At 59.2% G+C, this 135,091-nt stretch overlaps 6 protein-coding genes, 1 non-coding gene and 1 pseudogene across 24 annotated transcripts; 4 read left to right on the forward strand and 4 right to left on the reverse strand.

Moving 5' to 3' along the window:
* The first annotated feature begins 916 nt into the window (after positions 1-916).
* Positions 917-66,501, forward strand: MROH1 (maestro heat like repeat family member 1). 15 transcript variants are annotated; one of them, XM_072949994.1, is made up of 45 exons: positions 928-1,040; positions 3,706-3,896; positions 6,051-6,078; positions 10,703-10,780; positions 11,788-11,933; positions 17,845-17,976; positions 18,391-18,553; positions 18,718-18,816; positions 23,072-23,223; positions 23,401-23,541; positions 23,820-23,912; positions 27,729-27,807; positions 27,985-28,098; positions 37,424-37,497; positions 39,223-39,345; positions 42,842-42,949; positions 43,043-43,187; positions 43,290-43,330; positions 43,660-43,801; positions 44,180-44,232; positions 44,712-44,819; positions 45,237-45,356; positions 45,566-45,688; positions 46,462-46,608; positions 46,703-46,729; positions 47,772-47,894; positions 48,038-48,117; positions 48,203-48,314; positions 48,417-48,512; positions 49,042-49,161; positions 51,174-51,309; positions 51,394-51,506; positions 52,446-52,598; positions 57,130-57,284; positions 59,759-59,924; positions 60,362-60,558; positions 63,451-63,588; positions 63,990-64,104; positions 64,338-64,484; positions 64,696-64,884; positions 65,144-65,299; positions 65,370-65,504; positions 65,576-65,678; positions 65,749-65,814; positions 66,235-66,501. In XM_072949994.1, exons 4-45 carry the CDS (start codon positions 10,759-10,761, stop codon positions 66,318-66,320), a joined length of 4,938 nt encoding a protein of 1,645 aa, XP_072806095.1. In that variant the 5' UTR covers positions 928-1,040; positions 3,706-3,896; positions 6,051-6,078; positions 10,703-10,758; the 3' UTR covers positions 66,321-66,501. The 15 variants fall into 15 exon arrangements, 14 of the variants coding, with proteins under 14 accessions (XP_031546382.2, XP_072806095.1, XP_072806092.1 ...); XM_072949991.1 differs by lacking the exon at positions 3,706-3,896 and having other exon boundaries at positions 954-1,040; XM_031690522.2 differs by lacking the exons at positions 3,706-3,896; positions 6,051-6,078 and having other exon boundaries at positions 917-1,040.
* A 75-nt stretch (positions 66,502-66,576) lies between these two features.
* On the reverse strand, positions 66,577-89,339 carry BOP1 (BOP1 ribosomal biogenesis factor). Its single transcript, XM_072949999.1, has 16 exons — positions 89,176-89,339; positions 87,487-87,666; positions 79,983-80,063; positions 69,268-69,422; positions 69,073-69,190; positions 68,893-68,994; positions 68,599-68,811; positions 68,364-68,525; positions 68,192-68,272; positions 68,052-68,121; positions 67,838-67,970; positions 67,571-67,751; positions 67,200-67,488; positions 67,036-67,120; positions 66,846-66,953; positions 66,577-66,777 (listed from the first exon to the last, which is right to left on the reverse strand). Exons 1-16 carry the CDS (start codon positions 89,290-89,292, stop codon positions 66,624-66,626), a joined length of 2,229 nt encoding a protein of 742 aa, XP_072806100.1. The 5' UTR covers positions 89,293-89,339; the 3' UTR covers positions 66,577-66,623.
* On the forward strand, positions 69,430-73,494 carry SCX (scleraxis bHLH transcription factor). Its single transcript, XM_072950000.1, has 2 exons — positions 69,430-71,645; positions 72,568-73,494. The coding sequence occupies exons 1-2, from the start codon at positions 71,073-71,075 to the stop codon at positions 72,604-72,606; spliced, it is 612 nt and encodes a 203-aa protein (XP_072806101.1). The 5' UTR covers positions 69,430-71,072; the 3' UTR covers positions 72,607-73,494.
* Positions 89,340-89,417: 78 nt separating the features above from the next.
* HSF1 (heat shock transcription factor 1) lies at positions 89,418-108,524 on the forward strand. 2 transcript variants are annotated; one of them, XM_072950001.1, is made up of 14 exons: positions 89,418-89,727; positions 102,966-103,074; positions 103,483-103,619; positions 103,886-104,010; positions 105,389-105,464; positions 105,536-105,597; positions 105,681-105,777; positions 105,861-105,997; positions 106,075-106,344; positions 106,683-106,766; positions 107,509-107,614; positions 107,694-107,759; positions 107,836-107,905; positions 107,994-108,524. In XM_072950001.1, exons 1-14 carry the CDS (start codon positions 89,611-89,613, stop codon positions 108,197-108,199), a joined length of 1,662 nt encoding a protein of 553 aa, XP_072806102.1. In that variant the 5' UTR covers positions 89,418-89,610; the 3' UTR covers positions 108,200-108,524. The 2 variants fall into 2 exon arrangements, with proteins under 2 accessions (XP_072806102.1, XP_072806103.1); XM_072950002.1 differs by lacking the exon at positions 106,683-106,766.
* On the forward strand, positions 91,119-96,528 carry LOC140689127 (BLOC-1-related complex subunit 5 pseudogene; annotated as a pseudogene).
* On the reverse strand, positions 101,783-101,889 carry LOC140689369 (U6 spliceosomal RNA). The gene has a single exon (XR_012064309.1). It is a non-coding gene; the product is annotated as a U6 spliceosomal RNA (small nuclear RNA).
* Positions 108,525-109,940: 1,416 nt separating the features above from the next.
* DGAT1 (diacylglycerol O-acyltransferase 1) lies at positions 109,941-119,514 on the reverse strand. 3 transcript variants are annotated; one of them, XM_072950004.1, is made up of 17 exons: positions 119,203-119,514; positions 114,749-114,836; positions 112,692-112,732; positions 112,502-112,587; positions 112,366-112,418; positions 112,039-112,144; positions 111,784-111,897; positions 111,603-111,677; positions 111,406-111,509; positions 111,279-111,317; positions 111,145-111,186; positions 111,026-111,070; positions 110,839-110,951; positions 110,683-110,748; positions 110,512-110,599; positions 110,363-110,425; positions 109,941-110,264 (listed from the first exon to the last, which is right to left on the reverse strand). In XM_072950004.1, exons 1-17 carry the CDS (start codon positions 119,388-119,390, stop codon positions 110,109-110,111), a joined length of 1,467 nt encoding a protein of 488 aa, XP_072806105.1. In that variant the 5' UTR covers positions 119,391-119,514; the 3' UTR covers positions 109,941-110,108. The 3 variants fall into 3 exon arrangements, with proteins under 3 accessions (XP_072806105.1, XP_072806107.1, XP_072806106.1); XM_072950006.1 differs by lacking the exon at positions 112,039-112,144 and having other exon boundaries at positions 111,784-111,850; positions 119,203-119,495; XM_072950005.1 differs by lacking the exon at positions 110,363-110,425 and having other exon boundaries at positions 119,203-119,495.
* Positions 119,515-126,405: 6,891 nt separating this feature from the next.
* On the reverse strand, positions 126,406-129,720 carry SCRT1 (scratch family transcriptional repressor 1). Its single transcript, XM_072949414.1, has 2 exons — positions 129,496-129,720; positions 126,406-127,466 (listed from the first exon to the last, which is right to left on the reverse strand). Exons 1-2 carry the CDS (start codon positions 129,608-129,610, stop codon positions 126,529-126,531), a joined length of 1,053 nt encoding a protein of 350 aa, XP_072805515.1. The 5' UTR covers positions 129,611-129,720; the 3' UTR covers positions 126,406-126,528.
* Positions 129,721-135,091: the final 5,371 nt, after the last annotated feature.

A 135,091-nucleotide genomic window follows, 5' to 3' on the forward strand; every position in this document is an offset into this window, starting at 1 on the left:
GCCCACAGCTCTCCGCAGTCCCAGCAAGTTGCACACATCTGTTAGTGCTGCCGACCACTTACTTCTCAAATCGCTCTTTTCACTTCCTGAACTTCTGAAACACCACTCACTCCTTGATTTTTTGGTTTGTAAACATGTCCAGGCAATTTTAGCCTTGGGGCTTTGCACGTGCCAGTGTGTCTCTGCCCGCATCTCGGGCTCCTCTCTCAGCTTCTGCCTTTCTCAGCCTCTAGCTGCGACCCCTCAGAGCACTTCGTGTGGATTTTAGTCGTTTACTTGTTTATAATATGCCTCCTCCAGATTCCAAGGTCCAGAATGCAGACACCTGCTCATCTTCATTCCCACGGCCTGTTAGCAGACTGAACGTGTGCCTCCCGGGTGCACGTGTGTACCTGTTTGCAAGGACACGGTGGCCTCGGGGTCCCTGGGATGTTTGTTGGGTGTTCAGGGCGTGTTCATGAGTGAGAGATAGAGGGCATGACAGAGCCCGTGTGTGTCCAGATTGGGGGCACCTGGCGTGTGTACCTGGACAGGTATGTGTTTGCGAGGGGACCTGCTTTGGGCGCCTTGGCGGGCGGAACCCACGTCCCCAGTGCGTCCCGCGGTGTGTGGCGCGGGGTCTGTGTGCGGGGATCGTGGAGTGTAAGTGACGGACCGGGACACAGCGGAATGGGAAGGGGGGGGGGGCCTGCTCCCGCGCCTGCGCAGTGGCCAGTCCCGCCTTGCGGCCCACACGGCGGCGGTCCTCGCGCCCAACGGTCAGGTGTGCGGGTCACTGGGCGGCTGGGGGCGGGGCCGGGCACGAGGTGGAGTTTGCGCACTCCGGCTCTCTTGGGTTCGGTGGGCGGGGCGGAGAGAGCGAGAGGGAGGCCCCTCCGACCAATGAGCTCGGAGATCGGGTGGGGGCGGGGCCGGACGGCCGCAAGCCGGGCCGCGGTTGGCGGAGGGCGGCGGGTCGGGCTCGTCGCGTGGCCCCGCCCGCCCCGGTCCACGGCAGGCGGGAGGGCGGCTCCCCGGCAGCTACTGCGGCGGCCCCTCAGGTAAACGGCGGTTGGGATCTGGGGGCCGGGGCCAGGGGGCCAGGGGACGGCTGTGCTCTCTCGGGGAGGTGCCCCTCGGGGGAGCCTGGGTCGCAGACCCTTGGGCCGCCCCCTTGGCTAGGCCGCGTGGGAAGCCGAGTCAGGGGGCGCCTCTCCAAGGTCACCCGGCGAGCAAAGGGAGGGTCCCGGCGTCGCGGGGCCGAGCCCGCCCCTTCCCTGGGCTCAGGTGCGTCCAGCCCCGCGCGGAGCGGGATCTGCCGCGTCACAACCCGGAAGAGAGGCCTGGGAGCCTAGCCGGTCACATTCTTCCTGACGCCTGGTCCCCGAGTCCGTCCCCTCCCAGGGTGGGACGCGGGGCGCCTAGTCCCCCTGCCCAACCCTTTCCAGGGTGGGGCTCAGATTACCCATCCCTACCCCTCCGCCCCGCCTGCCCCTCCCAGGGTGGGGCTCAAGGTACCTGGTCCCCTGTGCCCACCCCCTCCCTGGGGGGCACTGGGTCGCCAGTCCTAGTGCCTGTCACTTTCCGGAGGCGTGTGGTCCACGTTCCTGCTCCCCCAGCAGGCACTTCAGGGGTCACCTCCATGGGAAGCTAAGCCTAGTCCCAAAGAGCAGAGGCCGACCTATGCTTCTCATTTTCTCTTTGACATTAGAGGAGGAGGCAGTCCAGAGCAGGGAGGTAATTTGTCCAAAGTCCTGAGGATTTCTGGTCGTGTAATGTAGGTGGTAAAGCTGGAAGGGGCTGCAGGAAGTCCAACCCTCAGTCAAGGTGAGACCTAGCTGGTGCTAGGCCAGGGCTGGCCCACAGTCCCTGGCCTCCTAGGCCCAATTTTGGGTTCTGATTTTCCTGCAGCACCAGCATAGCTGCAGTGCAGTGCTGGGGTCTGAGAAAAGGGCTCTGTGTGCACAGGCAGTTCCAACCTGCATACTTAAGAGGGTCCCCTTTGCCAGGGTCGGGACTGGGTGACTGATAAGCTCAAGTGCAATGAGGCATAAGGGGGTGTGGGGGCAGAGGGTGCTGGGGGGTATAAGCTGGAGTGGCTGTCTGGGGTGGGGGGATAGGTGGGATTAGGGTGGAAGCTGGCTTTGAGGAGACAGTCCTGGGGGCAGTGACCACTTTGGAAAGGGATGAAGGTAGAGGTGGAGAAGAAGGGGGTCAGTGAGTGACTGTAGGGTGTGGGGAGGGAGACGGAGGAACAGGAGGGAGTGATGCTGACTTCGGACCCAGGTAGCTGGGGGCATGATGACATAGGAAAAGAGGCAGGTGAGTCAGGGACCTGAGAGAAGTCAGGGGTGAAGTTGGTGGATTGAGTGTTAGAGCCTTTGGGTTGAGTGGTGATGATGGCCCAGATGTAGGGGGCTGGCAGGCACGGGGCCCCAGGAGACCCACCTGAGAAGCATCAGTTGTGGGCCACTTGGCCGGTGGCGTGATTGTGATGTAGTTGCCCTGCGGTCCAGACAGCCAAGGGGCCTGGGGACGCTGTTGTCAGCAGGATCCTGGTTCCCAGGCCTCGGCTATTGTGGCTCAAGTGAGCATGCGTTTTTGGTCTCTCTTGGTGACAGCATGGAATGACCTGGAGTTGAGCTGAGTTGGTTACCTTGAAACCAACGTCTTGGCTGAGGATCACTGGTGGACCTGAGGTGGAACCGTGGGGCACTTGCTTGCTTTCTCAAGTTCACAGCTGGCTCACATGCCTGGAAGCAGGTGTCTGCGCTTGGTTCAGACCCAGAGTCCACTGAGGCCCAGGGAAGCAGCTGGGTTGTTGCCCATCTGTGATCAGCCCCTTCATGGAGCTGAGCTGCTTGATCTGCTCGGGTAGGGACTCCAGGAAGGCTCCTGGCCAGTGCTCAGGGAAAGCTGGCTGCTGGACGTCATGAGGAAGGTGCCCTCTTCACTGGAGGCACCTGGTTGGGGGGACATAGCTTGGTGTGGCTTATGTTGGGAACTTGGATTCTCAAGGGACTGTGAGCTGTGTGGGCTGTCTGCTTGGTCATCTGCCCTGTTTTTGTCAGTGACTCTGGGAGTTGATTCTTTGGCTCCTGTGCTAGGAAGGAAGGCCCCTGGGCCTCGTGTTTGGGCCTCGTGCCTGGGTGGGACATTCCTATGACCCCCATGGTGTCCTGACTTCCCAGTTTCCCTTAACACACTCTCTGGACAGGCTGCCTCTGGGCTGGGGGTGTGGCCCTCATGGTCTCTGACCCCTCCAGCTCAGTAAGGTTGGCCCCGCACCTTTCTCTGCCTGTGCCCGTCCATGTGGCAGCTGTTGTACGCGTGGCCCTTTCAGGCCAGGGGCTCTGTGGGCTGGGGCGGCAGCACGTGGGCATTTGTTCAGTGCAGTTGAGTGAATGCTGACTGAGTACAGGTGAGGAGGAGGGGGAGGCTTCCTCACTGGCCTACAGTGTGTACGGTCACCCTGCTCTGTGACCTGTGCTCATGGGCATCATGGGTGGGCGTGGAGGGAGTGCTTGGAGCCAGTCCTGCTTGAGTCCTGCTCCACTGCTTCCCAGCTGCTAACAGCTGCTCTCAGACCTGCCTGGCCCTGCAGGTGAAAGGAGATGGTACCTCTAAGTGCTTCCTGAGGGAGGCAGGGGGCCTTCCAGACCCTTCCCTCTCTTTGCATCCCCTTCCCCTGTGGAGCACTCACAGATTTGTCTGTCCACTCCACAGGGAGCAGGGTCTGTGCTGCCACCCCGGTGTGTCATCAGCCCACAGACCAACTGCCTGGCCCAGGCGGGGGCCGCAGAGGGACTCTTACCGAACCGGTGAAGCCTAGCTCTTCCACCGTGGCTGATACTTCCCTGGCTACTGCCTCTCCCCATGCTTGTCTTTTAAAAAGTCTAACCAGATCCCTGGTAGATGTAAGTGTTGTTCATACATGGCTGTTGCCCTCACTTGAGGCCTCCTGCAGGAGGGTGTCGGGAGGTGGGTGATCCTGTCGTGAAGAGTGACCATTTGGGCTCCACTGGCTGTCCCCACCTGCATGGGCCCACAGCACTGGCGGCGTCTGGTGCCGGCGGAGGGCAGCTGTGCGCCGGGCCTCCGCCCAGGCCTCCCGCTGGGGACGCAGGGAGAGCCCGGTGCCTGCGCGCTGCCCGCGTTGCTGTGCATCTTGCTGACGTGGACGGGCCCCTTTGCATGTTAATATGAGACAGATGCGCCTCTTGTCCTATCTATCATGAATGACTTGCCTGTTTTATCTTTTGTTTACTTTACGCCACACTGAGGTTGGGGTGAGCATGAGCGTGCAGGCTGGTGGGCAGAGGCTGGATTCCGGGGCAGCAGTGGAGACTGCTGCGCAGTGGTGGGCATGATGTGACCTGCGTGTGACAAAGAGCAGCGCATCAGCGTAGGGGAAGTGGCCAGAGAGTGAGGGTTAGGTGAGGTGGCCACCAGGGGAGACTCTCAGTGAGGGAGCAGGCCACCTGCTGCCCAGTAGGAAGGGTCGAAGGGGGCAAGGAGGGGGACGACGGAGGGCCTGCCGTTTATCACCATGTGTCTGTCACTGTTCAGTTGTCACTCGCATCACCATGTGTCCGTCACTGTCCAGTTGCCACTCGTGTCACTGTGTATTCAAAGAGCAGTTCTCGGAGGAATTTCAGTTTATCAGGTTTCTCTTTTGTAGATTTTGCTTTTGGTGTCAGTCATGGAGACTTGCTTCTATGTTTCTTTCTGGAAGTTTTATAGTTTTAAGTTCTACATGTAGATCTGTGAATCATTTGAGATTTTGTGTATGGTGTGAGCTATAGACTGGAGTTTACTTTTTCGTGTGGACATCCAGTTGTTCACTACTATTTGTTGAAAGACTGTCCCTGCTGCACTCAGTCGCCTTTGTACTTTTGTTGGAAATCAGTTGGTCTAATAAGTCTTGGAGTCAGGACTTACAAATGTAAGTCCTCCAATTGTGCCTTGTTTTGCTTCAGAGTTGTCTTGGCTATTCTAGGTCCTTTACATTTCTGTATGAATTTTAGAATCACTCTGTCAATTTCTACAAAAAGCCTGCTAGGATTTTGATTGGGAATGCATTCAGTCTGTAAATCCACTTGGGAAAAATTGATATCCTTGTGCAGTATTTTTCTCCATTTATTTAACTTTTCTTTAATATCTCTTAGCGCTGTTTGATAGTTTTACTGTATTGTCCATCTTTTGTCGAATTTATCCCTAAATATTTCATACTATTTTTGCTCAATGGCAAAGGGTACAGCTTGTTAAATTTTTGATTGTTGTTAGTATATGGAAATGCAATTGATTTTTGAATATTAACTTCATTTATTATTATTATTTTTTAAATGGAGGTGCTGGGGATTGAGCACAGGACCTTGTGTGTGCTAAGCATGCACCCTACCACTGAGCTATACCGTCAACCTAACATTAAGTTTATATCCTGTGACCTCACTGGCTGACTTACTGATCTGGTTCCAGTTGTAGATTCCGTCAGATTTTCTGCAGAGATGATCACATCACCTGTGAATACAGCAGTTTTTCCTCTTTTTCACTTTGAATGCTTTATATTATTTTATGCTTACCTGATTGCCTAGGCTAGAGCCTCCAGTAGGAGAGTGAATAGAAGTGGTGAGAGCAGACATCCTTGCCTTGTTCTCCATCTTGCAGGGGTAGCAGTTAGTCTTTTACCATTAAGGATGATGTCCCTTCAGGTTTTCCTTAGGTGCTCTTGATCGGGTTGTGGGAGTTCCCTTCTATTCCTGTTTGCTGATCATTTTTATTATAAGTAGATGTTGGATCGTGACACATGCTTTTTTTGCTTTTATTGAGATGATTATATGGTTTTTCTTCTTTGGTCTGTTAATATGATTTACATTGACTGCACTTAAAAATACTCCAGCAACCTTGTGTTCATAGGATAAACCCCATTTGGTCATAGTGTATTATCGTTTCACATATTGTTGCATATGATTTGATAAAATATTGTTAAGAAATTTTGCATTTGTGTCTATGAGGAATATTGGTCTGTATTTTTCACTGTTTTTAATATCTTTGTCTGGTTTTGTTATCAGAGTGGTGCTGGCCTTAAAGAATCCGTTGGTAAGTGCTCCTTGTTTTCAGTTTTCCGGGAAGAATTTTTGTGGCGTTGGTATTATTTCTTCCGTAAGTGTTTGCTGGAATTCCCCTGGGAAGTCATCTCGCCCTGGGGTTTTCTTGGTGGGGAGGCTTTTAACTATAAGTTCAGTTTCTTTCTTAGATACAGGGCTGTTTAGATTACCTGTTACTTCTTGAGTGAGCTTTGGTAGTTTGTCATTCGAGGAACTTGCCTATTTCTTTCATTTTTAAATTTTTATAATTTTTGAGGTACAATTGACTTGTCTATTTTAAGTTATCCAATTTTCTGGCAAAAAGTTTTTCAGAATATATTCTTATTATCCTTTTAAAATCTGTAGAATCTGTAATGATGTCACTGTTCTCATTCTTAAGATTGGTAATTTGTTTTTTCTTTTTTTCTTAATCAGTCAGGCTGGAGGTTATCAAATTTATGGATCTTCTCAAATAACTAAACTTCGGTAGTTTGATTTTTTTTCTATTCTCTGTTTTCTATTTCTTTAATTTACATAATGATATTTATTATTTCTTTTCTTTTGCTTCATTTGAATGTCTAGTTTCTTCAGGTGGAAGTTGATATTGTTGACCTTCAAACAAAAACAGTTATTTTACCAGCAAAATGTGTTTATTTGGGAGTAGCAGAGAATTTCAATCTGTGACAACCAGGCTATAGCAAAAACTATAGGCAAGTCCAGCAAACAAAGGAAAGAAAGTCACTTTATAGAGAGCAGGAGGAAGTTGAAAGGGGCTGCTTTGAAGAAAGTCCTTTGGAGGAAAGTGAGAATTTAGGATGGTGATGGCTTTCCATTGTCTGAGTTGCGAGGGTTCCCGTTGTCTGGGCTTGTTGCTGGGCAGGGAGAGATCTTCCTCCTCCTGCCAGGCTCCTAAAGTGGAGACACCTGCCTGCTGGGAATGCAGGTCCTGTCTCTTCCTGTGGGTCTGTAATTCGCCTGGAGCGGTAATGCGTGGGAGCCTCCCCGCTCCCTGTTAAATGAGGTTTCTTTTATTCAGATTCACAGTGTCACTCTACTTTCCTAATACAGACATTAGTGCTATAAATTTCCCACAAATTTTGATATGTCTTCATTTTCTTTCCCTTCAAAATGCTTTCTAATCTCATTTAAAATTTTTTTTCTTTTTTGACTCATGCATTATTTTGAAACATGTTAAGTAGTTTCTAAATACTTGGAGAGTTCTCAGATAGCTTCCTCTTACTAATTTCAAATTGAATTCCGCTGTAGTCAGAGAACATACTCTGTATGACTTGAATTCTTTTAAATTTATTGAGACTTGATCAGTCTTGGTAAATGCTTCATGTGCTTTTGGAAGAATATACATGTTCTACTGATAATGAATGTAGTGTTCTGTAAATACGACTCACGTAGGCTGGTGGACAGCGCTGTTCAGGTCTTCCCTTACTGGTTTGCTGTACATTTGTTCTAACAATTACAGAGAGAGGGAGTTGGAATCTCCGCTGCATTTTGAATTAGTCTGTTTCTCCTGGCATCTTTATTACTTTTGGCTTTGTGTATTTTGAAGCTCTGTTATTAGGTGCATAAATATTTAGAATTGTTATGCCTCTGAAATCTGCAGTGTCTATTATTAATATAGTCATTCTAGCTTTTTATGACTAGTGTCAGCCTCATTTTTCTTTCCCCATCATTTACTTTAACCTCTTTGTATTAACATGTTCAGTCTCTCCTGGGGTTTCTTGAATATATGAAATTCAATTATACTAATTGTCTAAATGTCCTTGTTTACTAATTCTTTCCTCTGTGCCATTTCTGAGTCAGTTTGTACCAGGTGACCCTTTGTCACGGTGGAGGCTGTGGGCTGTGTCTTCTTCCTGCTTTGCATGCTTGGTAGTTTCTGACTGGATGCCGGACATCACTGTCTCACTTTGTCAGCGCTGGATGCCTCTGTGTTCCTGTTACTATTCCTGAGCTTTGTTCTGGGTTGTGACTAAGTTACTGGAGAACCGTTTGATCCTTGTAGGTCTTGCTTTTTAGCTTTGTTGGCTGAGACCAGAATAGTATTTCTTCTAGGGCTAATTTTACTTCTTTACTGAGTGAGCTTCCCATTGCCCTGTGAGTTGGGATGTCCCTCCTGGCTGCCGGGGCTGGGAGCAGACCCGCTCCTGGCCCCTGGTGAGCTCTGGGGATTGTGTTCTGCTAATCCTTTTGGTGGCTCCTTCCTTGGCCTCAGGGAGTTTCTTCTCAAACCCAGTGTTTGTACTGGTTTTCTATTGCTGCTGTAACAAATTACCACACACTTAGTGGCTTAAACAACAGACATTCATTATCTTTAAGTTCTTGAGGTCAGAAGTCTGACGTGGATCTCACTGGGCTAAAATCAGGGGTTGGCAGGACTGTGCTCCTTTCTGGGAGCTCTGGGGAGGATCTGTTTTCTACTGTTTCAGTTTGTTGGCAGAATTTGGTTCTTTGTGGCTGTAGGACTGAAGTCCCTGTTTTCTTGCTGACTGTAAGCTGAGAATTGTTCCCACCTTCTATGAGTGACCCACATTCCTTGGCTCAGAGCTGCCTTCCTCCATCTTCAAAGCCAGCCACAGTGGCTTGAGTCCTTCCCGAGCTTTGATTTTCTCCCACTTCTTCCATCTCATCTCTGTGACCCAGCTGGGAAAGGCTCTCTTCTCTTCAGAACTCATGTGATGAGGCTGGTCTCACCCTCATGATCCGGGGTAACCTCTCCATCTCAGGGTTGGTAAGTCCATTTGCCAAGTAAGATCACATATTCAGGGTCTGGGAATGAGGGCGTGGGCATCTTTGGGGACATTATTCTGCTGCCCAGTGCTGGCCAGTAAATCAACTGTGTGTCCAGGGGACCCTCTGCCAATCTCTGGAGTTTACTATGTTCCTAGAGCTGCCAACTCCAGCAGGACCCAGGTCTCCAGAGATGCTTCTAGACCATGTCCATGACACAGGCGTGTTGCCGGGCCTCCCAAGCCCTTCTCAGCTGGGTGCGGCCTCCAGGGGGTGAGCTGAAGTGACCTCAGGGTTCCCCTTCCTTTGTTTCCTGATGTCCATCTCCTTGAGAACCACGGTTTCACGTGTTTTGTCCAGTTTGGGTTGATTTGGTCGGAATGGCAGGTCGGTCCATTTTTCCCCACCAGGCTGGGAGCTGACGTCTCTTACGTTAGTTTCTTTTTGTTTGCTCCCATTGAGCTGGGTGCACTTGGGTGAAGGGTGTTCCAGACCTGCAGAGTTGGAGCTGGTTTCCTGAGGCCGTGGAGAGAGGCAGCTGTGGCTTTTCACAGGGCAAAGCCTCTGCCCAGGAGTGGGCTGCTTCCGTGTGGACTCGATGGGCTCTGGGAGCTCGGGACCTGGGTTCCACGTGAGGCTGTGCCTGCCTCTGAGAGCTGCTCTGCAGTTCCTCCTGAGCCGGCTGCCAGCGCACCTCAGCCCTTCATCTTTTTGGGCTTTGCGATTTCTTGCTGCCGTCTTGCTCTGCTGCCATTGGAATATGTGTTTTATTCTTGTTTTCCTGGTTGTTTTAGATGCTCCAGGAAGGAAGGGAAACACCTTGCTGGCATCGCTGTCTTCTAGCCTGTCTTCTCTGTTTGCTTTCTGTCCAACTGGAACACCTGGAAACTTCCAGGCTGCTAATTTTATCTTTCCCTATGTTCTAGTGCTCTTTTGTGTTTATTCCTTTAAAACATGCATCTTTTCTGTCATTTCATTGAGGTTTTGGTGGGATAGGTGAATGCTTGGGACCAGTCTGCCTTCCTGACCTAGAATTCTCACTTCTTTTTAATTCTGCCGCCTCCCAGGAATCACATGACTTCTCACTCTGCCTCCTTCCTGTGTGTCCACAGCCATGTGAACATGTCCTGCATGCTTGGGAGCAGATCATGGCAGCGCTCCTTTACCATCTCCACCGTCCTGTGGGCGGGCGAAGGGCAGTGCGCTGCAGCAGGCAGGACATAAGTGTGAACACAGTCAGGTCCTCAGAGAGTGTGGCCACATGGTGAAGAGGGGGGGTGTTTGCACATTTCATGGGCTCTATTCTTTGGGTCTGTCTGTTGCAAGTGGAGCTTCGAGGCTTGGGGTGTTTGAAAGCTGTAGCTCTCGAATCCCGTGGGCTGTTTGCATGGTTGGTTTCAGATGCCAGCAAGCCCGCTGGGTCCCTGTGCTGCCCGGCCAGGCTCTCTCCGCCGGCAGGAGGCTCACTGAATCCTGTGCTGGGATTCTTAGGTGTGGGGAGTCCTGGCCCCGCAGCAGTCGAGGCCCTTGTCCTTGTCCTCAGGGAGAGGTGTTCCTGCTCTGCACAGACTGGCAGCAACACTAGGCCCTGTGTCCGCCCTCTGCCCTTCACGGAGGGCAGGAAGGTGCTGTCGGTGGACATAGTGACCACACTTGCCCAGGCTACCGCGGGGCATCTGGGATGGCCCTGTGGGCTGTCCGTGTGCTGGCGGGGCTACTGGGCGCTGGGAGGTAGTCCTTTGTCCTCCGAGAGTGGTTGAGCCAAAGTGTGGCAGAGACAGTTGCCCCAGAACAGAGTCATTTGAATCTTGTGTTTTACACACACATAGTATAGTACCTGCCCGTACATGGAAGAGGCTTATGCATTAAAGGCAGCGTTTTGGTTGCTCCAGGTTTGAGAAGAGCTGTCCATGTTCACACCGGGCGAGCGGAAGCCGAGACCACAGTGATGGGCGAGTCACGTGTGAAGAGTAAGTGCGGGGCTCTCAGGCGGCCTCCATGTCACACCTGCTGGCTCTTGAGTTTGGGATGCAGAGGAGCCTGTGGCATTGAGTAAATGGGGTTTGAAGGAATGACAGTGCACGAACACTTTCTCAAGTTTTCATTAAAAAAAAAAAAAGAAAACAGAGCACTGTTTATGCAGATGCTGACACAGAGGTGGCAAATTCGGCCACAGGCTCAGTCTGGTGTGGGGGACAGCCTTTGCTTAGCACACATGGCTTCGTGCTCCACGTGGGAGAGTCCCTGTGCCTTCGTCCCTTCCTCCAAAAGCCCTACGGCCAGCATCCCCTCTGCCTGGCCAGTCTTCCCCCAGCCAGGGCCAGCTGTTTGCTGAGGGTGTGGCCCATGGCAGAGCGGAGGCCGGGGAGCTGTGTCCCTGCCCCACAGGACTCCATCCCCAGGGGTGAGGGAGGCTCTGCAGGCCGCTGCCAGGCACCGAGCCCTGAGCTCTCAGCACACCGAGGATGGTGGGGTCCTTCCATGGGGTGTGAGGCAGAAGAGGCCTGGCTCCGAGTGGGAGAGTCTGGGGTGATGAGGAGGGGTCTTCAAGAGCTGCTGGTGGGACTGGCATGCCGCCCAGCAAGCATAGAGCAAAGTGTGGGCCAGAGGACCACCTTGGAGGCAGCTTCCCAGGAACCCTGAGCCTTTACCCTCTGCCTTTCATAGGAGCTCCTGTCCAGCAGGGGCAGCAGACATGGAGCAAACACAGCCTGGGTTGTAAGGTCTGGGTAGAGGTGAGGGGAGTGACCTCAGAGCAGGCGGCCCTTGGGTCCTAGAGACCCTGGCAAGTGAAGTGGAAGGAGGGAGTGGGTTACGAGACTAGGTCAGGTGTGCGTGGCTGAGGTGTGCGAAGTGGCCCAGTTGGTGGGGCCCTGAGGCATGCGAAGTGGCCGGGGTCCGAGGACTCAGAGGCTGAGCATGACGGTGGTGGCGTCAGTGCTGGGCCTGAGCACCCACACCGGGCTTTTTCGTGCAGAGCTGGCCACAGTCCTGCTGGACGCCATCACTGACAAGGACCCTCTGGTGCAGGAGCAGGTGTGTGGCTCCCTGTGTGCCCTTGGAGAGTCTCAGCCTGAGGAGGCACTCGGCGCCTGTGAGGAGCACCTGCGGCAGCATGACAAGGTATCCCTGCCCTTCCAGGGCAGGGCTATGGGGGCTGCGGGGGCTGCGGGGGCTGTGGGGAGGAGTCTGTGGGTGGGACATGCAGGGTCTGGTGGGTGTGGAGCCGACCAGCCGGGCTGCTGTGGGCAGAAAGCAGCACCTGCAAGTCCAGGCTCCCTTGAGGCCAGCATGTCCAGGGTAGACGAGCTGCCCTGTGGCCTGGGGGCCAGTCCCATAGAGAGAGACCGGGTGGTCAGCACCACAGGGTCCAGCCGCTCGCTCGCAGGCCCGGTGCTGCTGTCCCCTTTCACTCTCCTGCCAGAGACTACATGGCTGTCCCTGCCAGCGAGAGAAGGCCACTGGCATCAGCAGTCGCTGGAGCCCGTGGACAGGCCTTGGGGAGGGGCTGTGCCCGGCAGCCTGGGCCTGGGCTCCCAGCGCTCCTGCAGACTGCCAGCAGGTGGGCGCGGCCACTCGCAGGCTTCCTCTTCGGCTCTGCGGAGCCCGGCCCTGCAGAGGTGGCTGAGCGCCCACCCATCGCAGAAGAGGCTCCTGCCAGCTGCCTTTCTCCAGGGCCCTGGCTCCAGGCTCCTGTGACACTGACAACTCCCTGTCGTAGGAAATAATCCTGCAGCCTTTCAGTTTTCCTCAGGGCGTGGTTTAGGCCCATTCCTGGAAGGAAAGGAGACTTGCAGTCTCAAAAGATCACTTTTCTTTTTGTTTTATTTGACACTTTGATGACTAAAAGGGGCTCTCTCTGCAGTGTGTTCGCTCCCCTCTGCAGCTGCCACCTCCTGGGGGAGAGAGCCCAGTCCTGCTGTGGCCCTAGGACGTCTCCCTTCGTGCAGAGGGTACTCCTTCCCCCCCGGCTGTCCTGCTGTTCTTGGCCTTTGCAGGTTGCACTGAAGGCTGGGACTGCTACAGGGCTGTGGGTAGGGAGGCCCGGTTCACAGATTAGCCAGGAAGGGCATGTCCACCGCGGCTCCCCTTTGGACTCGCAGTGCCCCTGCTGGGCGTCGGGGCGGGCCATGCTGAAGTCCATGTCTGACTGGCGGACGGAGATTAGGGCTGCCCTAGCTGTTTGAAGGAATGGCCAACAAAGAGGAAAGGTGGCTGAAAGAAGGTTTGTTATTTTTAGCAGTTCACAGCAAAATTGAAGTCTGCTTCATGAAAACTTGTTATTTTCTATGTCATTTATGACTTTACCCTCTTTTTAGCCTTTTTAGTTTCTTTAACCAGCTTTATAAGCAAAGTTCCTTATGTTTATAGTAAACGTGTGTTGTTGGGAGCTGTCCTTAGAGCATAACCCTTGTTGGGCACCCTCTGCCTCTGCCGCCTCGTCCACACTCTGTGACCGGGGGCTTCTGCCCCTCACTTGTGCTTCTTCATAACTATACTGTATCGGCTGCATCTTAGCCGATTGAGTCTCTCTCCAAAAAGATGTGGGCCCACAGAAAAGAGCTAAACACTCCATCTGGTCCTCAAAGGTGGGGCAGCAGCTTGAAAGCCCGCGATACTTTGTGGATATCAGCTTCTGGCGGCTTCTGCTGCCGCCCGGGGCACTGGGGCACCTTTGCTCTCCAGCAGCTGGACCTGGTCTGTGCTCCTGGGTGGTGGCGGGCCTCACTCCTGTTGGCTGAGGCTCAGCATGGAAGAGGTGGACACAGGGACAAACAGGCTGCTTCACAGAGACTGTCAGGCCAGTGGGTGGGAAGTGGCCTCGAGAAGAGTGGCAGAGAGAGCTGCTTAGTCTGCCCAGGCCTTTGTGACAGAACGCCACAGGCTGGATGGCTTACAGACAGCAGGCCTGTTCCTCATGGTTCTGGAGGCTGGGAGTCCTAAGATCAGGGTGCTGGAAGATTCAGTGCCTGGTGAGAGCCTGCTTCCCCCGAGTCCTCACCTGACAGAAGGGGTGAGGGAGCTCCCTGGGATTTCCTTCCTGAGGGCACTAATCCCATTCCCCAGGGCTCCCCGTCACAGCCTGATCCCTCCCAAAGGCCCTGCCTGTGTCGTCCGCAAGCTGCCCCGGTTCAGTTTCCGCTGTGTGAGGATGGCAAGGGGCCTGGGGGCCTGGTGAGGCCCAACCGACCACTCTATCAGGGGGACCTCCGAGAGTCACTCCTCTGCTCGTTGAGCTCTTGAGAGCAACATAAAATGGAAATACAGCCTTTTCTTTAAAAATAAGTAGCTGTTGCAGTCTCTAGCAAAATCCCAATGATATTTTCTGCAGAAATAGAAAAGCCCATCCTGAAATTCATAAGGAATCTCAAAGGACTGTGAATGGCAAAAACATTCCCCAAAAAGAACAAAGTGGGAGGACCCACGCTTCCTGATTTCAGAACTTAACTACAAAGCTACAGTAATCAAACCAGTGTGGTGCTGGCACAGGGGCAGGCATGTAGCCCAAAGGAATAGAACAGAGAGCCCAGAAACAGACTCTCCTGTGTGTGGTCAGATGATTTTCAACAAGGGCACTAAGGCCATTCAGTGGGGGAAGGACAGTCTTTCACACATGGAGCTGGGAACGCTGGACGTCCATCTGCAAAAGAACGGAGTTGGGCCCCTACCTCACACCACACACAAAATTAACTCAGAAGGGATCAAAGATCTGAATGTAAAACCTACAACTGTAGAACTTAGAGGAAAACATAGGACAAAAGCATGAGGACATGGGACTTGGCCGTGACTTCTTTGACACCAAAAAGCAGGCAACAGAAGAAAAAAATTGACAAATGTGACTTAATAAAACTTTTCATAATTTGTACATCAAAAGATACTATCCATGGAGTAGAAAGGCAGCCCCCAGAATGGGAGAAAGTATTTGCAGATCATACATCTGATGAGGGATTAATATCCAGAATATATAGAGAACTCCTAAAACTCAACAATAGAAAAACCAAACAGCCCAATTGAAAAATGGGTGGAAAACTGGACTAGACATTTCTCTGAAAAAGATACATGAATGGCCAATAAGAACATGAAAGGATGCCCAACATCACTAATCACTGGAGAAATGCAAATTGAAACTGCAATGAAACACCACCTTGCAAACATCATGACCGCTACTGTCACAAAACCAGAAAGTAACAAGTGTTGGTGAAGATGTGGAGAAACTGGAAACCTTGTACAGTGGTGGTAGGAGTGAAAATTGGTACAGCGGCTGTGGAAAACATTATGGTGATTCCTCAAAAAGTTAAAAATAGAATTATCTTATGACCCAGCAATTCCACTTCCAGGTAAATACCCCAAAGAATTGAAAGCGGGGTCTCTAAGAGGTATTTCCACACCCGTGTTCATAGCAGCATTGATCACGTTAGTCAAAAGGTTGAAGCAACCCAAGTGCCCATCAGTGGATGGATGGATAAACAAAATATGGTCCTTCCAGACAATGGAATATTATTCAGCCTTAAAAAGGAAGTGAATTCTGACACCTGCTACAGCGTGGATGAACTGTGAGGACGGTATGCTCAGTGGAATAAGCCAGTCACAAAAGGACAAATACTATATGATTCCACTTACAGGAGTTATAGAATAGTCCAATCAGAGACAGAAAGTGGAAAGGTGGGTGTCAGGCTGGGGGAGGGGAATGGGGGTTGGTGTTCAGTGGGGACAGTGTTTCAGTTTTACAAGATGAAGAGAGTGACAGGGATGAGGGTGGATGGTGGTGGTGCTGGTCACACAGCAAGCCAAATGTGTCTAGCGCTGCTGAGCTGTGCTCTTGAGACGGTTAAGATGGTAACTTTGTTACGTGTATTTGAACACAATATTGAAAAGCAAAAAGCAAAACAAGACAAACCAGCAGCTGGGAACGACCCCATCGGGAGTTCATTGTATTTTCCCCAGATACAAGCTTTTGCTTCAAGAGGGTTGTTACTGTGTTCACTTTTCAGCCACGTGAGGCTTTCCTTGGAGAAGGATTGTTCCTGAGTGGGGCCTGTCCCTTCTATTAATGGAGGTGGGGTTTTAAAACAGTGCTTACAGCCATAAAACAACCCAAAATTCAAGCCAAATCCTAGAACGAAAGTAATGCATGTACAACCTTTAAACTACATGTAGCTCCCTGTGACACATTTCTTAGCGAGTACATCTTTTTGTGGGGCACCTAGGTTTCTGGTTCCAGTCCATCACAGCTACGGACCCAGCGGAACCACCGTGCCCCGCTTCCCTGAGGGCAGGTTGGCCAAGACCAAGTTGGCCCGCCAAGTTCTGGCGGACTGTGAGCAGAACCTGCAGAGCTCAGGGCCGGGCACTTCATCTCTTCCTTTTGATTTTCGGGGGAAGAAAAGCAAAGATACCATCCAAACATCCTCATATACAAGAAGAAGAAATAAAAGCAGCTAAAAATGGGTACTTAATACACTGTGATGTGTATTTCCAAGACCAGGAGCCAAAGAGCAAAGCGACAAGAAAGGAGTGATGAGTCCCAATCACGTAGGGTCAGTGTTCCGGCTGCTTTGCAGAGCTCTTCTTCCCAACTTAGCAGGGATTTTGATTCAGTGGAATTGTACCGTTTACAGTCACTCCCACCTTCCCCAGATTCTCTCACTCCCCAAAGAAAAAGTGCCTCCTGTGTCTGGCTTGCCTCTCAGTGACTTCCAGTGAGGCAGCTTAGCCCTGCCGGGCAGGGCAGACTCCCCCCAAAAAACTCATATCCCACCTGGGAAGAGTGCCAAATTACTACAATCTGAAATAATGATTTATTACCAAATTTAGAACTTAAATGCAGGCAAGCCTGCTTGCTAAAGCCTGAAAGGAAAGGGAAGAGCTTGCTTACAACTGGAGTGGCCAGTACTGACGCAGTGTGGCCATCACTGCTGCCACCAAGACTTGCCACCCCACAGGACACTGGAGAGTTTGATACTGAGAAGAGAAAACTGAAAACTGGAGCTTCCCCTAGAAAACAATGGCCAGTTCCGTGTGAACTGCTGGTCCACCCAGGGGTGTGGGTGATCCATGCTGGCTTTTCTCAGGAACAAATGTCACGTCCACTGGTGGCCTGGCATGAGTGTCTGTGCAACCCACTCAGCCGATGTGTCTCGAAACAGACATGCCCGGCCGAGCGAGCCCAGCAGTGTGGTTCGGGGTGTGTCTGGGACTCCCTGCACCCACACGGCAGCTCTGAGCAGCTGGCTGCGTGCCCAGGCCAAGGGGTCGTCCACTCCGTCTGAGTAGTACCTGGACGTCCTCCGAGGCTTCCCTCACCGAGCGGCGCCGAGGCCATATCTCCTGTGTGGGCCGGTGCTGGCACACTCTTGCTCTCCCTGCTCTCCCCCCTCTCCCCCGTGGGCTGCTCTGCAGGAGGGATGGGGGCGTGCTGTTGGGGAGGGGCTCCTGCCCCAGGGTCACTAGCACCCCTTCCTCAGCCTGAGTAGCTGCAGGGAGCAGCTGGCCTGAGTCGCTCTCTCTTGCCTTTCTTCCTCCTGTCGCGCAGACTCTGTCCTGTCCCGGGCGGCCCGGCCCCTCCCACTGCACTGAGACTGTGCCCGCTTTGTCTGCACCTCTGCCTGGGGGCTCTGGGAGTGGTGGAATCCTCAGGGAGAGGCCAGTCTCAGTCTTTCGTGGCTCCCTGAGCACTTCCTGCCCTCACCTCCAAGCCCTGTGATGCCCTAGGACTCGGCGTGGACAGAGCCCTTCCCTTGGCTGGGCTCTGCTCACCTCTGGGTCTTCCGTCATTGCGGTGTCATCAGGGTGAAGTGCCACAGAGGAGGAGCACAGGGCCGGATACAGCAGGAGGGGCCGAGGAGGGGCTACGTCAGGGCTGGGGCGCACTGGCTGGTGGCAGGTTCACCCAGGAGGTGGGGCCTGCAGGGCCACTCGGAGTGGTGTCATTTCACACTGAAGTCTCAGAAGACCAGCACTCCTTCCTAAGCTGGAGGACGGGCTGTGAGAGACAAGCAAGGCCCCCTCCTTCCCCGCCGGTTTCTCTCCTCAGCTGGCGCATCCGTACCGGGCAATGATCCTGAGGGCCATGGAGACGGTGGTGAACAATCACCTCAGTGAGCTGGACAAGGACACGGCCAGGGCTGTCATCCTTCTGGCTTCCGGCGAGATGACCAGAGTGAAGGTATGAGGGGCACCTGCCCTGGCCTGGCTGGCTCGCCCTGGCTCGGGCAGGAATCTTCTTTCCGAGGCCTTTCCACCCAAGTGCGTCAGGAGTGTTTGTCTGGCAGCTTCAGCACTGGCCCCTCGGTCCTGTGTACTGACTACCCGTCTGGGGTGAGGAGGGTCAACCCACAATTTCAGATGGAAACAGAGAGCAAAACTCTTAAACTCCCAGGGCACAGAGGCACCTGTGCCCGGCTCTGCTGTTTGAGGACGAGTTGGCTCTGCGTGGGGCCAGTGCTGCAGCCTGGAGAAGAGGCAGCGTGTTCTCTGATGTGACCAAGGGCAGAGTGGCTCAGGGTTGCCTCTTGGGCGACTTCAGGGTGAGGTACTGTCTGCTTGGGTCAGGGTGTCAGTTCAGATTTTTGGGGGGCAGGAATTGGTCTACGACTGGCAGCAGGCGGCCAGCAGTGTCCTCGTGGCGGTGGGGAAGCGATTCATCGGCAGGGTGATGGAGGAGCTGCTGAGCAAGTTCCAGCCCGGGGTCCTGCCCCACTACTTCGTCGTGCAGACGCTTGCCAGCCTCTCAGTTTCCAATGGTAGGTGACAGCTCGATACCCCCCCAGCCAGTCGAGGGGCCCTCCAAGAGCCCCGATGGCACCCCATGTCCCCACAGTTCTGTCATGAGCCCCAGGCTGTGCAGAGAGCAGTCCTGGCACGTGGCAGGGCCCTCTGCCTCTTCCTGACGCACCTGCTTTTGCAGTGTTCGGCATGGTGCCCTTCCTGACGTCCGTCCTGAGCACCATGCTGCCCATGCTGGGCGCCGCCAAGCACGACACCATGAGGGTGGTGTTCTGCTCCGGTAAGATGGGGTCTCTGCGGGGCAGGGGCTGCACACTGCCGGGCCACTCCTGGGCCTTCTGTCTCCAGTGCCCCTCTGGGGTGCGTGGGTCCTTTGGGCTGTAGGAGGAGGGTGGGACATTCAGGGGAAGGGTGACTGCAGGCGGGGCTGGGTGGGCACTGCTGCAGGTAGAGGCCTGGCCTCTGCCCTCTGACTGCTTTTCTCTGCTGCTGGGTTCCTCCCACCCCACCCCGCATGCAGACCTCACACTGCAGTCCTCTGAGGCCTGGACACTTGACTGGGGGTGCGGAAGAGGCTTGCCCCACGCTGAAGCTGCTCTCAGTCCTCCCCCTGCTCCGTCCTGGAAAAGTGACCTTTCCCTGGGCATTTTGGCGCAGAGTGCTCTGTCTCACCCTCTGTATGTGTGGCTCTCTGTGTGCCTGGGCAGGGGGTGGTGCCTCATGGCACGGCGCTTCATGGGAAGAGGGGGCTCTTGTGAGAGGGGAATAGAGGATCCTGAAACTGGGGGCTGAGGGGCCTGGGCCTCCTCCAGCAGCCACCACACTGCCCTTGTCCTTCAACTTCCTGGTGTCCCCAGTGTCCCCGCCCATCTCAGAAAGACTGCTGGCTGGTACTGCGGGGTGGGAGGGGGAGGCCCCCACGAGGACAGGAGCCTTGTTGATCCCAAGCCCAGCCTGTTAGGAGGTCCTGGGCTCCCATCCTAGGTGACCAGGCCAGGGGGAATGTGGAGGAGGCAGGGGCGTGGTCGGGTGTGGTTACAACGAGAGGGTGTGGCCGCGGCGGGCAGGAGGTGGGGTGGGATTGGGGTGGGGCTGGGGGGCTCTGTAGTCAGGTGGAGGGTTGGAGGGTTGGTGTGTTTGAGGAGGGGTCCCAGGGAAGGTGTCCATCCTTTGCACACCTGGGGACTTTCCTAGCAGGGGCCTCGCGCTTTGGGCTCCAGCCCACCCTGTTCCTGGTGGCTCTCAGGGGCCCAGGGAAGGGCTCCAGCTCCTGCCAGCCCTCTGCATAGTCCCCATGTCCTCCATTCTCTGTGGCCTCTTTGGTGCCTTCCTCTTGCTGGCTCCTCCCACCTGTGGGTGATGGCAGGCGCTTGGATTGAATGATGGAAACCCTCTTTGACCGAGTTTTGGCTAAAAAGGGAATTTGCGACAGGATCTCCAAGCAGCTGAGGCAGGAATTACCGCTGAGCTGGGAACGCAGGAGCAGGACGCGGAAGGGACCCAGGCAGAGCTGTGGGTCTGGGCAGGGTGTGTACCTTAGGTGCGCTGAAAACAGGGTAAAGGAGCAGGGGCGGGTGGGGGCAGAGACCAGCCTCGGACAGCGAGCATCCAGGCTGGTGGTGGTGGAAGAGCCTTCGTGGAGCCGTGGAGCTGTGTGCCCTGGACAGCTCCCCCGGGAAGCATTGGCAGCACTCCTGGGAAGCGCTGAGCACTGTGTGGAAAGCAGATATGCAGTTCTGAACTCCTCGTGCCCTTCCCTTCACAGGCCTAAAATTCCTGCAGTTTTTACCCTGTTGGTGTTTGTGTAGGTGGGAGGGGCCAGCAGGCCAGTAGGGGTCTGCCGCCCTCCTACTGAGGTGCACTCCTCGCCACAGATGGGAATTCAGTGTCTGCAGTTGGAGGAAAGACCATGGAGTGGCCTCAGGCCGGCCAGGAGAGTCCACATCAGCCCGGCGGCGGCCTGCATGGGCCGGGAGAGGGCCGAGGCCTCTGGTCCTCGCAGGCAGCCTCTGGTTCTGGGCAGATCTGTGCCCACTGCAGGAAGGAGGCACAGGTGGGCAGTGGCGCGGGCACACTCGAAAGACCTTGTCCAGTTTGCGGGACGCTGTGGCCAGGCAGGAGAAGAGCTGCAGGGAGGCCTCAGCGACGGTGTCGACACGTCCCAGGCAGCAGGGTCACGCATGGCCTGGCCACACTCTCTAGCACTGACCGGCAACCAAAAGTTACTGCCCACAAGGAAAGTCTCTGACGGGAAAGGCGGTAGCAAAGTAAACAGAAACTGAGACTTGGGGGAAGCAGATGGTTTAGAGAGAAGAAAACAGGCAGGAAAGAAATTGTTCTAACACCCGAGGGAGGTAAGAGAGGGTGCCGTCACGGAGCAGCGTGGTGCCGTCACGGAGCAGCGTGGTGCTGTGAAGAAGCTGCGCTCAGAGAACCAAACCAAGCTTTTGGGAATTAAAAACATGATAGCAAAAATGGAAGACAGAAATGGAGAGGGAAATTGAGGAAATCCTCCAGAAAACAGCAAATATGTGGAAACAGAGAGAGAGAGAAGAGTTAGCAGGCGAGACCGTGAAGCCAGCATTCAAACAGAACAGCCTGGAAAAGACGAACGGAGAAAGTGGAGACGGGAGGGTCATAAATAATCCCCACATCTGCCCTCAACAGCGGCTGCTCCGGGTAGAGAGGTGCTCCAAGGAGCCACGCCAGGAGGCTTTGGTGGGGGAGCTGGTCCAAGAGGAGGCTGAGGGAATAGGATGGCCTTGGCGTCTTCCCAACTCAGGGGAGGGTGCCAGAAGGCCCTGGTGGAAGCCGGCTGAGGGTCTGAGTCCAGTCCAGATGGTGCTTGAGCTGAAGGATGGAAGAGACTTTTTTCTGAGAAGCAAGGATCAGGAAGGGTGTGGCCCCACATGGCGTGGCCAAGGGAGCCCCAGGATGTGTGGCAAGAGCTGAGGAGGCTGCATTAGTGACTTGTGCCTGGAGAATACGGGAGACTCGCACCCCAGACCATTATTAAGTCTGGAAACAAAGCGGCGCTGGAGTGAGTGGGTGGGCTCCGAGCGGCAGGGGCCCAGAAGGCCGGCCGGAAGGAGCTGGCCCCGGCTTTGTGGGGAGTGAGAAGCAGTGCACATGCGTTAGTTGTCCAGGGAAAGCCAAACTGAGCATTCGCTCCTGGGAGGGACCTGGGCGTGGAACCGACTAAGAACTCAAGCCTGGTAACAGATTCAGGGGTGGGTTTCTGCTTCTGGACATGAAGTGGCCCATTATCCTGAAAGAGCTTCCTGTGCAAAATACCTAGAAGCCCTGGTCAGTTTGACCAACAGGCTGACCGAACAGCTCAAGGAGGCAAAATAGTGGGGCAGACCAGGGTTGTGGGGTGGGGGCACCTGCAGCCGAGATTTTAGCAGCTGAGTGGCAGGGGGACCAGAGCCCCCCAGACCAGACCCTCTAAGGCCCCATCCTCAGTGAGAGGACGACCGATGACACAAACCCTCGGCCATGGGCTCCAGGAGTAGTTTTTTTCCAAACTTTCTTTTAAGTTCTCTCTTGAGCACTTGTGACATGGTTGCCCTTCTGTAGATGGAGGCTTAGGGTTTATTCTTCCTGTTAGACTGTGAAACCCATGCTGAGAAATTCGCCTGACGAGTGGGCTGGGTTAGAGGTGCGTGGGCTGGTGAGTGGGCCCATCCCGCAGATCTGTAGTCCCTGGGGTCGCCCTGAGGCGGCCTCATGGCTTGGCCCTGCCTGGCGCTGGGCTCTGGCCTCCAGAGGCCCGGCTCTGAAGCTCGCTGTCTCGGGGACCCCCCCCCATTTCACCTCAGCACCCCTCCCCTTCCCTGGCACCCAGTCTTCCTTCCACGCAGGTACTGGGGGCCCACGCCTGCCTGCTCAGCAGCCCTTGGGGAGCATGTGGCCTGCGTGTCTGTCAGGGGGAGGTGGGCCCAGCCCCTTCTGCCTTACGGCAGACTGGCAGGCTGGGTGAGTGCCTGAGGGCATTTTGGGGAGGTTGGTACCTGTACTGGTTTCCTAGGGCTGTCGTAACAAAGTACCACAAATTGGGGGGCTTAGAACAATAGTAACGTATTCTCTACAGCTCAGGAGGCCAGAATTCCATGAGTAGGGGGTGACAGGGCTGTGCGCCCTCTGCAGCTCTGGGGAGAGCCCTTCCAGGCTCCCTGGCGTCTGGAGGTGGCGGTGAACCTCAGTTTCTGGGCTCAAGGCTGCATCGCCGCGGTGTCTGCTCCTCTGCACCGTGTGTCTGTCTCTCTAAGGATACGGTCGTGTCGGGTTTAGGTCTCACCCTACCCAGCGGCAACCTCATCTTAACTAACGGCATCTGCAAAGACTGTATTTCCAAAAGCCGCGTTCTGAGGTTCTGGGGAAGGCATGAGTCTGGGGGACTCTTCACCCCAGCACAGTTCTGTACTCCCAAGCTTGGCATCCCATGGGCCGTCGGGGGCTTTAGAAGGTGCAGTGATGCAGAAGTAGGTGCCGCCTGCCAGCCTGTGCAGCAGACACCACTGGGGTCCCTGCAGCTCTGCAGCACTTCAGCGAGAGCACCCTGGAGTATCTGGCCAACCTGGACCAAGCCCCGGACCCCACGGTCAGGAAGGATGCCTTCGCTGCCGATATCTTCAGTGCCTATGACATCCTCTTTCACCACTGGCTGCCAAGCCGAGAAGCCAAGGTATGGCCTGCTCGGGAGTCTACCTGCAGGTCCCCACAGAGCAGGGCTTGTTTTCTGAAGCCTCCCCTGCCCCAGGGCCCCAGTGCTCCCTGGGGGAGGGCCGGGCGTGATGACTTCACACGGGTCACACGTGCCACCCTGGTTTGGACGTGAACACCTGTCACTGTCCCCTCTCAGCTGCGGCTGGCTGTGGTGGAGGCCCTGGGGCCCATGAGCCATCTGCTGCCCAGCGCGAAGCTAGAGGAGCAGCTCCCCAAGCTCCTGCCTGGAGTCCTCGCCCTCTACAAGAAGCATGCTGAGACCGTGCACGTGTCCAAGGTGCGGGGAGCCTGGCGCCCCAGGTGGGGGCAGCCCTGAGGGGGTCACATTCCTCCCTACCGCCCTGCACTGGACGGGAGCCTGTGAGCCGGGACCACTTGGCCTCCTGGGGCCCCTTTCCTGATCCCTCCCCTCTCCTCCGAATTCTAGATGCAGAGGTAGGGCTTTCTTATTTAAGCCCCAAGGTGGGGTGTACTCTGGGAGGGTCCCACAGTCAGCCCGGGTGGGGCTGGGGCCTGAGGGGGACTGACAGCCCCTCTCCTCCCTGCCACGAGCAGAGCCTGGGCCAGATCCTCGAGGCAGCCGTGAACGTGGGCAGCCGCACACTGGAGGTCCAGCTCGACATTCTCCTGGCCGCTCTGCACACTCAGGTGGGCTGGGGGCGGGCCGGTGTGGACCCCAGGGTGGTGCTGAGGGCTGGTCCAGCCAGATGGGGCTGAGGTGGGTGCAGCTCTCCACGATGCCGCCACCTTGTCTGCTCCATGCTGGCTTGTGCAGTGTGACACAGGACACCCCTCCCTAGGCCTAATGGGGGCAGGAGCAGGCCGCCAGCAGGGCAGGGGCAGCGTCTGCACTGGGTGTGGGTCCCGAGAGCCCGAGCACAGGCAGAGCAGAGGAGAGGCCCAGGTGGTCATGAGCAGGACCTGGCGAGGGGAGGGTCCTGAAGTCTCTACCAGAGAAAGGGCTTGGAGGAGGCCCCTCAGCCCTGCAAACCAACGCCCTTCAGGTCAGATGAGAGGCATGGAGGTCAGGTGGAGGGAACTGTGCGGGGAAGCGGGGGTTACTCTGCAGTTGGTGGGCTGTGGGCTGAGGGTGGGGACGTGCATTCAGTCCAGGGAACTTTCTGAGGGAGAAGAAGAGCAGAAAACCTACGGGAGCGAGAGCAGGCGGCCCTGCAGGGGCCGGGCTGACTCCTGGGCGCCCCTCACTCCCCCATCTCTGGGCCTGTGGCTCCTCCTGCACCAGCTGGGATGCCAGCCTGGCCCCACAGACCCCTGGCCCAGCCCTCACCTGCTGCACACACAGACTGCGCCCCTACTCTTGGTCCCAGCGAGGGGCCGAGGGAGGCCTACAGTAGAGAGATTAAACAGTAATTTAAGTGCGGTGAGCAGTGGCAATGAACTTGAAAAATTGTACGAAATGGATAGACTCCTAGAAAAAAATTTTAAATGTCAACATTGGCAGTGAAGAAATAGAAAACTTGACTAAACCAATAAAGAAATGGAAACAACATTCCAAGACCTACCTTCCTTAGAACAAACCCAGGACCCACGTGGCTTTAAGGTTGAGTTCTACCAGACTTTCGAGGAACAGCTAATTTCTGTCCCATACAGGTGGGCTTGGAAGTTAGAAAAAGACCCAGAGCCACCTGACTGATTATGTGAGGCTAGTCTTGATTCCAAACCCAAGTCAGGACCCATCCAAGAAGGTGTGAGAACAATTACGAGGACAGACGTTGGGCCCTGGGACATGGTGAAGCTGACTGACCCCACAGCGTACCCCCACCACTGGGGCACTGGTCCTGCCAGGGATGGGGGCTGGTTAGCTGCCTTCATCACAGAAACAGATTAGGGAGAATATTCTCTGATCTCAATCGATGCAGAAAAAGCTCTTAATGAAGTCTGACACCTGTTTATCCTTAAAACTCTTAGCAACTAGCCTTGGAAAGGAACTTCTTTAACTTGAAGTTCGGATACCCAAACCCTCAGCATTCATCAGAATGACTGGGATGCAGCACGTCCCCTCAGTGTCAAGAGCAGGGGAGCCGCCCTCGGTGTTGATGGCAGCGGGGCAGCTCCTATGAGGAAAGCGGCAGCAGTGGGCCGAGAAGCGGTGGGGTGGGGGGACCTAAGATGTACGGACCGTCAGGTGTAAAATCAGCTGCAAAGAGGGATTGCACAATGCGGGGATGCAGCCAATTTTGTAAGAACTATAAATGGAATATAACCTTTAAAAATTATACTGTAAATCTGTAACTTACATAATATTGTACATCAAGTATACTTCAATTAACACCCCCCCACAACCCCCAAACAGAAAGGAAGTGGGAGGAGAGAGGGCAGACCTGTCATTTACCTTTGCCAGCACCTAGCCTCCATCCCCGACTCTGCTTCCCCTTCTCCCAGACTGGCCGGCCCTGCCCTCCCCTGCGGGCACATGCGCAGCAGGACCTGGGGGCCTTGTCTGTGCACTGCTGAGTCCCAGTGCCTAGAATAGTGTCTCCTGTAAGCACTCGAAAGACTTACTTCAAGGACGACTGAGTTACTCATCTGGAAATTCACTCATGTGAACTGAGCCCACTCACAAGCACTCACACTGAGTTTGGCCAGGTTGCCAGTGACCAACCAGCCTGTGGAAATCCACAGCCCTTTCCTCCACCAGTAGTGACCATGAGAAGGTACAAAAAATGACATCAACAATAGGACATAAACTTATTGTGAAGTGTCTGGGAATCAGTCTAACAAAGGATGCCCACGATCTCCACAGAGAAAAAGTGTACAACTGAAGAAAGTGAGAAAAATGAGATAGGAAGCACAGTGACATCTACTCACTGTAGGAATGACGGCATGACGCCAAAAGCAAGCCGCTGCTGTCTGGGGGCAGAGCGGGGCTGGAGAGCGGGCTTGGAAGGGACATGCAAACTCGTAAGGGCTGAGAAGGCAGAAAAATGCGATACTTTCTTTTCTTAGAGCTGTCCACATCTCTTCTTTTTCTATCGGATCTTAGGGCTTTTCTCATATTGGTCTATAGCAGGTTTTTACAGTCTTGTGTCATGTATGTATGAATGTCTAGCCCTACTTTGTCCTTTACTTTGTAGCTCTGTCTATGATCTTTGGCCCCCCAGATTATTCCTACATCAACATTTATCCATCTTTTATGCTCTAGTTCAGTCTGTGTTATTTACTTAGAAAAGGCTTTCAAGTTCCACAGTTTTCAGATTCTCCCATTTTACCCTATACTCTTACTGTTTAATCCATCTGAAATTTATTTTAGGGAAAGAGTAAATGAGGATCCAGTTTTATCTTTTTTCCAGATGACTCCCCATTTGCATTAGTTATCTGTTGCCATTTAACCAATTACTGCACAACTTAGCACCTTAGGACAGTGGACAGTTGATTATCTTGAAGTCACTGTGGAGTCCAGGACCAGCTCAGTCTCCCTCTCAGGGTCAGGCTCATGTGGGCTCCCCTGGCGGGAGGGTCTGCTTCCAAGGCGGCTCCCTCACTGCCGCTGGTGGGAGGGAGGCCTCCGTTCCTCCCCGGCCCTGCTTGAGTCCTCACAACACGCACTGGCTTCCCCAGGACAGGTGACCCAAGGGAGCAGGCAGGAAGCAGTGGTGCCTTCTGGGACCAGGTTAGGTCTTTGCCATGGAAATAGCAAGGAGCTGGCTGGGAACCTGGAGCAGAGCCCGGGCCCCCATTCCCCTCAGCTCCTTCTCTGCTGATCAGGACGGGCAGAGCCCGGGCTAGGGTGAACCTGTGGTTCCAGGGGCTGCTGGGCACTTTGGGGGTCATGAGATGGGCTGTCCAAAGAGTCACCTTAGAGCCCTTTGTACGGAGACCCCATGAGTGTCCTTACCTGTGCCCTTGAGGGTTGTGTGTGGCCTGGGATGTTCCCCAGAGCTCAGCACCCTGAGTGTCACCTGCTGAGGTGCAGTGGGGCCCAGAGACACATTTGCCAACAGCCTCTGTTCTTGCTTTTTCAGTGCAAGTTTTTCTGTTACAGTTTGGAACAAATGGATGTAGGCGTTTGGTTTCCAGTCCTGTCTGTATTCGAGAGATGAGTGGGTTCCTGCGTGTGCCCAAGAGTGTAGTGCCCAGGGGGTGGGACTCTGTCTCCTTCCTCATGAAGAAGTATCCTGGGAGTCTCTTCTCCTGGCTGCTGGTGGGGCGGAGGTGGCGGTGGGGAGTGGAGAAGGAGCCCGGGCTCTTTGCCCTTAAGCTGACTTGGAGGCCAGCTGTGTGTGTGCTGCCCCCTCCCCTGACACAATGTGGGGGCGGAGGTCCCTGAAGGGGAGAGCGCTGGAGGCCGAGGCCGTGCACCCGCCGTGGGGGTGGGGGTGGAAGCCTGGGCTCCCGCCAGTCTGTCTGGGCCCAGCATCTTCCAGAGGGCTGGCCCTCCCCTCCAGCCCGCTGGGTCCCAGGCAGCCGGCTGGCCTGTGACCACCGCCCTCTGTGCCTGGGCAGGTGTGTGTGCCTGTGGAGTCGTCCAGCCCGCTGGTGATGAACAACCAGAAGGAGGTGCTGCGCTGCTTCACAGTGCTGGGTGAGTGGCCAGGGTTGGGGGGAGGCCCTTTGTGTTGTCTGGGGTTCTGCCCGCTGAGGCCTGGCTGGGCTGCAGCCCCCAGCGTCCGTCCTCCTGGCCGCCGGGGTGTGGAGGCACAGGCGGCCCACGGAGAGGACAGCTTGTCACCAGTAGCTCTGATGAGCACTTGCCCTGCAGCTTGCTGCTCACCTGACCGCCTACTGGCCTTTCTGCTGCCCAAGCTGGACTCCAGCCATGAGAGGACCCGCGTGGGCACCCTGCAGGTGCTGAGGCACGTCATCTACTCGGCCGGTGAGTGCCTGCGGGGAGCTGAGACGAGAACGCAGATGTGGGCCATCTCTTAGGTGAAAAGGAGCATTGTGCCCTGAACTCTTGAAGTACTGTTCCCAAATTTCTATTTTGCAAAATTCCAAAGTTTATGAAAAATTGCAATAGTAGGGCTCCTCTGCCTGCCAGCAGGTCCATCACAGACGCTGGCTGCGGACACCAGGACGTGGTGCCTTTGCTCCTGGGCCTGGTCATCCCCACTGGGTCGGCGGCTCGGAGCCTTGCAGGCCTGTCCCGTGGTCTACTCGCCGCCACTCAGCAGGGGGTCTGGTCAGAGGCACACACAGCTTAGTTGTCTCTTGGACACGGACCTTTGGGGTGAGCTGAGGCCGTTCTGTAGAATGGCCCTCAGTTTCCACATATCTGACGATTTCCTCACAATGAAACGGAAGGATTCAGGTTTTTGCTTTACAGCTCATGTGGTCAGCAGTCAGCGCGCGCATGCCGCACACCTGTGCTGGTTCTCCTTGGTGCGTCTGGGGCACTGAGCCGTGGCCAGGGGTGCGCCCAGCCTGAGAGCTGAGGCTGTCTGTGCAGTTGTAGAAGCAGAGAGGACAGGACAGACCATGCGTGGCCCCAGAAGCCTGAATCTTCTCTGTCCGGCACTTTATGGAACAGCTGGGCAGCTCATGGCTTTTGAGGGGTGACAAGGCCGCAGCTTGTCGGGGTCGGGGGAAGACCATACTGGGGGCTGGGCTGTGCAGGGCGCTTGACGTGGATGGGGAGGACAGAAAGTCAGGCCCAGCAGCCTCTCCCCATACCCGTCGTGTCCACCCCCACCCCCCGCCATCACCAGTGAGGAGGTGAAGGGACAGGCCTGGGGGGCCTGCAGGCGGCATGGAGCCCTTGGCAGGCTCAGGACGGGGCAGCCCAGCTGGCGGCGTCTCACTGCCCTGCCGTTTCTGTTGTTAGAGGCGCTAAGCGCGCGCGCACATGTGTGTTTTCCTCCGTGAGTGCTCCCACTGCAGTGACGTCCCCAAGTCCCCTCTCTTTGCCCACGTTTATGTTTTCCTCTAAGTTGTTTCTCTGGACACTGACGTGCATGTCAGTGTCAACGTGCAGAGAACAGGTTGTTTCCTTAACCGGGTGACGTAGTTGAAAGTGCACTTTTTCACTCTCCAGTGCGTCGGGGACTTACAGTGTCAGGACATGGAGATCATCGTGTTTTGTCATTTTTGAGCCTATCACACGTACAGAAAACGTACGCCATTTAAAGTTCAGCTCCACATGTGGTCCTGAGAAGAGCCCTCCATCCACCCACGGCCAGTGCCAACTAGGACCCTACCTTGCCCAGGAGCCACCCTAGGCTCCCCCACGGGGAGGGGCAGTGTCACCATTGTGCAGGCTGTGCGCTTGGGACCGCAGGTGTGAAACACTGGACGATTTCCTGCAGTGACCTGTGGGGGTTACCGCACAGTGGGGTTCCCATGCCCTCCTCCCCATGACATGTCCAGTTGATCAGCCCACTGCAGCCTCTCCTCTCCTGGGGGAGGCTCGCAGCTTTTCCAGTTTGCCGCTACCACGAACATCTTCCCGAGCGCAGTCTGTTGCATGTGACCAGGGGTGGAGTCTCAGGTCACACGGAGGCACACGTTCCGCTTTGGTAGATGAACCCTTGCGTCCCCGAGAGTAGCCGTCTACACCCGTCATGCGCGCACCTGAGGCGCTCCTCGACCATTCACTTCAGCGGTGTCGGGGGCTGTGCTGCGGTTAGGCACGCTTGCAAGCATATTTCTCTTAGAATGAGAACTTCATTGAGAACTTGTTGATGTATCAGAAGTCCTTAAACATTTTTATTTCCTTGATGACAACCAGAGTTTTTTTGTTTTTTCAAATTTATTGAGATATAATTGACATACAATGTTGTGTGAGTTTATTTTTTATTTTAAAAAATTTTTTATTGAAGTATAATCATTTATAATCAATGTTGCGTTAGTTTCTGGCATACAGTATAGTGATTCAGTTGTACATACGTATTTATTTTTTCATATTCCTTTCCATTATAGGCCATTACAAGGTATTGGATATAGTTCCCTGTGCTGTAGGACTTTGTTGCTTATCTATTTTTTTATTTTTAACTTTTATTTTACTTTTTATTTTTACATTTTTTGGCGGCGGGGGGTGAGGTAATTAGGTCTATTTATTTATTTTAGAGGAGGTACTGGGGATTGAACTCAGGACCTTCTGCCTGCTAAGCATGCGCTCTGCCACTTGAGCTATACCCTCCCCCCATCTATTTTATGCAGAGTGGTTAGTATCTGCAAATCCCAAGCTCCCAATTTAATGTGGTGGAACTTCAGGGCATACTACTGGATGGACGGCACAGCCTCTTCCCTGGCTGGGGTGGCCGAGATCAGGACCTCCTCTCCCCACTGCAGGCCTTCCTCACCACAGGAGCACCTGCGTCCCAAATGCCAGCCGTGTGGGAGGCACTGCCATGTGTCTTGAGCTCCTGCCGGCTCTGGGCACCTGTTGGAAGGCCCTGCCACTGTCTGTCCCAGAGGCGAGGACAGGAGGCCAGCTGAGGTTCAGGAGTACCCCTGCCTCGACCAGCATGAGGGGCGGATCTGGGATGCAAACCCAGGTCGGAGTGAACCAGAGCCCCACTGCTTTGAAAAGTCCTCAAACTTTGAGTGAAAATGTCATAACATGATGAAAATGTAGGGCCCTGGTTGGGTTCCCACAGGTCCCAGAGGAGAGCGTGTCCCTCTGCACTGGAGTCCAGGGAGCATGTCTTGTGCCAGGTGGACAGCACACCTTCCCAGTCAAGTCAGTTGTGTACAAAGTGCCTGCCTCTTGTTTTCTCCCCGTGGATGTCTTTCTGTGTTGCTTTCTTGTCTTCTGGTGTCAGCCATTGTTACTGAAGAATCTGACGACAACCTGAACTTCCTTGTACAGGTTTGGTCTTTTTCGCTTGGATGCCCAAAGGAATTTTAATTTTTTATTCTAAATCCAGGAATTTTAATGACTCTGTTGGCTGCTCTGAGGTGATAACTTTTCCTCAAGAATGTGGAGGGACCTTTCATGTGTAATTTCCAAACTTAGTTTATCTCAGGAATTTTTTTTTAAATTACAGTATTTCAATTTTCCACTGTTTCAGAATTCTTCTTTGGAACTCTCTGTTATATGTGTGTTGCTTCATCTTTGCCTGTCTGCTCTACTTTTAAAATCAAATCTTTTAAAGCTTTTTGGCCTCCAGTCATCTTTTCCCCCCAGAGTTTCATTTTCTAGGGCTGAGGATAAATTACATTCGGTAGAATGCACAAATCTTGAATGTCCAACCTGGTGACATACACATTGTTCACCCATGTGACCATTACTGAAATCAAAATGTGAAGGAAAAAAAATCCCCAAAGTTTCCCTGTACTTATTCTCAGTCACTCCATCCTAAGAAGTAACTATTTTTCTGACTCCTGTCACAATAAATTAATCCTGCCTGTTCTTGAATCTCACGTGAGTGAGTTCGCTGTGGTAGGTAGTCTCTCTGTCTGCCTTCTCTTCCTTCCATAAAGTCTTTGACGTTCATATGTGTTATGTGCATTAGTTCATCCTTTGTTGTTGCTGAGCTGTATTCCACTATGTTTTGTGAAAAAATGTTCACTTTCCTGTTAACGGACATGGGATTGCTCCCAGGTCTGGGCAGTGATGAAGAAAGCCGCCGTGACCTGACCTTCCTGGTACAAGTCAGTTTGTTGGCACGAACGTGTTTCTCTAGGTGCGGAATTACGGACCGAGGACAGGTGCTTGTTTATCATTATCACAGACTGCCAGGTGGCTTTGTGAGTGGCCGCCCTGCTTCCTGGCTCACTTGCAGCGCTCGGCAAGTCCCGTCGCTCCGCGTCCTGCTGGTTCTGGCGCTGTCAGTCTTTGTAAGTTTACCATTTTGGTGGGTGTGTAGTACTGTCTCACCATGGATTTAGTTTGAATTTTCCTAATGAATACGTTGGCCAATCATCTTTTCACGTTTATTGACCTTCACATATCTTTTTGTGTGAGGGAGGTTCCTGTTCAGGTCTGTTGCCCATTTTTAAATTGGATTGTTTGTCATTGTGGCTACGTTTAAGAGTTCTTTTTTGGATACATAGAGGTATGTTCTTTTATGGTTTGTGCCTTTATGTCTAATAAAAACTTTGCCTTTCCAGATGTCACGAAGGTGTTTTCTTCTAGAAGCTTTACTGTCGGCATGTCCATATTTAGTTCTGTGATTCACCTTTTAGTTAGTTCTGGAGTGTGATGTGAGATGTAGGGAGCCGGGTGTGCTTTATTTTCATGTGGACATTCAGTGGCTCCGGCACCGCTTGCTGGAAAGACTTCTCTTTCCCCGCTGAATTGCTTTAGTGCTTTGCAGAAAACCCAGTGGCTGTATGTGTTAGTCGGCTGAGGTTGGGTACAGAGCACCCCAACCGTCAGGGGCTTAGACAACAGAACGTGTCCTCACAGTTCGGGGATCAAAGTGCTGGCAGGTTTGGTTCCTTCTGAGTCTGTCCTGTGCCCTCGCCCAGCTCAGGTGGCCCCTGGCATCTGTGGTGTCCTTGGCTTGTGGACACATCACCCTGATCTCTGCCTCCATCGTCATCTCAGCCAGTACCTCCCTGTGTCCCAGCTCCCCCTTTTTATGAGGACACCAGTAGTCCTGGATGAAAGTCCCACCCTGTTCCAGTGTGACTTCATTCTGCCTTTGCTTGTTACCCCTGTGGGGACCCTTTTTCCAAGTACAACCCCATTCCGGGTGCTGGGGGTTTGGAGTTAAACATACAGGTCTGGTGGGAGCAGGAGACACAGCCCAGCTCGTAACAGTCTCTATTAGCAAGTGTATTTCAGGGCTCTCTTCTTTCCCACCAGTGTCACATCTGCATCACACTCGTAATTCTTTTTTTTTTTTTGAGTAAAAGTAGGTTTATTCAGAGAGAGGCACACTCTATGGACAGAGTGTGGCATCTCAGAAGGACAGCGAGACCCACACTCTTAATTCGTACAGCTTTGTAGCGAGTCTTTAGGTCTGGTAGTGTGTCCTCAGCTTTGTTCTTCAGGATCGATCGTCCTCATCAACAAGAAAGCCCTGGGCGCTGTGAGGCAGGTCGCAGGCAGAAGCCACACACAACCATGTGTGGCTCAGTGGTTCACTCAGGACAAACACCTGTGTGTCCACAACTGCACCCTGGTTCACCCAGCCAAGAAGTGACAGGCACCCTGACTTCCCAGTAGTCCCTTCCTTGTAGTTTATGGTTGTGTCACAAAGCATACTTCCCTGAGGTGCGTTGTTCAGTCGTGTCTGTTTACAGACATTTCGTGTGTGTGTGTGTGTGTGTGCTTACGTCTCTCCTGTTTTGGAGGCTTGGCCTTTGGTGGTTTTGAGGTCAAATACACGTAACACGCAGCTGACCACGCGAAGCATCTGAGTGTGCAGTCAGGGGTGTGGTCTGCATTCATCTCCAGAACCCTTCTGTCTTGCAGAGCTGAAGCCTGGTCGCTGTCACGCACCACTGCCCGTGTTCAAGTCTCCTGAACCAGGTTCTCCTCAGGCTGTCCTCCCACTTGCGTTTATCTGGGGCGAGCCTGGGCGGTCCGACGCGAAGCCCCCGCGGCCGGTGCTGCGGGCTGTGTCCTCAGCGTGCAGGTTGCTGTTTTCTCTTCCAAGTTTCTTGCAGACTGGCAAGAACTTGGATGCAGAGTCAGGATCAGACTCAAGTCCAGTCCCTTTGGCAAGACGGTGGGAGGCACCTTCTCTCTCCTGCGACCTCAGCGCTGACGCTCAGTGCCGGGGGCAAGTCTGGTGCGGGCCAGTTCTGTTTCTTTTTCAAGGATTAAGTGAAGTACCTTGGTAGAGACTCCCTCATCTACCATCCGGCCGGTCGGAAGTGCGGCCCCCGTCAGAAACGCAGGCTCAGTCACTGCCTCTTGTCTTACTTGTCGGTTTCCAGGACGGCAGGCCGGTTCCCCAGCACCGCCTAAAGGTGACCAGGCGCATGAATGCAAACGTGCTTGACGGTTGTCAGTTCAGCGCAGTTATTGACGTCACTGAAGCTCACACTGTGTCCTTCTGGGGGGTGGGGGTATTTGAGTTCTGAGCCCTGCAGCACGACCTCCGAGCTCTGCGGCTGCTGGAGTTCCAGGCTCGACTTGTGTGTGTCTTGCCCCAGACCTGGAACCAGCCTTTTCTCCAGAGGCCCTAGTTTCCTTTAGTGAGAAGCTGTCTTTCAAGGCAACAAACTGGCACTTGGGGTGCTTGTTCCTTCCAGGGGGTCACCGCTTCGGGGCTTTCTCGGCAGCCTGAGCTGGGAAACGTGTCAGCAGGTAGATGAAGCACCCTGGGCGTTCATGTGGACACTTCCAGCTCGACACACAGACCACCGACCTCTCCCTGCTGCTCTTCTCTCTTGTCGTGTCTCTCTCTTCCCCTGCAGGACCCTGGTTCTCCAGGTTCACAGAGTCACCCCAAACCCGCTGTCTCCTATTACACCAAGACCCACACGAGGGCATTGTTAGTGCCACCACCCCCGGTAGAGTGACTGAGGACACGAGACTGTTTGACACGTGCTTTCCCCATCCTGCCACTGTCCTCACGGCTGAGGCCCTGCCCGTGTGGTCCGAGGCGGCAGCCAGCATGTGTGTCCCTGCCCCTTCTTGGCCCTCGTTTGGTCTCAGGTCTCCAGGTGACCCCTCCCTCCGAGGACCGTGTCTCTGTGCGTCCTGCCGTCTGGCGCTCACTCTCTAGTGGAGCCCCCGGGAGGGCTCCTGGGGGCACGCGTGTCGGCTTCTTCCTTGTTGAGAGTCGTTTATTTGTGGTTTTTATACCTGTCATTCAGTTTTGCTGGTGATAAAATTCTTGGTTCCCATTTCCTTGAGTCTCCAGCGTCGCTCTATTTTCTTCTAGCTGCGGCTGCCAGATTTAACAAAGACAGGCAGGCTGCCCCAAATACTGCACGGAACATTCTCGTACTAGAACATTACTTGCTGCTTCTCCGAAATTTGGATGTAACTGTGCACCACGGATCGACCTGGCAGCCTCTCCTGGGCTAAAGAACTGCTGTCCGGGTCTGATGATGATCTGGTTTTCTACCCCCAACGTGCCACCTGTGAGGTTTTCCCTTTGTTTTCATGTGTTTGCTTCGTTTTTGTTTTCAGATGTCCAGAGGGCTTTTCCGTTTTCTCTGTGAAGTCCAGTATATTTCCAGAAACATCTGGGTGTTGGTCATTCTGGGCCATCCCCATCGGGGCAAGCAGAGCGCCTGCATTTCTCCTGACCACATCGCTGCCCCTGGCCTTGCTCTGGTCACCTCAGGCTGCTCCCCTCAGATCACTCTCCGCCGCGCCCTGTGTGGCCAGCTCCTTCTCATCCTTTGGGTCTCAGCGTCAGTGTCCCTAGTTCAGAAGCACCCAGACCATGACCCCCTTTCATACTGAGCACCCGACATCGGTCTGTGTCCTGTCGTTCTTTTCATGACGTCGTTGTGCTTTGTGACAGTCTGAGTTACTTCTGAGGTGTTTTCTGTCTCTTGGGGCAGGGCTGCTCTGTGCCCAGCTAGACCTGAGGGTGAGTGGGAGGCACCTCGTGTGGGACGGAGCCGCCTGCGGAGGGTGGCCGTGGCCTCTGCTCCTCACTCTGCTCCTTCCACATCTGTTTGTGGTTTGGAACCTCGGGGATGTGGAACTGGATGGATGCCACCTTTGGCTGGCTGCCCACCCACATCCTGCACCCCCGCGCCCGAGCTCCCCTGACCTGGTCTGACATCACCCGTCCCCTTTCCTGAGCTGGGCCTCTTTGGCCAGTTTTCTGTAGGGTTGGTTGTAGTCTGTAGTCTTTTCATCTTTTATGGGGCAACATGAGTGCATGCAAAAAAGCTTGGAGCACACGGTGCGTACTGAGAGGAGCCATGTGGGAGGCCCCCAGCCCACCCCCTTGCTCCAGCAGGCCCCCCAAGGCGCCACAGTCGGTGTGTCTCTGCAGGTGGCACAGACAGACCAGCCTGTGCCTTCCTCTGCCTTTTGCTCCCTGGCCCAGCACGGGGTTCTTGGCGCCACTTGAGGTGGCGGCCACAGTGGCTCCCAGTCCAGGCTCAGGTGGGCGGCGGGCACTCGTTCAGATGGGTCTTGCTTGTTCTCCGATGTCTTTCTTCTCCTACTGACTCATCAGGGTTCTCTGAGTATTGAGGACGGTGTCTCCGGTTGTGCGCTGCACTTCTGGCGTGCGCGGAGTGGCCGCTGCTTCCCAGCTCTCGGGCTGTCCTGCTGACAAGCTCGCCAGCCTTCCGGCTGACCTGTCCCCCAGCTCTGCTGCCTGGGGGTCATGGGTCAGTGCCTTGTGAAAGCTGCGGTTTACCGCAGCTGCGTCTGGCACCTGTGTTTGCTCGGCTGCGCTGTGCGCGTCTCCCGCTCTTGTTTTCTGGCCTCGTTACTGGGAGCCTGACCCTCCTTCCCCGGCGGCTGGCACCCTGCTAGCTGAGGGACAGCTGCAGGTGCGGGGACCGTGGGGGCCTCGGGGGGCCGGCTCCAGGCCTGAACTCTGCCGGCGGCTCCGAGACTTCAGCAGACTGTGCAGCTCTGGGCCCTCAGGCCCCTCTGCGAGAGGCGGTCAGGACAACCCCTCCCTGGGGCTGTGGTTGGAATGACAGTGGGCCGCGAGGGCCGCCTGCACTGCCCGCTCCCCGTCTTCGTTATTTTTATTAGTCTCCTAACCACTTCTTGATAGTCACTTTTATCCCCGCTTTAAGTATCAGGAAAGGAAGGGTGACATTGCTGATTCTCAAAGTGGGGTCCTTAGACCAGCAGCGCTAGCTCAGCTGGGAACGTGTGGAAAGCGGACACCTGAGCCCACCCAGCCCGGCAGGTTGGGGCCGGGGGAGCTTGACAAGCCTTCTGTGGTTCTGCTGCCCTGGGAGGCACCCTCTGCACCCCCTCGCTGTGACCTGGGTCTTCCTGACTCAGCCCACTCTTCCTGCTGCCCTGAACTGTCAGCCTTCTAGTTTTTTAATTGGTTAAAATAATGTTATTTCCTAAAAAGTCATTTTTCCCCTGGAGAGGAAGGAGTAGGCTATGCTGGTGCCCTCTCGTCCTTTCCCCGTGGCCCTCCCCCCTGTAGTCCTCCCCTGTGGCCCCCGTGATCCTCCCCGGGCCCCCCCGGCCATCTCTGTGGTCCTCCCCCCATGGCCCTCCCCCCCGTGGTCCTTGTCCCCTGTGGAAGGCCACATTGAGGCGAGACCCCTGGCAACGTCCTTGGACCTCATGGTGGTGACAGGCTGGCCAGCTTCTGTCTCTGGTGGGGACTGAGCCATCTGTTCGTCTCTTGCAGCTGCTCAGATGGAAGTTAAGAAACCGTTCATTCTATCCTCCATGAGGCTGCCTCTTCTGGACACCAACAACCAGGTAAATCAGTGGGGCCAGCCCCAGCACCACGTGAGCAGCTGTGGGCAGTGTGGCCAGGCTGGGACCTGAACCCACCGCTGGCCAGGCAGCCGCCCCTCAGCCAGACCCAGACCTCAGCAGGTGAGTGCGGGCTTGGGCATCTGCTGAGCCGTGTGTCTGGGACCCCAGCTTCCCCTGAGGCAGGCACCCAGGCATGAAGTTAGGAGCCATCCCCGAGACCGCCTTGGGGCCAGACTGTTCTCTAGAGGAACCCTGGAACTCAAGAGAGCTGTCACACTCAGGGTCAGAGTTTATTACACCAGAAAGACAGGCTGATATCAGCGAAGGAAGAGGCAGATGGGGCAGGGCCCAGGAGGGCCTAAGCTCAGACCCCCGTTGTCCCCTGCCCATGGAGCCGTGGGCAGCATGGGCTCCCTGGCGGGGATGTGACAGCATGCACAGGAGCTGCCAACCAGGAAGCCCCTCGTGTCCGGGGTCCTTATCGGGCCTCCACCCCATAGACCTGGCTGGCCGCCCACCTGGCTGACCTCAGTGTCCAACCCCTCAGGAGGCCAAGCTGATACCACCTGGCCGGCAGCCCACACCCAAGTCACACAGTTAGATGATTTGATGTGGCTGAAGCCCAGGGAAACAAGGACACTGGACTCAGGCGGGCCGTCCAAGGGCTTGTTGTGACGCCGACAGCTGAGGACAGGGCTGGTCCTGCCTGCGCTGGGTTAGCCGGGCCCCGCAGTTAGCCGTTCTGCTTGCCTGAAGGCCGCTGGGTCCCCGTCCCATCCCTGGGGGTTGCCCTGCTCTACACTCGTCCTGGGGAGCCTGTTCTTTGGGACCTTTTGTGAGAGTCTAGAAGCTATTGAAGTGGCCCCAAACCGCCAAGGTCATATCAGTTCCAGGGCCCCTGTACATCTGGATCACCCCTGAAAGGGCCCTCGCCGGGAGCCACCCCAGTGTCAGGGCCACATGCCCTGGCCTGAGCGCCCTCATGCTTCCAGACTGCTCACTCCCTCCAGACCCACCAGGGGCACTTGGGACACACATGTACTTGGGGGACGGCACAGGGCAGGGGTGTTTGGCCTGAGATCCAGAAGAAGAGAGGCGTCAGCAGGACCCAGGGAAGGACCCCCCCAGGGAGAGGCCTCTGGCTGGCGCCTGCCCGACAGAGTGTGAGAAGAAGGAGGTCCTGAAGAGGCGTCAGCTCTGCGGAAGAGATGTCCAGCCATGCTGGCTGGCTGCACCTTTGAGCCACCAGCAGGAGCTACTGAATGGGGCCAGATAACAGGCTCAGGCCTCCCAGGAGTGTCTGGGCAACAAGTGCAGATTCAGGGACCTCACCCTGAGGGTGAGATGGAGCCCAGGGTGCTGGCACCCTAAGGGACACTGGCCTGCAGCCCAAGGAGATGGCAAGCACTGGGCAGGAGTGATGCGTTTGGAGCCAGAGAAGCACCAAGTCTGGTGCCTGGGAGGGAAGGGAGGTCCAGGGGGAAAGTGAGGAAAAGAGGCCCCCCTTGAGGATGTGAGCATGTCCCAGGCTGTGTGGCAAGGGTCTGTGAAGAAGGGGAGGGGTTGCAGGCACAGGCATGGACGTAGATGGTGGTGTGAGCGCAGGTGCAGGCGCAGGTGCGGTTCCAGGCACAAATGCAGGCCAAGGGAAGGGTGAGATTCCCATCTCCGAGGTGGAGCACTGTGGCACTGAGGCCGCTCCTGCTCTCCCTTGGTTCTGGGCAGGTGAAGCGGGCCGTGGTGCAGGTGATCAGCGCCATGGCGCACCATGGCTACCTGGAGCAGCCCGGAGGTGAGGCAATGATCGAGTACATCGTGCAGCAGTGCGCGCTGCCCCCCGAGGTGGAGGTAAGGGGCGCTGCCTCGTCCCCCTGTCCCTGGGCCCACGTCTCCCACCTCCATCAGGCCCTGTGTGCCAGGCAGCCTTCCCTAGCCTCTGAGTTGGGGCCTCTGTACCTGTTCGCTTCCTCAGCTCCCCGGACTTAGGAAGGAAAGGCAGACTGGACACTTGGCTCCCTTTGGAGCTTGTCTGTTTGAGAAGTTACTCAGTAAATCCCAGTTTTTCTTGAGGAGAAAGAACCAGTCTGCCCCGGGGGTCTCGGCATCGCCGCTTTGAGCCTGCGGTAGAGCCCAGCAGGTCATGGGCACCCTTCTGCCCCGGGCCTTTGAGCCCAGAGAACTGACCTGTCTGCCAAGGTCAGTGGACAACTGAAGTGGCCCTGCCCAGGGGACCAGGTGCCCTGAGTGGGACTCTGCATTGATGTTGCCCCGGAGTGGGTGGCCGCCCTGGATGAGGGGGCACAGGTGGTGCTTTTCCCACAGGCCTCAGGGGGCCTGGCCTTATCTTTTTATTTTCTTAATAGTGTCTTTCAGAAAGCAGAAGTTTTAATATCCTAGAAATCCAGTTTATAAGGTTTTTACTTACGGACCTGGCTTTTGGTGTCCTAGCCAGTAAATCCACCCTTAGGCCACCAAGACTCGCTCCTGTGTTTTCTTCCGGCCGTGCTGCCGTGGATAGAGCATCCAGGACACTGCTGAGGACAAGTGATGAGCACAGACGTCCTTGCCTTGTTCCCATTGCAGGGGGAGCACGCCCCATCTTTAACTGCTAAAGAGTCTTTTGAATCCGAAACTGACATAAACGGTTGCTTTGTGGACCTTGACTGAACCTTGCAGCGCCAGATAAAGCAGACTTGGGCGTGATGTACAGGCCTTTCGCTGTGTTGCTGGTTTCGTTTGCTGGCATTTTGTTGGGCAGTCTTGCATCTCTTCAGGAGGGTTATCGGTCTTTACTTTCCCTGTGATGTCTCTCACTGGTAATGCCTAATTGAGTTTGGACATGTTCCCTCTTCTTCCAATTTCTGGAAGAGTTTGTGAAGGATTTGTATCATTTTTTCCCTTAAATTTTTGGTAGAATTCCTCAGTGGAACCACGTGAGCCTGGAGGTTTCTTTGTTAGAAAGTTTTTAACCATGAATTCCACATTTTTCATAGACAAAGAATTACTACAATTTTCTGAGTAAGCTTTGGCATATCTCTGGGTCCAGGCCCCTCAGACCTCCTACCTGCTTGGTGACTGACTAGCAAGACGTGCAGGACTCAGGTGACTGTGCTCTCCTGGAATGGGCCACACAGAACACGCCCCCACCCACAGCGGGGAAGCCCAGCAGCACAAGGGGGAGGTGCCTGCCCTGGGAAGCCCGTTTGATGTCCTGAGTGCAGTTTTTTTGGGAGGCAGGCCACGTGGGCACTCTGCTAGGCTCAACCACCAAAACTCCCGTCTCCCAACAGGAAGCAGGTGTTCGGTGCCTCAGGTGGCCAGAACAGTCTTATCACTTAGCAGTGTTTCAGAAGCCAAATTCCCTGATGTAAAATGTTTCAGCTGCTATGGAAAACAGTACTGTGGGTCTTCAAAAAACTAGACCTAGAGTTATCGTGTGACCCAGCAATACCACTTCTGAGTACACATCCCAAAGGGTTGAGGGCAGGGTCTCCAAGAGGTATTTGCACGTCCATGCTCATAGCAGCGTTATTCACAATAGCAAAAGGTGGAAGCAGAGTGTCCATCAGCCAAGGAATGGATAAACAAGACGTGGTCTGTCCATACAGTGGAATGTTACTCAGCCTTAGAAAGGAAGGAAACTCTGACGTGTGCTGCAGCATGTGTCAACTTGGACAGGTCACTGATTAAAGGTTTACCTACTCGTTGTAGCATCAGTTGATGACTTCCGAGCTCCAATATGTTTGTACTCACTTCTCTTGCCTTCTGTGGTTGCGAAGCGCTTTCCCCTATTTTTCTGTCCATGTGTGATGTCTCTGTGGACTCATCCGTTGCCATTTCGTGCTTTTCTGTTGCTGGCTTGGTGGCCAGGTTGTCTGAGTTGGCCCCTGTGTCCTTGAGGCGTGTGTCTGCCATTTTTTGAGCCTTTCCTCATTTTCTTGCACAAGAAGCTGTTCTGGATGCACCTTGACCTGTCCCTGCCTCCAGCTCTGTGGGCCCCTTTCAGATGAGCTCTTTTTATCTTCTGTTTCTGAGACATTTGTCTCCTTTATTTATTTAAATTTTCTTGCTTTCCTTTTTTGTTTCTCTCTCACTCCTGTTTTCTGGATGTTAGCACTTCTGTTTTCATCTTTCCTTTTCCTTTCTTTGTTCTCCTTTGAAGTCCTCAATCTGATCTTCCAAGTCAGTAATTCTTTCTTAGCAATAACCATTTCATCATTAATTTCTTGAATCAAATTCTGTATTTCAACTGTTACAAGTTTTCACATTTTTTTTCTTGTTCTTGGTTCATGTTGATATTTTCCCACCTATGGTATGTTTTTCAGGTCAAGGTTGTTTTTGGTCTGTGAAACAGAAACAGAAACAAAGTCCATTTCTGTTTCTAATGGACTTTGTATGTGGCCTCAGTGTTCACTATCAGACAGTTTGTAGTTTCCACTACTAACCCAAAGTTTTTTTTTAGGATTTTAAAATTTTCTAGGTGATTAGCTTTTCATGACTACTGTGGATTTATAATTTCATTGCATTCTCTACACTGAATCTGGCCAGGTTTAGTTCTCCTTTTGAGAGTTTGTTGAGATATTCTTTTTGGCCTAATAAATGGTCAGGCTTTCAAAGTTGTTTGTGTATATTTGGTAAAAAGTTTTGTCTATATTTTTAGAGCAAGCTTTAAAAATTGTTATTCAAGGGCAGGCGGTATAGGCATGCATGAGGTCCTGGCCTCAATCCCTAGTATCTCCATTAAAAAAAATGTATGTATACAGGTAGGGGTATATGTGTGTGTGTGTGTGTGTGTGTGTGTGTAATTGTAATTGTTATTCAAGGCCTGAATACCCTTATTTTCTCTACTTGATCTTTGATTTCTAAGTGAGAGGCATTAAAAGTCTCCTGTAATCATTGCAGTTTTCCCAGTTTCTCTCTGTTGTCCAATGTTTGCTTTCTGGGATTTCAAAGCATGAACTGAAGTCTCAGACAAAGCACTTAGAAAAGAGAAGCCCTTTTCTGCACGGAAGGTTCCCAGTGAGCCGGGCTTTGGGGTGCTGACTCCCCAGGTTTGGAGGAAACCATAGGCCCACCAGGCTGTGGAGGTTTTCCTGTGTCCTTGTCTGTTTTCTTGGTGCGCAAGGGTCCCTTCATTTTGGAGAGTAGGACTAAGCCTGCGAGCTGGCTTCCTTGGGCGATTTTAGGGCGTAGTGAGTTTCCTGCCCATGACAGGTGGCCCTGGTGTCCCTTCGGTGGGGGCTGGGTGGGGTCTGTCGCGCTGTGTCTTCATGGCCAGAGCCCCTGGGAACAGAGAGCGGCTGGGGCCACGGTGCCCACACACTCCTCATGGCCCTCCCCACAGCCTCAAAAGCCTGGCCCCGACGGCGAGGACCTCCCGGCCGACAGCGTGCGGACCATCAGCGTCAGCACCCTCTACCTGGTCAGCACCACCGTGGACAGGATGAGCCACGTGAGTTGTGCCGCCCCGCCTGACCACGCCCCTCCCCACCCCACGGGGGGCCTGGACCTGTCACCCGCAGACACCCCGGCGCTCTGCCCCCAGGTCCTCTGGCCATACCTGCTCGAGTTCCTGGTCCCTGTGCGCTTCACCGGGGCGCTGACCCCGCTCTGCAGGAGCCTCGTGCACCTGGCCCAGAAGAGGCAGGAGGCAGGGACTGACACCTTCCTCATCCAGCACAGTGACAACGGTGCGCCCTGACCCCACCTCGCTCTGGCTCCCACCCCTCTCACTCTGCCCTGACCCCAGGCCACAGCCAGGGCCCCTGAGTGTTTGCCCATCTCCTTTGCAGTGACCCTTCCGTCTCCCTATGCCCTGACCACGAGGCTTCTGGTAAGCAGCGCCCTTGGGTGTTTGGCTTTCATAGCACATGGGTGGCATCACCTCCCCTGATCAGGTGGCCACCTGGCGGGCGCCACACCCTGAGGGGGTGTCACGGGAGGAGCAGGCCCTCCCTCTGTCCCCGTGTCCTTGTACTTGTGCTGTCACTACCGTGCAAAGGACACTGTCTTGCAGTAGGGGGCTGTCAGGCGCTCCCACTGGGGTTTTGGGGAGCTGCATCTCAGGAGGCTCCTTACCCCTTCTTGGGTGGCTGTGCTCGACCTCCTGTTGGCCGTCGTGGCTCTGGGCACGGGTGGAGAACCCACTTCTGCCTCCTCCAGGCTGTGTCTTCCAACCCCTACCTGGGAGATGGTCGCGGGGCAGCCTCGCTGCGCCTCCTGAGCGTCCTGCATCGGAATATCCACCCTCTGCTGGGTCCACGGTGGGCGACAACCATCCCCCTGCTGCTGGCACACCTGGATGGTGAGGCCCAGGAGGTGGGCGGCGCTGCTCCTCCTCCAACCCTATTTTTGGCAGTCAGCATCAAGGCTGTCCCGTGAGGACCAGGGTTTTGAAATGGCCTCTGCTGTGGTTCAGGAAAAGGCCAGAGTGGTGGGGCTGGAAGGATACTGGCTGCTGGGTGTCACCTGGGAGCACATTGGATGTGGGCACAGCCCTGTGCTTCCTTGTGTTCTGGTGGATGGGGCGATGCCTAGGCCCGGTGGGGGTGCTGGGTGGGGCCTGGTGGGAGGTACTGGCTGGGGCCTGGGCCTGCTGGGAATGGGGGATGCTCCGAGCATCCATTCCTGCCTGTTGGGATGGGTCTGCCTGCCAGGCTGAGTGGATGCCTGGTCGTTTCAGGACATACTGAGAAAACGCTGTCACAGAAAGAATGGGAAGAGAAGCTGCTGATGGTGAGAGAAGGCAGTGCAGGCTGTGCCGGGCACGGGGGCCTTGTCTGGCCTGGGTGGGGGGCGCTTGGGGCAGCAGTGGGGCTGTTCCTTTCCAGGGTCGTGATGCCTGCCTTGACCTAGAGATGTGGCCGGGGGAGGTGCAGAGGGACAGGTGGGTGTCTTTGGGGTGGGACTGGCTGCTGCCCTCACAGATTGTCCACTCTGCTGTGACAGGGTCAAATTTCAGGGGTTTGAGCTGCCCTGGCCGAGAGCACCTTCTCTCCTGTCCCCTGCCCGGCTCTGAACTGTCTGTGCTCCTGGTGTCTGACTACCCAGAATTTGTTTTGTCTGGGCTTGAAAGTTACCCATAAACTATTCAGAGTCATGGCACAGGACTGGGAGGTCACTGCATGTGACACTCTGGGCCTTGGGTCCCTCCCCAGCCAGTCCAGTGAAAGGCAGAGCTCCTGGCCCCTCACTGGTATGGCTCCTGCCCCCAGTTCCTTCAGGACACTCTGGCCGTTGTGTCTGACAACACGTGGATTTGCCAGCTGAGCCTGGAGATGTGCAAGCAGCTACCCAGCTACAATGGGATGCCCCAGGAGAAGGTGTGGGGGAGAGGCCACCCAGGAAGGTGTAGGGGAGGGGGCTGCCCAGGAAGGTGTGGGGGGGATAACCTGCCAGGGGGTTTGGGCATAGTCCTCAGGCTCCGAGTTCCTGCTCCTTGACTGTGTCACTTCTGTCACCCTGCACCTGGCTCTGGTGGCCCTCGTGGTCTTGGCAGAGCAGGAGGAGAAGGCCCGTGAGCCTCCTCATAGTGACTGATGGCTGGAGATGCCGGAGCTTGCACTCCTCAGCCCCTGCCCAGAATTCACGTTGTCCTTGCAGTGGTCAGTGTCACGGGTTCCCAGTGGTCCCTCTCCCACGTCCAGCTGGCACCAGACACCGCTGGGTGGTGTCTTGGTAGGGCTGGGTGTCCCACTGCTGGGGAGCCAGGCACAGCACGTTCTCTGGCCTTGTTGCAGAACTTCCTGTATAAATGCATTGGAGCCACCCTGGGTGCTGCTTCCAGTAAAGAGGTGGTGAGAAAACGTCTGCAGGAGCTGCTGGAGACGGCCCGGTACCAGGAGGAGGGCGAGCGTGAGGTGGCTGTCATCGTCCCCACAGGAGCCCCGATGCCCGCAGGCTGGCAGACAGTGGCCACCCTCTGTCCTCTCTCAGGCTTTTAGCCAGCGTGTGCACGTGTGTGTGTGTGTGCGTGCGTGCGTGCGTGATGCACCTGCATGGTGTGCGCCTGCCTGTGTGCTCGTCCCCGTCCTTGCCCAGCTGTGAGCCCACCTGTGTGCCTCCCCAGGGCCTTGCCTGTTGCTTTGGGATCTGTGCTGTCTCCCACCTGGACGACACCCTGGCCCAGCTAGAGGACTTTGTAAAGTCGGATATGTTCAGAAAATCTGTTGGCATTTTCAACATTTTTAAGGTACAGAGGTCAGGCTGATGGCTGAAGCGGGAGGTCTGGGGTGTGATTTCGTCTTAGCCGTGGCCCCCACATTTTGAGGTCCTTGGTGGGTTGGGGGTCATCCTGGGCCTTCCTGGGCTTGGTGCCTGGTAGCCTGGGGGTGGGGCAGGGAGCTGGCATCCGGCCTCTGTTAACTCGTTGGTGAGGCTGGGATGCATGGGATCCCTCCCAGCTGGCGACAGGGGTTTGCAGCCCTCTGCCAGCTGTGAGGGGCTCTGGGTGGCAAGGATGGGCGTGGTCCCCTTCCTGTCCCCACCCCCCACTCCACCCAGGTCTGGGCGTCCTCTGCCCCCTGGTGGCCAGGGGAGGCTGCATTCTTGCTGAAGCCTGATTTGGGAGGGTGGGCCCCCACAGCCCACCTCCACCCCAGCCCACGTCCCTCGGTAGAACTGTGTCTCCCCATGCTGGTCCCAGTTACACAGTCTTGGGGCTGCGTGGTGTGAAGAGGCCCCAAGGTTGGATGGGTTCCTGGGCAGCCACCTGAGCAAGGCTGGGACCCTGCCTCCCGACCCCCCAGCTCCTTCTGTTTGTCCCCCACCCTGGTCCCCAGTGGGCTTGAGCCTGGCCGGCAGGACGGACCTGACCCACTGTTCCCGACAGAAGGACTCTGGTCGGGTGGCGCCTTTCAGGCTACTGGCACTGCCCTTCTTCCGGAGGACATGGGGTTCGAGAGCCGGGCTCCCGCTGGGGGAGTGTGTGTAATGGAAGTTGTGCCGATTCCCCTGGCCTCTCAGGATCGGAGTGAGAATGAGGCAGAGAAGGTGAAGAGTGCGTTGATCCTGTGTTACGGGCACGTGGCGGCACGGGCCCCCCGTGAGCTGGTGCTAGCCAAGGCGGAATCGGACATCTTCCGGAACATGTCCCAGTGCTTCAGCACCAAGGTGGGCGCCTCGGCCGGGTCCACAGACAGGGACGGAAGGAGGGGTGCTGCCACCAGAGCCCCACGTCTTAACTCCTCTCACTTTTGTTGTTCAGGTTCTGGGAGTAAAGGTAGAGACCAAGGTACAGTGTGTAGGAGTTAAGTGTGAGCTCTGCCTTTCCTCTGTCCTCTGGGCTGGGCTGTGAGCTTCTGGGGCAGCAGCCGGGGGTGCTCACTGGGGTTTCCTGGGCCCAGTCCGTGGGCAGAGCATTCGGGAACATCACTCCTGTAGTCTGTGCCTACTACCTAGGAGCAGCCCCTCCTCTTGGGGCCAGAGTGGGGGCCCTGGAGCTCCTGCTCTGACCCAGGCCCTGGACGGAGGGCGGGAAGGGACGGGGAGGTGACAGGCTTGCAGGCTAGGGGTGGGGAGCCTCGGCCTCGGCCCCTCCTCTGGCTCCACTCTGATGCTCACGGGCTGCCCCACAGCAAGCACCTGGGAGAGGGGCGAGTTCGAAAGCTTGTGACAGTAGCCTCTGGTCTCACTAATGTATTTCCCTCTGGACTCTCTGGCACTAACCTGGAGGCCTTCTCTGGGAGTGGCCGGGTTTTCCCCTTAAAGAGCAGACCCTCCTGGGTCTCCTGGGTTGGCTGGGCGGTGGGGATGTCTCATCTGTCTTCCGCACTGAGCCCATGAGAGGGAGCCCAGCCCTCCATGTCCCCAGACAGGCCACAGCAGCCCCACTCTGCTGGGGCTCTTCTTGGGCATGCCTCCTTCTCCTCCACCTGGGGGGACACCTCCAGCCACACCACAGGCTGCAGGGGATGCAGGTGGATAGAGCGTGGTGTCGGCCTGCAGTCATCTGGCCGGGCCCGTGACCTGGGGACCCCTGGGCCCAGGCCAGGCAGACAGCTAATGGCCACAGGGGTTCCCTCCCAGATGCCCCTTGGCCCATGTGGCTTTGACAAGAGCTTGAGGAGGACCAGCTGAGGCCCTGTGAGAATGGAGGGGAGTACGTTTCTGGCTTTGGAGGGGAAGGCAGGGCCTGTGGCCAGGCCTTGCTGCCATAGGCAGCGACCCTTTCTGGGCTCAGCCCCGTGGGCCGAGAGGGAGTGACTGCTACCTCAGGGCAGAGCCACGTTAGGCAGAGGGCCTTGGAGGCCTCCTGCAGCCCAGTGTCCCTCCAGGACCCGGCCCTGAAGCTGTGCCTCGTGCAGAGTGTGTGCATGGCCAGCCAGGCCATCTGCAGCAGCACCCAGGGCAGCTCCTTCCACTTCTCCAGGAAGGCGGAGCTGGTGGCGCAGATGATGGTGAGCGCCAGGCAGGGCCTGGCTGGGTCCCAGGAGGGCTGGACCACCCATGTGGGTTGAGGGACAGAGGCGGCCCAAGCCAGCGCCTGAGTGGCAGGCAGGCTGTGCTCTGGCCAAGGGCTGTCACGTGGCTGCTTCCCTAGGAGTTCATCAAGGCGGAGCCCCCAGACTCCCTGAGAACACCCATTAGGAAGAAGGCCATGCTCGCCTGCACTCACCTGGTGTATCCTTTCCTCCGGGCACGCGGGGCCACCTGTGGGGCCATCCATGTGCGCCTGGTGTGGGCTGAGCCCTTAACTCAGGCTCAGCTCCCTGAAGCCGGCGCTGGAAGAGCAGATGCAGGCGGACCTGGTCCACAGCTGTCTACACAGCGTCCTGGCTGTGCTGCCCGAGCCCGAGGGGGAGGATGGCCACCAGGAGGTATCAAGCATGTCCCTGCCTTGTGCCCCTCCCCGTGGGGGCAGCAGGGAGGCCGTGGGGGTGGCGGGGTCACAGCGGGACTGGAGGCCTCTCTCGTTGCAGTCCCTGTACCTGGACACCATGCAGGCCCTTGAGGACTTGCTGACAAGCCTCCTTCAGCAGAACATGACCCCCCAGGGCCTACAGGTCATGGTAGAGGTGTGCAGCGGGTGTGCCCTGCCCTGGGGGACACTGTGGGGACAGTTTGGTGCTCTCTGCAAGTGGTGGGTGGTCTGTGAGCAGGCAGGCGTCACCCCCTCTTGTCTGGGCAGGTATGCGACAGGGGCAGACCTTGACCAGACGGGGCCCGGAGCCTGTCCTCATGTCCCTACCATTGGTCAGTGCTGGGACGGAAGGTGCCCCAGATGTGAGCTCCAGCCCTTCTGGGGCCACTGAGGTGGCAGAATGGGTGGGCAGTGGCCTGGGGTAGGACTTTTCCCCTTCTTGGAACACCTTGTTCCTCTGTAGGCCCAGCTCGCTCTGGGTGCACATGGGGTGGCCGTGGCCATGGCCGTGAGCCAGGCCAGCAGGATAGAGATGGGGCAGGGGTGCACTATGCAGGTGGCTTGCTCTCACCTGGCCCGCTGGCCCCCACACCCAAAAGGGTGGCCCGGCAGGGATGCTGACCTGCCCACAGTATGTAGGCTCCAGTGTCCCGTGCTGAGTCCGAGCTGGCGCCTGTGTGAAGCCCCCTCTTCCCCAGCACCTAAGCCCATGGATCAAGTCCCCGCGGGGCCACGAGCGGGGACGGGCCCTTGGCCTGAGCGCCTGCCTGCTGCGCTACTTCCTGGAGCACTTGCACGTCAGTGTAAGTACCCAGGAGGCAACCCACACAGCTGCTCCCCTGCCCTGGCCCATTCCTGTCCCTTGGCTTGGGGACCACTGCGTGCAGCCCTCACATCTCCGAGTGCCCCAGGCTTTCTGGCCTTCCTCCAGCTGCTGCCCTGGGCCCATCCTGCAGCCCCACCAGTCCCACGGTCCTCTATCTCGGGCCGTGGGTGGAGGACCTGTCAGGGCCAGAATTGTCCTCAGGAGCCCACTCCTTAGCTAGGGCTAACATGTGATGTGGTTCCCAAATGAGCAAAAGAATGATGGGTACCCCGGTGTGAAGGGAGAAAATGAGGGCATTCGAGGCAGAAGCAGCATTTCAAGCAAAGGCAGGGGGACCTGAACCCATGGGATGTTGTGGAAAAGGCAAACACTGTTTGGCTGTCAGAGTGGATGGGAAGGGGCTTGGTCCAAGAATCACACGGTTATTGTGTGTTTTGGTGTTTGCTAAGGTCAAGTAGCTCCTGATCCCTCTTTTCCAGAACTGCGCAGTTGTTCTTGTAAGGCCGCCAGTCAGGCGGATTTAGGGTGGACTGCACGCAGTGCTCACACGGTCGTGGCGCGGCTTGGATGGGGCGCGGGCCTGATGGGTTCTGCTGCTGAGCAGTAGCATGTTTGAATGTTCGGTCTCTCCATCCAGACCCCTCTGGCCCCTCAGGAGCATGTCCTGCTTGAAGTTTTGTTGCTGTTGTCAGTGTGATTTTTTTCTCCGATTGCATTTAAAATTGCTTATTACTGCTAGGCAGAAAACTGGATTTTTGGATACTTAGAAACTGGGTAGTTTGTAAGATTTCCTTGTTATTTCTAATAAATTTTTAATCAGGCCTCTGTAATCTTCAGATTACAGCCACTGCAGTTTACAAATCCTGAGAATTTTGCCTTCCTCCCCAGTGCTCGCATGTGTCAGTCCGCGCAGTCTTCCGGGCCGCTGCGGCCTCCCTCCTAAGTGCAGTGCTGGGTTTGGCTGGCAGCACTTACTTTCCTATCCATTCCAGAAGCACCGGTCTGTTTATTTTAATGAGGGCTTTTATCACGGACAGACAGAGAGCTGCCGTGGTCAGACACCTTCCTCTTGTCTGTTAGGACGCTCTAGATTTCTTCTCCTGTTGGTTTTAATACGTCCACACTTCTGCCTTGTGTGGCCGGATCTGCGGGCCTCGTGATGTCCTCAGCCTCCATGCACGTGTAGACGGGCTTTTCCCACCCAGGTTCTCTCGTGGCCTGGTTTTCATGTAACCCTAGTCCAACTCGAGTTCATTTTTGTTCATGATAAGAGAGGCAGCCAACCTCACTAAGAGGAGCAGCAGCTGGTGATCTTCACCTGGCGCTCCAACGTCCCTCCTCCTGGAAACCCCTGTGGTGACCTGGGGAGAGCAGCAGCCTGGGAGCCCTGCACTTTCTTCAGGAGCCTGTGCTGGGCAGTGGGGGCTGCAGGCGCCTCCCAAGGAAGCCTCCTGGTGGCAGTGCGGTGGGGGCAGGAAGGCCGAGGGGCGTGTGTTGTGGGGGTAACGATTGTCCCCAGGCCTGGAGTGTAGGAAGCAAGGCCAGTTGCCGAGAGCAGGGTGGGGAAGGTTCTGGGGAGAGCAGAAACGGCTCTAAAGACAGGGCCAGGACCCAGGCAGGACAGAAGGGATTCGGTGCAGCACCCCCCGACCTGGCAGGGGATTTGCTTTTAGGGAAGGGACCCCTCCATGTGCGTCAGCTGAACCAGCAGAGCCCAACCGTCCCCGGGCCTGCACATACCAACTTGCCCAGCCCTCTTCTCCTCTTAGGGACCCACACTTGTGGGGTGAGGGTTGACCTCCAGGGGAGGAGCTGGACGCGGGCCATGCTGGCCAAAGGGATGGACAGGGGCTGCCCTCCTGGTCACACCCCTGCCCACATCTGGGTTCAAGAGGTACAGGTGGTACCTGCCCACCCAAGTGTCCCCAGCACCCCTCCCTGGCAATCCCTCCAGTGTCCCTGCAGCACCTCCCAAATCTGCCTCTCCAGGCTCTGGTGCCCTTCCACAACCTGGGCCTCCTCGTTGGCCTCTTCTCCCCACGGTGTGCGGACCTGTGGCCTGCCACCCGCCAGGAGGCCATCAACTGCGTCTACTCCCTCCTCTACCTCCAGCTGGGCTACGAGGGTGAGCCCCTGGCGGGGCAGAGGGGCCTGGGGGTTGAGGGAGCGGAGTCTGGGCCCCTCTCCACGCTCCCTCCTGACTCTGCAGGCTTCTCCCGGGACTACCGGGACGACGTGGCTGAGCGGCTCCTCACCCTCCAAAGTGGCCTCGTGCACCCTGACCCTGCCATCCTCTTCCACACCTGCCACAGCGTGGCCCAGGTACCTGCCGGGCCTCCACTGAGGGGAGGGACCCCGGGCCACCTCCTCGCACCTCAAGTGCTCCGTGGGCACGAGCATGGGCAGGTCTTATTCGGAGAGCTAGCTGTCTAGCACCGCCTCCATCACCCTGCTGGACTCCCGGGGGTTCACCCTAAAGGCACAGCAAGAGGGTGCAGTCAGGACCCAGGACTGGGCTCCTGGTGCCAGCGGGCGGAGAAGGCTGCCCCTAGCCCACCCTGTTAGCCCCGAGCCAGGGCAGTGCTCTTATTCCATTCGGGGTTTGAAAACAGCCCCCAGGGGTCCACAGGCTTTCTTTCCTGCAGAGGAAAGAAGGGAAGGGGGTCCACAAGGCCTCTGGGAGGGTGGACTCAGCCATTGGGAAGCAGAGACCCAGCCCTGTCCAGGCGGAGCGAGAACTTCATGTCTGGGATCAGACTTCCTGGATAGTCAACCACTTTAATGCTTTTATTTCTTCTGTGTGTGTAGGGTAGCACTTTCCCTTTATCTGCTTTGGCTCCTGGTTGCTCTCTGTTATGTGAAGGGAGCGGCAGGGGCTCTTGTCTCTGCTGGGCTGGGGGGTCCCTGCGGGTCCGGGGCGGGACATGCTCCTAGATGCCTTCAACTCTATGCTAGAGTTTTAGAGTGGCAGCATCACCCCAGCCCACCCCACTGGTCAGCGGGAGCCTTAGGGAGGGCACTCTGTCCTGGGCCCCCAAGCTGCCCAGGGACCACTTCCAAGCAGCCTGGGCCTGGAAGCCCTGAGGCTGCATCCTGGACCTGACCAGGCTTCATCCTGGGATGGGGGGCTCCTATGCAGGAGCTCCTGAAGGCTTGCAGAGCCTGCAAGGGGATAGGAAGCTTGGGCCCCCCAGGATGTTGTGCCTGGAAGGGACACTGACCCCTGTCCTGCCAGTCTTTCTGACACAACTGTCCTCCTAGATTATTGCCAAGCGCCTCCCGCCAGATCAACTCATCAGCCTCTTGCTAACCTTGTTTGAGGGCCTGGGAGACTCCGACAAGAACTGCTCCCGGGCCTCCACGGTCATGATCAACTGCCTGCTGAAGGAGCGGGGCAACATGCTCCTGGAGAAGGTGTGGCCAGGCTGCGTGACGGCACGCTGTGGGCGGGGCCTGACAGGAGCGTGGAGGGAGGGGCTGGGGCGTGGCATGGGCGTGGTTATATCCAGACTGGCCCAGAGTGGGTGGGCGGGGCTGGATACATGGGGGCTTAACATCCAACTCGACTCCCACCGCTCCCAGGCACAAGACCCCCGCCTGGTTGGGGTTTGGCCCTCGATGCCCTGTCCCTTGTCCCTGCGGGCCTGATTTGGACAGCTCTTCCTCTCCTGTTTGAAGACAGAATTTGGCGAAAGTAACTGCTAAGAAAGTGAAGGAGGAAAAGGCAACTGAAAAAAACGCCGGTGCTGAGGTCTGTCAGTCGCTGGTGAGGACGCAGGTCCAGAGGGTCACCACGGAGGGCCCCACAGTGGGCCTGGTCCCGAGTGGCCGTGTCCAGGATGTTCGGGTGCTGCCCGCCCTCACCCCGTCACCTGAGTCCCTCTGGCTGTGAGCTCATGTGGCTGCCCACATGTTCCCAAAGTGGCCCGGGCAGCCACTGTGTCAGATGTGCTCAGGTCCTCGTAGGTCTGGACGTGAATCCTGGCGACCCAGTTAGCCCAGGGTCCCTGTGTGCCTGGAGGGAGATATACGCTCCCTGTTAAAGTGAGGCATACCTGCAGAAAAGGGGGTTTGTCCTAAGTACACGGCCTTGGGGGTTCCCACAGACGTGGGTTCCCACAGACGTGCAGGAGCTGAATCACCAACTCCAGAGCCCCTCGTACCCCCAGCTGACCCCCCCCAACAGGGTGCCAGCACCCCTGAAGTACAGAGTGTGGCCTGGGATGTACCTTACGGGGAAGATGCCCTCATGTCTGGCCCCGCACGGCAGTAGCCTGTGAGACCACATGCATTTCCTGGGCCTGGCCCAAACGTCCCTCTGTCTCCATACGCATCACTCCTTCGTGTGTCACGCTCACTCGCTCGCCTGCTTCAGTGACCTTGGGCAGTTCCTTATCTGCACTGTCTTGAAGATGATGCCAGAGTCCAGCTCCTCTGGACCTGACAGGCATTTTGGTTGGAGACACAGCCAGGAGAGAGCCTGGGGCCTGCGGGAGAAGCCACTGTGCAGCTGTCCCAGGGCTGCCAGATGGCGTTCCAGACGGGACAGTTCTCCCACTGGCCCCACGTGAGGCTCTGGCAAGCCACGTCCCTGCCAACACCGTTTCTGTCCTTTCTAATGGGTGTGGGGCAGCTTCACGTTAGAGCTCTGTTTGCCTTTCTCTGGTGGCTTAGGAAGTGGAACACTTTTGCACCTTTCCTAGCTACTCAGACATCCTCTTCTGTGCAGACACCAGCCTTGCCCATTTTTCTTCTGTGCTGGCTTGTCTGTGCTTTTTTATTGGTTTGTGGAAGCACTTTTTTGTGAATATTGTGAATACAGTTCTGTAGTGGGTGTATATAGTGCAAATATTTTCTCGGCGAGGGGTGAGCAGGAGTTGCCGATGGAGAGGAGGGGAGAGCTTGGGAGGGAGAGCCATGTGCTGATGCAGCCGTGTGTGGTGTGGCACCTGGAGAGGAGGGTGTGCCTCTCGGGGCCCTCAGCCCGGGGCTGAGGGTGTGGGGGTGTCAGGCCAGTCGGACCTGGGAGTGGAAGGGGGTTGGGAAAGGAGGACGGGGAAGAGGGCACAGCTGTGATGGATAGTCAGGGTTTGATGGGTGAAGGTTTGGATTTTATTTTGCACTCAGTGGGGCTCCCAGTTCGGATCAGAATGGTGGGAAGGTGCCCTGGTGGCTCTGTGCGGGTGGAAGGGGACGGGCCAAGCTGCAAGTGGTGGCCACCGGTGGTCCCGGTGTATGTGTGTATACACTGCGTCTTCTTTACTCTCTCATCTGTCCCTGGACACTTGTGCTGCTTCCGCCTCTTAGCTACTGTGGATGATGCTGCCGGGAACATGGCTGGATGCATATCTCCTTTAGATCCTGGCTTCTTCTGGGTAAATACCCGAAAGTGGAATTGCAGGATCACATGGCGGTTCTAGGTTGAGGTTTATGAGGACCCGCTACACGGCTTTCCATAGTGGCTGCCCAAACTGCATCTCCATGAACGGGGCTCAAGGGCTCCGTTTCTGCGCGTCCTCGCCAGCTCTTGCTGCTGCCTGCTTTTCTGATAGTAGCGGTCCTGAGGGCTGTGAGGCGGTCTCTCATGTTGGTTTCGACTTGTGTTTCCCCTGGAATTAGTGACGCCGAGCATCTTCCATATATAGTCAGCCATTTGTACGTCTTCTTTGGAGGAATGTCTGTTAATGTCCTTTGCCTGTTGTAAAATCAGGTTATTTCATTTTTTTGCTGTTGTTGAATTGTAGAAGTTCTTATATATTCTGGGTGTGACCACGTTATCAGATGTATGATTAGCAAATATTTTTTCCCATTCTGTAGGCTGCCTTTTCTGTCTTGATTGTGTCCTCTAATGCATAAAAGGTTTTAAAGTTTGATATAGTCCCATATGTCTGGGTTTTTTGAGGGGGAGGTAATTAGGTTTATTTACTTTCTTATTTATTTAATTGAGGTACTGGGGACTGAACCCAGGACCTTGTGCATGCTAAGCACGTGCTGTACCTCTGAGCGCCACCCTCCCCCCATGTCTGTTTCTGCTGCTTGTTTCTTGTGCTTTGGGTGTCACATCCGAGAAATCACTGCCAAGTCTAATGTCCTGAGGATTTTCCCCTGTTTTCTTCTAGGAGTTTCCTAATACTTTTGAGTCCCACCCACCCATTCTTGGTAAATCCAGGTGCCTCTCCCTGGGCCCAGCATCCTGAGGTGGATGCTGGCCTCTTGGAGCTGTGGGTCTTCTCCAGATCCACTCACAGACACTCTCAGCACCCCACTTAGGGGTGCTGTCCCTGAGCCTCACCTGGCGCCTGCCTGCAGCTCTCAAGTGACCTGGACGCTGGCATCCGGCCCCATGGGGGTCATGGCGGGCCACCGTTTTCTCTCCTGTCCTGAGAGGCTCTGGCAGCCAGCCTGTTGAGACACCTGGCCACTGTTGGACTTTGAATTCCTCTGAGATCAAATCAGAGAGGGGGTCCTAGCAGGTGAGCTGTTACTGGACTGAGCCCCCTCCCCAGCACGCCGTGGTTGTAGAGGACAACGGTCTGGCAAGACCGTCCCTCCCAGGTTGGGAGGCAGGAGGAGCGTGCAGGGGACGTGCAGGGGAACAGGAAAGGATAGACCGAAACAGACAGGTGGGAGTGGAAAATGGAGCCACCGCCGTAGAGCCATCCTGACAGAGGCTAAAAGTCGCCACACGACCCGCAGTTCTGCTCCTGGTAGCCAAGGGGGTCGGCACCATGCCTCCAAACCCTGAACGTGCACGCGCCTGGCAGCCCCGCAGTAGAAACAACCCCAAGCCCATCAGTGAATGGGTCAGTAAACAGTGAACACGGTCTGTCTGTCCAGTGAGACCCGCCTCCATTTGGCGGCAAAAGGGAGTGACGTACTTGCACCGGCCACAACCAGGAGGGGCCCTGAAAACATTCGGCAAATTGAAAAAGACTAGCTCTGTCTCGGTTCAGAAGGAACACAGAGTCAGGCTGCTTCCGGGCACTTTGAAAGGGACGCACAGAGGCCAACACGACACAGCAGAAAGGGGAGAAGCCATTGAAGCAATTAGGAAGAGCCTCGGAAAGATGTGTCTTAGGAAAAGAACCAATGCCAGAAAAAGCAAAAATGCAAAGTGAAGAAGAGGGGAAGTACACACACAAGAGGTTTGAAATACTGTGAGGCACGTCTATGAGCAGCTGTGCCCCAAGCACTGGACGCCCTCTGGTAAAAGGATGGGTCCCTGAGGATGTTGCTCCCACCCACATCAGTGCAGTGGGAAGTCACAAAGGTGACCAAGCCCCCTGGCCCTCAGCCAGGAGAGTGGAGGAGAGCCAGGCGCCCCCCTCCCAGGAGACAGTCTGTCCAATTTCAGTGGTGACCGTGGGTGGAATGTCCTGGCCCATCTGTCTGTGGACATCCCTGCTCTTGAGTGTGACGAGCAAGACCCACTCAGCCACTGCCAAGCGTGCTGGTTCAGCACCACCTCCCGCCAGCGCCCCCTGAGTGGGAACAGGCCTGCGCAGCTGCCTGGAGACTCCGACTGAGGCTGGGGTCCTCCCTCCCAGCCCAGCTCCGCCTCAGCCTGGGCACAGTGCCCCTCCCTGTCCCCACCCAGCACACTGCTCCCCTCCATGCTCACCAGGCAGAGGTGGGGCGGGCGCTGTGGGCCTCTAGTGGCCAGAGGCTGGGTCACCCTGGAAGCCTCAGTGCTCATGCCAGTGGCCTTCCCTCCTGGCTCTGCTCTGCACAAGCCCCTCCTCCCAGCAGGTCCCTCCTGGGCTCCTGTCACTTGCCACGTGGGTCTGGGCCTGTGTCCCAGCACCAAGATCCCAGGGCTCTGGCTCCAGCTCTGCTCTCAGGGACCACCCTCCCCCCCAGGCCCCCTGCACCCTGGCCATGTGAGGTTGGCTCCTGGCATGGGTGAGTGCACTGCAGGCCTGACCACCCAGCCCGTCACCTGCAGGTGCCCGAGATCATGAGCGTGCTGCGCTCCAAGCTGCAGGAGACCCGGGAGGAGCACGTCCTGCAGGCCGCGCAGCACAGTGTGTACCTTCTGGCGAGCCAGCACCGCGCCGCCGTTGTGTCCAGCCTCCTGGGCAGCCCCCTGCCCTTTGACAGGTACCCAGTGCCCACCAGCCTGCTGGGGTGGACGGGGGTCCCTCCTGCCCAGCGTGGTGCTCTTGTGCCCCCAGCCCCCACCCGTCCCTGCGTCCCAGCTCCTCTGCATAGAGCCTACGGGCCCCAGTTGGGGTGGTTGTGCCTGCCTTGTCTGTGGGCCCGAGGCTGCTCCCATGGCCCTGGGTTTCAGTGGGCACCCTTGGCTCGCTCCTGGCTCTGCTGACCAGTGCTCCAGCTGGTTTTCTTCAGGGCGTCCACCACCACCTGTGAGCAGAACCCTGGGGCCAGGCCCCCCTTCCAATCAGAAAGGGTCCCCATCCTGCACTCCCAGCTCTGAGCTTGCCGACCTCAGTTCCAAATGGCAGGACTTCGTCCCCTGGGGCTTCTGCACCAAAGCCTCCAGGTGGCCACTGCCTGCTGTTCCTGCCTTTCTCTGCTGTCCATGTCGTGGGTAGAGGCTGGCATGCTGGGGAGGCGAGGTGGCACGTCACTTCACTGCAGCTCTGGCCCCGGTGGCCCCGACGTGCCTGCTCTTGCTGTCAAGACATGGGCTCGTGCTGCAGGCTTTCCTCTCGCTTAGATGCTGGGCGCCACTCAGGGCCCTGGGTTCACTGTCCACACCCTCCTCTCCAGGGACCCTCTGTGCCAAGTGCACGGAGAGCGTTTGCCTGGGGTCTTCCCCGCCGCCCGTCGCTGTCAGTCTTTCCTTGCCCTGGCACCGCGGACGCGCTCCTCGGTGGTGACTTCTGCGTCCTACAGCGTTGCTGGTCGGCTTAAACCCGCTGTGGTGCTTTGTGTCTGCTCTTGGTCTCACGTGTCTTTCTTTCTTTACCTTCTTTCTTGTCTCTTCTTTAGATTTACAGGATCTTTTTCACAACTTCACATTTCCCCTCAGTTTATCGGGTAGCTATGCACTCTGTTCTCCTGGTGGTCGCCTGGAGAAGGGCTGCGTGCAGGCGCCCCTGGGCAGCAGGGTCTCCTGATTGGGGAGCCGGGGCTCTTCTGCCCCAGCCCATCATGACCGCGGCCGCCTGTGCGGTGGGATCTACCCACCACCCCCGCTGGGCCCTGCGTGCCTCCCCGCGCGTCCCTCTCCCAGAGGAGCACACAGGCCACCAGTGGGCCCTGGGGGGACCTATGACAGGAAGATGGGTGAACTTTGTCAGGGACACAATGGGGGCTGGTCCCTGAGCCAGTGACATGCGGGTTGGTAAAAGACTTTACCAGAGATAAAATAGGAGAACAGAGGAGGAGTGTATTAGGTCACACTGCCATGGGCAACAGCGGCTGCAGGCTATTGGGTCCGAGGCCACCTTTATCCTGTAACTGCAGAGACCCGGGCGGGCAGTCTGGGCACGGCGGGGTCCTGGGCGGGGTCCTGCCAGGCGTGGGCACCAGTCTCCTCGATCTCCAACTCACACTTCCGGCGGGAGCACAGCCCTGGAGCCCACGCAGGGCCCGCGGGCCGCAGCCTCCCCGCCCTGTGCGTCTGGACACGCGCTTAGTCGGCTGTCCTTCGCCAAGGTTGTCTGGCTGAGTTTGGACTCAAGGTTGGCACGTGTTTTCTATAAGTCCGAGTAAGAGACGTGTCACTTTCTGGCTCCCACGGGCCCAGAACACCTTTCACGTGTGGCTGGTGGGGTCCGTTCCTTCATCCTGCTCGGCGGCTGCCAGGCTCCTCCAGCCTGTGACTTGGTGTCTGTCATCAGCTGTGAGCGTCCCCGAGCTCTGCCCTTCAGACACGGTCTCTCTGCTCAGATGCCACGTCTGTCAGACCTTCGCCGCCCACCTGCCCTTCTCGCTCTGTCCTCTGGACAGCACTGTGCTCTCTGCTGGCTTCTGGGTAACTCCTTCTGCTTGTCTTCCAGGTCACTGTTTCTTTCTCTTGCTGCATCCAGGCTGGTGCCAAATAAGCCCACCGAGTGCTGAGTCTCCCTTCTCAAGGGCTGTGGGTTCTCTTCCGAATTTGCTGTTTTTAGAATGCCCGGTCCCTGCTTGATATTGGGAGCGTGTCTCTATAATCACGTGAAGCAGAGCCACCTCCCGAGGCTGGGCGCCTATGGAATGCAGGCTGCCCTGCGCCGCTGCCCCTGCCTGATCTCACTCCCTGCTTCTCTTTGGCCACGCCCTGCTCTTCACCGGGGGGATGCTACTTCTAGGTGGCACCAATGCCTGGGGTGACGCTGCCTCCTCCAGGCCAGCCTAGCATCTGCTTCTGGCAGCTCCTAGGGGACACCACTGTCCCCCGTCCCCCCTCCGCCCCATTCCACTGAGCTCTCCTGCCCTCTATTGCCAACTCTGCTCACCATGGTGCAGCCTGGTCATGGGCCCCTGGGCCTCACAGAGAGTGAGCTCAGCTCTGAGATCAGGGTGCCCCTGGCTGCATGGCTGGAGCTGAGTCTGGCAGGCACAGCCAGGGCTGTGGAGCCGGGGCCGGCAGTGGCGCAGCAGTAACTACCCTCCCCCCGCTCCAGCCACACCTGCACCCTGTGGCGGGCGCTGGCCGTGGAGCCTGGGCTCACCGCGCAGGTCCTGGGGCTGCTCCTGGAGAAGATAAGCAGGGACGTCCCATTCAAGGAGAGCCGGGCCTTCCTGCTGAGCTCCTGCCCCACCCGTGTGGCCACCCTGCTGCCCCTCGCGGTGAGTAGGGCCGGCGGCCGCGCAGGCCCATTCCCCTCCTCCCTGCTTGGTGAGGCCGGGCGAAGGGCTGCATTGTCGCAGGTGGGAGGACCCCACAGAGGGCCTGGGTGCCACCCCCCAGGCACCTGGTGGCTGACTGGGGCCACGGAGCCGGGGAGCTCAGAGCCCAGGCTCGTAAAGGCCCTGCAGGTGTTGGTCCTCAAGGGAGACCACTCTGTTTCATCCCGAGGAAAAAAAATTAACCCAGCTTGGCAGCGTTTCCACAGTAAAGCAGCTGTGAGAATCTCCTCCTCCCTGTGGAGGAGCCAAGAGCAGATGGTGGGAGGCCGGCCCGGCGGCCATGCTGCCCTCCCATGGGGTGCTGGGGTACAGGGTCCGGCCGTCACCATGCCCGGCCCCAGGGGGAGGGGTGAGGCTGAGGCGGCCCCTGTCCCCAGGCCACCTGTGCATTGTACGAGGTCGCATCCACCCCAGCGTCGGGGCCCGCCGTGCTGGAGCTCTACCCCCAGCTGTTTGCAGCACTTCTGCTGCGTGTCAGCTGCACCGTGGGCGTCCAGTTGCCCCGGAACCTGCAGGCCAAGGAGAGGAGGAGCACCGGCTCGGGCCTGGCCTCCAGGAACCTTGAGCCCTGCAGGTAAGCAGGTCCTCACCCCTCGCCCCTCCCGTGAGCACAGGCTCATGCCGGGCAGTGATGGCAGAAAGGGCCTCAGGTGGTGGGGAGGGCCCAGGAGTTGTGCCCAGGGAAGGGGGCAGTACCTCCTCTGATGATGTCTGTCAGGATGGGGACCATGGGGGTGGCGGCTGCACGTCTGTGGAGCTTTCCAGAGACATCACGTGAGTCCCAAGCTGTGCCTTCTTTGGGAAGGCAGAATTCGAGGAACATTTGGGGTGTGGCAGGGTCTGAGTGAGCCCCACCCACAACCCTGTCCTTGCCGCCTCGGTCCCCAGCCCCAAGTCCTGGCCCTTTCTACACTTGATTAGGGCCCCATCTTAAACGAACGCTGCAGCGGTCTCACGGCCTCCCCCTGAGGACCCTCTCACCTGGCTGGCCCCAGCCTGTTCCCTGGGGAGGGCCCAGCTGCCTCACCAGCAAGGCCTGGCCAACTGCACACCAGGCTGCCTGCCCCAGCCCGTGCCGGCCCTTCCCTCAGCTCTCACTGGGGCCTGCGACTCTGGGGTCCTGGAGCAGAAGGCCGGGGCTGTAGTGGGGAGCCGCTTGCTGCGGGCACTGGGTGCAGAGCCGAGGCAGCCCAGCTGTCTGCCTGCCTGGCCTGGCCCTGGGCCATTCCTGGGCCCTCGCGGTGGCACTTGAGGCTCCAAACAGCGGCCTGGGGCCAGCGGAGCCTGAGTGACAGTGAGCCTGGCCATCTCCCCACCCATCCCCAGTGTCCGGGGTTGCAGGTGCCCCTTAGCTGGGGACACATGAAGGGTAGCGCCAGTTCGCCCCACCTCCTGCAGGGCTGCTCCACCACAGAACAAACTCGTAAACTCCAGCAAAGGCTGCGTGCCAGGGACGGCCCGACTCAGCACAGACCAAGTGGAAAATGTGAACGGACCCGCGGACACCGGCCTGACCAGCCCTGGGCTTGGCATGCCGGGACGCAGCGCTGTGGTCTGTGAGCTGTGGGGGCTGCGAGCCCGACGCCCCCAACAGGGGTCCTTGGGCTGCACCCCTGCCCTGGACACGTGCAGAGCTGGGCCCAGGCCTTGGCTCTGAAAGGGGGCTGCCAGCCAGCGAGTCAGACCCTGGCAAGTATCACAGCCACCGAAATTCCAGGTGGCAGGGTGAATGGGTGGGGGCACCCTCATCGAGGTGCTTGACCTCTTCCTAACCTAGGCCTGCCCCCCACCACTTCTGGTTTGTCGGCAGCCAGCCACCGACTGCCCCGAGCATGCCCGGCCCATCCTGGTCTAGATGGCGCCTTGGCTGAGCTTTGAGGCCTGTAGTGGGCTGTGGGGCCAGCAGAGCTGCTGGGCCTGGGTGTGGGCTGGGGACCAGCCCGGACTGGCCGTGGCCCTGTGGGCCTACATCCAGTGGTGAGGGACTCCTGTCCAGTGACCACAGTGGCTGGCATGGTCCTTCTGTGCCTGCAGTCAGTGTGGGCCCTCCACAGGAAACACAGGGCTTTGGGGACAGTGCCCTTCTAGTGCTTTCTTTGGGGAAGGGGCCCAGCTGTGGCTGTCTTAGGACACACGGTGGGGGCTCACAGGGAGCCTGTCCAGCTGTAGGCAGACACCAGACCACCCCTGCTGACATCTCCAAGGTGACTGGGGATGGGGCTGAGCCAGGGTGAGGGCAGTCGGTTGTGTACATGCTGCTGGGCTCAGGTGAGCCCACCAGCATCTGCTTTTTGGGCTGTTGAAACCCCTGGTCTTGGACCCCAAAGACCCCTGCGTGGCCCAGGGCCCTTGCTCCTGATATGGGACTGGTCTGGAAATCTCACAGGACCAGTCACAGGGTCCCAAAATAGCTTGCCAGGTTCTCCTGTACCCACCCTGCCCCTCCTTAGATGTATGTGAGGCCCCACCACGCAGCCAGCAAGGCCTGGCCCTCGTGCTCCAAACCCCCTGCCCCCCCCACTGCCCCTGCACCCCAGCCGCTGAGCTCTCAAGGTCAGGAGAAGAACCTGCAACTGACCCCTGACCGCCCTGTGCTGGGCCCAGCGCACTGCCCTGGGGGCAGGCATCTGCCCTTGGCCAGGGGCCCCAGGGACAACGCCTCGTGGACACAGCCGTCCACGGGCCGGTGTGGGGCCTGACACACGTGGGCAGTGGCCAGTGTCAGGGGAGAGGGGGCAGCAAGGCATGGCTTGAGCTGGATGCTCTGCAGTCACCAGTTCCAGCTCTGGGCCACGTTCTAGCCGTGGAGCCGGGATCTCTCCACATGCAGGGCAGCCTGGTGGTCTCTGTGGGACAGGGCTCGGATGTCCAGGGCTGGGTGAGGCAAGGTTTCTGAGGTGCAGGAATAGGCTGTGTGTGTGTCCAGGTGCAGGAGTGGGGGCTGCGGATGTGATCCTTGGGTGCCCAGGCTATACAGGCACTTGGCCCAGAAAGGGTACCCGCCTCCCACACTGGGGTCCCACACCCAGCCCAGGCAGCAGTCAGACCCTGGTCTGCCTTTGGGGTTCACTTCTATGCAGAATTTTCTCCATTTTTTTTTCTTTAAATCAAATGAAGGTCTTTAAGGCAAGTGAAAAAAAGCAGGTGGTTATTACGCTAGAAGCATCTGAGGGCTCTGTCTGCTCCAGAGGTCCCCCAAATGCCCCTCATCAGGGTGGGGGACAGGTGCCATCTGCCTAAAACCAGGGGGTCCAAAGCCACAGGAGTGGTGCCCAGCTGAGGGGGTGGAGAGAGCCCAGTGCCTGCACCCCATCGGGTGTTGTTAGGAGGGTGCAGGCTGCATAGCCCTGGGACACCCCTGCCAAGAGCACAGGTCAGCGTGTGCACGTGGGGCACAGGGCCAAGTGCGCACCAGGGTCTCTGGCTGGGTGCCCTGCCAGCTATGGCCACACCCCTGTGTCCACAGCTCTGCCGTGGATGCGCTGCAGGCCATGCTGCTCCGAGGCGGTAGCGAGGATGTGGTGCAGCACATGGAGCTGGAGGGAGGCTGGGAGCTGCTCGGGACCTCAGCCGGGCACGAGGAGGGGGTCACCCGGCTGGCCAGGTGAGCAGGCTGTGCCCTTGTGCACCAGCCCCCACGCTGGCCAAGCTGCCAGGCACCACCTATGGCCCTGGAACCCCAGGGGCACTGGGGAGGGGCTGAGCTGCCTGAGCAGGTGGGCTCAGCATGAGGAGCAGGTGCACTGGCCTCCAGGGCTGCCCGGGGCCTCGGCTGGGCTGGGCTGGGCTGGTAGGGAGGCCATGAAGGCAGCTGTGTTCTCTAAGTTGTGTTGACGTTTCGGAGTGCAGGTTCCTCTGAAGGCCTGGCCAGGCGGGCTGGGAGGGGCGTGTATGGGAGGGTGTGCGGGGCCTGGGAGCTAGGCGGGTGGCAGAACCTCAGGTCCAGTGGGTGTTGGCTTGTGGTGGGGTGGGCTTGGGGTAGCCCATTGTGGCCTCCTTCCCCAGCACCATGGCCAAGTTCGCAGGCCCCCGGCTGCCCCCGGTGGTGAAGGCACTGTTCAGCACACAGAGCAGCATGTACGAGATCCAGAGGGTCACCTCCACAGCCTTCCTGGCTGAGGTAGGAGCCACTTGCTCTCCACCAATGACGAGGGCCTGGCCAAAGGGGGAAGCCCTCCCCCTCGGCAGGCTCTGGCCTCCCTGGCCGGAACCACACAAGGACAAAGGGAGGCCAGGGGCCTTCAGCCAGTTCACCACACGCACTCGTCAGTGACCTTGGACTCGGACCGTGTGGTGGGGGCGGGCCCTGGGCTCAGTGGAGGGGGGTGGTGGTCAGAGTGCCTCTGCCTCCAGCTGCTCGGCAGCAACGTGGTGAACGACCTGATGCTCCTGGAGTCGCTGCTGGACAACCTGGCAGCGCGGCAGAAGGACAGGTGTGCCGGCGTGCGGAGGCTGGTGCTCCGAGGCCTGGCCAATGTTGCTGTTGGCTCCCCTGACAAGGTGAGCTGGCCAGCCAGCCCCTAGGGGCCTGGAGACGTGGTCCGTGAGGAGGCCCCGGCAGACGCAGCATGGGTGGTGGGGACAAGCTGGGAGGAGCCTGGGGGTGGCAGCACCAGGAGGGGCAAGCCTGCAGGGTTGGGGGCTGGGCCTGTCTGTGGTACATGCTGGGCACACCTGCGACCCGGGACACAGGTGAGTGTGGCCTCCCCAGGTGCGGGCCCATGGCCCCCAGCTCCTGACGGCCATGATTGGTGGGCTGGACGACGGGGATGACCCACACAGCTTGGTGGCCCTGGAGGCCATGGTGGGCCTCGGGAGGCTGCTGGACCTGGTAGAGGCCTGGGACCTGCGCTCGGTGCTGCTGCACGTCGCCATCCGCGTCCGGCCCTTCTTTGACAGCGTAGGCTGGGTTGGGGGTGGGTACCCCAAGGCCCAACATACCTGCCCTGGCCAGGCCAGCCTAGCTCCTGACCCTCCTGCCACCCCCTCCTTGAGTCGTAAGCCCCTGCCCGCTGGGTCCCATGAGTCGGGTCACCACCGCAGGCTCTAGGGCCCCGGCCCAACCTCCCAGTGCTCTCCTGTCTCTCCCTGCCCCAGGGGCCTGGTGTCAACCGACGGGCAGGGCTGGGAGGCCCCGGGTGACACCTGCTGCCCCACAGGATAAGATGGAGTTTCGTTCTGCGTCCATCCGCCTCTTTGGACACCTCAACAAGGCCTGCCACGGAGACTGCGAGGACATCTTCCTGGAGCAGGTTGTTGGCGGGCTGGCACCCCTGCTGCTGCACCTGCGGGACCCCCAGGCCCCAGTGGCCTCAGTGAGTAGCCTGTGGGGGATGGGCCAGCCCGGCAGGGCTCCAGACGCCAGGCTCAGCCAGTGCCCTGCAGGCCTGCAGGTTTGCCCTGCGCATGTGCGGCCCTAACCTGGACTGTGAGGAGCTGGCAGCCGTGTTCCAGAAGCACCTGCAGGAAGACCGGGGCCTGCACTTCGGAGAGTTCCTCAACACCACCTGCAAGCACCTGGTGAGGGGCGGGGCCAAGGGGCGGGGCTGCAGGCAGAGGAGGGCAGAGCCGGCCTGATGGCATCTTTGCAGACGCACCACTTCCCAGACCTGCTGGGCCGCCTCATGAGCACCAGCCTCTTCTACTTCAAGAGCAGCTGGGACGACGTCCGGGCTGCCGCCCCCATGCTCACAGGTAAGCACTGCCTGGGGGCCCCACGCCCCACCTGAACCGACCCTGACCTCCGCCTCCCCACTACCCGCAGGGTTCCTGGTGCTGCACATGGAGGCAGAGCAGCAGCCACAGGTGGACCTGGAGCAGCTCCTCCAGGGTGAGCCCCACCCCCGCCCCGCCCACCCCCACCACGCCGGCCACTGACCCTGTGGGCACCAGGGGGGACTAAGTGATTTTCCTGGATTTCAAGGATTTTTTCCCTGTCACTGGTGACCTCATCGTCTCTAGTAATTCACGGAAACTTCTTAACTGTTCCAAAAGAGCTTAAAAAACACTAAAAAAGGAAAAACTATCTTTCCGTTGGCTCCTGAACCCTGCCGGCAGAGGCCTGTCTTAGGAGGGCGGTGGGCGGGCGGGCGGCCCCACGCACAGGGAGGGGTGTGAGCCTCAGGGTCCTGGCCCCTGGGGCTCAGTTCTCAGGCAGGGGGGACCAGCCTTAGCTGCAGCTGTCAGGGGGTTCGAGTCAGGCCTCAAAGGGCCACAGAGGCGCCGCCAGCAGCAGCTCCCTGTCCCCCAGCCCTCCAGCTCCTGCTCAAGGACCCAGCCCCCCTGGTGCGCGCCAAGGCTGCCGAGGCTCTGGGCCGCCTGGTGAAGTTCGCCTGAGGCTCCCATGCCAGCACCACCCCTACAAGCAATACCAGCCTGGGGCTCTGACAGCCCCCTGCCCAAGGATGGAGTGGGGAGTCCCTGCACCCACACAGCAAGGGAGGGCTGGGGCCACGCAAGGCGGGCCAATTGCCATCCCCCCACTGCCCAATAAAGCCATTTGCTGCTGAGCAGGTGACACAGCGATGTGGCCGCTCCTTCTGGACAGGTCAGCGCCCCTCCCCCTCCAGTAAGCCCACTCCAGAAGCCCACGCCACATGGAGAAAAGCTTCTATTAAGGGTCACGGGAAGCAGGGCTGCCTAGGTGAAGAGGCAGATGGTGCCGTCAGCCCCTGAGGAGAAGACCCAGGGCTGGGTGGGGTGGAAGGCCACGTCCAGCACGCCCAGGTCCCGGGTCGTTGAGTGTCCCTTCAGCACCTTCACGGGAACCAGCAGTGGGTTCTGCAGCAGGTCACTGTGGGGAGGGAGAGGCTCAGCGCAAGACCAGATGGTGCCCGTGGGGGCGGGGCAGGGGGGACTCACCTGTACACTCGCCCGTGGCAGACGATGACACTGCCGTCGTCAGAGCCAGATGCAAAGAGCGGGTACCGGGGGTGGAAGGCCACAGCCCGCAGGGCCTTCTTGTGGTGCCTGGGGGGGCGGGGGCCAGGTTAAGGGCAGGCATGGGGAGAGGAGTGGCAGTGGGGGGCATCCTCCCGCGCCCGCGCCTCACCTCAGCACTCTGTACGGCTTGGTGGAGAGATCCAGGTCAAACCACACCAGCTTGCTGTCGTAGCTGCCGCAGATGACGTTGTCACCTGGGGGCAGACACGGTGCTGGAGACCTGGTGGCACCCCCTCACCTGTCAGGCCAGCCCCGCCCCCAGCAGCCCCTCACCTGCCGGGTGCACCGCTAGGCTGGACACCCACTTGCAGTTGGGCATCAGCTTCTTGGTGAGCTCCTGGCGCAGCAGGTGGTACAGGCGGATGCTGCGCTGGGAGGCCACAAGCAGAAAGGGCCGCACGGGGTGGAAGGCCACGCGCTGCACTTGGCCGTGGCTGCGGCGGAAGGGGCTCTGGCTGCGGCGCCGGCTCAGCTGGTGGATCAGCACCTGGGTGTGGCCCAGAGCAGCCAGCACCACAGCCATGTAGTCCCCACGCCCGTGCCAGGTCACCTGTGTCACCGGCTGCGGGAAGGCAAGGCTGGCTGAGCAGCACCCTCCCCACCTGCCCACCCGCCGGCCCCCATGGCCCCCACGGCCCCCACACCTGGCCGTGGCAGATGCGCAGCCGCAGGCCCGCCCGGCGCTCCTCCTCTGAGGCTTCGAGCCAGCGTGCGGGCTGCGCTGCGGGCTCCTGGGGCGGGGTGAAGGCGCTCAGTAGCTGGTCTGTGCTGCCCACCGCCAGGCGGTCCCCCAGGGCCGGGTTCAGCAGCAGCACCGCATCCTCACTGCAACCAGAGCCAGAGCTAGACGCAGCCCCTCAGGTGCTGGCCTGCCCACCACCGCCCCAGGCATCCCTGGGCCTCCCACTCACACAGCCACGGCCACCAGGCAAGTGGTAGGCTGGGGGTTCCAGGCAACACTCCTCACCACAGCCCCGACGGGTACAGTCCTCATGCAGCGGGCAGTGGCCACCTCCCAGAGCCGCACTGAGCCATCATCTGAACCTGGACACAGCAGATGGCCCCTCAGAGCCTGGTCCCCCAGCACGGCCCCCCACGGTGGGGCTGCCCCTACCTCAGGCCCACCTGATGCCAACCACTGGCCACCCGGGGAGACGCTCAGGCAGCGGACGAGGTCGCTGTGGCCCCTATAGACCTGCAGAGAAGGAGCAGTGAGGAGATGGACTCTTGGGGGAGGGGTACCCCCGGCCATTCCATCAGCTTACCAGGGCCAGGCACGTGGGGAACGGCTGCAGGTCCCGTGGCCGTGGCAGTTTGGGGATGAGTTCTTCAGGGTCCACGTTCACCTGTCACAGGAGAGCATGGGTTGGCCACCTGTGCCTGTGCCCACCCCCACCCCCACCCCTCACCCCCCAGGAGCCCCGCCATCCCCCATACTCTCATCTTGCGCTGCCGCGGGCACAGGTAGAGGTCCAGGCAGCGCTCAAAGCGCTCCTGGATGAAGCGGCCGTAGGCAGGCACAGCCCGCAGGCTTGGGAAGCTGCGTGGAAGGAAGCCGAGTTTTCTCTCATCAGGCTCCTGCTGTTCCCAGGCCAGGCGCTGTGGAGGCAGGAGTGAGCAGGGAGCCAGGGCCAAGAGCCAGGGCCCAGACCCCTCCCGGCACCAGGCCCACCTCCTCCTCGCTGGGCAGGTACTCGGGAGGTGGGTTGTAGGACTCTGCGTGGCCGGGCAGGGCCAGCTTGGGAGCTGGCACATGCATCTTGTGGCGCCCCAGCACGGCATTGGGGTCCTCCTGGGCCCACAGGTCGTAGAAGCTTGGGGTGTGGTCCCGGGGCCGGCGAGGCTGGATCCAGCCCATCTTGATGGCGTGCACCATTCGGGAGACCTGCACAGATGGGGGTCAGGGCTGGTGGGCAGGTGAGGGCAGGGGTGGGGTTCCATACCTGGAGGGCAGCACGGCACCCACCTTCTCCTTCTCCACCAGGGATGGGATAAAGCTGCGCTTGTCCGCAGGCCGGTTGGTCACTGGGTGGATCATGAGGTCCCCACTGAAGAAGTCCACAGCCGGCTGGGGGAATGAGCAGCAGCAGGTGGGCCAGGGCCCCGAGGGCACCCCCAGGACCCTGGGCTGGCTACTGCCACCTACCTCATATGGGTCGAAGCTCACGTCCCCAAACTGGCCCCTCTGCAGTCGCCGCACCAGGGCCACCTGCTCGTCCGTCAGCCTCATGCCGTGACCTGTCGTCCGGTCCTGCACCGTGCGCCTGGGGGCTGCCTGTCAGAGCCATGTCCCTGCTCCCTGCCCCACCCACGCCACGGGCCCCACCCCACGCCCACTTACCAGTAGTCAGGGTTGTCCATTTTGTCCAGAAACTGGTCCAGCTCGTCCTGGGAACGCAGGGGCTTATAGATGCGCCTGCCATCCAGGTCGTAGCCCACGTGGGGGAAGTCATCGTACCACTCCAAGGGCACGTTGCCCACTGTGTTTCGGATGTCCTGGGGCAGGAGGCCAGCATTTCAGCACTGGACACCCCCTGTGCCCACCCCTCCCTCCAAGCCCCCCAGAAGCTACAGACGAGAAGAGGGAGAGGTGAAAGTAGAGGCACCAGCCGGGGCAGCACCCAGGCACCCTGACTCACGCCTTCTCCCTGGGGTGGGACGTGGCATGGCGGCCGGCACTGCACCCCCGCCTCCCCGACCCTCAGAGGCGCCAGAGCTGCACCTTCACATTTTCCACTGAAGTGGTGCCAGCCCCAGAGCCTCCCCCCTGGATTCCTTGGCCAGGGCTCTGGGCAGCCACAGGCAAGGGTGACCTCATCGCCCGTGGGCTCCCTCCCCTGGCGGGGGCCTTAGGCAAAAGTGGGTAGCCACAGGGAGGGACTCGGGCAAGACCCCACCACCCCACTCCAAGTAGAGGCAGAAGCCACCGTGTGTGACCTGCAAGTGTTCAGGGACCCCCCCCCAGGCCTCCAGCCCTGTCCCCCACCCCACACTCAGCGGGCAGAGCAGCCACATTCCTGGACACACATTCCTGGTCTAGGCCCCTGCCAGCCACCACCCTCCCTCCACCCAGCACACAGGCTGCTGCCCAGGCGGCCGCTTCCTGCAACAGTAGCCACAGCGGGAGGAGCCCAGAGGAGACAGCACAGCTGGGAGCCTGTGTTCCCCCTTCTTGCAGCAGGACAGGCCTCCGGGCTGGCCCCTCCACACCTGCCCACCCCCTAACTGTCCGACTTAGGTCCTCCCAGCCTGACCATCCCTCAGGTGCCCCTGCCCGCTGCTAGGAATGCCCTTCCTTCTCTGCAAGGGGGCGAACCGCTACACAGCCATCCCTGAATTGAACAGACCAGGGTTGGGGGGACAGTGGCTCAAAAAGAAATCCCTCAGGAGCACTCAGCAGGGGAAGGAGGGGTGGGGTTCTCCAAAGCAGGAGCGCAGGCAGGAGCCAGCGAAGAGGGTACATACAGCCTGGGCCAGACCTGGACGGTGCACCTGATGCTGGAAGAGGGCAGGTGCAAGACAGACAAGCTGTGCCACCAGGCGACCCCACACACAAACCTGTGGGGAGTGGCCGCGGGGGGATGGGGCTGAGCTCCAGCCCCTCAGTGCTCCTCTGGGGCCCCCTCGTCCTGGCACAGAAGGCCCAAGTGTACACGGGAGAGACAGACAGGGTGTGGCCAGGCGCTGGGGCCAGGGCAGCTGGCTGAACTTGGTCATGCCAAGCAAGAAGGCCTGGCCTGGGTCATGGGTCCTGCTTGACCCGCCTGTCCCCCGCCGAGAGGGAGGAGAGGAGGCCACACAGCCCCGGTGCCACCCAGGAGGGGGCTCCCACTTCCCCCACGCCCCTCAAAGACAGCGAGATGCTCCTGGCCCCTTCACCACCGCGCGAGAAGGCAGAGGGACAGAGGGCCCCTGCTCCAAGCGGCCTCCAGGGGCGGGGAGGCGGGGAGAAGGGCGGGCCAGCGCGGGGGAGGGGCCGCCGCCGCTATAAAGGCCCGGCCCGCGGCCCCACTCCAGCCCGGACGCACACGTGCGCGCGGCGCCGCAGCCGCCACCGCGGGAGCCCCAGACCCGCGCCTCCCTGGCCCGGGCGGCCGGCGGCGGCATGCGCTGCGCGCGGCGGAGCTGACGGCGGCCGCCGGCCCCATGTCCTTCGCCATGCTGCGCTCGGCGCCGCCCGGCCGATACCTATACCCCGAGGTGAGCCCGCTGTCGGAGGACGAGGACCGTGGCAGCGAGAGCTCAGGCTCCGACGAGAAGCCCTGCCGCGTGCACGCGGCGCGCTGCGGCCTCCAGGGTGCCCGGAGACGGGCCGGGGGCCGGCGGGCGGGGGGCGGCGGCCCGGGGGCCGGGGGGCGGCCGGGCCGCGAGCCCCGGCAGCGGCACACGGCGAACGCGCGCGAGCGGGACCGCACCAACAGCGTGAACACAGCCTTCACGGCGCTGCGCACGCTCATCCCCACCGAGCCGGCCGACCGCAAGCTCTCCAAGATCGAGACCCTGCGCCTGGCCTCCAGCTACATCTCGCACCTGGGCAACGTGCTGCTGGTGGGCGAGGCCTGCGGCGACGGGCAGCCGTGCCACTCGGGGCCCGCCTTCTTCCACGCAGCGCGCGCCGGCAGCCCCCCGCCCCCGCCCCCGCCGCCACCCGCCCGCGATGGCGAGAACGCCCAGCCCAAACAGATCTGCACCTTCTGCCTCAGCAACCAGAGAAAGTTGGTGAGTGTCGGTGGTGGGGCATCCACAGAAAGGGAGGCCATGTGGTGCACCCAACCTGCAAATCAACCCTGCAGCCCACACCTGCTGGGCATCCCACACCTGCCAGGCGAGGGAATCAGACCAGAGACAGGCAGAGTCCCCCAGCAGCACCTGTAACCCCAGTCAACCTGGGCCCAGGGAGGGAGGAGCACACAGAGGACTCAGCGGGAGTTGGCAGGGCTGGGCCTTCTCCCCAAGAGTCCCTTGGACAAGGGCTCCCACGGGGACCAGAGAGGACTACCTAGGGCCAGATGGGGGAAGAGACCAAGGCAGGGCGGGCACCAACCTTGAAAAAGCTAGGGGACCCAATCAAGGCTGGATCGAACAACTGGGGCCACCCACCATGCCCCCATGGGAAGGGGACTCAGAGCAGTAAGGAGACCCCTCCGGGGTTCATTTGCTCTGCCACATCTCCTGCCACTGGCCTAAGGCTTATGGGGCACCTGCCTTCCTGCCTCTGGGGCTGCCCAGTCAGTGCAGCTGTGGGACCCAAAGGAAGGAGGCTGGCAGGAGACCTGGGGGCTGGGAGAAGGCCACGCTGCGGGAGATGCTGGCTGGCTGTGATTTACAGCTCCTGCTGTGCTTGGTGGCACCGGAAAAGCAGGGTGAGCAGGGAGAAAATACGGCGCGGCTTTCCCCAATCCCCATTTCCTCTCCAGACAGCACGCCGAGCTCCTGGGGCCTGAACATCTGGGAAATTTAATTTTACAATTTCGGCTGTGCAGCAGTGTACTCTCCTCCCCAGACTGCACAGGGAAGCTGGGGTGAGCACGGAGGGGGGCTTTCGGCTCCCACCACCCGAGACAGCACCCAGTGGGAAGCCAAAGGTGCAGGCTGGCACTGGGTCTCTGCCCAGGCCCTGACACCGCCCTCCCCTCTGCAGAGCAAGGACCGAGACAGAAAGTCGGCGATTCGGAGCTAGAGGCGGATGCCGCTGGGCCGTCCACGGAGAGCCCCCATGGACCTGACTCGGGCACAGGCCTCCCCGAGGGCGCCCCCCCGGCCAGCCCCGCCCCCTGCTATGAGGGGGGCGGATGGACAGACAGGCAGCAGGACTCGGAGCTGGCCCCAGCACTGGCCCAGGCCCACTGGAACTTTCCGTGCTGGCTTCCTCCCGGCTTTCTTCTGGTCACTATGTGCTGGCATCTTGTGTCTTTGATATGATAATATAAAGTCTGGAAATTTTGTATAATTAAAAAAAAAACAAACCAGTATCTTTCAAACACGGATGCACACTGTTCTCTTGAACGGTTCCAAATCTATACTGAGCCGCAGCCCAAGCCCACACTTCCACCCTCAGGGCTATTCTCTTTTCACAACCCGTCCTCCCTGGGCCTGAGGCACCCAGTTCTTGGGTAAGGGCCCCACTTTCCAGGGCTCAGGGCCGCCCCTCCCTGTACCTCCTGCCAGATGTTCAGGTGCCCTCGGCCTCTACCCACAGAGCCCCGAGAAGTGGACATGCTAGGAGGGTAAGCGAGGGCCAGTGTCTGGCAGAGCGAGTTCCCAGGTCTGGAAGTCTGGACAGGCCTGAGGGTGTGGACCAGATGGCCGCTGCCATGTGTACCCCTGGGGGCCCACCCCAAGGCCCACTCCTGCCCCTATGAGCTATGAGAGGAGAGGCCCCAGGCCTCTGCCCCCAGCCCTGCCATCGGCCCTCACAGCACTGCTTACACCAGGAGGACCCCTGGCCGCGCACCACTGCCCCCACTCACCTCCCCCAAAGGCCCCACCTGCCCATGAGGAGGGCAATTCAGGCCTCTCCATGAACTGTGCACAGCTGGCTGACCATTAAAATCCTGCAGGTGACAATTACAGTTTAGTGGTGAGAGTTCTATGGGCACAACAGAGAAGAAAGTTGGGGCAGCTCTGTGTGCCCCCTGCCAGCAGCCTACTTCCGGACGGCCAGAGCACAGCCGGGGATGCCAGGTGCCAGCCCTGGGCCTCCCAGCCCTCAGTGCAGGCCCAGGGCCCCCACTGACCATGCCCTCCTGGGCCCCCGGGAGAGGCCAGGTGCCGAGGCCCACATGGGCCCCCCACAGGGCAGGGCTAGAGCCATCCGCCTCCTCTGAACAGATGGGCTCCAGGGACCCGAAAAGCAGGAAGCGGTCGTGTAATTTTGGAGGAAATTCTCAAAGCCAGAGCCATTAAGGGCTAGAGGGGAGCTGTGTCCAACCTGATAGAAATATAACAGGATAAAAAGTCACAATGGCAGGTTCTACTCAGAGAGAAACCCAACCCCAAATTTCCTCCCCTTAATCCTTCAGGAGCCTCCAGCTGGCCAGAAGGAGGGAGGAGAGGGCACGCTCGGTCACGGCAGAACCCCCACCTCTCCGGCCGCCTGCCCAGAGAACCAGGACCCAGGTGGGGTCTGACCCCGGGCTGAGAAAAGGGCCCCTTGCCCTCCTGGGCAGCAAGGACCCAGGAGGGGCATGGGGGCAGCAGGGTGTCCCTCAGGGTCTCCAGGTCTGCCTCCCTGCTCCACCCTCGGGAGGGTCCGAGGCCCACTTGCTGTTCACTGGCCTCACATCTCCATGCCTAGGCCTGGGTGTGCAACCCTCCCCAAGACGGCAGATAGTCAGGTGGACACACCTCACAGTCACAGAGGCACCAGGCTGGTGTTGGACAGACAGTGGGGGAAAACCAAGCACCAAGGAAGGCCTGGGGGGCACCCCTCAGAGCACAAGGACAGACAAGTTGGAGGCTGGAGGGACGTGGGTGACAGGGACCCTCGGAGCCTGGTGCAGGAGGGGAGGATGGGTAGAAGGTGCCGTGGAGGTGGGAAGTCGATGGGAAAGGACAGGCCGCTGGGATGGTCCCCAGGGGCCAGCAGGTCCTGGCACAGTGCACGTGGACCAAGCCCTCGGCTGCTGGGCCTGGGACTCCAACAGCGGCTGCAGCTTGGCTGGCCTCAGACCTGGGCAGTGGGCCCGGTCGCTCCCTGCGCTGCACCGGTAGCAGCCGAGGGCCTGGCCCGCCAGCCAGCAGGAGAGGGAGGGAGGAGTGGGGGAGGAGCACTCCGTCACCCTCCACTGCTCCAGAAATTCAAACCAGACTTGGGGTGGCGGGCCGCCCTCAGCCCCTGCGGCCCCACGCGCGTCCGCTGGGCAACTCACAGCCGGCCACTGGGCCGGGGGTGGCAGGTGCTCTCTGTCCACCACAGCCCCTGCCTCCTCCCCGGGAGGCTGGCCTCTCCCTCCACCAAGGCTGGGGTCAAGTGACAGACCCCGGACTCCCTGTGTGTGTGCCCCACTGAGGCAGCTGGGAAGGAGGGGGCAGCAGCCGCCTCTGTGGGCCAAGCTGGGCTGGAAAAGCCCGGATCGGCTGGGCTGTCAGCTCCCTGTCCCCAGCCTGGGGAATGAGCTGCTGGCGGCACCACATGATTCATCACCAGGCCGCCTGCACCCGCAGGCCAGCCTGCCCCCACCCTGCTCAGCACCTGTGGGCTGCCAGGAAGCACATGTGACCCCGCGGGGGCGAGCGCCCGCTGACCCTCCGGCTCAGGCAGCGTGGAGCCCAGGCTGGGGCGCAGACAGCCCCCTAGCCTGCGCTCTCCTGCGGAGCCACTGGACCCCAAGGACAAGCCTTGGGGTGAGGCCGGCAGGGGTCCCCCACCCCCCAGACTGCACCGGACACAGGCACAACCGGCTGATGTGTCGGCTGGGACTTTTCCGCTCTCGATGAGCCCCCCTCCCCTCCCCTCCCCCTCCCCAAAGTGGCTGCAGCTGTCAGGACCGCAGATTGGAACTGCAGGTACGGTGCTGGCCCGCTGCCCACCTCCCTCCCGTGTCTGTCTGCGAGAGAGGAAGCCGGCCCACCTCTGGAATCCTTCACTCTCTCCTCGTTCTGCCTCTCCCACCTGTCCCCCGGGAGCGCGGGGTCAGCCGCCCTCGCTCGGTCTCTCTCCTTCCCTTGCCCCTCTCCGATTACAATGCCGGCAGTGTTCCCTCCACTCCCCCTGCACGAAGCTCCCGCCTGTCTCGGAGCGCCCCTCGGCCTTCCTGCGCCTCCATCTCTTCTCCTGGCTCCTCCACGGGGTTTAAACTTCATCAGGTCGCCCACGTAGGAGGAGGAGGCCAGGCTGTGTGCCCCAGGCCCACCTGCTGCAGTGGAACCCACTCACCTCAGTAGGATGAGTCCTGGTTGACAGACCAAAGAGGGGAAAGCCAGGTCCTACAAGGCCTCTTCCTGCCCCCAGGACTAGAGCCCACTAAGGGGACCCCCGCAGGGGATGGGGCCAGAAGCAGAGCCCACTGGCTGCAGGCAGCTGGGCCAGGCAGGAAACTAGGAGCCACCTTCCCAAATCCCCTCCATCAGACTGCCCCTTCTACTTTACTCAGGTAGTAAGGCACCCCTGCACAGGCCAACCTAGACACTCCCACCTCTGCCTGTCCATCCTCAAGACAGCGCTGCCGGCCTGAGCCCTCAGATGGGTGTGGGCACAGAGCCCCTCCAAGCCCACTCCTTGGCTCCTTCCAGCACCTCCACGGCTGTTAGGCGGAAGGTAGCAAGTCCACCCCCACTAAGTGGTCCACACTTCTGGGTCCTCAGACACGCAAGACCACCACCCACCTGCCCCTCTCCTGGGGCTGACCAGGGCCCAATGGGCATTCCCATGTGGGGCACCCAAATCTTGGCTTCCTGAAGACAGGGGCTTCTAGAAACTTCGGGAGTGCCAGAGGTGGACACAGGCCCATTCTGACCCCCACCATGCTGCCTCACACTGGCCTGGGTCCCGGAGCTCCACACCTGCCCCAGAGCCAGTCCCAGCCACCTCTGAGCTCTCGCTCTGGAGGACTCACCCTCAACCACAAGCACCGCCCACACACGGCCAGCCCCCGCCTGGGACCACTGTCCCTAGCAAGACAGCCCTGGCCTGGGACACGTGCAGGCCCTGCTCTGCAGCCAGCCCCCTCAACCACCTTTCCTACAGAACTGGCCCTCCACAAGCTTGCCCTTCCAGCTCTGAGCTCCACAGGCCACACCTCCAGCTCCAGAGCAAACCTCTCCTTTATCAGGAGGCCCCTGTCCCCACGTCCTCCCTCCCTCCCACCTGCCCACCTGGACTCCTGCTGTGAAGGAAACTGGCTCCACGTGGACACCCAGCAGGCCAGGGCTTCCGCCACCCACCACCCCAGCAAGAAGGAAGACATGGCTCTTAAAGAGCCCCACCTTCACCTGCTGCTGCTGCCGCCCAGCCCCAGGGCCTCGCTCTGCTCCCTCAGCCCCTCGCAGGTGCAGCTACTTCCGCCACAGCTTCTCCTCAGGGACTCCTGCTCTGCCCTCCCCAGGGGAACCCTGTCTCCCAGCTGGGAAAACGGGATACAGGGTGGGGAAGGTGCTGGCAGGAAGAGGGCACCCCCCCACCCCCACCCAAACAGTGGGCCTGGCTCAGAGACAGCGCCTGGCTAAGGCCCCCAGGAGCACCCTGAGGTTCCAGCCACCTGCCAGGCCACAGCCACATTGGGATCTGGTGCCCCTCCCCAGCGAAGCGGGCTGGTCGACTGGTGGGAAGGGACCAAGCCGGCCGGGGCTGTCAGAGCCCGGCAGCGGGGGTGGAAGGCCGCCAGGGAGGCCGGGGCGGTCTGCAGGCCGAGACACACGCTCCCCACAACAGCTCGGAAACCTGAGCTGCCGGCTCCCGCTGCCAGCAGCGACGCAAGCGCTTCGATCCGGCGGGCGGCCGGGGCGGGGGCGGCGCCCCGGGAGGAGCCGAGGCCTCCAGCGCTGGAGGCAGCTGCCGGTTCAGTAGCTGGGAGAAGCCATTAACGGCGTTTGGCGAGAGAGCAGAGGGGATCGCGGGCTCTGGACGCAGACAGGCCGGTTGTCCCGCGGGAGGGCGGCTGGGGGGGGCGGCGCCTACCGGGCTGAAGCCCCGCCCCCGCCCCGACCCCTGGGAGGTCTAGGGGGACCGCTGTCCCATTGTCGGCCCATGGGAGGGGCCGGGCCAGCCAAGGGAGAAGGCTCCCTGCAGCCTCTGCAGCCCCAACCCCCAACCCTGACCACGCTGCACCTCAGCCACTGGCCTCAGTTTCTCCCACCAGCTTGAAACAAAGAGGGGCCAGGAGGCGAAGGCCGCACACCTCCACCCCGCCCAGCCTCCCCAGGGTCCTGGCGGCTGGATGAGATCACGTCTGTGGGAGAGGGGTGAGGTGGACCTGCAGGAGTGGGGGGCACAGCCTGTGCCTCAGGGTTCCCCCAAACACAGCAGCCAGGAGCCCCCCAGACCTGGCAACACACCCTGCAGGGGGCTGCAGCCCCGGTGCAGCTTGGGATGTTAGTCTGAGGGAAGGTGTACGTGGACGGGGGGGAAGGTGTGGAAACAAGACGCAGGCTCTCCCCTGAAGGGGCAATGTCCCTCTCTGGTCAGCGCCTGGGGTGGGGGGATCCCCAAACCCAGGCCCAGAAGAGGCCAGCAGTCAGAAGGCCTAGACACTCTTCAGTGTCCTCCAGCCCAGGCCTCAAATCCAGGCCCAGGAGTGGGCAAGACGAGGCCTGGGGAAGAGGAGTCCAGGAGGCCCTGTCACACCTCAGGTTCCCCCCAGGAGCACACCTCGTCAGGACCCCACTGCCTGCTGCAGGGGCCAACCAGAGCCTGAGTGGCGTCCTGGCACCACTGGCCACCAACAAGGATGGTACAGGGAGAAGGGGCTGCCTGACATCAGCAATGTTCACAGACTGTGGCCCCTCACAGGTGCCAACCAACCACGGCACAGCCCAAGGGGGTGGGGGTGGAGGCCCCTGCACCCCGCTCATGCTCTCGGACACCTTGGGCCCCTGATGGGACCGCTCGCCACCCCAGCCTCCCAGACCTCTTCGCTGAAGCCGACCCCGCTTTGCAGACTGCAGACGTGCAGCTACAACCATGGGGGAGACGCGGGCCCTCCAGGCACACGCACATCTCAGGGAGGAGAGCATCTGTCAGGCCTGGCCTGGCCCCCGAAAGCTGAGCTCTGCCGCCCCCTCGAGCCGCCAGCTGGCTGTGCTGGCAGAAGCAGAGGACGGGCGGGCTTCGCGGCTCCCTCCTGTCACTCAGGCCAACATATGGGATAGTCATCGCCGGAGGAAGCGGCCCCCCAGCCCCCGCAGCCCCCGCGGCGGCTCCAGGACAGGCCAGGCCAGGAGCGCCTCCCTGTGGGCAGGCCGAAGCCCCTCCCCCGGCCTCTGCACTCCATTTACAATCATCATCGATTTCTCAAAATACCAAATATAAAAAAGTAGCCGACAGGATGTGGCTGCCGACAGCCAGAGCCCCTGGGATGGGGGGAGACAGGCAGGGAGCTGCGCTGTGCTGGCCCCCCTTCACCGAGTGCGCCCGCTGCTCCGGCCAGGAAACCAATTTATTTTGTTTTGTCTCTGTTCTCTGAACGCACAGAGACCGGATTGGGCGGGCAGCCAAGGCTCCTACAGCCGCTGCCAAGAGAGCGGAGGATGGGGGTGGAGGCGTGAAGGGGAGGGGGCGCGTGTCTTCTCCGGCCCGGGACAGCCCCTGACAAGCACTGGGAAGAGCTGCCGAGGGACGGGGACCACAGTCCCTGCAGCACCCCCTAACCCAAGGAGGTGCACACCTGGGGGCTCACCCCAGGGCAGCAGGCGCAGGGGTCGCAGCCATGCCCAATGGCCACGATACACAGGGAGGCACAGGCAGGCAAGCACCACAGCCACCTCCAGCTCAGCACCTCGGCTCCCAGCCTCCCAGAACCAACGGGCAGGGCCGGTGGCCAGAATGAGCACCCAGAGCCCGACATCGCGATCCCCAGGGAGGAGAAGACTGCAGACCTGGCAGGGGCGGCCAGATTCACTGAGGGCCACATGGGCCCTGCCTCGGGATGCAAGAGACAACAGGGCAGAGCAGCAGGGACCACCTGTCCCCTGCCTTCAGTGTCCAGTGTGGGCGTCACCCGGGCCTGCCACCCCACTCCCACCCCCAGGGACAAGCACAGGCCCGCTGGGGGAGGGGGCAAGCTTCCCTACGCCTGTTTACATCCACCAGAGCATAAACAAAGACCTCATCGAGCCCGCCAGGGCCCCCACTGTCTGTCAGCCGCCCCTCCAAACACCCAGGTCCACGGCACAGGGCCGGGACAAGGGCACAAGGGCGACTGCACTGCACCCACGCCCTCCCCTCCCCGGCGATGACACACACAGTCCTGCACTCATGTGTCCCCGACCCCGAAATTGCTCTTCCAGACCGGGAATGGGGCCCGAGGCCAGGACGCCCACTCAGGCCTCGCTGTGGCCTGACTCCCCCCTGCCCAGGGCAGCGCAGCCCACCCGGGGAGGCCCCACCCCCAGCCCTACCTCTTCATCCGAACTGTCTTCTGCGTACTCATCCTTGACAGGCATGCTCGCCTCCTCTGTCCTTGGGGAAGGGGTCCCCACCTGTAAAGGGAAGGGGAGCACGATTAAGTCAGGACACTTAAGCCCTATGACCTGAGGCAGCTGGCAGGCCCAGGGCCCCCACCCCTCCTGCTGACACTGGGGCCTAGGTTCCCACACCCCAATCTCTGAGCAGCTCCAACCTGATCCCAGCCTCAGAATGAGACTGGGGACACCCCAGGTCTAAGCGGGCCTCTCGGGGGCCCCACCCAGGGTTCTCTGTCAAGAGATGGACCCATCCCAATATCCAAACTCAAGCAGAGGACCCCAGGGAGGGGCTGACACCTGGAAAAGGAGCACTCAGCCACCCCCGCATCCCATAACGAAAAAACCGGCTTCAGGGCTCCCGGCCCAAAGGCTCTGCTGGCCCGAGCCAGCCCGGGGTCAGGGGGGCAAGGCAGGGGCGGCTCTCGGTGGCAGCAGGCACAGACGGGGGGTCGCCCACACCTGGCTGCCCCACCTAGGGAAGGGCCATGGCACTTGCTGTCGGCCATTGTCAGAAGGGCCCCAGCCAGGGTGGCAGGCCCAGGTGAGGCCCACACTGGGCACTCCAAGGGCAAGTCCCTCGCCCTGAGGAAGCCACATTCGGCCCAGCCGGCCAAGGGCCCAAAGAGGTCCCCATGCTCTCCGAATGCCGGGAGGACACGACCCCAGGCTGACCCCAGCCACTAGGCCAGTGAGTGGGTGCCCCTGGGCACTCACACCCCAACCTGGAAAACAGATTCTCCCCTGGAGGGTGGAGGGATCGGGTGTACCGGAACAAGGACTGATGGGAAAGCAGCCCCGTCTCACCCCTGGGGGCAGTTAAGGGTCAGAAGCAGAAGCCCCTGAGCACAAGCGCCCCCACCAGAGCCCCGCGCCCCTGGGCAGGCAGGAGCCAACGGCGCGCAGGGCCGCTCCTCCTCTCGCCTGCTCTTCCCTCAGCAGGAGGAGGCTGGGAGAGTAAGTTTTTTTCCAGGCCAGGAACAAGGCGGGATTCAGTTTCCACATCCCCCCCACCCCTTGCTCCCTCTCTGTGCGCTTCAGGAGCCCCACCCGCTGAAAGTGGGTCAACCCTGCCTGGGGGTGTGCGAGGAAGCCCCAGACTCCTGCCTCTGCCTGGGGCCCACAGCTCTCCTCCCATCCCTGCCCACTGCAGCAACTAACAGACACACCTGCCCCAGGCCCTGGGCTGGCAGGACCCCAGGCAGGGTAGTTTGTCGATCTCCTCAACCAGCCCCGATACCAGGTCATGGCCGATGGGCCACCACTGCAGCAAGGTCCACAGTGCTGGCCACAGCGCTCCACGCTGCCTCCCGCCAGCCGGTCCGGCACTCCCCACCAGCACTGAATCCTGGGAGCCCCACGCCACCCGGGCCACAGGCCGGGATCCTGAGCCCTGGCAGGAGAGGATAGGCCAGCAGCTCATCCTCTGGTGCTCTGCCTGCCCCACATCGACCCCTGCTGGGTGCAGACAGCCCCAGGGCCTCACAGGGAGCCAGACACAGACTAGCTCTCGGCGAGGGGAGGGGACACCCAGCAGCGGGGCTGTGAGTTCCTGTGCAAAGGAGATGGACATCCAACCCTCCCTAGGACGCCGGGGCTCGGAGGAGCCACATCCTTACTTCAGAGGGCAAACGGTGGCCACCAGAGGGCAGCAGCGATGGGGGCGCAGCCCAGCTCCCCAGACCAAACCAGCCATGGGCTCAGGCAGACCTAGCAAACCCCACGCCTTCAAAGTCGTAAGACACAGCGCTGTTGTTGGCATCAGGCCTTTTCTTCAAAACCCTCGCCCACCACCACCCTCTCCTGTTGGTCACAGGGCCCAGCCTCAGCTGTCAGCATCTCAGGCACAGACACCAGGCGGGGCGGTCTGCCCAAATCCACACAGCACACAGGCTGCCAGCACCCTCCCTAAGGTGGGCTCAACCCCACGTGGCACAGGCTCCAGAAGTGCCCACACGGACAGCTCAGGGGTCACGAGCGGGACCAGAAGGGAGGGGGTCTCTGTAGGCAAGTGGCCCAGACCAGGCGACCAAGGGAGTCTGGACGGGAATCTCCTGGGGGGCCCACCACCACTGCCAGAGCCGCACTGAGACCCAGGTGGGCTACTCCTGGTCAGGGGTCTGCAGTAAGTGCCAGGAGAAAGCAGCACAGGCAGGGCTCTTTTTACATAAATGCTGTTTGCACATCAGGCGTCCTTACTAGGTTTTCCTCACATTCTTGAATGTGGCAAGCAGACAACTAGTGAAACTGGCAACTTTCACACAAAAAAAGAAAACGAAATACAAAACAAAACATAAGACCAAACCAAACAGGAAAAGCAGGAAAAAATGGATCTAAACAAGCACAAAAGGGAAGAAAGGGCTTCAAGCACCTGAATCCAGCCAAGATGAGTGACCAAGAGGGGGCGGAGCATGCGAGACACCTCCCTGTGGGACCGGGAAAGCCCCCTGAAAGCCCTTCGCTGCGCTGTGGGCAGGATGCTAGGATGTGGACAAGAGACCACGTCCGCGGCCACTGGAGCACAGGGACCTGGCAAGAACAGAGCGGGGCAGGCGTGCCTAGGGGTGGGAGGCCCAAGGGGTTCTCCTTGCCTGAGGGTAGAGACAGGAGGGTGCGGGTTGTGCATGGAGAGCAGAAGTGGGCGGTGGATGTGGAAGAGCCGGGGAGCAGGAACGTGACCGAGGGCACTGTGGAGCAGGTACCTGCTTCTGGGGAGCACCCGCCAGGGCCTCTGCTCCAGCTCCTTTGGTGACTAGGGCACAGCCAGCGGGCAGAGGGTTCCCCAGCTGGGCAGGCGCACAGGCACACTGTCAGAAGTGTGAGGGGCAGGGGCTGGACGGTGTGCCCTGGGAAACCGGGGACTGGCCTGGTGGACAGGGACTCAGGTCAACAAGGCACTGAAGGGCAGGGATGAGGGACAGGCTGGCAGTCCTGAGGAGACCTGGAGAGGAGGCTGGAGACAGGAGTGGGAGCTAAGAGAGTGGAGGCCAAGGGAAGCCGACCCGGGAAGGTGAGATCATCACAGCAGGAGCATGAAGAAGCCCCCAAACCACACGTAAACTAGATACACAGGCAAAGCCACAAGCGGCAAGCAGGCTGGAGCCCTGGGGCCTCACTGCAAACAGCTGGGCCCTGAGACGGAACCTCTCCAAGGGGGAAGGTGGAGGAGACACCAGCACCTGGACCCACCTTCCTAGGCCGGTGTCCCAGTCCCCACTGCCCCCTGCTTACCAGCCCCCCAAACACACCCAATTCTTCCTCACCCAAGCTCCACACGAGGAGCTTGGAAGCATCCCAGCCAGTTCCAAGTCCCCGTCCCCAGGCACACCTCTCCAGGCCCTGCAGCCGCCTGCTTCCATCCTGACTGAGACGGGGAGATGACTGGGTGCTCGTTGCTGTAAGCCCCTGTTTCAGGCTGTCCTGTTACAGAGCAACAGATAGCTGACACAAACAGAACACAGCAACCGGCTCCCCAGTCTGGGGACCTCAGCCCAGCCCAACACCACAATGACCGGAGCTTCCCGACTCAACTTGTGTGCAGGCCCAGGTGAGGACACCCGCTGCTGGGTAAAGGTGCAGCTGCTCCTCCCCTGCGAGGACCTTCCGGACCCATGTGGGGGGCAGGAGGTTGAGGGCATTTCCGCCTCAGTCACAGGCCAAGCCCAAGGGAAGCAGGGGGCAGGTGGGGACACAGACCAAGATGGGCAGAGAGCCCCAAGTCCAGATGAGGGCAACGTCCAGGGTGATGAGGCCAACGTCCAGGGTCTCCAGCCCACGTGGAGGGGAGGGGAGCGGAACGGACCCCCATGGAGCCCTGCCCCCGGAGGAGCAGCAGCAGAGAGGATGCTCACCAGCTTAGATGCGCAGAGGACAGCCTGGGAAGAACCCCCGGGATGGGGAAGGGTCTCCTGGCACAGGAGCAGGAGACCTCCTGGGTGCCCTCCAGTAACCCGGTGAGGCTCTGGGTAGCACCTAATCCCACACCTCCCTTAAACCAAGGGAGGGAGACGGAGGACACATATAAACCATCTGCCAGGACCCAAGAGGGAGCGGACAGTGAGAGGGAGGAGCACACCACACAGCAATGCCCAGGGTGGCCTGGCGCCGAAGCAGGGCACACTCCCACCCGGCAGGGACCCCTGGCAGCCGGGCCGCTCCCCGCGGTCTTCTAGGTGGAAAAGGAAGGCAGAGACCTGGTGAGGTCTCGCAGGAAGGCACAAGCGGCCTCCTGGCCATGAGAGGGGTCCCCATCCAGGGAGTGCCTCCTGCACTGTCCCCAGCTGTCGGGATGGCCTGTGGCACACATACCTGGATGCCACAGAATCACGGCCCTCACCACCATGGGACAACCAGAGGAGAAAAAAACCAAACCAGCTACCCCTATGTAAGCACTTGCCACTGCTGTGGTATGATCAGTGCATCTAGGCAGGGCATGACCTGCTCCAGGCAGAAAGGCCCTGGGAGGCACACCCACAGCTGGGCCCTCTCCCTGCGGCCTGTGCCTCAGCATGGGTGTCCCTGACACCACACAAGCATGTGCCCCAGCACCAAGGTGGATGCTCTGCAGACACACAAAGCAGAGGGGACACAGAGGGAGTGGCTGTCCACCCATCCTCAGCAGGAAATGGCGGAAGCCCCGAGACAAGTTATAGGGAACACGGCCTGCCAACAGAATGTGGAGGAAACAGTGACTGGAGCTGGCTAGGTGACAGCCAGGAGCACACAGCGGAAGAGAAGTGAGCAGAAACGGGCAAAGCACAGCAGCTGTCGGCAGCCCTGGTCAGAACCAAGCTCGGCAAGGCAACAGCAGGGGTGGGGGCAGAGCAGGAAGGCTGTTCTCTCGTCACAAAACTCATCTCGTCCTTCAGGGGTCCCCAGACAAACGTCACTTTTGCTGGCAAAGCAGCTCACCTAAGACCATAGATTACTTGCAAAACCACATCATTGGCCATGGCCAGGGTCGGTGCCACAGAACACTGGGGGCTTCCATTAGAGCCGAGACACTGGGCAGAGAGGCAGGCAGAAGCTGGAGTGTCACCACTGGCAAGGAATCCTAAAGCCAAGGTGGGCGGAGATGCCACCTCGAGAAGCTGGCCAGGGCAGGGGTCTTGGATTGAGGATCCACCCCCAGCTGCAGGAACACCTTGGGTAGAAGCCTTCCTGGTGTGACATGTGACAACCCACTGGCTGTGACAAGTGAAGGTGGGTCAGCAGACCCTCGGGAGGGTCCGGATCCAGAGAAAGCACCCCCAACATGGTAGGAAGGTTCTGCAGGCACTCAGCCCTGGGCTTCAGGAGGAGGAAGGGACAGGCTACCCCAGGGGCCCCTCATGCAGAACCTGGAAGAGCTGTCATGGGGCCACTCCTGGCTATGTCACGTGGGCATGCTCACGGGGAGACGGGGGGTACACAGGAAGCAGCAACTGGCCTGCGTCCCGGTGGAAATGGAACTCAGACCACCAGAGGAGCAGGTGTGAACAGGAGACAGGAGAGTAAGCAGCCCAATCGGGCAGAGAGTGCAGATGGCTTCTGAGGACCGGGTGGAAGAGGGGTGTGGGGGGACCTCCCCAGGAGTTGAGAGCACCCCCACCCCTTCCATTCATTCTCTTGGCCTGAAGGAACCCACACCCAGTCCTGAGGCCCATGCATTAGAAGAAAACACTCCAACCGGGGCTGGCTGCACCTTCAGCTACAGCACAAAAAAGCCAGAGACGAGAGCGCCCAAGCCAAGCAGGTTCCAGCGGAGCAGGCGGAGCCCAGAGCCAGGGCTGGCGGGGCTCCAGGACAACCCGCGGGAGACAGGGATGGGCCCAGAGCCCGGTGGGAGCCAAGGCGGCATGAGGTCACAAAGCTGCTGCAACACAGCACAGGAGGGGGGGCCACAGGCTTGGCTGGTGAGGGGGACAGCAGATCTACAGCAGCCTCACCCCGGCCCCCCAAGTAGCCTGCGTGGACTTCACCAGACCGAGGGCTCAAACAGCACCCACAACGGCCAAGGGTAAAGGGTAAAGGGCAAGGATTGCTCCCCAGCCTCTGGAGAACGTGGACATTTACGCGCTCCTGAGCTGCAGTTTCCGTCCCCGCTGAGCGATCTGGGAGCAGACCCCGGATGGCGGCATGGCTCTGTCCTCAGACGAGCACACAGCTCCATGGCTCAGAGGGGCCAGAACATGGGCACACCAGGGCAAGAGCCCCTCTCACCGGACTCCACCAGACAGCCTCTCGAGATACCCGTATACATTACCTAGTTTGGAGCATTTAAAGTAAAAATCTTTTTTATTAAAGGAATTGTTTAATTTTTAAAAACTATTTCTAAAACTTTGTTCACAGTGGGGAGGGTACAGCTCAGTGGTAGAGTGCGTGCTTAGCAGGCAGCCTAGGTTCGATTCCCAGCACCTCGGTAAAAAAATAAAACTCTACCCGTAAAAAAAGGTAAATATATTTTCCTAAAAGAAAAAATAGAAATACTTAAAAATACAGATCCTTAGTTTTAAGAGGGAAGAAGATACAGCAAGACCATTTAACTATCAGCTGTGGTCGCTGTCTGGAGCAAAGGCAGCGAACGAGAGCCTCCACTCTTCACTGAACAGTGTAGCTTTAATTTTTTGCCAAGGAGGGCATATTTCAGGGTTTTAAAAAGTTAACAGAAGGTAAAAACCAGCCGCTCATGATCCCACAAACCACGGACAAGGAGGCACCATCTCCTCTGTGCACCACCCTCACAACTAAAGCTCGAACAGGCGGACGATTTAAATCTGATTTTAAATCTTTTCTTCCTAGGAAACAGATTAAACGAGCATGGCTTTTGGTTTCCATCAAGGTTCTAACTTCCAGAACATCAGGGCCACAGAAAGCATAAATACTTATAAGCTTGTTTCTAGAATGTTCTAAGCAAATGTATTTTAGCCAAATCAAGATTTTCTGTCATTTTTCTCACTTATGACAAGAGTAGAGTGTGCCTTTCCCCACCATCACAGCAACAGGTATGAAGGCAAAGCCTCGGGTGGGGGATCTGGACTCCTGCACCCCAGGTCAGGCTGGGTGCAGCAGAGCTCCCACACATAGGTCCCGCCAGGCAGCCCTGCACACAGATCCTCACTCAGGCTTTGCCCCTAGGAAACCCCACCTATGGCCCAGCCTAGCAAAGTGGCCTGAGTCCCAGGAGAGGTGACATCAGAAGCACCTGGGGGGGGGGTGGCATGCAGACTTTCAGGGTTCCTATAAACGGAGCACACAACTGTGGCTGAAAACAGGTGCCCTAGAACTCCGAGCACCTCAGCTCCAAACAGTGCTCTACAAGCCCCTGCTGCACTGGAGGAAGGAAGAAGGCCTTGGGGTAACAGGAGAAAGCAGTGTGGGGAGCCCCCCAGAGAGCCTGGCCGGCACCTTCCTGGCCACTGTCATCCGGGGGGAGACCCCCTGAGGCTCTCCGCTCACCTACCTGCTGCCCAGTGGTCTTCTCCGTCCTGCTGTGCTGCTCACCACTGCTGGCCCCGCCTTCCTCCTCACTTGTGTCACTGCCAGAATCTTCCAGGCCTGAGAACACACTCTCCTCGCTGTCAGAGAGGCCAGAATCGCTGCCGTGCCCAAGGCTGGGAGCAGGAGCACTAAGAAGAGAGGGCTGCAAGGAACACGTGCTGATGGCCCATGGATCTGTGTGGTCAGCCTCCAAGGCCATAGCCCTCAGGCCCCGACCTCCACCAAAACCATCCACCCAACCCAGGCCTCCCTCACCATCCACCTCTGCAGACCACACTGGATACCTGCCCTTGAAAAGACATTTAATTCGCAGCGTATCCCAAGGGAAGGGCTCTTCACATCACCAACACCGGCTGCCCACCCTCCATGCTCCACCCTGGCACTCACAGCCCCAGAGCCACGAGGGCACTAAGGCAGGATGTGAGGCCAGCACAGGACCACAACCCGAGCGGCCTCTCCCACCTGAAGAGGAGACTTCACATCCAACCAGACTGGGACCGACAGTTGATGAGGAAGTTGTAACGGTTGGTTGAAGAGACATAAAAACACCCCAAGCTTTACTTAAAAGTAAGGGTACTTGGTCACCCCCTCATGGGGTAGGACCAGAGCTGCCTCTGAGCGGAGCTCTGCAGACCAGACACCCTGCCATCTCTAATTTACAGGACACAAGGCACAGTGGGTGGGCCAGGCGTTGCCTTCTGGAAGCGGAACAAGAAGTTGTAGACTTGAGCAAGCATTTATTTAAATGCAGAATCCTAGATTTCACTGTTTTTCCAGAGCTTTTAAGTCTCTCACCTGCACTTACTAGTTATTCCACGGTCCTCAGGCCCTCAAGTTGGCCCTCTGATACACACTATCTACACTACTTAGCTGGCTACACAATTACAACAGTAAGTAAAAATGGCATAAATGACTTGGGCACAAACTCAAAGGGCTGCTGACGGGTACAGAGCCAAGTAGTGGAAGCAGCCAAGCCGATGCCCAAAGCTGCCGCTGGCGGGGAAGCAGCGCGAGGGCTTGTCACGGGTGAAGGGGCAGCCCGGCCACACGGCCACTCGGAGTTCCCCTGACAAGAGACCTGACGGACATGCCTTCTATGTTTTCTTACCACCGAGATCTAATGATACGCCCACAACCCAAATAGTGTTCAGCTGGACAACAGGAATGAATGGCCATGAATCCAGTTAAAACGATGTATCCAATGCAGCAGGCACTGGGTTGTATGCACGCTTTCTTATTCTCGCAGTCTCTTCTACAACGTACCTGACATACTAGCAACGTATAAATATGCAACAATTACTGCAAGCTCAAGTCTCTTTGGCGATAGGATGCATATTTCAAAGTGTCAGGGAGGCTGCGGCACGGGACGCCAGCTCTCCCTCCTACTCTGCTCCTGCTCAGGCGTTCTTCGAACCCGCAGAACAGCCCAGCCCCACTCCGCCCACCCCTGCGCAGGGGGTGCCCCCTGCCTCGGACGTCCCACAAGGCCACGGCCAGCGGAGGGCAGGCGACACCTGCTCGCGTTCCCAGGCCCGTCGCGCGCTGGGCGGACTCCCCGGGGCAAGCGGGCAGAGGGGCCGCCACGTGCGGCCCGCTTCGCCGCCCAGCCCCGCCGCCCCGTCCGCTCCCGCTCCGCGCAGCCCGCGGTCACCTTCTCCCGCTCCGGCTCCGTTTCCGACTCCAGCGGCCGCTTCTCGGGCCGCTCCTCCGCCGCCGCCGCCGCCGCCGCCGCCGCCGCCCCGAGCCCCGCGCCTCGCGCGCCCGCCATGCTCCCGGCAGGTCCCGACTCGCGCCGCCACTTCCGGCAGCGACGCGACCGCGTGAGCCTGGGGGCGGGGGCCGGTGGGGGTCAGAGGGCGATGGGCGGGGCCAGCGCGCGCGCGCGCCCTGGGGACGCGGGCTGGCGGGCGGTGCCGGCGGGAGCGCGCCCGTCTCAAGATGGCCGCGGCCATGCTAGGCCCCGGGGCCGTGTGTGCGCAGCGGGCGGCGGCGGCGCGGCCCGGGCGGCAGGCGCGGCGGCGGCGCTAGCCTGGCCCTCAGCCTCTCCTCGCGATCGCTACCTCTGCCTCTCCCTGCCTTGCCCGGTATGGATCTGCCCGTGGGCCCGGGCGCGGCGGGGCCCAGCAATGTCCCGGCTTTCCTGACCAAGCTGTGGACCCTCGTGAGCGACCCGGACACGGACGCGCTTATCTGCTGGAGCCCGGTGAGGGGCTGGGGCGCGCCGGCCGGGGGCAGGGAGGCCGCGGCTCGTCCCCGGGCAGGGCAGGCCCGGCCCCCTCCTCGCCGGCCCGGGTGTGGGGGCGGGGAGCCCGAGGAGGGTCGGGAACAGCGTCCCAGGCCCTCTCCGCGTTGCTTCTGCCCACGCCGTTTGCTTGGGCTGGGGAGGAAGGGCTTCTCCTTCTTTGGTCTTCTGCCCACTAACTGTGGACAACTACGGAAGCGGGTCGGCCTGGAGAACAGCACCCGGTTTTGCTCGCCAATGTCGCGCCCAGGTGCCCCCCCGTGTCTTCTCAAATGAGTTACCAGGGTGGTATGGTCGGCAGCTATTCGGAGAAAATCAGAACTTGGCGCAGGAGTGGGAGGGTGCTGCTTTAGTGTAAAACGACAGGGGGCAAAGACAGAAAGCAAAACGTCATAAGTTCAGGTTGCTCTCCCTCCTGTGTTAGGATACCGGAGCGGAGCTGGGTTTCTCCAGAGCGACGTTTTCCTTGCCTCGCAGGGCGCCTTTATTCATGTCCCTGTTTCCAGTTGCCAGGCAGCAGGCTTGTTTACATGGTCTGACCCTGTAGACTGGACAGCTGCAGTTTGCCAGAGGTAAATCAGAGACTGTCTGGAGTTGGAGATCCGAATCTGCTGTTCACATCCTGGCTGTGACGTCGTGTCCCAGGAAGGCTGGAGCCATAACTCAGCCTAGGCCACCCTGGTCAAGCAGAGCCTCTGGGTGCCTCCAGACGTGCTTGCTCTCCTGAGCAAGCTGGGTTCCTTCTCTGCTAAGTATGTCCTTTTCGTATTTTTAAGCCATTAGGAACGAGGAGTAGTCTGGGCTGAAATGAGCTCAGAGCTAGAAGCCAGGCTCTCTCGTTCTTGAGTTGTCTGTCTGCTGAAGCTCTGCCTCGACTGGGAATACGGAGACTACAAATCATGCAGTGTTTTTGTTGGAGACACTTTGTGTTGGTCCCAGTGACATCTCTGTGTGGCATCTTCCATCCCACTGCCTGTTTCTTTAATGGGCGCTATTCCCAAAGAGCCGGTGTGCTTTCCCACAGATTCTCACGTTACCAACATCCCTTCAGTCTAGGCCTTGAACTTTGCTGGCCAAAGAAAATGACCACATGTTTCTGTCTTTATCCTTCCTTCCTCCTCTTTCTCCTGCCTCTTAACTCCTGGGAGACACTCTTATCCAGTTTGGGGAAGGGCATCAGAGATGCTTTGGGATATTCTGAGCTTAATCCTACAAGGGTGATTTGTCCTGCCTCTAATCTGCTTGCTGTTTCTGCTTAAAGACTGTGATGCTGGTGGGTGATGAGCACCAGGGTGCTCTCCAGGACCCGCTGCCTGTGTTCTGGGCAAGGCCTTTGAGTAGGAAAGTGGGGTATGATCCAGGCTATGACAGCCTCCCTCACAGGGTCTGTACCACCCACCAGCCCTGTTGGCATGTTCTCCCTGGAGCATGAGGATCCGTCGGGAGCAGTGTTCAACGCCACCTGGTCTGTACCAGGTCTAGCAGCTGTGCTTGGTGCAGGACACAGTGGGGGCCAGCGCCAACCGTGAGTGCAGAGACCCAGCACTAGCTCAGCAGTGGAAGCTGCTTAGCCCGAGAAAGTAAGTGGTCCCGCAAGCCCCGGGCCTCTGTCAGAAAAAGTCCTCATGGAGTCTTCTACAGGCTCACAGCCTGGAGTCCAGGTTTCAAAGGCTTGGAAGGTTCTGATGTCTGTGCCCTTGGTGCCCTCGCCTTTGTGCTGGAAGCTTTCTCCCCACTCTCCTGAGAGAAGACCTCTGCGTTTTTCACCTGGAACACGAGGGGAAGTTGGAGGTGTGGCGCTGGCTCTCAAGGCTGAGTCCCACGGGAGCGTCCAGCCCCAGAAACTCTGGCCAGCAGGACCAGGTCTGGACAGCCCGAGGGACGGACCAACAGGTCACTGTCCCAGAGGGTAGTGCTGGTTTTCCTGCCCTTCCAAACTCCTGTCCAACTGAAGATGCACTTGGTGTGGAGCCACCGCTGATAAGCAGGGCCTCTAGGGATGGGGCTGCTCCTCAGACAGGACCTTCAGGCACCATGGCTCCCGCTGCCCTCAGGAGGGAATCTGGTGACCATGAGCATGGCTGGGGCTGGACTGCGGCTGCCCTAACGCCCACACCCACAGGGACGCTCCAAGGATCAGGCCCATCCAGCTTCAAGAGCAGGGCCAGAGTGAGGCCTGGAGGAGCCTGGGAACTGTTTAAGGAGGCTGTTCATTTTCACCCCACCTGAGAGTAAGGGCCTCCTTCACTGAGGAACTGGAGGTCGCCAAGGCCAGAGCCAGTTCCAGATGGTCCATGCGAGTGCCAGTGGATAGAAAGTCCCTCTGGAGGGGCTAGGTGCCCGGGTGGAGAGCAATACCTGCAGTCAGGTCACCTGCCCCTGCGAGACCCCTTGAGAAGGGTCCCGGTCACACTGGCCGCTCCCAGCGGGCCAAGGCTGTTCCCAGAGCTCTAGTGACGGGCGGGCCCCTCCTCCCCGGCCTGGGAGCCCGCCCAGCTGTTCTCAGAGGCCGGCGTGGCCCAGCAGGCCTGGGCCCGCCCTGACTGCGGGGCTGAGGTAGCTGCCGACTGGCCTGTGAGGTGCCAGCGAGAGCACAGCTGTCCTCGTTCATCCCCTCCTGTGGCAAACAGCCATTTACAGACATGGACACTGAGTCTCAGGAACCCTAACGAGGGAGGGCTGGAGGCCACAGGGCCAGGCATGAGGCCGCACTCCCTCCACGACGTCCGGCTTCGGCTCCCGCCTGCCTCCGCAGCACCCATGTCTCCCAAGCCAGACCCAGCCACACTCGACTGACTGCAACGGTGTTCATCAGGCTAGGTTTGGGCTTCTACAGAGAACCACCTTTCCCCTTCAGCAGCGATATTCAGATATATACATGGACAGATGGACGAGACAGGCAGAGATCTATGAACGACAGGCTCTGTGTGTGGCCTCCTCATCTGTCTCCTGCCACGGTGCTGGGTAGGGCTGGGGCCCAGGAGGGACCCAGGGTCTTGGAAGGGGCTGGAGGTCTGGGCTGCAGCCTCCGCGGAGAAGGGTAGTTGCACACAGGACCCCTGGGCCCGCCCTGCTGCGCCAGGCCGTGTGTGCCCAGAATTGTTGTTTAAAGGACCAGGAGGGGTCAGTGGGGCCCACGGTACCCACCTGGGAGTGAGCGGTCGCTCCCATCTCAGGGGCTGGGCTGCAGACCCTGGAGCCTGCATCTTTGGCTGCAAGGCTTCCCTGAGGGCTGAAGGGAGGAGAAGAAGGGCTGTGAAAGGAGGGAGGCCAGTCCCACGTGTTTCCCCACAGTCTCCTCCCTCCTGAGCCCTGGCAGAGTCAGCAGAGTCGTCCATGTGCACATGTTCAGTTGGGCCTAGAGACCCAAGTTCGGGGCCAGGGCCAGCAATGAGCAGGGGCACTCTGGTCACAGGCTGTGCTGCTGAAGCAGAGATAGGAAAGCACCATGAGGACAGTGCAGACAGTCTTGTCCTCAGACAGGGACGAAATCAGGACCAGGGAGGGAAGAGGAGTGGCCTCCCCTTCCTGCATGCGGCTCGGTGCTCCCCCACCTCCTCACTCACAGACTGCCTTTGTCTGCTTCTGCGTCCATGCAGTCCAGCGCTCACACTGTGCACTGCTTCCAGCTACACGCCCTTTGCTCCTGGAGCCCAGGGAGGGGTCAGTCAGCTGCGTCCAGGAAGGCAGAGCATATCACACAGCCCAGTCTCTCTGGCTGGGGGACTGAAACGGGCCTTTTGTTAGTGGGCAGATTTGAAAAGCGCAGATAGGCCTTGTGGAACCCTGTGGTTGGTAACCCTTTTGGGTCGTGGAGCCTTTGAGAAAATATTCAAAGACAGACCCCCCCCTTCTATAAAAAAGTACATTCATGCAGAACGCTGTGCATTTCGGGGTGTTCACAGCCCTGTGGGAAGGCAGGCCGCAGGCTCTGAGTTCACTGCAAGACTTGATACTTGTAAGAACTGTGCTTCAGGGCCTTGCTCTCTAGCCAGCAGCAGGGCAGCCAGGTCTCCCTGTCCTGCCACATCCCGTCCCTGGTTTTCCTTACATCCAAGGATAAGCTAAGACTTCCTGCATGAATTGCACGTGGTAAGCCCAGGAAGGGCCTTGAACTTCTGAGGCAAGAGAGGTGAGATGTTGTATTCACCAGAAGACCCTCTCAGACTTGACGGCCCTTATGGTAGGACTTGCAGAACATTTTCAGCGTAGACTTAACCCTTGAACAGCACTCACGATTGTTAACGAAGGACAGGGCAGCCACACAGGTACCCAGGCTTCCTATCTGAAGGCAGTTTTCAAACTTGGAGAGCCCGGCCTTTGGAGAAGCTACGACAGCTAGAACTTGAAGGCATGGTCCCAGAGGAGGGGGCTGTGCCAAGAAAGAGCTCCCCGTTGTCTGCACATGAGCCCGTGGGGCTCTGGCTGAGTACTGACTCGCCTGTCCACCGGGTGAGACCCATGAAGCCATCCAAGAACCTTCTAGGGAAAGAACAGCTACGAAGGGGCTATGAGGTAAGCATCACACAGGGCTGTGAGTTATCTAAGTTCTCACAGCCAGAGCAGCAAAGCCACTAAACATGCAGAGCATCACAGGGACCTCAGAACAGCCAGAGCTTGGACTTGTGGCCTGTGAGCCCTGGAGAAGAGTACAGCCCACAAGCAGTGTAGACAAGCCTGAAAACCAGCATCAAGAGGATCAGGCTGATCCTCTCCTACCAGAACTGAGAGTGCAGTGCTCTTGAAAGGAAGACAGCTGAACCCAGACACGAAAGTTCCTGAGTCCAGGACCCTGTCAAAACCAGCAGATGAGCCAGCGGGCAGGAGCACGTGACCTGGAACAGAGAAGGGACAGGCACAGTGAGAGGCCTAATGAAGATGTTGAAACAATGACTAAAATGCTCTGTCTGCTCAAGGAAGTAGAGGAAAACCATCAAGACAGAGAAATGCAAGACAGAAGAGGGAAGGAAATTGAACAAAGTGTCGCTGGAACACGTTCCCATGCAGAGAATTCCAAGGAGGTGACACATACCTCCCACCCCTTGAGTGTGGGCTGCACATGGTGCCTTCCTTCCAAGGATGGAGGGGGTGACTATCCAGCAGACACACCTGGCTGACAGGCCTTGCCGGGTGACCAGGGTCAGCACAGCAGTGATGAGTCATGTTGGCAGGGGGTGGTGGGAAGGGCGCATCACGTCTGGTCTTCCGCTCCAAAAACTTACATAACCCGAGCTAATCATGGGAAGACATCAAACACATCCAAATTGAGCAACATTCTACACACCCCTAGACCAATGCTCCTCAGAACTGTCAGGGTCATCAGAAACCAGGAAAGCCTGAGACACTGCCATAGTCCAGAGGAACATCAGGAGACATGAATGTGATGTAGCATCTTGGCTGGTGCCTGGGAACAGAAGGTTGGAAGGTAAAAACCAAGGAAATGCGAACAAAGTGGAGAATTTAGTTAACAGTAAAGTATATTGATTCATTACTTCTGGCAGATGCACCATCCTAATGCGAGATGTTAATAATTGAGAGATTGCAGTGATGTGGACGGACCTGGAGATGATGACGCTAAGTGATATTAGTCGGACAGAGAAGGACGAGCATCCCATGTCAGTTACATGTGGGATCTAAAAAATGATAGAGATGAACTTATTTACAAAACAGAAACAGACTCACAGACATAGAAAACACCCTTTTACGATTACCAAAGGTAAGGGGGGGATAAATTAGGAATTCGGGATTAGCAGATACAGACTACTGTGTATAAAACAGATACACAACAAGGTCCTACTGTGCGGCACAGCAAACTAGATTCAGTGCCTTGTAACAACCTGTGATGGAAAAGAAAACGTGTTTGTGTAACTGAGTCACCGTGCTGGACACCACAGGTGAACAACATTGTAAATCAGCTGCACGTCAGCTAAAGGATGATGCTAATACTGGGGAAACTGGAGTAGGGCGTGTGGGACCCCTGTACTATCTTCCCACGTTTCTGTAAATCTAACGTTATTCTAAAATTAAAAGCTTGTTTTTATAAGTCACTGGAGGGGATTAAAAAACAAGTTAGAAGCTGCAGGCCAGTCGCAGGTGCGACTGCTGCTGGGCGTGCCCCGCCTCCTTTCCTCCGCTGCCCCGGCCCCCAGCACCCTGGGCAGCAGGCAGAGCGCCAAGGCCGAGGGCTGACCTGAGAAGCTGAACTCCTCGGTGGCCCTTATCCAGCCAAGCCTAGAATCGGGACGGATGGCATTGTGGTGCCGCTTGGCTCCCAGGCCTCACAGAAGATCAGCAGTCATCCCAATGTCATGGTGCAAGAGATGCCAGCCTTCTCACCGCCTTTGAGGGCTCTCAAGTAGCCAGGCCTCCCAACAAACACCAAACTGGAGAAATCGGATTCTCAGCAGGTGTTGCAGCCCTTCCTCCGCTGTCAGGACCACCCCCATCAGTGTGCAGAGGCCAGTGCTTTTGACCAGAACCCTTTGGTTAAATGAATCAGAGATGGATCTGTCTGTAAAACTCTCTTTAGCTTCATGCAAGAGCACCGGAAAAGATACACCAAGTATGTGGAGCAGATCCAGAAGGTCAGCGAGACATCAGCTGTCCTGCACCACGTCCATGTGGGGCATCGACCAGACAGTGCCTGAGGCCGCGCCTGGAGCCCTTCAGCATGGAGCCGACCACGCTCAGGCCACAGCGCTGCGTGTTCACAGGACGGGCACCGCCAGGGCCCCAGGGTGCTTGGGATTAAAGTCACAGTAGATGACCAAGGCCATTGGAGGCATTAGTGGTCCCTGGGGGGATGGGGACCTGCGCTCCTTCAGCCTGTCCCTTGATGCGCTTCCCCTGCAAAGCCAACCAGACTACTCTCAGTGGTCACTAAAGTTGGAAGATTTGAATTATTAGGAATTCTGTACAGAACTCTGCCTTGGGAAGTATTTTTATTTTGTTTAGGTGTTTGGTTTTTTTTTCTGTTGACACTGTATACTATCTAGTCTAGCTTGCAGACTGAAAACATGAAGGGAAGAGGAGAAATATTTTAAGAAGCTCTGTGTCCTTGAAGCCTTTGTGACATTTTCCCAATAGGCTGTCTGGGTTGTGGGCTATATAAGCATAAAGAGCTAGTTTAATCCAAAAAAGGAACTGCAGGGGAAAAGGTCACTGAACTAGACTAGCAGTAGAAACTATCCAGAGTGACCACAGAGGAAAAAAGACAAAAAAATGTGCAGAGGCTGCAGGGGTGAAAGCATGGAGTGTCAGACACAATTTAAGTTCCAGAGTAAAGGACGGAGGAGAATTTTAGAGATAGAATTTTAGAAATTTTCCCCAGTTTTTTTTTTTTTTTGAAAACTGTAAACCCACAGATCCAGGAATTTCAGTGACTCCCAAGGAGGATAAAGCACAAGGAATCAAAACTCATCAGTATAATCTGCTGAAAATGAGTGATGAAGAGACAATCTTAAAAGCAGCCAGGAAAAGAGGGAAAATGCACACGGAAAAGCCAAGATAAGAATGCTACTGACTCATCATCAGAGGCAGGGTGAGGCCCAAGACTGCGAGCTCTGCAGACAGAAGTTGCCACCATCCAGTGCCTGGTGCCACTCACCTCGTCAGCAGAGCAGAAAGGACAAGCCATGTGGTCCTCTCAACAGAGATGGACGGAGCACGTGACAGAATTCAACATCCATTTCATGACAGAAGCTGAGTAAACTAGGAAGGGGAATTCCTCAGTCTAATGAAAACCATGTACCAAAACCCCTCTTGCTAACATTGTACTCGGTGCTGGAGACCTGAGCACAGACCCCGAGACTGGAAAGGAAGGCGAGGATGCCTGCTCCCGCTGCCTCTCCTTAGTGACGTGTTGGATGCCCTTCTCAGGCAGTGTAGCAAATATGTAGATAAAAGACATCAAGACTGGAAAGTAAGAAATAAAATTCTGTTCATAGAAAACATTCATATTTACTTAGAAAGCCCCTAAAGAATCTACAGAAAAAGTTATCACAACTAATAAATGAGTTTGGTGAGGACACAGGATTCAAGGTCCATGCATAAAACTTAATTGTATTTCTGCAGACTAGCAATGAACTATTGAAATGTTTACAATGATATAAAAAATACAAAATGTTTATAGGTTATCTATTGCTATGTAACTAATTACCTTCAAACTCACTGCTTAAGACAAGAAACGTTTGTTATCTCACAGTTTCTGAGAGCTGCAAGCTGATCCTGGTCTCATGAGGTCTCAGTCATCTCAAGACTCAGCTGGGGGCGTGGGACCAGCTTCCAGGTTCCTCTGGGTGGTGGCAACAGCCTCAGGAGGGAACCCTTTGCATTTCATTTTATGAGGCAAACATTACCTTGATTTCAAAATTATACAAAAGCAGTCCAAGAAAACTACAGACCAATATCCTTCATAATGTCTTCTATAGAATTTCAGCAAATCAAACTTGGCAGTGCATACAAAGAATAATGTCACACCAGATGGGATTTACCCTAAGAATGCAAAGATGGTTCAACACTTTAGAATCAATATAACCCACCATGTGAACAGCCTAAAGAAGATAAAACCACGTGGTCATATTATCTGATATAGAAAAAGCATGTAGCAAAATTTGATGTTTGTGATATTAAAAAGATAAATACCAACAGGGCCGACAAAAAACCTATACATACTTAATGGTGAGACAGTGAATGCTCTCCCCCTAAGATCAGAACAAAGTCTGTTTTTACCAGTTCTAGTCAACATTGTACTGAAAATCCTATCCAGTATGTGAAAACAAGAAAAATTTAAGGCATGTATGTTAGAAAGAGATAAAACTGTTCTTAGCCACAGATTGTTTACATAGAAAATCCTAATGAATCTACAAAAATTACTCCCACGGCGAAAGAATGTTTTGCAGGGTCACTAGATACCACGTCAACACAACAAGAACTCTATGTGCATTGCATACGAGAAACGAACAAGAGGAAATTGATTTCTTCAAAATGTCATTTACAGTTGCTCAAAAAAAGTTAAGTGCTTAAATGTAGACCTAATTAAAACATGTGGGGATCTGTATGGAGAAACAATAAAATTATTAAGAACACGTATGAAAGAAAGCAAAGTTGACCTAAGTAAATGGACAGACGTGCCGTACATCTGTAACACTGTAGCAGGTTTGGGGAGTTTTGCAGCCTCGTCTCTCTAAATGTCGGTTCTGGTCCTTCTCTCCCCATGGTGCTCTGGTCACGCGTGTGCTGGTGCAGGTGGAGGCGCGCCACACTTCTTTGAGGCTGCTGTCACTTTCTTATTCTGTTTTCCCCCTGTTCTTCAGCTTTCGTAATCTCTGTGGATCTCTCTTCAATTTCTCAGGAGTTTTCTCCTGCCAGGTCACATCTGCCGTTGAGCCCTCCTCGTAGATTTTCCGTCTCTGTTATCTGTTCGACTGCAGAATGTCCAGGGGGCCTCCTCTGTGACGGCTGCCTCTTCACTGTTACTCTCTGCTCGGGGGATGTTGTCTCTCTTTGCTTTACTTCATGACTTCCTTCAGTTCTTTGAACACACTTGTAATGGCTTCTTTCATGTCTTGGTTAAATCTGACACCTTGTCCCTCTCACAGGCTGTTTCTGCTGCTTCCTCTGTTTTCCTCATATATGTGTCACGCTTTATTGTTTCTTTATGTGTCTTGGAATTTTGTTGAAAAACTACGTCTTGGGTGACATAGCCTAGTGCTTCTGGATCACCCCCACGCACCCCCATGCTGGTTTAGTTTGGTGACCTGGCTTGGCCGTGGTGGCTTGACCATGGCCTCTCTGTCGGCTCACACACCACCCCCACCCCCGCCGTGGGGTGTCACGCCCAGTCTGTAGCTAGGATTGCTCCTGCTTGGCAGTGCCCTCAGGCGCAAGTCCCTCTGCAGCTTGAACCAGCTAAATTTCGGCAGGGGTATGTTTTGAGGTCAGTCTTTGGGCTACGCTCTGACCCCAGGAGAGCTCTTCACTGTCCCTTGTGTGAGCGGGCTGGCCAGCTTATTATTTCCCACTTAGAAGAGCTGTTGATTTCAAGAGCACCCTTGGGCTTGAACTCTCCCGTACTCCGTTACTCTGTCTCTGAGAGGAAGGTGCTCCGGAGCTCTTTCCCTTGGACTTTCACACCCGCCCCCACCAGCCCCAGGCAGATTCTCTGCACCTCTGCTCGTGCACTGGGCTGGGCAGCGTAGCCTCTGGACTCCGTGACTGGCTTCTCCCAGCACAGATGCTCCGCCCTGCGTGCCAGCTGGGGTGAGAGTAAGCAGAGCCCCCGTATGCTCAGCCTGCCACACCTGGGGTGGAGTCTCCGTTCTTTGGGTGGGGGCTGAATTTAGTCTGTTCACCATCAAGTTGGGCAGGATGAGAGATGCTGGCGGCCTGCCCCTCGGTGAGATACAGGAGACCTTGATTGGAAATAAGGGGGAGAGGGGTCCCCATTGTCTCGGCCTCAATCCAGGAGACCTGGTGCAAGGAGGGGGAGCAGGTTGTGACCAAAACAACCCACTGTTTCTTCAGAGCTTTAGTGGGTTTTCTTGAGTAAGTGTTTCTTCCCTTGTTACAGGCCTATAGGACACTTTCCAGGTGTTTTTTAAAAGCTCTGTCTGTCTTGCCTGGGAGGGATTCTCTTGATTTCAGCTGCCATCCCAGCAGTGGAAACCATACCTTTATCTTCAAAGGATAGTTTTGCTAGATACAGAATTCTTGGTGGACAGGTTTGTTCTTTCAGCACTTTTGTAAGCATGTCGTCCCATGGCCTTCCTGTCTGCACAGCTTCTGATGAGAAAGTAGCTGTGATTAAGGGTTCCTTGTACATGATGAGTCTACTTTCTTGCTTTCAAGATTCTCTCTTGGTCTTTTGCTTTCTTTGGTCTGATTATGGAGTTTCTGGTATAAATCTCTTTGAGTTTATCCTTCTTGGAATTTGTTTAACTTCCTGAATATTTTTCATCAAATTTGAGAAGTTTGGGGCCATTATTTCTTCAGATATTCTTTCTGTCCCTTTCCCTCCTCCCCTTTATGCATATGTTGGTCTTTGGTGGTGTCCCATGTGTCTCTGACGCCTGTTCATTTTTCTTCACTCTTTTTTCTTTCTGCTCCTCAGACTGGGTGATCTTGCTTGACAGTCTTCCTTCACGTTCGCAGATTCCGTCATATTTGTGCTCAGATCTGCTCTCTAGCCCCCCCAGTGAATTTTAAATCTGAGTCATTACACTTTTCAACTCCATGATTTTGACTTGGTTCCTATTTATAATTTCTGTCGTTGTCATTCTCTATTCTGTGAAGCATTCTCCGCTTTCCTTTGTTTCTTCAGATGCTGTTTCATTTTGTTCTTTGAATATATTTCAAGTAGCTGATTTTAAAGTCTTTGTCTAGTAAGTCCAACATCTCAGCTTCCTTAGGGACAGTTTCCCTTGGTTGGTTTTTTCCTTTGTGGGGGTCATATGTCGTTTCTTTGCATGTCTCATAAATTTTTGTTGAGGATTGGGCTTTCCATTAATATGCGGCATTTATTAAACTCAGTATCAGATTTGCTTTGCTCGCCAGGATTTGCTGCTGTTTCTCATATTTGCTGTTTGTTTGTTTAGTGGCTTTTCTGAACTAATTCTGGGCAGTTTGTGTTCTTTGTTGTGTGTGGTCCCTGAGGTCTCTGCCCGGTTAGCTGAGTTAGGTCAGGGAGTGATGGGAGCAGGAATGTCTTTTAAAGCCTAGAACTGAGAAGCCTCCCAGTCTCTGTGAGGCACCCTGTGTGTCGGGAACGCCTTCGGCACTCAGCCAGACAGCTGACGTGCTGGACTTTCCCCTCCACGTCCTGCCGGAGGTGAGAGCCCAGGCCTTGGCACAGCGCTGCGTGTGCCTGCGACTGTGACCCCCGAGGAATATTTTGGAGCCCCTCTTGAGGCCCCTCCCCAGCTCCTCCCTGTGTGTTTCCTGGTCGGCCTGTTTTTCCCTAGCTGTGTCCACCGTCCCGGGCAGCCGCAAGTTTTTTTTTTTTCTTTTTTTTTTAAAAAAAAATATGGAACGCTTCACGAATTTGCGTGTCATCCTTGCGCAGGGGCCATGCTAATCTTCTCTGTATCGTTCCAATTTTAGTATATGTGTTGCCGAAGCGAGCACGGCAGCCGCAAGTTTTAAAATTACCTCTAGATGTTTTCTGCAAACGTTGCGAGGGAAAAGTCTCTTTACACTGAGAGAGCTTTGGGTCAGACAGAACAGAAAGAGCCCGGCAGGTGGAATCGTCCAGGGAGCCACCACACTGGTCTTGCAAGAGCTCCAGCCGCCTGCTCAGCCACGGCTGCCAGAACGCTGCTCCCCGCCGTCCGACTGCGGTCTCCCAGCTCGGGGTGGGGCGGGCAGGTTAAAGCGCCTCGGCTTGCTGGGACTCAGCCGTTTGCCCTGAGTGAGTCCTCCCCACACGCTGCCGCCCTTCATTGGTTTTCAGAGTTCTGAGAGAGTTGACTCTGACGTTTTTTGCCAGTTCTCTTATTGCTTCTTCGGAAGAGAAAAATCCTAGAGGTCCTTCCTCCCCCTCCTCCCTCGCGCATCTGTATCCGTGTTGATTTCAACATCTCCGTCCGTGTTGAAAAGCATTGCTCCGTCCGGGTGCACACCAGTGCACCTCCCTGTCCTCTGGCTCCCTTCTCCAGCAGGGGAGCCTGTGCCCGGTGTCCTCGACAGGTTCACAGGGTAATCGTGCTGTGGCAGCCTGAGCCAGGTCCCCGGGCTCCTGCCGGCCAGAGGTCAGCCTTGTCACCCGCCTGGTAGCTTTTGGACTGTGATTAGGAAAAAAGTGGAAGAGGAGTGTCACGGCCTGTTTAGTCTGTTTCTCATCTCTGTGGCCAAAAGAAAAATGAAGTTGCATGACTGTGTTGTAACTGAAATTAGGTTTCCATTTTCTTGGCTGCCTTAATTTGGGGTCTGGGCTGTTCTTAGGGGAAAAGTGCTGATTAAAGCTAAAACGAGACCCCTTAAGGGATGGGCCTGGAGTGCCATGGTGCTTTCTGAAGGCACCTCTGCACCCTGGCAGGGCCTCCGGCAAGGATCCAGGCCAAGGGGCAGAGACCAGGTGTGACTGGCTGGTGGTCCCTGAGGTGCCCTCTGCCTCCCGCCAGCCCAGCCCTGCAGGGCAGGGGCGTGCACAGCCATGCCCCTTGCAGCTGTGCTGACCCCTGCACCGACGTGTCTCCTGGCAGAGCGGGAACAGCTTCCACGTGTTTGACCAGGGCCAGTTTGCCAAGGAGGTGCTGCCCAAGTACTTCAAGCACAACAACATGGCCAGCTTCGTGCGGCAGCTCAACATGTGTGAGTGCCCCGGCCTCACCCCGCAGGGCGGCAGGTGGCGGGACCAACACATTCCCCTCGTCTGGGTGAGGGGCAGCAGGGCCACCAGGTTTGGATCCCGGTGCTGGCCAAGGGTGTGGCCTGGAGCCTGGCACACCTGTAGAAGAAGGGGCTCCCGGGCCTGAACTTGGGGCCCCCAGGAAGAGCTCACTGAACCCCAGCCAGACATGGCCCCATGCCTTGGGGGGGGTGTCATGGAGGGTGTGGGATCGCCCTTAGGACCAAGACCACCCAGCCGCTGCTGCATACACTATGACCATCACCCTGCCGGGAGCCTCCCCCCATCCACCGGGGGCCAGTGGCCGGGCTGTAGTGAGGGCCTGGTTCCCTAGCCCTGAGGCAGAGCTGCCCCCATCCCGTCGTGCACAGATGGCTTCCGGAAGGTGGTCCACATTGAGCAGGGGGGTCTGGTCAAGCCAGAGAGGGATGACACTGAGTTCCAGCACCCCTGCTTCCTGCGTGGCCAGGAGCAGCTCCTTGAGAACATCAAGAGGAAAGTGACCAGTGTGAGTAGCCGGGCCCTCCCCCCCACAACCTCAGACCTCCCTCCAGGCTGTGAGGGGAGCAGCGTCCACTCGGCATCCCACTGGCCTGGCCTGGCTGCACTGGCCCTCTTCCTGCCGGCCACCCTCCACACATACCCGTTGTGGACTCCCCACTGCCGCTTCCCCCACCAGCCACTCTCTGGGCTGGCAGCCCCTTGGCCCTTTCTGTTCTGTCCCAGGCCCCCCTCTCCGGGAGGCATCTCAGTGACTGCTCCCTGGGGACCCAGGTGTCCACCCTGCGGAGCGAGGACGTGAAGATTCGCCAGGACAGTGTCACCAAGCTGCTGACTGACGTGCAGCTGATGAAGGGGAAGCAGGAGAGCATGGACTCCAAACTGTTGGCCATGAAGCAGTAGGTCCTGAGCGCCTGGGCGCGGCGGTGGGGGCTGATCGGCGGGGGTGCTGCAGGGACCAGCAGGGCCTTTTCCCAGCAGCTCCACCTCCTGCGGTCTCTGTAACAGGTGCTTTGGGCCTTCCACTCCCCAGACTGAGGTTTGGGCTCGCACACCCCTCGGGGCCCATGCTGGGCTGTGTTTCCCAGTAGGTGGGGTCTGACCCGCGTCCCGCAACAACAGGCAGAAGTGAGCCTGAGCAGGGCCACAGCCTCGGGCTCCTCATGCTGCATTCTGAGCAAGTGCATCCCGCCTCCAGTCTCTCCCCACAGACCAAGGTGGCCTGGCTTCTCGCATCCCCACAGTGCCGTTCCTCCCACTGGCTCCACAGTCCCACCGTCACCTAGCACAGGCATCATGTCCCCTGCCTGCCTCCACCTCAGACCTGGAGCAGGAAGCACTTGAGGTTTTTTCTGGAACCCATGCCCCTGGAACATGCTGGCCACCACATAACCAGCTCTGTGCCCCCAGCCCCAGCCAGGACGCACAGGAAGGCAGGCTTAGGTCTCCTCCCTTATACTTGGGGTCCTGGGGGCCTCAGGAACCCCAGTCCTGAGGGCGACCTCAAAGCCACTGGGTGGAGCAGGTCCTCAGCACCCCGCATCATGGAGGAGGCTCCTGGGCCCCAACTGCTCACGTTAGGACCCAGCAGGAGCCACTGAATGGCTGATACCTGGAGGTGGGGCCAGCTGAATCTGGTCTCCGGGACATGGACAGCTGTCAGGGTGAGGCCAGGAGAGCCTGCTGCCTGTCAGGAAGACATGCCGGGGCTTTGCAGGGCCGGCCTACTGGAGGGGCAGACCACGGGCTGCTCGGGACCGTGCTCACCTGCTTGGGAGGACAGTGGTCAGGTGGCCCCTCCTGCCTCTCAAGTCCACCTCTTAGCCACTCCTAGACCCAAGGTGCCCTGAGCCCCCTGAAGGTATAGGACATCCCTGCATGCCCCCTGCAGCCTGATGAGCTGGGCTGCCACTGGTCGCCGGCCCTCCCTCCTGTCCTCAGGCTCAGTCAAGGCAGAGACAGTGGAGGGTGGGGCAGCACTCAAGGCTTTGCCACCTGGATGTGTCCTGGGGTTCACCCTGCCCTGCCCACTGCCAGGCCCCACCGACCCGCACCTGACTACTCAGTGCGGAGGTGCAGGCTCCCCCTGAAAGACAGCAGAGTGAGCCCTGGCCAGGCCCCCAGCCCATCGCACAGCCCGCCCTCCTGGAGTGGGAACGGGCCAGCGGCCAGGCTCGTGCTGATGTGTGGTCACTCGGGCCTGGACCCGCCCAGATGTCGGGGCGGGGGCGTCCCCGGAGCCCCCTCAGCCCCAGCGACTGCGCCGGTCTGTTGCAGCGAGAACGAGGCCCTGTGGCGGGAGGTGGCCAGCTTGCGGCAGAAGCACGCCCAGCAGCAGAAGGTCGTCAACAAGGTGCGAGGTGGGCCGGGGGGTGGGCGGCGGGTCTTCTCCGCGGCCCAGCTGACCTGCCTCTCCTCCCTCAGCTCATCCAGTTCCTCATCTCGCTGGTGCAGTCCAACCGGATCCTGGGGGTGAAGAGAAAGATGTGAGGACCGGGGCTGCCCGTCCCCGTGGCCGTGTCCTGGGTGCCGCCAGGCCGGGCAGCGCTGACCCACCCCTTCCCCACAGCCCCCTGATGCTCAGTGACGGTGGCCCTGCGCACCCTGTGCCCAAATTCGGCCGCCAGTTCTCCCTGGAGCACGTCCACGGCTCTGGTCCCTACTCGGTGAGCGCCCGGCGCGGGCTGGCCTGGGCAGGGCAGTGCTGCTGTGGCCTGCACCACATGTGGTCACCTCCCTTTGCTGGCAGACTCCGTCCCCGGCCTACAGCAGCTCCAGTCTCTATGCCCCAGACGCGGTGGCCAGCTCCGGACCCATCATCTCCGATATCACTGAGCTGGGCCCCAGCAGCCCCAGGGCTTCCCCGGGCGCCAACAGAGATGAGAGGTGGGGCCATCTTCCCCAAAGCCCGGAGGAGGGAGGGGCTGCCAGAGGCCCTGCTGAGGTGTGTCTCCCTTGTGCAGGTCTCTGTCCGGCAGCTCCCTGGTTCGAGTCAAGGAGGAGCCCCCTAGCCCACCTCAGAGCCCCCGGGCAGAGGATGCCAGTCCTGGGCACCCATCCTCCGTTGCGGACACCCCGCTGTCCCCGACCGCCCTCATTGACTCCATCCTGCGGGAGAGTGAGCCCGCCCCTCCTGCCTCGGCCACTCCCCTCCCGGATGAAGGGGGCCGCCCCCCCTCTCCCCTGCCCGCCTCAGCCCCCGAGAAGTGCCTCAGCGTAGCCTGCCTGGACAAGTGAGTGCCATCCACTAGCCCACAAGTCTCTGGACGCGCAGCTGGGCTTCTGACGCCTGCCCTGGAGGGCTGGACACACGGTGGCCCTGAGCTCTGTGCTTGGAGCTGGGGAGGGAAACAGATGCCGACCATGTGGCCCCATAGTCCCTCTGCCGCAGGCGCCCAGGCTGTGTGGCCAGGCCTATCGCACCTGCTCTCTGGGCTGCCGTCTGCCGTGATGGGCTGCTGGGTCCTGATGTCTCTCCTGCTGCCCCAGAGGTGGACGAGCGAGGGTGGGGGCATGGAGACTGCCTGGCCCCCACCTGCAATCGGGGGGCTCTTGTCTTTGTATCTTGCAGTTTGGCTCGCGCTCCACTGATGTCTGGGGTCGCCCGCCTCTTCCCCTGCCCCTCTTCCTCTCTGCATGGCCGAGTCCAGCCAGGGTTAGCGCCGTCCCACTGGGGAGGGAGGAGGGCTCCGCCAGAGCTCGGGCCCCTCCCCAGCCGCGGACCAGACCCCAGCCTGGCCACGAGCACTGAGCCCTGCCTGGTGAATGGGTATCCCAAGGCCTCTGCAGAAGGGACTGGCCTCCCCCGGGTCTAGGGCCCAAGCCAGTGCCCCAAGTCACTGACTGACAGAGAAGGCCAGCCCAGCTCTTGTGCTGACTGGCTCCCTCCCCGGGTGAGACCGGGCCTTCTCTGTCACAGCCCCAGACCCAGCCTCTTCCCTGGCAAGCACCAAGGGAGAGGCTGGCCGACCACACGCTGAGTACACTCTCCGTGTCCTGCTCTCTCCCGATAGAAAGGCAAGCCCTCGTCAAGCCTGGAACACTGGGCCCCCAGCCCAGTCTGAGCATTAAACCCCTCCTTGCCCCCCCCCGCCACCTTGGCCCAGCCTAATACGCTGTTAGAGGCCTTACAGGGCCTCACGGTGACAGGACGGGCCCACATGGCCTTAGCCACTCCCCCCAGTGGCCAAGTGACTGGCTGTCTGTGGACACTGCCCCACTGGGCCCTGCTGCAAGTGCAAAGGGGCCCCATCTTGGAGGGCCCCCCATGAGCCCGAGAGGGTGGGCTGTGGCCGAGGGGAGCCCTTCTCTGGCAGGTGGGTGTGAGCGTCGACAAGAAGGTGTCCGGGTAGGGGTGCCTGGGGTGCCCCTTCACCTACCTCACTCACCCTGGCCAGGACGGAGCTCAGTGACCACTTGGACGCCATGGACTCCAACCTGGACAACCTGCAGACCATGCTGACCAGCCACGGCTTCAGCGTGGACACGAGTGCCCTGCTGGACGTGAGTCCCGCCCCTGCCTGCACCTGCACCAACCCTCCCCTGCTCACGGTGCCAGCTGACTGCCCTCCTTTCCCTGCAGCTGTTCAGCCCCTCAGTGACCGTGCCGGACATGAGCCTGCCCGACCTTGACAGCAGCCTGGCCAGTGTGAGTACGCAGAGCAGGCGGGCTGGGGGGTGGGGGCTAGCAGGAAACCTCACTGTGCTCCCTCCTGCCCTGGCAGATCCAGGAGCTCCTCTCTCCCCAGGAGCCCCCCAGGCCTCTTGAGGCAGAGAACAGCAGCCCTGACTCAGGTGAGCCCTGACTCATGTGAGCTAAGTCCACCCACCCACCCTGTCCTCGTCCCCACCCACCAGACCCTGACCCGGTCCCTCCCTACAGGGAAGCAGCTGGTGCACTACACGGCTCAGCCCCTGCTCCTGGTGGACCCAGGCTCCGTGGACGTGGGGAGCAGCGACCTGCCGGTGCTCTTCGAGCTGGGGGAGGGCTCCTACTTCTCCGAGGGGGACGACTACGCAGATGACCCCACCATCTCCCTGCTGACAGGCTCTGAGCCCCCCAAAGCCAAGGACCCCACTGTCTCCTAGAGGCCCCAGGAAGGGGGCGGCCTGTGCCGTCCCCTACCCCTCCTGGTGCAGGGCTGGTCTCAGGGGAGCCACGAACCTGGGGCAGGGCGGGGCGTGGCCCCAGTCAGCACCAAGGACCCAGGTCCTGTGTGCCGTGGCTTGCTTGGGGCTTCACAGCCACATTTGGACTGACCAGTACACAGGTGTTCACAGAATTGTATTTTGGATTTTTACATGAGAGTTCCCCTTTCCCCTTAGGTAGAGACATAGATACATACACGGACGGACGCACGGACGGATGGACGAGACAGGCAGAGATCTATAAATGACAGGCTCTGTGTGCGGCCTCCCCGTCTGTTTCCTCCTGCCGCGGTGCCGGGTCGGGTTAGGCCCAGGAGGGGCCCGGGGTCTCAGAAGGGGCTAGAGGTCTGGGCTGCAGCCTCCCTGGAGAAGGGCAGCTGCACACGGTGTCCCTGGGCCCAGCTGGCTCCACCGGACCGTGTGTGCTCAGAATTGTTGGTTAAAGGACCGGGAGGGGTCACAGAACCCGTTACCAGGGCTTCCACACGAGGGGACCAGGTGAGACACAAATGGCTGTGCCACGCATGCCTGTCCAGCAGAGCCATCTGGCTCTGGGCTGGCTTTGGGGACAGGGAGGGGCCAGCGCCATGGGGTCTGGCAGGAGGGAAGGTAGTGGGAGTGCAGCCCTGCCTCCTGGGTCAGGCAGCCAAGGGTGGGGGAGGAGCAGGAGTCAGGCCGAAGCACCCTGTCCCCAGTTCACCCCGTGCTCACCACCCTCTCAGCAGGAGGGATCGGGGTGCTGCCTACACTGTGGGGTCCAAGGGCACCCTCTAGGCGGCATTCCTACCCCAGATGCTGCCAGGACCCAGAAGAGGTGAGGCCTCGGGGTCAGGCGGGTTCTGGTTGGGGCAGGGACAGCACTGTCAGTCAGGGCACAGCGGGCCCAGGCAGCCTCGACGTTTTCAACCCAGGCAGCAGACCCACCAAAGGTGAGAACGGGAGCCCAAGGCTGCCCCCCACCTCCCTCTGTCAGGCTCCAGGTGGCACAGCCTGGGAGCAAAGTGTCCTAAGGGCCACACACGCAGGCTGCTTCGAGTGGCCTGCCCAGCCCGGTGCCAGGAAACCTGGGGGTGGAGAAAGCTCCAGCCCAGGGAGCTGGGGGTCCTCCTGGCTCCGGGGCCTCAAGCCAGCAGCACCCAGGAGGTACAGACACGTGGTGCTCGGGCAGGAACTCAACGTGGAGGCCCTGGGCGTGGCTTTGCCTTTGCGACCCCTGTAGCCTTGTCTTGGAGCCTCTGCTGGCCTCTCAAGTCAGTCCCGACCCCAAGCTCAGGCCTGCGTCTGGGGAGTGCCCAGGCACTGTCTTCCAGCTCTCCAGCACAGGCGCCTGAGGGTCTGAGGCCCTGCCCCACACATGGGAGTAGCAGGCAGCAGCAGGATGTCTGACCACAGAGCTTCCTGAGGCAGTAAGGGGGCCACCCTGGTGGCAGGGTGTGTGCCGGTGCAGGGGTCTGCCCTGCACCTCACCCGCAGCACCAAGCCACTGCCCTCTCCTGGCAGCTCCTACATCATGGGCCCTGGGGAGGTTGAGGGGACCCAGAACCCCCCTCCCACAGTACAGCCGGAGGGAAGAGGGCCTGTCTCCTGGCCCCTCAGAACAGCGGCCCCCAGAGTCCTGTGGGGCCCCACGTGGCACAGCCCCACCTCTCAGCAGCCCTTTCCCCCAGCCGAATGAGGGGAGTCCCTCTGGATAGCACTTTATTGACAACTTCGGACCCTTGGGCAGGATCAGCAGTTTCCAGAGCACGGGCATTCCCCCCACCACCCGCACTGGCCTGTGCCCAGGGGGCAGCAGTGCCCAGCCAGGCCCCTGTCCCAGCACACCTGCCCTTGGGGGCGCGGCTCAGGCTCAGGCCCCGGCTACTGGGGCCTCGTGGTTGAGCACGTAGTAGTCATGGACGTACATGAGCACGGCCACTGGCTGCCCGATGATGAGCGTCAGCCACACAGCTGCATTACCGTAGTTGCCCCAGAAGAAGCGGCTCACTATCCAGGCTAGCGGGATCTGGGGACACAGGGGCCCATCAGCAGCCACAGTGACCACAGGGTTGGCACCCAGGTGTGGGGAAGAGGGCTGGCTGGGAGGCTGCATCGGGTGCTCACCTGAGCCATCATGCCCGTGAAGGCCCAGAGGCGGAACATGCGCAGAGGGATGCTCACCAGGTACTGGGGTGGGGGCGAGAGGGGCATCACCTGAGCCCTCAGCCACACCCACCCAAGGGCGGGACAGGATGCACCCGCAGAGCACTGACCTCGTGGAAGAAGGCTGAGGCCAGGAACACGCACGTCCTGGCCAGCCACTTGCTACTGCCCCGCCGGAGCATGGGCTTGTAGAAATGTCTGCAGGAGGAGAAGGTGGGATGGGCGCCAAGGCCACGGGCCGCCCGCCCGCCCGCCCGCCCACTGCATGTGCCCATACCCACCTGAGGCACCACTTGTGAACAGGGATGTTCCAGTTCTCCCAGAAGTAGGTGACGGACTCAGAGTTCCTGGTGTGGAGACAGCAGCAGGTGATCAGACTGCATCAGGACTCTCCAACCCAGCCCCCAGCCCCCAGCCCCACACCCAAGGCCACCCACCACCAGTCCCGGTAGAACTCCCGGTCTCCAAACCGCATGAGCTCGGCCACAGCATTCAGGCAGGAGTGGAAGAGCCAGTAGAAGAAGATGAGCCAGATGAGGTGGTTGGGGACCTGAGGGGTCATTTGCCAAGTTCCAGAACACCCCTACCCGCCCCCACAGGCTCCCCGACCGCCAGGCTGCTCACCGCCAGCTTCAGGAGGCGCTCAACGATGCGTGAGTAGTCCATATCCTGTGGAGATGGGGCTCAGCGGGCTCCTTGGCCCCGCCTCGCAAACCCCCCTCCCCGAGAGCCTGGCCACTCACCTTAAAGGGTTTCATGGAGTTCTGGATGGTGGGGACCATCCACTGCAAAGGAGGGCAGAGTGTAACCGCGCTGGCCACCCTGGGACCCCCCCACCCCAACCCCGGTGCAGCACAGCCCCACTAAGTTTGCATACCTGCTGGATCAACCCCACTTGGAGCTGGGTAAGGAACAGCTGGAGAAGGAAGCAGAGGACAGCAGGCTCAATCCCCTGGTGCCCAGCAGCCCCCTGACCCCGCAAGGCCCCCAGCCTCCAGCCTCACCATCTCAAGGAGCCGCCGCAGCAGGAAGCGCTTTCGGATGCGAGGGGAGCGGGGAAAGTTGAGTTCGTAACACAAAGTAGGAGCAAAGAGGAAGTAGTACAGATCTGGAACAGGAGGGGCAGGGCTAGCATGGCAGAGGCCTAGCCCCTGCGTCCCCCCACCCACCCTCCAGGTCTAGCCCCCTGCGGGGTCCTCACCGCGGTAGGTCAGATTGTCTGGGTAGCTCACAGTGCCCTGGGCAGCTCCCCCGTTGGCCTTTTTACTGGCAGAAGCTAGGAGCAAGCGGCGGAGTTGGGGCACGTGAGACTGGTGCCGCCCAGCTCCAGCCCCATGGCAGGTGGCAGCCCCAGGGGGCCCCAGCCCTAGGCAGCCCCTCACCGGCCTTGGCCTTGGCCCTAGCCCTGCGCTCTCGGCACCACAGGTTGACGTCCCGGTAGGAGAACAGCTTGAGGAAGAGGATGGTGTACACTATCAGAGCCAGCACGGAGCCCACTGCAGGAGAGGCAAGCTCAGGCCACGCCCTCCCACACTGCCCATAGGAGAGCCTCGGCCACGGGGCAGCCCCTGTGGCTAGCCTAGGTCTCTCCTACGGGCCCCACAGACAGGCTGGGACAGGGAGAGATGGGGGCCCACCTGGAGTGATGGACTCAAGCAGGAAGGCCACAGCCGCCGGGAAGCAGAGAATGGTGGCCAAGTTGACCACATGCAGCAGCAGCCCTGCCTGCTCCGTCAGGGCACCCTGGGGTGGGGGGGTGGGCAGAGCGCTCAGCCAGGGCCCCCACTCCCTGGACAAACGGTCTCCCTGGGAAAGGGCCACTGGGCCTGGTGCAACTCCTCCCAGGAAAGCCACGCACAGCCTGAAACCCGGAAACGTAGTGGGATGGGCTAGTGCCCCACCATAAGCCTGGTCTGATGAGGAGCAGACCTCTGGGCAGGGCAAAACATGAGAACACTGCTTACCACAGCCAGGCGCTTCTCCACCTGGAACGCAGCCACAGCAAAGATGTTGGCCACTGAGGACAGAAGCACCACAGGGCAAATTCAGGCCTGGGTCAGCCCTGACCCCTCCTGAGGCCCTCCTGGGCACCCAGCTCACCAATAACCAGGCACAGAGCAGGCCAGCTGTAGGGGTCCTTCAGGAACAGAGACACCACCTGGAGGGGGTCCACCAGGATGCCGTACCTGGGGGTGGGGGCGGATCAGGGGGATGAGGGGCTGAGCGTGTGAGGGCCGGGACCTGACTAGCAGTGGGTGCGGTGTGGCCAGGGCCCTGGGGAGACACTCACTTGATGAGGTTCTCTAAAAATAACCGAGCATTGCTCAAGATCTGCAAGAGAGAGAGAATGGAACAGCCCTGTCAGCCCTGGCCTAGGAACCCCCATCCAGCGGGTCAGGGCAGCAGCCTCCATCCTGCAGGCCCTGCCCGGTCTGACCTCCGGCCAAGCTCCCAGACTCCTGTGCACCAGTGCAGGGACCAGAGGTCCCTCAGCACTGCCCCCAGCGTGCCCACAAGAGGGAGCTAGCCCACCATCGGGCACCTCCCGGACACCTGTGTCTGCAGTGGCAGCAGAAAGGGACCCGCTGTCCAGCAGCGCTCCCCTGCTCTGCTGAGCTGGTGACGGCCCCAGCCAGGCCAGGTGAAGCTGCCCCCGCGCCCAAAGCCCCACCCTCCAGCCAGTCCTTGCAGTGCCCAGCTGTGTGGCGGGTGCTGTACCAGGGTGTCCACACCGTGTGGGGTGGCAGGAAGAAGATGGCCAGGGTCCTGAGGGGCCAGGGAATCTGCGCCTGCAGCATCACCTGTCCCCAGACCTCTGCCTCTCCTCAGGTGTTCTTGCAGCACCCACCCCAAACCCAGGCCTTGGCCCCAAAGCTCCCAAGGATGGAGCCCCATAAAAACAAGCTCCTGGCTCTAGCCTGGGGCTGGCTGCTTGGCCTCCCTCTGCAGTGACAGGGAACCCCTCTTCCACCCCACAAGGCAGAGGCCCTGTGCAGAGGTCACAGAAGGCTCTGTGCAAAAGGGATGCTTTTCCAGGGAACACTGGTGGGGTCCCTTACCTGGAAGGTTTCACGAGGAGGTGACAAGCTCAGAGAGGCACGGGCACCCTGCCATGCCCTCCCAGCTGAATGCCCGACCCACCAGCTTACCAAGACACGTGGTTTCACTCTGTCACCCCACCTGGTAGTGGCCTGTCCTGAGAGCCCACAGCTGACAAAAGCTGGAGCTGCTAATGGGCAGGACCCACCTGGAGGCCCCAGCAGCACAGGGAACACACAGGCAGCCCCGCGCTCTGGACACATGGCTCCTGCAGGGAAGGTGTGGCAGAGGCACCAGAAGCAGGGGAAAGGCTTTGGGGCTGTACCAGGTGGGCCCAAGGGGTTGCAGGAGAACAGCCCAGGCTGCTGGGGGCCCGCCCTGCACACTGCCTCTTTACAAACAGTCTAGGCCAGGAATGGCCCCCCAGAGGCCAAGGATACATCATTGCCTGGGGGCCGGCCAGCACCTGGCCCGCTCTCCCCTTGCCCAGATGTCTTTCACCCACCAGGCTGCACAGCGCCCTGGGGAACCGCCCCAGGCCACAGACAGGGAGGAGATGGGGAGCCCCTCATACCTGCACAGCCAAGGGAGACACACCCAAGACAGATGCAGACACGTCAGTGTGCGGGTCGAAGGCCTCGGGCCACATCAGCCCTGAGTGCTGGGGGCCAGGCCCAGGCAGGCCCTTGCCCCCTGCCCCGCCCTGAAAGCTGCCTCTTTGAGTCCTGGACTCCAGCTGCTTCTGGGCCAGGGCTGCTGGCCCCAGAGGCAGTGGTCTCAGCCAGGCCACAGAGTGAGGCCGACACAGAGTCCCCTCAAAACAGCTTTCTGAGGCTAAGGGAGAGGCTGTGGGCAGCCTGGGGCTACCGGGCTGAGCCCAGAAGCATGTTCTCACCCCTGGCTCCCCTCAGTCAGGGCCTGCTGGGTGCTCCACGCCCACTATGGCTATTTGGAACAGCAGAGGAAACTCAAGCCCAGAGCACTCCCCCAGGAGCCCATCCACTCCTTCCTGCTCCCCTACGCCCTCCCAGCCAAGCCCCTGGAGGGACTCCTGTGCCCCACAGCACAAAGGCTCCCAAACCAGCCTCTGCAGACCTCTCCCAGGATTCTACAGAGACGGGGTTTGAGTGCGTACCCTACGGGAGCCCCAGTATATGACCACTGCAGGGCCCATCACTGCAGTCTCTCCCCACCAGCCCAGTGCCCCACTCACCCCGCCACACACGCTCTGGCCCCCCTGCCCCCAGGGACAGAGCCCGTGCCCCACTTGGCTGCAGGGACACCTGCCCAAGATACCACTCTACTTACCAGCATCACCACGCACCAATTCAGGATGCCACGGTAGTTGCTGAAGCCACTGTCGGAGCTGAACAAAGAATCCTGCAGGCGGTGGCACCTGGAAAGCGGGGTGTGGGGGGGGACCTTTATGAGCAGGTTACCAGCGCAGACCCAGGCAGTGAGGACCGCAGGCAAGGGCAAAAGCAGGCCCGCGGCTCCAAGCCCTGCACATACTGAGAGCCTGGCCTCCCCCAGCCCCTTAGGAGTCGGCCTCAGGGCCCAGGGTGGAGCCAACCTCAGCCCCTCCCTCAGGGCAGCTCTCACCCATCCTGGCCCAGCAGTCGTGACCCTACCTCAACCCTCTCTTCTGCCCACACATCCTTCTCCCCATTTATAGCCAGAGAGAGGCCACGCCCAGCCAAGTGCTCAGGAACACTCAGAGGCCTGCCGCTCCAGGCAGCTGGCAGGGACAGGCCACAGACGGGACCTAGCACATCAGGCCTGGAGTACCCCAGGCCAGGAGCCAGCCTGGCTCCCCAGTTGCCTCCAGCTGCTGCCACACACGCTGGCTATGGTGTAGTGATGGGCCAACAGGAAGAGTCCACCCCAGGGATCTGGGGGCCTACCCGGCAACGCTGGACAGCATGGAGGGGAGGGCAAATCTGCCTTCTCAGATGGCTCACCCACCTCCTCCCCATGCTGGTCCAAGTTGGCACAAGGACCCACGCCAAGGGCCAGCTGAGCACCTGGCCTGACATGCACCTTCCTGGGGGCAGGAGCCCAGCCCTCATGTGGCCTCCGATTGTTTCTGAAAAATGATAGCCTGTCCCAGTTCAACCACGGCAGTTAGCACTGTGTTCCTGCTTGGGCTGAGGGGCCAGCGGGAGCCGACCCAGGGCCTAGGCACCTGATGGCAGGGAGTCTACAGCAGAAGCAGGGAGAAGCCTGCCCACCGTGAGAGCTCCCACTCCATGCTGGGGCTGGGGGACACAGAAGCTGACCCTCACACCTCTGCCTCCTCAAGGCAGAGGTGGAGGAGGGGCCACAGCAAGGCAAGGCCAGGCCCAGACCTGGCGGCCAGTTCACAGGGGGCAGCCCTGCCTCACCCCAACTGCCATGCCACCAGGAGACCTCCACAGCATTGAGCAAGGCCTCTGGTTTTGTAAGAGTAGAGGCCAGGGCCTCCCCTTCCCTCCTGTGGACACACATCCGCCTCCAGATAGCTGGGGCACTGCGCGGATGCCCTCTCTGGCGGCCCTGCCTCAGTGGCATGCCCGGCTATGGTTGCGGTCAGCACTCGGTCGGCCCCAGCCAGGAGGTGAGGGGCCAGGGAGGACTCCTCACTCTGCAACCAGGACAGTGCCAACAGCCTGGCCTTCCCAGGCCCGCCTGCACCTGGCCCGCCCACCACTTCCAGTCACAGGCCTGTGCTGCCTTGAGCCCCGCTTCCAGGTCTGTCCTGGGCCGCACAGTGAGGCTGCGATCTCCACCCGAGGCCCTCTTCCTGAGTCTCTGCGCCTGCCTCTCTGAGAGCGGGCAGGGGAACAGTTTCTGGGCCTGTCCACTGCATGGGCCCATCTGGCCCTGTCCCCCAAGTTCAAGCCCATTCACTTTCACTGGAACCATCCCCCAAAGCCACCTCATGCCACAACCTGCCAGCCACCCATCTGCCCATTAACATGCCCAGAGGACTGTTTCACAACAGTGTGACCCTTGCCCCCTTTGGGCCACTAAGAAGACCACGCTGACTTTATTTGCAGCAATCGCTAAGATGAAAACAGAGGTGGGGAAAGAGTGGTGTTTTTGGAATCTGGCTATCAATAACATTATAACAATAAATAATATTAAAAACTTTTCCAAATCCCCGCTGTCAGGCTTCCAAGGCCTTCCTCAAGGCACCCTCACCTACTCCCCAGGGCCCTCCATAGGCCCTCTGACCATCCCCAACCCAGGCAGCTCCCTGGCTCCACAAGTCAGAGGCCCCAGCCCCAGGAAGGAAGCCCACCATCTACCAATACCCACGGAAGTCCAGCGGCTGCAGTGGACCAGAGGGCAGACAGGCATGGCTGGCATGGAAGGTGAGACCTGGCCACCATGCCCAGAGATGTCTTTGTCACCCTCTCCTCTACTACAGGGGCTGGCCACACCTCTGTACCCTCCAGCAGTCCCACACCTGCTCCCCAGTTCCAGCCAGCCAGCAAGGCCACTGTAACTCATCACACATGTCACTTCACTCAGCCCTCGCATCAGCACCGGGAAGCGGGCACACATAGGGAAACTGAGGCTCACGGAGGTTCAAAGCTTTCCCAGAGTCACAGCCCCAAATGTGGACCACACCTGGGGACCACATGGTCCAGGTCCAGAGCCAAGCAGAACAAAGAGGGGCAGGGTGCCAGCTGGCCTCCCAGCTGCCACCTCCTGGGCACTTCCTACAGCCAGCCTCTAGACCAAGCCCCGGAGTACAGGGTGGTTGGGTGGGCTCCCCACACCCTCAGACCCTGCTGGAGAGAGAGAAACAGAGGACAGTCCAGAAACAAACACCCTGAGAGAGCCTGGAGTGCCTGTGAACCAAGGGCGGGAGGGCGCAGCAGGCATTCTGGGCACCGAGGTGTGTGGTACATCTGGAAGGGTTGAGCCACGAGGCAGAGCAAAAGAGGTGCCCTCTCTTTCCTGCTCCACAGCCACACCTGCCCCAGGCCGGAAGGAACAAGCTCACGCCCAGAGCCTGCCCTGCCTGCCCAGGCCCAGGTGAGCAGGAAGTTTGAAGGGGAGGAAGGCGGAAGAGGGATCAATGGCAACAAGCAGGGAGGAGGGAAGGCAGGTGAGAGGAGGAGGCCCAGAGGAGGGGCATCAGAGGCCAAATCCCAGGAAGGCAGTCAGAGCCAGGTCTGGCCCTGCCCCAGGAGCCCCTGAACTGTGTGGCATCTGGGTTTGAAGGACAAACACACATCACCGGCATTCCCCAGAGATCAGCGTGGAGGGCGGGGGGGGGGGGTACACTGCAGTGGACCCTCCCTGTCATCTACTGTTTCTCCTCCCAAAGGTCCATCCCTCAGAGGTGGCAGACAGGGCTCCCACTCCCTCAGCCCAACTAGCAGGAGTACAGGACAGGCTCTGGCCCCCTGGCTGTGTAGGGCAAGAAAGTAAGTGACTGCCCATCCCAACTCACACAGAAGGACCCCGATTACCACCCTCCAGGGGGAGATCATGCCAGCCGCGCCCCTGCCTCCTGGGGAGGATAACTCAAGGGTCAGCAAAGAGCATTCCTGTTCTTCGCAGCCTCCCTCAGTACCACCTCAAGCCCACAGGAAGCAAGCACCCCCTCAGCAGAACCAGCCCCCTCCCGCATGGTACCTTCACGAACTCTGTGCCTGACCTTTGCTCACACTGTTCAGTGCTGAGATTATCTTATCTCCCAGGTGAACTGTGAGCACCCCAAGGGCAGGGACAGTGCCTACCCCCTCCCCACGGTGCCCAGTGAAGAAAACCTCTTTCTTGTTTACTGAGAGAGCAAATTCTTACCAGCCAACTGACCTGTGGCCCACTTCCTCCTTGAAAACCTCTAGCCCGGGAGCTGTTCCCAAAGCCAAAGCCCCTGAGGGCCCCTTGGCCAGGGTGAAGGCGAGTGGAGGGGTGGGGACATGGAGGACGGCAAAGGGATGGCTTGGAGCCAGCTTGCGGGACTGTGCCAAGGGCCAGGTGGGCCGGGTCCCCCCCCCCCGTCAGCCACAGCTGGCTCCCCCCGCCCCCTCCTGTCAGTCTTTCAGCCAAGCAAGGCGCCCACCTGTGGGTGTGCCCACTTCAAACCCATCTCCTGTACCCCAACCAGGGGTGAGAGTCCTCATACAGGACTCAGCTCTGTCCCTACAGCAAGCACTTGGGCTGGTAATATAAGCAGGACCCCAGGCCAGCCAATCATTGGGGGACAGATGAGGGGCCCCCATGAAGACCATTTTCGGGAGAGTCGGAGGGATGAGAAAGCCTCCTGCGCTGCCCCCTGCCCCTGTCCTCAGGCAGTCCCACTCCCCGGCTGCCCCACCCTCCTCTGGGAGCCTTCTCTACCCCCAAGGCACCCCTCATAGCCCTCAGGAGGGACCTCCTTCATCACAGACTGCCAGATTCCACCCATCTCCTTCCAGGAAGAGGACTCTGCATGGCTGCAACCAGCCCACCTAGGGCGGCAGGCTCACCCTGGGAATGAGCGTCACCCACCTAAAGATGGGCAGAGGGAGGGGCATCTGGAAGCTGGGCTGCGGACAGCTCCTCTCGACACCTCCATCTGGGTGACCCTTGGCAGGAAACCATCCATCCCTAAAGCCTGTTTCCCCGCGGGGGTCCAAAAGGGAACACCTGTCTATACGAAGTCTGAGAGCCAGGCTCTCGGAATCGGAGACCGCGCTGCTGCGGACACGCCCCGGGGACCAGGGAAGGTTGCGGGGACCCTGGGTCAAGGGTCAAAGGTTAGGGGTCAGGAGCTTCGCTACCTCAGATCCCAGGGGCCACTGCCCACGTCGACGTCTCCGTCCTTGTCCTTGTCCGGGGCTGGCGCGTCCCCCCCGGCGCCCACGTCCCGCACCTCTTCCGCCGCCGCGGGCCCGCTGCCGCCCTGGCTCGAGGGCCGCGACCCCGGCCTCCGTCGCCGGGGGCCGCCCGAGCCGCCGCGGTCGCCCATGGTCTCAGCCAGCACCCTGCCGCGGCCGAGTCGCGGCCTGCCGGACTCAGCGCCCGAGGCCTGCGGCCCCGCCTCCGGACTCGGCCGACGGCCGCCACCGCCCCCTGCCGGCCGCCGTAGCCCGCGCACTAGCCCGCGCCGCCAATCACCGGGCGCCCTCTAGGTTAGGCGGCAGCGCGCGGCAGCGTCACTCCCCCAGCCGCTAACTGGCCCGAGGGCCGGGCGCGTGTCCATTTGTAGTCCGCGAGCGCGCGGGGCACTCTGGGAGTTGTGGTCGCCCGGCGCGAGCCGGAGAGGGGATGCGAGCCGAGGCGGCTTCCTAGCAGCCGCGCGCCTCCCCTGACTGCTGCCTGCCCCTTGTCCCACTCTATAAACACAGAGTTTCGTCACTTAGCCCAGGCGCGAGTGTGGGGATGTGGGTTATTTATGAAATGACTCCTGAGTCAGGCCGCCAGGGTCCGGGGCCGTGTCTGCTGGGGTTGCCGCGCCTGGTGGCTCAGTCCTGCTCCACGAACCCTCCAGTTACCACAGTAGGCACCCCGTTTTTCTCGGCTTAGGTTGTTCAGAGAAATGCCAGGCCAGAGGATAGGGCAGGAGAAAGGCCCCAAGCCCCGCGTCCCGGCAAGCCTGCCCTGCCCATCAACTCCCAGGGCCACCACCTCTCCCCTGCAGGCCTGAAACAGAGCAGGACCCTGTGCGGTCCTCTCTGGTACAAGTCCATTCTGTGTGCTCCATTTCTTGTTTGTAAGAAATAGGCTTCATTCAGCCTCCTTGACCTTCCCTGAGTTCTAAAGGGCAGATTCAAATAGTTGCTAATCTGGGAAAGGAGGGAAAGCAGAAACAAAGGAGGAACAGTCAAGAAATAATAGTGCAGCCCTGTGGCAGGGTCCTGGTTCCTCCTCAAGGAACATAGATAACAGTATCTCTGAGTTCTGTTGGAACTATGGCTCCCCAAGGTGGAGGATAGCAACTTCAGTCTGAGCACGAATTCCTAGAATGCTGCCCTGTTACCTCGCCACCAGCCAATCAGGAAGTCAGATACCCAGCAGCCCTCATGCCAAGTCTTGTCTACAAAAACTTTTCTCCAAAAAACCATTAAGGAATTCGGGGTTTTCAAGCAGGAGCCACCCGTCCTCCTTGCTTGGCCCTGCAATAAACCTATCTCTGCTCCAAACAACCTTTTGGTTTGTTTGGCCTCACCGAGCATCAGGCCCGCGAACTTTTGTTGGGTAATGGGCTGGGCCTGGGTGGGCTGAGGGTCCTGCCCGCCTCCATGGGCACACTGGCCTGTCTCTCCATCCAGCCCCTTCCATCCACATCTGTAGACCTGCAGAGCCTCCCCCGTTTCCCACCCAGGCCAGTTTTGCCAGGGCGTGAGAATCCTGAAGGCTTCAGTGTCATTGCAGTCTATGCAATCAACCAGCTGTTAAATGAAGCAATCAACCCACTATAACAACTGCATGGTGCGGCCTGAAGTGCATGCCCCACCTTGGCTAGAGTGGCATTTTGCACAGAGCATGGAGTGTGAACATTCTGGATCTCCGAATGTGAGGGTACAGTGGGGGCTCAGGCCTGGTTTTACCCAAGAAACAGCCCTACCAGCGGAACCTACTGGCCATTCACTCCCCTTAGCAAGGCCAAGAAGAGTGCCCTTCTGACAGCAAATAAAGCAAGAGGCTCAGCCTGAGGTCAGCAGCTTCACCTATGGACTGGCCACCGCCTTCCCGCCAGGCTAGCTCCTGATCCATCACCTCCACGACAGTCACCTGGGCCCCTATGACACGTTGTGCAGTCACTGGCCCATGTGAAGCCGATGCCAGCCTGGCCTCCCTACCTGGCAGGGTAAGACTACCTTGCTGAAGGGTCCTCCCTGATTGGGCGAGAGAACCCCTCTCGCATGCACACAGAGCCTGGCCTCAGTGGGTCACGACCAGCCTCGTCCCCTATCCAGGGTGCCAGAACGCTCATCTGTTCATCAGCTGGGCTGGGCCAGGCAGACCTTGGCCTTTCTGAGTATTGATCCCAAGGGAGGTAAGACCTAGGAGCCCACAGAGTAGGGGTGAGCCCTGGGAGCTCTGCCCCTCCCTCCCCACTCCCTGGTCCCCACTTCCTGGAAGGTCGCGGGAAGTCAGGCACACGCTCCCACATGTCTCTGCTCGCCTGGCCATGCCATCCCCCAGTACAGTGCCAAGAACTAGAGGGCTGGCCGGGCTGTCACCCCATTGGCAGAGGAGAAGATTGATGGCTCAGGCTGCCAGGAGGCCCGGAGAGGCTGAGTTGGGTAGCCAGTGAGGAGTGAAGGGCAGTGTTGGAGGCGGCTGCCTGTGTCCGCATCCGGGCTCCAAGCCGTTGGCTGGCAAGAGGCAGCAGGAGTGAGGCGACCAGAGAGGACCGGGAGCCACCAGGGAGGACCAATCTGATCAGGGGCCAAGGAGGAACCAAGGTTCCTGCGCTGGCGTTGAGAGAGGAGGAAATCAGAGCCTCGAGCCAGTGAGAAGGCATGGGCTGTGAACGAACCAAAGAGGAAGAGTCTCTGCATCAACAGGGGCGGGGCCTGCTTGATGGAGGTGGGGCCTGTTGTTGATGGGTGGGGCGGCCTCTGGGAGGGAAGTGGGTCTACACCACCACCCCTTACCACCCCTTACCACCCCTGCTCCTCCACCACAGCTCCAGCACCTCAGAATCCTGGGTGGGGTGCAGCTCAGGGCGCCAGGGGAGAGGGAGAAGGTCAAGGCAGGTGGGGTTGTTTGGGGACAAATGTGTGTGAGGAGCTGTAGAAGAAAGCTCAGTGGGTAATCTCCTTGCTGAGGCGGCAACAGATTAGGGGGGCCTGGGCCGGAGGAGAGGAGTCTTGTGGGCCTGGCCGAATAAAGGGCTTGAAGGGTTTGGGAGTTTAGAAAAGGCCTTGGGCTGACTCCAGGTTGGAGGCGACTTGGGGAGGCCAAGAGGGCCTGGGAGGGGTGCGGCCAGCAAGAAGACTCTGGACACAGAGTTCAGAAGCCTGTGCTGCCCATTCTCTGGGATGCACAGTCCTGTCCACAGATACCTATGGAGACAAGGACGGGCTCATGCAGGGCCCTGGGGAGGCAGCCTCTATCCTTCCCCTGCCACACCTCAGAGTCCTGGAGGAGCAGAAACAGTCAGTCCAGACCCAGCAGCTTTGGAGCCCTGAGGAGGAGCGGACCTCTAAGGAGCCCCCCTCCCTGCCGCTGGCACCCATGCATGTGTGAAGCCCAGCGCAGGGTGGGCGGGGTTCTGGGGCAGGACTTTGGTCAAGGGAAGCCCTCGAACCAGCTATTCTCTCTCTGAGGCTCAGATTCTTCATATGCAAATTAGGCAGTGCTGCCTACCTAACCTGGGACCCTGAAAGTCAAGGACTTCTGAGCCAGAGGGCCTGACCTCCAGCAGTGCCAGGGGCTTTCAATCCTGAGGTTAAGTCTGACAGTGCTCCCCAGAAGGGGTCACCCACCCTGCTGTGAGCCCCACCCTGAGCAGCCGGCCCACAGGCTGTGACCCGCTGCTGATCAGGCTCCCCTGCTGTCCATACCAGTAGAGTCTGGGTGGGCTTGTCTCCTGCCAGGGTGTAGACAGCTGTGCTGGCCCTGGGCTAACCTGCTTTGACTACCCGTCTCCAAAGATTTTAGGCCTCTCAGCTCTTGCCTCCATACCTGAGTGCATGGGGACATTTGCTCGGCAGGAGGGTCCATTTCCCTGGGCTGTCTGAGCCCAGCACAGCTCTGCCCCTGTCTCCTCAACTAGACTCATCCTGTCTGGAGCCCGAGGGTTGTGAGTAACTGTGGAAGCTTCTGTTTCCCCTGGGCACCTCTTCCCCAGAACCAGCCTGGCCCAGCTGTCTCTGGAGGCCACCTCAGATGGTAGGGGAACGCATCCCCTGAGTTTGGGAGTCAGAATGTGGACAGCAGGCTACAGGAAAGTGTCAGACCTCACCACTTCTGTAGTCCCCATGTCCTCTAGGTAATACGCTCTAACGGGCACCTTTCATGTGGCCTGGGGCCCTGGCCTGACATGGAGGAAGGCTTGCTGTGGCTGCCAGGCCTGCAGGGGCAACAGGAGCTCCTACAGAGTGGGGGCACCCAAGGCCATAGGACTGCGGGCCCTGTGGTACCTACTCTGGCCATTCTAGTTCAGTCCTGGGCTGGGCCTGGCTGAAGGCTAGAGTCCCTTAGCTCCCCTGTTCCTGGCACAGAGCAGATTCACCTGCCACGGGAGCAATGCCAACCGCTTTGCCTTCAGGGGTGGGCGCTCGTGCTTAGCCTACCAAGTCGGCCCTCCAGGTGGAAGACTAACTTCTTGCAAAAAGGGACACAGGTGCAGCCTAGCAAAGTGTAGTGGCGTGACTCCAGGGCCTCCTGGGGAGGCTGCCAGTCCCCTTGCTGGGCCTGCACCTGCCGGATCTCTGATGTGTGGCAGGACGGGGAAGGCGCCCCTCCCCACCCCCACCCCACCCCTACCCCGCGGCAGACGTCCCCAGCACACCCTGCAGCACCGGCCCAGCCCTGTATATATCAGCCCAACACTGCAAGTTCTATCAAGAGTGGCATTTATTCTCCTCGTGGAGGTGCGGCGCTCCGGGGAGCTGGTGCTATTGTGCTTAGGAAGGAGGTCTGTCCGTCCGTCCGTCTGTCCGGCCGGCCCGGCCCCAAACGGGGGCGGAAGAGGGGCGCGGCCCGAGTAAAAATCCCGGCCTGTTCCGGGTGGGAGTATGTACAAGGCGGCGGGGCGCAGGCAAGGGTGGGGGCAGGGCGGGCCGGCGGCCGCAGCCCCCACCCGAGGGCCCCCGCATCTCGGGCCCTACTCGTAGAATCAGTACAAAATAGGTGCTACCTAAACGTTCCTTCTACCTGAATTCGCTAAGTCGGTTATTGTGCTGCTTAGTTATGGGGGCAGGAGGGGGCCCATGGCTTTCCACGGCGGCGGGGTGTGGGGAGAAGCGGGAGACCCTGGCCGGCTCACGGCCCTCCAGCCTTCTCCTTAGGTAGGTAGATAGGCGTGTGGGGTATGGTGGGATGCCTGTATGTGCGTGTGCATGCGGGTGTGCCCGGCACAGGCGGGCAGGCCGCGGCTTGGGAGCTGTGTGAATACCGACCTGGGATATAAAGGGTTTGGACATGGCCCTGCTGTGGTGGGCCTTCGGGCCCGCTGGCCCCTGCGGGTGCAGCTGGATGGCAGCCGGGCTTGATACCCACGGGGATGGGGCCAGCCTGGTAATACACTCCAGTGGGCACCTTTTCGTGTGGCCTGGGGCCCTGGCCTGACATGGCAGAGCCGCCACTGCCAGGGGATGGAAGGAATGGGAGTTAGTATGTGGGTCCTGGTGGCACTGGGCCTTGGGGCCCTGGGTCTGTGCCGCCTGAGCTGAGAACCCAAGTCAAAGGCAGAGTCCCACCGTGCCGAGCACTGGCCCCGGGCTACAGTGGGGAGGAGTGAGGGGCCCAAGGTTGGGGTCTAGGGACGGCAGCTCTCTGCATCTGCCGCCATCCCTGGCCCACCCAAGCCCGTTGGGCTCCTGTCAAGAACATGCACCCCGTGCAGGTCGCCAGGTCCCAGGTGGACTCAGCAGAGGGCCTGGCACATGATAAGTGCCTAATGAACGGTCAGTGGGTGATGTACAAATGAAGGAGGGGCCTTGGGGGGCAACCACCCTGCCCCTGCCCCTGGAACCATTACACCCGCCGGCCTCTGCCGTGGGAGGGAGGGGGGGAGGGAAGAGGAGGAGGAAGAAAGTCTGCGCATCCGGCCCCGCGCAGCGTCCCTGATCTAGGGGCCTATGGGGTGGGTTGGGCAGGGGATACCTGATTCTCAGTAACTCTAGAGGCGGCGGCAGCTTGGCATGCAGTGCGCATTATTGCTCTATAGTTGGCTTCGGACTAACTAAGAGGGACAGGGAACGGGCAGCCCCGGGAAGGGACAGGAGGAGGGTTGGGGCTGCATGCAGTGACGTCACAAAGGCGGCGGCCAATGGGGCGGGCCCTTGGGGCGGGGTCACCGCCGAGGCTTTGGCATAGACGGGCGTAAGTTGGCAACAGAGTGAGGGCGGGGCCTGGGGCTCCCAAGAGGCGCCCAGGTAGGGAGGGGTTCAGGGGCGGGGAAAGTGATCCTGGACATCCCAAGCCCCCGGCGTCGGCGGGAAGGACAGGGGCCTCAGCGCCCCTTCCCTGACCCGAGTGCAATCCGTTCATAAATAAAACGTACAAATACAGGAAAGAAAGAAACCCGACGCATCCGCAACCCCCCCAGGGGGCTTTACCCGCAAAGCGAATACAGAGAGGTGTGGAGGGCCGTGCCCAGGGCTGCCTGCCGGGCGGGCCCCAGGAATCCGTTCTCCAACACCGAATGCCCGGGTATGAGGGAGGGGGTCCCGGGGCAGGGCAGGAGCGGGGTCTGAGGAGGTCGGATAAGTCCATGCGATTTGATATGCATCATTATTATTCGTTATGGACGACAGAGCCCGGGAAGCAGGGCTGGAAGAATTCGGATTTGGCAGAAGATGCGAGGCGAGGGTTGGAGAGCGGCTCGGATTGAGGCCCCAGAAGGAATCCGAGGGAGAGAGGTGCCGCCATCCGCCCCCCTCCCCGATCCCCAACGCGTCTAACACTCCCGGGGTTCAACGAACACTGAGGAGTAGGGACGTCTCTGCAGCCCCCATCCTGCTCCTCCCCGACCTGTTGCCGGGGAGGGACCGGCTCCCTGGACGTCTAGGCCGCAGGCCTGGCCCTGGAAGGCTTGGGAAGGGGTGGGGAAGACCTGAGTCTCTGCGACGCGATCCAGGGGCGCAGAAGAGGCAGGACGGGGCGCTCCCTACCTCACCCCACCCGGGTCTTCAGAGACCTAACTCGGAGATGAGGTTCGGTTCAAGATCTCCTCGACCCTATTGCTGGGTAAAAGCCTGGGGCACCCTGGAGGGGAAGGGAGGGGGCTCGGGGTGGGTCTCCCCTCGGGACCCTATTGCTTGAAGGGGCCGGCAAGGCCCCTGGCGGGCGGGGCGGGGCCGGGCCCCCTCCCCCTATTGCTGTGAGGAGGGGCCCGCCCTCTGGCCCCTCCGCCTGGTCGCCGGCGGAGACCTCCCTGGGGGCCCGTATTGCTGAGAGCCGACCCGGCTGGCGGAGGCACCGCGGCTCTAGGCCTGCACTGGGCTGAGCTGCAGCGGCGCGGCGGGGGCCGGGGCCGGGGGGCCGCTGCCGGCCGCGCCCTTGAAGCAGGCCGACTCGTAGTGCTTGTTGAGATAGGACTTGAGCGCGAAGCTCTTCTTGCAGCGCTTGCACTGGAAGTGCTTGAAGGCCGAGTGCGTCTGCATGTGCGCGCGCAGGTTGGAGCGGTCGGCGAAGGCCTTGCCGCAGTGCGCGCAGCCGAAGGGTTTCTCTCCGGTGTGGGAGCGCATGTGGCCCTGCAGCAGCCAGGGCCGGGAGAAGGCCTTACCGCACACGCCGCACTTGTGGCGCAGGTCGTGCGTGAGCAGGTGCATGGCCATGGCCGGCATGGACACGTACACCTTGCCGCACGTCGGGCAGCGCCGCGCCAGCTGACTGTCCAGGCTGCGGTGTGTCTGCTTGTGGCGGCTCAGATTCGACGACGTGGCGTACGTTTTGCCGCACTCGCCGCAGGCGTGCCGGCCTCCCGCGCTGCCGGCCCCGGGCCCCGCTCGCGCCTCGGTGCCTGCCCCCGCTCGCGCGCCGCCCCGCCCTCCGGGCCCAGACCCTGCACCACGGGCGCCCACCCCGGCCCCGCCTCCGCCGTCGCCGTCGGGGGCCGCCGCCGAGGCCGTGGAGGGGGCGGCGGCGGCGTTGGCAGCCTTACGGCGGGAGCGCCCGTCGGTGATGAAGAAGGCGTCGGCAGCATAGCCTTCGCTGACCGCCGCGTCGCCGTTGATGTAGCCACCCGCGGCTGTGGCCAGCTCCGGGCGCGGGGTGGGCGGCGGCGCCGAACCCGCAGCCGCCGGGCCCAGCTCTCCCCGCACGGCCGCAGCGTACATAGGCTCCGGGGATGGCCCTTTGAGCAAGTCCGCCTCGGCGTCGCCATCGTAGACGGAGGCGGGCCCCGCGTAGTCGTTGAGGTATCCTGAGAACCGAGGCGAACAGACAAGCAGACAGCGGGAGAGGAACCGAGCAGCAAGAGAGACACACGCGGGCGGGCGGCAGGAGACACGAGGTCCGGGAAGGAGCAAACAAGGAAGAGGACAAAGGATAAGGGACCGAGGGACGGCGGGGCAGGGAGGATGGAGACGGCAGGGAGGGGAAGAGAGGAAAGCAGAGATGAGACAGGCCCCGGCTCCGCCCCGCCACCCGCCCGCCCCACCCTCGCAGGGGAAGGAGAGTCGCATCTTCGGGTGCGGCTACCCCCCTCCTTCTGCGGAGCTTCAAGGTCAGGGGGGAGGGGCGGCGCTTTCCTCGCCCTCCTTCCCCTCCTCCCCACTCTTCTCCCCCTCCCCCTCTCCCCCCCTTCGGGTTCTCCCCACTTCAGCAGTTTTCCCTGATTATGCAACACACTGCAGACCCGCAGCGCACAAAGCCAGGACTGCCTGTCCAGGGACCCTGTGGCTCCCGCTCTGGTAGTTCCCACTAACTCTTACACCCGGCCGGCGGCAACCTGCGCCCAGTCTTGATGCTGCCCATCTCTAGTGCTCTAGGTCCACCAACAAGCCCTGGAGGCTTATTCCTCCCCCCGCAGCCAATCTAGCACCTCCCTTTCATCTCCTAGATCTCCCTCTACTCACGAGACTGGATCCCCTTCAACTCCAAACCCTCTCCCTCCATCCACTCTGCTTCTCCCCTCACTCCCTTCAGTCAGATCATCCTGTACCCTTGGGTCCTACCTTGTTCTACTTTGCCCTCTTCCCCCAGGCCCCAATCCTTCGTGGGGGTCTTCCCAAGCCCCAGGAGGGTGACCAGGAAGACGCTGTGTTGGAGACAGAGCCAGGGTGTCCACCAGGGGACACCTTCACAGGGACAAACTGCAGGCAGGCAGCATTCTTCATGCTGGTAACTGCAGTTGTTCTCAAGGTATGAGATGGATCTCAGAGTCACAAGTGCACATCCCACACGATACAGACTCTGTCTTCTTCGGTGTTACACCCACTCTCTCAGACACTGTCAACCCTGGAGTCCCCTCAGGGTGGGCAGAGCCCTGATCCAGGCATATGCCACCTACTCATGCAGGGTCAAGCACCCCAACACACTCTCCACCAGGGTCACCAGTCACATGGGTGCATAATGGCCTCAGAGTCACATGGTCCCATGTAGTGGCACACAGGCAGGCACACACTCATACAGGGTCACACACAAGCGCACAGTCACATGGCCACATGCAGTCACATGGGTGCACACAGGCTCACACACAGGCTTATGCTCCTGCAGGTCACACTTGTTTTATCACCCCAGGCTGCTGGCACTCCCAGCCTCCTTGCCTGCATGCTAACAGTTGTCCTTGAATTTGGGCACCCTTACACAAAGAACCTCCCCCTATCTCCAGCACTTTGGACCTCCTGTGCCCACAGCCCACCTACCCACACCCTTCTCCCTGACCCAGGCTTCAAGGAAGGACACTGCTGCTGTCTCTGCTGGTACCTTTGCCAGACAGGTGGGCGGCCCCCACTGGACCACATGGCTACTCCCTGACGATCAGCACTTCCCTACTGTTCCTAGGAGGGGGTCCTGGAATTTTAGCCAAAGAAGCAAAGAGAATTCTGAGCCAGGCCCAGTTTTTTGAGTGTGGGTTTGATGCATCCCTAGGTCCTGTCATGTCAGCAGGTGTCCATTCTGTGTTTGTCCCACCGTGGGTCAGGGTATGGGTCAGTGTGAACCTTCAAGTACCTCCTGTTCCTGACGCCTGTTCCCCACCTTCTCTCCTGTATTGACACTCTCCCTCCCACCTTTGGCTTGGCTCTGGCCTGCATCTGGGCTCCCCTCTCCCCACCCCCATCTCCTCCCCCCAACCAAGTCCTGCTCCAGCCACCGCCTCCTGCTGGTTCTGGTTTCCTCGGGTCTATTTCCTGGGGCTCCTGCTCCCTCCAGCCCCACACTCTGGCCCCCTACCCCTTCCAGCATTGCCCTGGGCCCCTCGCCGCCCCCAGCCTCATGTCAGCTCGCACCTTTCTCCTGCAGTCGCACGCCGAGGTCGCTTCGGGCGCGCCCGTAGGAGCTCTCGAGGTCTGCCGAGGAGAACGTGTCAAGTTTGACCTTCTTGACCAGGAAGGATCTGGGCATGATTCCTGCAGGGCTCCGGCGCTGTAGGCCTGCGGAGCCGGGACGCGGGGGGGGCTGCGGCCGCGGCGGGGCTCCGTCACCATCCGAGGAGCGGCGGAAGCAGCACGGGTCCCCACTCTGGCCTTTGGATGCTGCCGCACGAGTGCTGTCCTCTCTCCTCCTGCCTGCCTTCCTGTCCTGTGTTTCCTCCTCTGCTACTCCATAGCCCTCTTCTTCTCCTTCTCTTCTTTTCTCTTCTCTTCTCTTCCTTCCTTCTTTCCTTCCTTCCTTCCTTCCTTCCTTTCCTCCTCTGGTCCCGGCTTCCCAGCCCGCAGTGCCGCCCCTGGACAGGCGGGGGAGGAGGCTGTGGGGGGGCGGGGAGGGGGGGAGCGGCTCCGTCCCGGGCCTGGAGGCTAAGCGTGGGTGCAGGGCTGGCCCGGCTCCGCGGCCCCCTTCCCCTCCCCGCCGCCGCCGCGTCGGAGCCTCAGTCAGCGACCCCCCATGCCCCCGGGGGTGGCAGCACCGGGCCGGCAGAACGCGGCGGCGGCAAGAGCGCCAGCAGCTTCAGCACCGCGGCCAGCGCCGGCCCGGCCAGCACCTCGGCCAGCGACCGGGCGCGCTCAGCCGGCGCAGGCGGCAAGGGGAGGGCCGCCGGGGCTTGGCCTCCGGGCGGGGGTCCTCGGTGGGGGTCTCTGGGAGGCTTGCTTTATTGTTCTGCAGCCGGAGCGAGCGGCGGCGGCGGCGGCGGCGGCGGCGGGAGGGGGGCGGGGGTCCTCGGGGGGAGGGGTGCGCAGGGAGGGCGGGCCGAGGGAAGGTGGGAGGGAGGGACGGGGGCTCCGGGGGCGGGGCTCGACGCTCGGACAGCTTTTGGGCCCAGCCTCCTGCACCCGCGGACGCCTCTGCCTGCCGCCCGGCCCAGCCTCCGGCTTTTAAAGCCCAGGAGCTGCAGGAGGGGGAGGGAGGTGTGGGGGAGAGGATGGCGGAAATGGCTGCGCTGGGCCAGGCCCCAGCCGGGGTCTCCTGGGAGGGGTCTTGGGGGTGCCGCGGCCCCTTGCTTGTGTGGAGTTCCCTCGGGAGGCTCCGGGAACGGAGGCCCAGCGGACTGCAGCATTGTCGGGGGTGGGGAAGAGGTGGAAACAGGCCTGGGACCCACGAGCCCCAACCTGGGACCGTAGGGGAAGGAACGCAGGGCGGACCCCAGAATGATCCGGCCAGCCTAGCTTTCGGGTGTGGAGGCGAGGGATCTGCGGGGGCAGGTGGGGGAGGCGGGAGGCAAAGGCGCGAATGCTGAGGCAGCGAAAGTGCAGTGTGGAAGAGCTGCGTGCGCCCTGTGCCGCAGTGTCTCGCTGCCACTCGGTCACCCGGGCTGACCCCGTGCCCGCCAGAGAGGCCTCCTCCACCCCCGCCTTTCTCCCAAGGGGCGGAGGTCGAGCGCAGCGGCGACGCAGCCAGCAGGGTGTGAAGGGGGAGAGGGGCTGCTATGACCTTGCTCTAGAAATTCGGGTTCATTGGTGGTTTTCCGCCCTTCCGCGTTCCTTCAGCTCCCCAAAGCGGTCCCGCAACCAGGCGGATAACCCTTCCCCCGGCAGCCCGCCCCGAGCTTGGACCCCCCCCCCATTGACGTCAGGCCCAGCGGCCAATGGCAGGCGAGGGGATGCGGGGAGTTCCGGGCTGCACAATGGCCGCGCGCGGGGACATATGTCCCCAATTAGGACCCGGCACTCCATTGTCCCCTCACCCGCCCCCGCCCGGTGGTTCGGGTCTCCACGCTGAGAGCGCGCCCCCACGCGGCCCGTCGTCTCTGGGACCAAGGTTGCAGGGTTGGCTCCCAGGAGTGTCCGGGTGCGTCTGAGCAGGGAGCGCGCTCAAGGCGAGGGCGCGCGCGCTCCCGTCTTTGCACGCGGTGACCTTGTGCGGGGCGGCAAGGCGGGCCCGCGGACATTGGCCAAGGGCGCGCCTACGGGGGCGTGCCGGGAGTGCTGAGATCAGGGCCCCGCTGCCTGCGCGGCTCCCGGCTTCCTCCGGCGTGTCAACCCAGGAGCCGAGTAAGGGTGGCTGTGAGCGACACGGCCCGGCGCGGGGACGCGGCGGAGACCACAGGACGGCTTTGTGGCAGCGGCCCAGGCGGCAGCAGCGGCGGGATATTCATCTTGCGTGGCAGTTGCTCCCGAGGGGCGGAGGCGGGGCGCGGCCACCCCCTTATCGCGGAGCCGCAGCCGGCGGGGCCCGTAGCGGGGCGGGGACAAGGATCCCCCTCGGGCGAACCGCTTGTCCCTGCCCCCTCCCAGGGGGTCCAGGCAGAGGTTCAGCCGGAGGCGCGGGGCCAATTAGCATTTTGATTGCGGGACTAGGGGGCCCATCTGGACCGATGCCTAATTACCGAGCGGAACCCTCGGGCGCCAGCGGGACGTGCAAGGCGCAGTCCCTCACCCCGTGCTTCCCGCCTCCTCCCGCACAATCCGCCCCAGTGCTGCTCTCCGACCCTACCACATCCCTGTCCCCTTCTGTTAGTCCCAGTCACCCGGTCGCTGTGTCCATGTATTTTGATCCTCCGCCCCTTCCCTCATTCTTCCACTACCCTACCGGGTCCTTTGTCCCTCCCTCTTTCCTCATTCCCTTGTGTCCATCGCCCTTCTCTCTTCCTTGGTTTCTCTGTTCCTTTAGCCAACTTTTCGGTTCCTCCATTCCTGACTTACTGTCCCTGTCCCTGCGTCTTTGTCAATTTCCCCGACACCGCGACCCCCAACCCTCTTGACGGAAGGGGCGTCAGAGCACCAACACATGTGCCCCATGGTCGGGCGCTCCCGAGGGGCGACCCTTACTGGCACTCGCTCGGGTAGAGCCTGAAGCCCCTCGGGGCGCCCAGCGGGGAGGGGCAGCTGGGCCCCGGCCTTGGCTATCAGTCCGAAGCGGCCAGGGTGCAGAGCGCACATGCGGCCCAGGAGCAATTACTTGGTTTTATTTGCCCCGCCTCCTTTCAAGCATCCCCGCCGCCACCCACTCACCCTGAGATCACTGTGCACCAGTCCTGGGGTCCAGCTAGGAGAGGCTGGGGAAGGACAGTTGGAGATACTCATGCATTTGGAAAGTTTCAGCCCTCTTCCACCGGAGGCCATCCTAAGTCTCTCCCCCTGAGAACTGGAGGTGTGGGGAGCTTTGTTGCAGAAGAGGAGACTGGGGTCCCAAGGCAAGGCTACTTCAACCTACAGTGGACCCAGTGGATTGTGGGGCACTCCAGCACCCCAGGTCTATGCATGGACCATCCCCCATAGAGCCTCCTGGCCTCTGGGACCCTGTTCCCCCTTAGTGGTTCACATTACAGCAGCTGGGCCCAGCACCTTTGTGGGGCAGGGAGGATTTGGTGCTGTTTCTATGTTCCTCTGCCTCCCTCTGCTCTGAGTGTGCTGCCTTCGCAACTGGGCAGCTCCCATGCTACCTGAAGGGGGAGACTCCCAGTGTTGTATTCCCAGCAACTTGCCACCAGCAGATCCAGGAGCCCTGTGTGTGCCCACCTTCTCACCACTCTCTGCCCTACCCACTGCTCCAGTGGGTGTATCTGGAGGCGTTTCCGCCTTCACTCCACTAACCTATATTGAAGATCAGTCTGTGCTCTGTAGTGCTTGTTTGAGGCAGGGCAGCAGACACTGGTCTCTGTGCTCCTAGAGCCCACAGTCCAACCTGGACACTGATGTTAACCAGAAAGATGAATAGACCATTCTGAGAGCAGGAGTGGGGAGGACCTGGGGTAGAGACAAGCAATGGAACACTACTGAGACTGAACAACCTGTGCAAAGGTCTTGAGGCCACAGTGAGAGGTATGTGGGCAGAAACTCTGGGCCAGAAAGGGGCAGGTGCATGAGGGGCAGCACTAAGAAGTTGAAGTAGTGGAGGCAGGGGGCAAAGACTATGCCTGTTAGGGTATTATGGGCTTTGGCCTCCATTCCAAAAGTGATGGGATTGTATGTCTTTGAGAAGCAGCAGGGAGGCCAGTGGGGTTAAGCAGAGGGACTGAGTTTATCCAGGTCTGGGCTTTTGCCAAGTGAGCTACTGAGAGAGGCACCTGAGTCAAGGGGTGTGCAAGGGAGAGGTGGCATTGATTGTAGAATCTAAACCAGGTAAAGTAGGGGTGAGGACACATAATCGCAGGGGCTCCAGAGTGCTGGAGTCAGGAGTGAGCTGGGAGAGGGGTGATGGTCAGAGAACCAGGTCTTGAACTGAAGTGCCAAGTGGGGCTGGGGGCAGTTCCTGAAGGTGACAAGTTTGAAGGTACCATTGAGGCAGAGGATGAGGTCATTGGCAGGAAATAGGTCAACACTGAGGGGCCGGGAGTCTAGGAGTGGTCCATGGGAAGATTGAGACCACCAGGAATTCAGACCTGACACGGCCATGGGGTGCGATGCCCACAGCCAGAGCTGGGATGAGTGGTGGGTGCAGCTGATGGATATGGCAGCTGCGACTCTTAGGGAGAGGAGGGGAGGGGGCTGCAGATTGCAGTGAGGAATGAGGGTGTGGCACTTCCAGGCCAGGGGGTGAGATGAGGGGAGAAAAAGTGGTCTCCAGAGAAGGCTGGTGGGAAAGCACAGGGTGGAGGGGCCATGGCTCCACTGGGAGAATGAAGGCTGAGTGACAGGGCTGAGGACGTGGTGCGGGGATTGCTGGTGCCTGGCTCCAGGGGAGGGCTTCAGGACAGGCGGGCTTTACTCCCAGGCAGATGATGTATGCTGAAAGGGGCTCATGGGGACAAGGGCTTGGGGCAGACTTGGTGGCTGCTGGGGTGGGAGCTTTGGAGCTTCAAGAGAGAGGCTAGATCCCGATGCAGTTACAAATACCTGCTTGACTGGGGAGGGCACAGCTCGGTGGTAGAGCACATGCCCAGCATGCACAAGGTGCTGGGTTCAATCTCCCACATCCCCATTAAATAAAATAATAATAAATAAGTAAATAAATCTAATTACCTCCCCTGCCCCCCCCCAAAAAAAACTGCTTGGAAAAGACCAGGAAAAACAAAGAGCAAATATCAAAGCAGCAGAAAATACATGCAGTCAATATAACAATGGTTAATACTCTGTTAGTAGAACCAACTGGGTTCAGTGAAGCTGGCATAGAACAGAGATACCTGCCAACACCTCCAAGGGGTCAGCAAGGGCTTTATTACCCAGGAAATGAGGCTTCACCAGGAAAGACACGCAAGTTAAAGCAACAAATGCAAATTCAGGATCTGGGATTGTTTCCCTTTTACTGTAGAAGACATTAGAGATGCACAAAAGTGCACAGAGTCAGATCACACGCCTGCCACTAGTGTCACCTAAGGCCAGCTCTCGGCCTGTTGGTCTGGTTTCCTCCCTGCCTCCTCTCCCTCCTCCAAATCCCAGATGCCAAATCACAAAATGCCACTTTCCTCTCAGTAAATAAACAAAGACACGAGCGGCTGGCCTGGAGGTTGTAGGAGGGAACCGCAGCTCTCTGAGCCAGTCCATCCCTACCTGGAGGCACCAGGAGGTG

The sequence above is a fragment of the Vicugna pacos genome, chromosome 25, assembly GCF_048564905.1.
Source record: "Vicugna pacos chromosome 25, VicPac4, whole genome shotgun sequence".
In the NCBI taxonomy this organism is placed as follows: domain Eukaryota; kingdom Metazoa; phylum Chordata; class Mammalia; order Artiodactyla; family Camelidae; genus Vicugna; species Vicugna pacos.

What these genes read in the sequence shown, in the direction of transcription:
- DGAT1 (XM_072950004.1), bottom strand. Translation starts at nt 119,390, where the DNA reads ATGGGCGACCGCGGCGGCTCGGGCGGCCCCCGGCGACGGAGGCCGGGG. An exon ending in TGCTCTGTGCCTGGTTATTG is followed by an intron (nt 112,419 to 112,501) that starts GTGAGCTGGGTG and finishes TTCTGTCCTCAG; the next exon opens with TGGCCAACATCTTTGCTGTG. An exon ending in TGCGGCGGCTCCTTGAGATG is followed by an intron (nt 111,318 to 111,405) that starts GTGAGGCTGGAG and finishes TTCCTTCTCCAG; the next exon opens with CTGTTCCTTACCCAGCTCCA.
- HSF1 (XM_072950001.1), top strand. Translation starts at nt 89,611, where the DNA reads ATGGATCTGCCCGTGGGCCCGGGCGCGGCGGGGCCCAGCAATGTCCCG. An exon ending in CGTGCGGCAGCTCAACATGT is followed by an intron (nt 103,075 to 103,482) that starts GTGAGTGCCCCG and finishes CGTCGTGCACAG; the next exon opens with ATGGCTTCCGGAAGGTGGTC. An exon ending in GGCGCCAACAGAGATGAGAG is followed by an intron (nt 105,998 to 106,074) that starts GTGGGGCCATCT and finishes TCCCTTGTGCAG; the next exon opens with GTCTCTGTCCGGCAGCTCCC.
- SCX (XM_072950000.1), top strand. Translation starts at nt 71,073, where the DNA reads ATGTCCTTCGCCATGCTGCGCTCGGCGCCGCCCGGCCGATACCTATAC. An exon ending in TCAGCAACCAGAGAAAGTTG is followed by an intron (nt 71,646 to 72,567) that starts GTGAGTGTCGGT and finishes TCCCCTCTGCAG; the next exon opens with AGCAAGGACCGAGACAGAAA.
- MROH1 (XM_031690522.2), top strand. Translation starts at nt 10,759, where the DNA reads ATGGGCGAGTCACGTGTGAAGA. An exon ending in GCGCTGCTTCACAGTGCTGG is followed by an intron (nt 27,808 to 27,984) that starts GTGAGTGGCCAG and finishes CTTGCCCTGCAG; the next exon opens with CTTGCTGCTCACCTGACCGC. An exon ending in GCCTACAGGTCATGGTAGAG is followed by an intron (nt 48,513 to 49,041) that starts GTGTGCAGCGGG and finishes GCCTGTGTGAAG; the next exon opens with CCCCCTCTTCCCCAGCACCT.
- BOP1 (XM_072949999.1), bottom strand. Translation starts at nt 89,292, where the DNA reads ATGGCGGGCGCGCGAGGCGCGGGGCTCGGGGCGGCGGCGGCGGCGGCG. An exon ending in TGCGCATCTGCCACGGCCAG is followed by an intron (nt 67,489 to 67,570) that starts GTGTGGGGGCCG and finishes GCCTTCCCGCAG; the next exon opens with CCGGTGACACAGGTGACCTG. An exon ending in TGCCACGGGCGAGTGTACAG is followed by an intron (nt 66,778 to 66,845) that starts GTGAGTCCCCCC and finishes CCCTCCCCACAG; the next exon opens with TGACCTGCTGCAGAACCCAC.
- SCRT1 (XM_072949414.1), bottom strand. Translation starts at nt 129,610, where the DNA reads ATGCCCAGATCCTTCCTGGTCAAGAAGGTCAAACTTGACACGTTCTCC. An exon ending in CGTGCGACTGCAGGAGAAAG is followed by an intron (nt 127,467 to 129,495) that starts GTGCGAGCTGAC and finishes CTCGGTTCTCAG; the next exon opens with GATACCTCAACGACTACGCG.